Source organism: Bufo gargarizans, chromosome 3, assembly GCF_014858855.1.
Source record: "Bufo gargarizans isolate SCDJY-AF-19 chromosome 3, ASM1485885v1, whole genome shotgun sequence".
Lineage (NCBI taxonomy): Eukaryota > Metazoa > Chordata > Amphibia > Anura > Bufonidae > Bufo > Bufo gargarizans.
Genome location: NC_058082.1, coordinates 448955973 through 449100151, shown reverse-complemented (window position 1 = coordinate 449100151; position 144179 = coordinate 448955973). Strand labels below are relative to the sequence as shown.

At 42.6% G+C, this 144179-nt stretch overlaps 1 protein-coding gene across 1 annotated transcript; it reads left to right on the top strand.

The window, feature by feature from the left end:
* Nucleotides 1-70718: 70718 nt before the first annotated feature.
* Nucleotides 70719-143367, top strand: LOC122930286 (ras-related protein Rab-44-like). The gene is given in 17 exon segments (XM_044283543.1): nucleotides 70719-70846; nucleotides 90357-90579; nucleotides 95967-96078; nucleotides 102532-102598; nucleotides 102600-102704; nucleotides 104800-104946; nucleotides 107963-108053; nucleotides 110643-110738; nucleotides 111449-111630; nucleotides 115187-115232; nucleotides 121206-121279; nucleotides 129416-129966; nucleotides 133919-134000; nucleotides 135729-135843; nucleotides 136324-136425; nucleotides 142387-142463; nucleotides 143184-143367. Coding segments are annotated over 16 exon segments (2145 nt in total). The 5' UTR covers nucleotides 70719-70846; nucleotides 90357-90372; the 3' UTR covers nucleotides 143275-143367.
* The last annotated feature ends 812 nt before the right edge of the window (nucleotides 143368-144179 follow it).

Below are 144179 nucleotides of genomic sequence, written 5' to 3'. Positions count from 1 at the left end.
GTATTAACGATAAATAACAATACAGGACTCTAGATGCCCTGTTATTTGAATGATTAATAAAAAATTATAGGGAATGTCGCTGGGGTATTTTGGATTTGGAAACGTTAGCCAGGGGAGGCCCTGCTGCCGCTTTGTTGACTCTAGATAACTTCTGCCTGATCGCACGTCCCTGTGACGTCCACGATCCATTTGGATATCTTCTCTAAAACTTTTGATGTTCTTTTCTGAGCCTAGCATGTTGATCACGGTTATTGGCGAATCAGGGTTCCACGCCAGGGGGGGGGGGGCTTGAGAAAGGGAGACCTCATCCGAGAGAGGTCAATGGCTGCAATGGGATGAAGCGGAAATGTGGGACAAGTTATTAAAGCAAAAGGATCGAATGAAAGGGCCAATTAAAGACGAATTTTAGAAATTTAAGACCCTGTCACCTATGCAGACCAGGGGTTTTTCATCGCCAGAAATGGGTTAATGTCACCCACAAATGGAACAGATTATTTTAAAAAATTTCGGTCCCTGTGCAGAGCAGAGGTTTATTCACAGCAAAAATTGTAAAATGTCAACCCAAGAATGTAACAGAAAAATTAGTGAAATTTAATAACCTGTCTACTAGGTAGAGCAGGCATCTATCACAGCCAAAAATTGTTGTATGTCACCCTAAAATGTAACAGAAAAATTAGTGAAATTTATTAAGCTGTCAACTAGGTAGAGCAGGGGTATATCACAGCCAAAAATTGGTGAATTTCACCCGAAAATGTAACAGACAAATTAGTGTTTTTTTTTACCTGTCTACTAGGTATAGCAGTGGTATATCACACCCAAAAATTTGTGAATTTCACCCGAAAATGTAACAGACAAATTAGTGTTTTTTTTTTACCTGTGTACTAGGTATAGCAGTGGCATATCACACCCAAAAACTGGTGAATTTCACCCAAAAATGTAACTAACAAATTAGTGATTTTTTTTAACCTGTCTACTAGGTATAGCAGTGCCACCTATTAAATCATCCAAAGGATGAGATTATGTGTGCCAAAGAGTTATAACACAACCAATTGAAACAAAAGACACACATGTACAATTATAACACAAATATTTTATTAAATAATAAATATAACAACAGACCATAGACAATGATAAAATGAGTAGCAGCAGTTGAGACAAGTGCTGTGATAAGCAGCTCAGCCCGAAAATGTAACAGACAAATTAGTGAAATGACAAAAAAATAAAATAAAATACGTACAAAAAAACCCCCATGATTTATGAGTTGTAGGTCCATATGGAGTAGGCGTTTGAGGAGGTGGTGGACGTAGTGGTGTAGGTGGAAGCAGCGGTGGAGGAGGACGAGGTAGCCAACACTGGTTTTTGGTTTAATTATTATAATTTTTTTAATTAGGGTACACTTCAAAAGAGTGTGAAATATCCAAAATACAAGAATGAGCAATTGCGCTGTAGTCTAGCAATGGCTGGTTAAGGTTGGTATACATGTCTATTCTGCACAAGGTATGGACAAGTCCTGTGGAATCCATGCCTGGTTAATTTTAATGAACGTGAGCTTGTCCACATTGGCTGTGGACAGGCGGCTGCGCTTGTCTGTGATAACGCCCCTTGCCGTGCTAAACACACGTTCAGACAATACACTGGCTGCAGGGCAGGCCAGCACCTCCAAGTCGTAAAGGGCAAGCTCAGGCCATGTGCCCAATTTGGAGACCCAGTAGTTGAAGGGGGCAGACCCATTATTCAGTACATGTAGGCGTGTGCACACATACTGCTCCACCATGTTGCTGAAATGCTGCCTCCTGCTAAGATGTTCCATATCAGCTGGTGGTGCTGGTTGTTGTGGCGTGCTGACAAAGCTTTTCCACATTTCGGCCATGCTAACCCTGCCTTCTAAGGGTGCTGGTCTTGACCCATCTGCGTTGACGACCTCTTCCTCTGCCATGGCCTTGTGCTTCCACTGTGCCCCCGCTGTCAGGTGGGAATGCCACCAGCAGCGCGTCTACCAGCGTGAGCTTGTACTCGCGCATCTTACGATCACGTGGCCACCCAGTAATCAGCACAAATTAGAATGTGGGCAACTCAGCAGTCGTTGTGGAAAACACTGCAGCATGTTATCTCTCATGTGTTCTAGGCTGCCGAGAGGCAACGAAAAGCTGTCTCTGTGGGAGGTGTATCGTCTGTGTCCTCTGTATCCCCCAGCCACGCACCAGTGATGGTCATGAGCTGGACTGGGTGCCACCCTGCTGTGAACATGGTTCCTCCTCCTCCATCTTCTCCTCCTCAACCTCCACCTCGTCATCCTCCAGACCTGTGCCATGGACAATTGTGTAGCTCGCGTTTGTGGGTGCAGGAACCCACCCTCGGAGCCACTTGTGAATGACTGGCCGGAAACCCTATGAAATGATCCCTCTTCCTCCTCCGGTGCCACATCCTCTTCCATCATCGCCAGCAGCATTTTTTCAAGGAGGCATAGAAGAGGCAGGATAGTAACGCTGAGAATGGCGTTATCAGCACTGGGCATGTTTGTGGAGTACTTGAAACAGCGCAACAAGGAACACAGGTCTTCCATGGAGGCCCAGTCATTGGTGGTGAAGTGGTGCTGTTCCGCAGAGCGACTCACCCGTGTGTGCTGCAGCTGAAACTCCACTATCGCCTGCTGCTGCTCGCACAGTCTGGCCAGCATGTGCAAGGTGGAGTTCCACCTTGTGGACACGTGGCATATGAAGCGGTATGCGGGAGGGCCAAAGTTACGCTGCAGCGCTGACAGGCAAGCAGCAGGGTAAGAACGCCGAAAGTGCGCACAGACGACCCGCACTTTATGCAGCAGCTCTGACATATCGGGATAATTTATATGAAATCTCTGCACCACCAAATTCAGCACATGCGCCAGACAAGGGATGTGCGTCAAACCGGCTAGTCCCAGAGCTGCTACGAGATTTCGCCCATTATCACACACAACCAGGCCGGGCTTGAGGCTCACTGGCACCAACCACTCATTGGTCTGTTGTTCAAGGCTCGTCCACAGCTCCTGCACGCTGTGGAGTTTGTCCCTCAAACAGATACGTTTTAAAACTGCCTGCTGTCGTTTACCCCAGGCTGTGCTGAAGTTGGTGGTGAAGGTGTTACGCTGACTGGATGACGAGCCAGTAGAGGATGAGGAAGCGGAGTAGGAAGAGGAAGCAACAGGAGGCAAACTGAAGCGCCCTGCAATCCTCTGTGGTGGAAGGACATGCGCCAAACTGCTATCCGCCTCAGGCCCAGCCACCACTGCATTTACCCAGTGTGCTGTTATGGAGATATAACATCCCTGACCGTGCTCAATGGTCCATGTATCCGTAGTGAGGTGCACATTGCCACAGATGGCGTTGCGCAGTGCACACCTGATTTTGTCCCCCACTTGGTTGTGCAGGGAAGGGATGGCATGCCTGGAAAAGTAGTGGCAGCTGGGCACGAAGTACTGTGGGACAGCCACCTCCATAAGGCTTTTAAAACTCTCAGTCTCCACCAGACGTGGCATTCAGGGCCAGGGATCGCGGGTGGGTATGGGGGGTACTTCCTCTTCCGATCCAGTGTTTGGGAGATGGAGAGCTGAACGCTTTCGTGGGACATTGGGGAGATGCTTGGTGACCTAGATGGTGGTGTTGCTGGCAGATCCTCTGTTTGTGGGATGGCAGGTGGCACTATCACTCCAGAGGTGGATGAAGAGGCCAAGACTGCAGCAGAAGAGGAAGCAGGAGGAGCCAGAGACTTTTCCTGGTTCTACTCCACTGCAGCTCGTGCTTTGCACTTAGATGCCTGGTCATGCAGGTTGTGCTCAGGTTGAGAACGTTTATGCCTCGCTTCAGGCTCTGATTGCACAGTGTGCAAACCACCCGTGTATTGTCGTCCGCACATTGTCTGAAGAACTGCCACGCCAGGGAACTCCTTGGAGCTGGCTTTGGTGTGCTCGGTCTTGCTGCTCTGGGCAGTAGCAGGCGTACTGTCTAGGGGACGGCTGCTCCGCTTTTGCACCCTGCTCCCTCTTCTCCTGTGCTGGTGGCTCTGTGCGACCACCGCCTCTTCCTCCGAACTACACAGGTCACTCGCATGACCTTGATTCCATGTGGGGTCGAGGACCTCATCATCCTCCACATCATCTTCCACCCAGTCTTCACCCCTGACTTCCTTGTCGGTCTGCACACTTTCGAAAGCCCCAGCAGTTGGCACCTGTGTTTCGTCATCATCCGAGTCCTGCTGCGATGGTCCTCCCATGTAATTATCTTGAAACATAAGTGGTTGGGCATCGGTGCACTCAATCTCTTCCACTTCTGGGGCAGGGATAGGTGGATGGCCTCGGGAAACCCTGCTAACAGAGTCATCAAAAAGCAGAAGAGACTGCTGCATGACTTGGGGCTCAAACTGCTTTGCTGATTTGCAAGGGGCTGAGGTGAAAGACTGATGGACATCGGCTGCAGGTGCCAACTCTGATCTTTCAGCAGGAGACTGGGTGGGAGACAATGTGAAGGAACTGGAGGCACTGTCAGCAACCCAATCTACTATCGCCTGTACTTGTTCAGGCCTCACCATTCGTAGAGCCGCATTAGGCCCGACCAAAAACCGCTGCAGGTTCTGTCGCCTACTGGCACCTGAGGAAGGGGTTTTACTTGTGCGTGTAGCTGGCACAGATCGACCATGTCCTCTCCCTGCAACAGGAGCTCCACCAGCAGCACTACGACCGGGGCTACGTCCCTTATTTGACTCTCTACTAATATTTCTCAAATTTAGGATCTTGCCCAAAATGGGTGTTGTATTAATAGCAGAATAGAACCACAGTATGTAAAGGGTATATCTCACACGTACAGATGCAGACTAGGCCGCAATTAATTTTTTTTGCCCAAAATGGGTGTTTTTTAAAAAACAGAAAATTATAGCTGTATTTCTAGATTAAATTGCACACTGACTAATGCGGCAGAGGCCCAAGATTAAGGTTATTGCCATAAATGTGTGTTTTTTCAAAGCCAGAAAATTATTGAAGTATTTAAAACTTGTTTTTAACTATCACAGATGCAGCAAGGGCTGCAATATTAAGTATTTTGCCTAAAAAGGGTGTTTTTTTACTAACAGAATATGACAGCTGTATATAACGCTTGAATTTCACATGTTCAATTGCAGCAAGGGCTGTAAAATTGTGTATTTTGCCCAAAAAGGGTGTTTTTAAAAACCCAGAATATTATAGCTGTATTTATAGCTTAAATTGCACATTGACTAATGCTGCAAAGGCACCAGATGTAGGATATTGCCAAAAAGGGGTGTTTTTTTAAAACCAGATTATTATTGCAGTATTTGAAGCTTGGATTTGAATGTCACAAAAGCACATATGCAGTGTGCTTGCATAAAATTGCCGCCGCCGCCCACCTAACTAACGGACAGATAAAAGTTATTTTTCTCTGTCACTGGCAGGGTATAAAGATTGTGCACTGCACCCACACAACTAAAACTATGTACAGTAGATCGCTGAGTTCAATTGGCGTTCTGATTAAAGATTCTCTCCTATTCTCTCCCTCACACCAGCAGCATCCTCTCCCTACACTTGTAACAGCAGAGTGACATGCAGCGCTACGTGACTCCAGCTTATATAGAGCCTGGGTCACATGCTGCACTGGCCAATCACAACCATGCCATTAGTAGGCATGGCTGTGATGGCTTCTAAGGGCACACAGTTAAATGTTTGTTGATTGGCTGCTCTGCAGCCTTTCAAAAAGCACTAAGAAAACGCTGAACTCCGAACCCGAACTTTTACAGAAATGTTTGGGTCCGGGGTCCAAAAATCCTAAAGTTCGGTAAGAACCCGAACTTTAGAGTTCAGGTTCACTCAACCCTACTAGCAAATCAACTTCAAGAATTGACTGTTCACATTTTGACCACTGCCATAGTAACAAGATAATCAATGTTATTCTATTGGCCTAGAAGGGAATGAGCCACATTGGCCTCATTTGTGTTAAAACAAGTCTCCTCATTTCTTGCTTTCTGTCCATACTCTCAATGGATTTCTCACAGATTACACAAACATTGCGTTTATACAATAGCCAGTTACACACAAGAACATTATGCTCACATTTTCATAGTTGCATAGTCGCAGTCAGGCCAGGAAATCAATCATAATACAACTGCAAAAATGTGATCATAATACACTCCTGTAAAACTGGACAATCACAAAATCTTCTGAACTTGTGGAACTTCACTGTGAGTGACTGTTGAGGAATTGTATTAGTAACCCCTTCGCTGCCGTAGACCACCAGTGATGTTATGATTAACTTTTACATTTACCATTTCACTGCGCAAAGTCAGTGGCGGATTACAATAGGGACGTTCGGGTCGGCAGCCCCAGGCCCAGCACCGCTGGGGCCCAACGTTGACCCGTACAGCCCACATACTGCGGCGGGGCACGGGAGCGCATAGCTCCCTGTCCCGTCGATGATCACCGCCATAGGCTTCAGGCCTTATAGGCCTGAGGCCTATGCGGTAGTAAAATCCTGGCGCAGGCGTGCGTGATGACGTCATCGCGCGCCTGTGCCGGGATGCAGCACTGTGACGCGCCTGACTCATCCCGCCTTCCTCTGCGAGCAAGCGCCTGGCCCTGGACATAGGTGAGTATTTATCTTTTCATTTTTTGTTGATTTTTTATTTTTTTATTTCATGTGCCTACTTTGGGGGGGACATACAGGAGGACATATTAGGGAAGATAAATCAAGTACTGGGGGGGAATGTGGGGGCTGTATGGGGCCAAATTATTATGGGAAGGAATACTATGTGGGGGCAAATTACTAGATGGGGCAGCTATGTGGGGGCAGTGTGGGGGCAAATTACTATGTGGGGGCAGTGTGGGGGCAAATTGCTATGTGGGGGCAGTGTGGGGGGAAATTATTATGGGAGGGATTACTATGTGGGGACAAATTACTATGTGGGGGCAAATTATTATGAGAGGTACTACTATGTGGGGGCAAATTACTAGATGGGGCAGTGTGGGGGCACATTGCTATGTGGGGGCAAATTATTATGAAAGGGGGTACTATGTGGGGGCAAATTACTAGATGGTGCAGTGTGGGGGGAAATTGCTATGTGGGGGCAAATTGCTATGTGGGGGCAGTGTGGGGGCAAATTATTATTGGAGGGACTACTATGTGGGGGCAAATTTCTATATGGGGCAGTGAGGGAAACCTACTGTATGGGGGTAATTGCTATGTGGGGACAGTGTGGGGTAATTTCTATGTGGGGACAGTGTGGGGAAATTGCTATGTGGGGACAAATTACTATATGGGGCAGTGTGGGGCCAAATTATTATGGGATGGAATACTATGTGGGGACAAATTACTATGTGGGGGCAAATTATTATGAGAGGGACTACTATGTGGGGGCAAATTACTAGATGGGGGCAGTGTGGGGGAACCTATTGTGTGGGGGTAATTGCTATGTGGGGACAGTGTAGGGGCAAATTATTATGGGAGGGACTACTATGTGGGGGCAAATTTCTATATGGGGCAGTGTGGGGGAACCTATTGTGTGGGGGTAATTGCTATGTGGGGACAGTGTGGGGTAATTTCTATGTGGAGACAGTGTGGGGAAATTGCTATGTGGGGACAAATTACTATATGGCGCAGTGTGGGGGCACATTACTATGTGGGGGCAGTGTGGGGGAAACTATTGTGTGGGGGCAGTGTGGGGGAAATTGCCATGTGGGGACAGTGTGGGGTAATTTCTATGTGGGGACAGTGTAGGGTAATTTCTGTGTGGGGACAGTGTGGGGGTAATTTCTATGTGGGGACAGTGTGGGGTAATTTCTATGTGGGGACAGTGTGGGGTAATTTCTATGTGGGGACAGTGTGGGGTAATTTCTATGTGGGGACAGTGTGGGGTAATTTCTATGTGGGAAAATTGCTATGTTGGGAAATTGCTAAGTTGCAGAAAATTACTATATGAGGGCAAATTACTATGTGGGCGCAAATTACTATGTGGGGGCAGTGTGGGGAAAACTATTGTGTGGGGGCAGTGTGGGAAATTGCTATGTGGGAACAGTGTAGGGAAATTGCTATGTGGGGGAAAATTACTATGTGGGGGCAGTGTGGGGGCAAATTACTATGTGGGGCAGTGTGGGGGCAAATTACTATGTGGGGGCAGTGTGGTGGAAATTACTATGTGGGGGCAGTGTGGTGGAAATTACTTTGTGGGGGCAGTGTAGGGCAAATTACTGTGTGGGGGCAAATTACTATGGGGGATTAGTATGTGGGGGCAGTGTGGTGGAAATTACTATATGGGGGTGTTGCTATTGGGGAGGCACTGTAGGGGCAATTCTATTATTTCTGGGGACACTATACAGGGATTATTACCTGGAGCACAATATAGGGTGTTATTATTACTGGGGGCACTCTAGGGGACATTGTAGCTGCTGTGGACACTATAGGAACATTTGAGGTAATTTATCAAACTGCTGTAACGCAGAATTGGCTTAGTTGCCCATAGCAGCCAATCAGATTCCACCTTTCATATTTGACATCTCTTTTGGAAATCCAGTTCTACTTTACACCAGTTTGATAAATTACCCCAATTATGTCTATTAGGGTCACTATTTTTTCAGCAGTATAGTTCCTAGGGCATTGGGGAGCACAACGGGCACAGTATTGGGGGTGGCAGGATGACACTGTTGGGACACCAGGATGAGGAGGTTGATGGAAAAATTGAGAAATCTAACGTGTCTGTGTTACAAACTGTAAGGGACAAGATGCGGCTGAAAGAATTTGCCATGGTGGTCTGGGTCAAATGGAGGAGAAGAGGAAAGAGAAGGTCTACATGACAGGAGATGTCACTGGATGTAAGAGGTATGTGGTGCTGTATTCTCCTCCATGTCTTTTTTATTAAAATGATATGTATTTTAAATTTGGCGACCAAATTTTTCAGTTTAATTTGGGGTATTTTTTTTTTTTGTCTGAAGATGTCATATGGCCTAAGAAGAGACTGTGGCGCCCATGAAGCACCACAGCCTCTTCATACAAAAAAAAACTAAACTAAAATGGAGGGGGGGGGGGGGGGCAAGTTGGGTAGACAGCCCCAGGCCTATCATGCACTTAATCCGCCCCTGGGGCAAACCTACCAAGGATGTCATTAATTATTTCACTGCCTTAGGCCCCATGCACACGGCTGTGTTTCACGGCCGTGTGCGGGCCGTGGAACCGCGGCCTGGATCCCTCCTGAGAGCAGGAGCGCACGGCGTCACTGGTTGCTATGACGCCGTGCGCTCCCTGCTGCCGCCGCAATACAGTAATACACTGGTATGATCTATACCAGTGTATTACTGTATTGTGCCGGCAGCAGGGAGCGCACGGTGTCATAGCAACCAGTGACGCCGTGCGCTCCTGCTCTCAGGAGGGATCCAGGCCGCGGTTCCACGGCCCGCACACGGCCGTGTGCATGGGCCCTTAGACCACAAGGAATGTTGAGATTAACCTTGCTACTACCTTAGATCACTAGGTATGTTATCCAAATATTTTAATGAAAATATTTTTCCCACAATAATTATCTATTTAAATATGAGAAGACATAAGTTGCAGTTCTGCTGGAAGAATATACAAAGGCCCTGATTCCAACTGTTTCCACACCAGATATAGTTCTATTTTGGTCAGTGTTAACACCCATGCTTCCATGGGAACTGTGAGAGGTGCATACAAAATTTGTAGCAGTCTTCTCTGTGCACCACATATGGCTGTCCCTAATCCTGTGGTTGATCATCTTATTTAGATTATTTTCATACAAAAATGTCTAGTCTGGCCATTACTGAGTACACACTGTATATATTGTACGCATACAGAATGGAAAAAAAGTTAAATGTGTACTTACCAAGTGATAACAGGTAATGAGCGACTGACAGTACATATTATTTCTTGAGTCCTGGCACTCTATATGCTACAATGTAGTGCCTTTATATGGCATCATATTACAGAGTTATTCTATCGCTAAAAGCAATGCTTCTAGACGAAAATACCTCCATAATGTCACATGTAATGGAGCATTATATTTTTCCCTTAAGAAAACTTCTGTTTGCCTCTGTAAAAAATAGGAATGTGACTGTGTACATGTAGCCTAAAAGTGGTGCTAGCCCAACTTTAAAGGGTCACTGATCTTTCACAACATTTTTGATATGTTATAGCAACATATCAAAGGTTTTGATCGGTGAGAGTCTGAGTGCTGAGACCCCCACTTATAGCTAGAACAAGAAGAGAGAAGCACTCATATAGCATGCTCTTATTACTTGTTGCAGAAGGACTCAGTAGGTCTACGAGGTCATCTCAATTTCCAGCTCCGGCAATGAGGTGAGACAACCTTTCTCTCTCCTTCTCTCTCAGCCCTCAGGCCCCCACCAATCAAAACCTTTGATATGTCGCTATGTCATATCCAAATTTTTGTGAAAGCTTAGTAACATTAAAAAATTACCATCTCATGAGCTGCATACTCTGTAATGTAAAATAAAATAGCTGCATTTGGTGAATACCTATATCCAGTAGTATCTAATTATTCTGGTAGGACATGGCCAGAGGGTGTATCCTATGGTGTACATTGTCTACCATTATGAAAACAATGAAGAGAAGCGGTAAGTGCATTTATGCATATATGCATATGACAATGTTTTATTTAGTTGTTGTGGCTTGACTATTACTATCATGCTGTGGGCCTGCTGGTATTTTGAGTTCCAAGAATACATTGGACATATCTTTCACTTCAGCTTATGCTTGAGAGTTCCTGGGCTTAATTCTTTTCTAAAGTACTTAGAAGGTCATTTTTCTGTTAAGAACTTGGTTTGTCTTGCAATCAGGAGTCTATGATATGTCAATCCTTTTACCTCAATTTAGATTCCCGAGGAACTATTGTTTGGTGCTGGGACATCATGCCTCCATTCCCACCTTCAGATAACAAACATACCTCTGTCGAAGGAAGTTGGACAGACCACTGCCTCCCATAGGTTCGTCATTCTTATATCTACTACAGCACAAACATAAAACTATCATACAAGCCACTGGCTCTCATTGTAAAAAAAAATCCAATATGGTTAAAAAAAAGGTGTACCAATACATTAGGTGATTTTGCCTTGCATAAAGACCAAGCATGCACACCAGACATGGTTTGAACAGAGCCTAACAGTATGCAATAAACTCCTATGCTTTGCCTACTAGCAGCTTTAGGTAGCCCAAATTTTGTCATAGGAGAGCAGCTGCACCAAGCAACCAATCAGAAGATATTTATTTTCAATAGGACTTCTAAACAGTATTGGCTGGAATCTGATTGGTTGCCCTGGACAACTCCTCCATTTTACCTTAGGGCCCATTTTGGTAGATTCAAGGAATATGTAGCTTAGTATCAGAAATTTGAACTCCAACCTCTACATCTCCTCACCTTTATATCTAGATATGGCTACTATCTTTGAAAAAAGTGGAATACCTCTCTGAGGTTTGTGTGTGTGGTATTTGTGCTACAGTATATAGGGTACGAAACAGCAGAAAATTGACCATGTGTACAAATATTTACCCTGCTTTGCTGCTAAGCGTGGGTGATGTAAGTCCATTTGTTTGTCTGGTGTTGCGAGTCAGGTTATTAGTCAAGCGATCAATACAAAGTTTGGTATTTCCTAACACTACAGCGTTGGTGAGCACATGAAAATGCCTTAAGGGAGTATATTTGTTACTGGAGAATCTTCTGCAACAGTTCCGTGAGACTTGGCATGAGTTCCCCTCAAATGTGCAAACACATAACGTGCTAAATCATATATGAATGTATGTCACATGAATAACACAATGAAGGTCATATCATGTGACTTATCTTAATGTGGAGGTATTAGCCATAAAAGGAACATTATGTAGCTTGATCTAAGTTCAGGGCTCGGAGCCAGGCTGTGGCAGCTGTTCAATTAACCTGATAACTGCCTGAAACAGAGTTATGTCTGAGTATCTAATATTGTTAAATCTGGCAGTGATGTTATTTGCACTCAGTAATCGTAAGGTTATGGTGAGCTCTGGTGACCCACAATGTGTTTTTAATGTACATACAAACTGGACAGACACTCACACTTATTACTTAACTCTTCAATGTCCTCACTACACCAACAGATCTTCTGTACAAGTGCTGCAAGTCCTGGAGAAGCAGAGTATAGGAATAGTAGTGACTCTGGTTGCATAAATTATTCACAGTGGCAATCCCCACAGCGATGCTCCCTAGGGCAAGGGCAGTGATAGGAGGGTGTCCCCTTTTCTTCCTTTGGGGCACACCCTGATGTTGGGGCTCTTGCCTGATGGTAGTTGGATGCCCTTGGTCTTGTGGGATTGGTGTAGATGCAAGGCAGAAGATATAGGGTCCGGTGGCCAGCATATGATGCTGGAATCAATGACCAGGCCAGTTGTTGCAAATAAACCTTTCTGTTTAGTAAAATATAGAATAGGAGTAGTAGTACATCCAATGGTATCAAAACACAGTTCAAAACAATTCAAAATGCAAATCTTCCCATGTAGCAATGTATGGATTTGAGCAAGGATAGCGATTGTAGTACTCTTTTCCTCTGTCTATCCAAAGTCTCTCTGTGCAGAATCTATGGCTGGCAATATTACTCTTGCTGTTTAACATACAGACAAATGAAAGGTATCTTTTTAATCAGCATTATCAACCCTATCGGGCAGTATGGTTTATTGGGTTGATCATTATGGGTCTGTCTGTTACATTACTTAATTGTCTAAGGATATGGAGGTGTATGCCATCTGGACCTGGTGATTTTTCTATGTTAATTGATTTAAGATGGTATTGCATTACTCCCTGGGTCAGACAAGCCACATTTAATGGGCAGTTTCTATGATGTAAAATCAATTCCATTGACCTGAAAGGGGCTTGCAGAAATCCATGTGCTTCTCTCCAACAATCCTGTTAGTAAGATGAGTGGGACTTATTTTCAGTTGTAGACATTTCTGCAACAAAATCTGCAAAATGAAGGCACCATAAATGCATCCCAACCATGGGATGGTGTGAGAAAGAGAGATGTGTCTATAGGCCTAGCAAGGCCTAGCAAGTAGTACTCAGTTTATCAAGCCATTTTCATAAATTTGGCCTATTTTCCCCTACTTCTAAATCTCTCGATAGTTTTTCAGAAGATTTTTATCTGTATTGGCACTGCTTTAAAGGTATTCTCTTATAAAGACAACCCCTTTTAAAAAGCCTAAATTATGGTCAGCTACTCCCTAGTAGTCCAACTTCTCTAACCCTGGCAATGATAACTGTTATTAAGACACTTATGACTATACATTGCCCCTGCTGTGACTCACCCAGTGGTGTCTATGAGTTCATGCACACATCTGTATTTTTGTGGATCTGTGTTTGCATTCTGCAGTTATAGAACTTGCTTTTCTTGTTCATATTGCAGATGAGAATAGTCCTTGCTATTGATAAGAGTGAAAAAATCTGGAACGTTATCTGTATTTTGTGAATCTGTTGTTTGCAGACCAATATACAGACACGGTTGTGCGCATGAAATCTTACATGGTGGTCATTTAAATGCTCTGGCTCATAGAGTTTCTTGCAGGTGATCCCCCTCTATGACATCTATATGTCTTATAAGGGCTTATGGATAATGCTGTCTTCATAAGACAACCCTTTTAATGTTGCATGGTCCACCGGGGTTACACTCCAAAGCAGAAAGAACTAAATTCCCCCATTACATCCCATACCAAATCTATAGCAGAGCATGAATGCAGATAATAATTACTTAGACTACATCTGCATTTTATTTTAGGGAATGTATGTTTTGAATATCCAATACACATTTTACAATCAATATCTATTATCATTGATATTGGATTAAAAAAATGAATTTAATAAAGCACAAAAAGTGACGTTTTACGAGTCCAATTGTTTTCTGTAAATTTGCTAATATTCAATTGACTAACAGTTATTATTAATTTTTTAATGTAATTTTTCATGGGAGCACTTCTAGAGTCCTTGCCTGACACCACCTCTAGGTAAACATGTCTGGAAGAATGCAGATAGCATGATAACTATTTTGATGACAATGCAAGATAAGTTGAAACAAGTTAATTATTGTAAAGAATCCATGGCTAAAGAAACAAATGAATGAACTGCAGCAAGAAAAATGAAAATTCTTTTTATTAGGATGTTTCTATCAGTTTATACAATTTCTGTATACAAATAAAGATGTATCTGCTTTATTATTATAAAGATAGATTGATTAACAACAGCAGGGAGGTGGTATTTACTTGTTAATAATCATTTTTGCTATTGCTTTAATGTATCAAAATAGTCTCCCACTACCAGCACCTGTCTGGCCTGCCCTGCTCTCCTGGTCCCCTGCTTACTGGAGATGACATTCCCCTGACTGGCAGAGGAAGTGTCCGGCTGCAGCAGTGCTGTCCCTGAACCGACATCCCCCTCATCTGCCAACCGCGCAAACTTGTTGGGGTGTGACAGATCAGGGCTAGCCTCCCTTGCACTCTTCCCTCTACCCCACTTTCTAACTACCCAGCTAGCTACCTCACTTTCCTCAGCCTCCTCGCTTTCACTCTCCCCCTCAACTACCCCATAGAGTGCTTGCTCAGTGAGCAGAAAACTCTTGTTCAAATTGTTAACGCCTCTCAGTGTTGAAACTCTCCCATTTAGATACTCAATTTGTGATTCCAAACTGGTAATTTGCTCACATATTCTGTTCCAGAACTGCATACCTCAAGGAGAGCAGGGCAGGCCAGACAGGTGCTGGTAGTGGGAGACTCTATTATTAGGGGTGCAGAAAGGGCAATCTGTCACAAAGACTGTGATTGCCGAACAGTGTGTTGTCTTCCTGGTGCTAGAGTTCGGCACATTGTAGATCGGGTTGACAGATTACTGGGAGGGGCTGGAGAAGACCCAGCGGTCATGGGCCATATCGGAACCAATGACAAAGTTAGAGGAAGTTGGAGAGTCCTTAAAAATGATTTTAGGGATTTAGGTCAAAACCTTAGGGCAAGGACCTCCAAGGTAGTGTTTTCCGAAATACTGCCTGTACCATGAGCCACACAAGAAAGGCAGCGGGAGATTTGGGAGGTTACCAAGTTGCTGAAGAACTGGTGTAGGAAGGAGGGGTTTGGGTTCCTGGAGAACTGGGCTGACTTCTCTGCCAGCTGCAGGCTCTATCGTAGGGATGGGCTCCACCTCAATGGGGAAGAAGCAACTGTGTTGGGGGAGAAGATGGCTAGAAGGTTGGGGGAGTGTTTAAACTAGGGACTGGGGGGAGGGCAATTACATTATATGATGGGAAGATAGTGCAGATAGAGACCGGGGGCAAGGTAGTGGGGCTGGGGAAGGAATGGAAGGAGGGACTAGAACAGTTCAAAAGGAAAGGTGTAGGGTAAAAAATATACATAAACCTCTTAATTGTATGTATACTAATGCCAGAACTGGAATTAGTGATGTGTGAGGAGGACTATAACATAGTGGGAATAACTGAGATATGGCTGAATGATAGCTATGACTGGGCAGTTAATGTACACGGTTACAGTTTGTTTAGAAAGGATTGTCAAAACCGGAGAGGGGGAGGGGTCTGCCTTTATGTAAAGTCCTGTCTAAAGCCCACAGTCCGAGAAGATATAAGTGAGGGACATGAACATATAAACGAGATAGACGAGGCGGCAAATCATAATGAGGTGGTTATTATGGGGGACTTCAACTACCCAGATATAGACTGGGAAACTGAAAGCTGTACATCTCATAAAGGAAACAGGTTCTTGGCAATAACCAAAGACAATGACCTTTCCCAACTGGTTCAGGACCCGACTAGAGGGACGGCCTTAGTATTAACCAATATACCTGACAGAACAACAGATGTGCAGGTTGGGGGACACCTGGGAAATAGTGACCATAAATTAATAACCTTCCAATTATCCTTCAAACAAGCATTTCTACAGGGAGGAACAAAAATACCAAACTTTAAAAAAGCAAACTTTAGCCAAATAAGAGAGGCCATAGGCCTAACTAACTGGAACAAAGTCCTCAAAAACAAAAATACAGCCATAAAATGGAAATTTTTTAAAAGCATCCTAAAATCTAATTGTGAGAGGTACATACCTTATGGGAATAAAAGGTTAAGGAACAAGAAGAAACCAATGTGGGTAAATAGAACTGTAAATAAGGCAATAAATGACAAAAAGAAAGCAATTAAATCACTAAAACAGGAGGGTTGCGAGGAAGTACTGAAAAACTATAGAATATGTAAAAAACTAATAAATGTCGCCAAACTAGAGACCGAGAGATTAATTGCCAAAGAGAATATATATAAATCTGTAGGTGTCGGCCATCTACAGAGCAATGAAGGTGGAGTTGCATAGAGCGATGAGGAGAAAGCAAAGCTATTAAATATTTTTTTCTCCACTGTATTCACTGAGGAAAATAAACTGTCAGATGAAATGCAGAATGTAAAAGTAAATACCCCATTAAAAGTGCCCTGTCTGACCCAGGAAGAAGTACAACAGCGACCTAAAAAGATTAAAATAGACAAATCGCCAGGACCGGATGTTATACACCCCCATATCCTAAGAGAATTAAGTAATGTCATAGCCAGACCCTTATTTCTGATATTTGCAGACTCTATACTGACAGGATTGGTGCATAGCAAATGTGGTGCCAATATTCAAAAAAGGGTGCAAAAACAGACCCTGGAAACTATTGGCCGGTAAGTTTAACATCTGTTGGGGATAAGCTGTTTAAAGGTTTTCTAAGAGATGCTATCTAACCACTGAGGAAGGGACCATCTAATGTCCCGAAACGCGTTTGGTCTAGATCCTCCGTTTGAAAGTAAAGAAAATCGCAACTAATAAGAACTTTGCCTAAAGAAAACGTTAAAGTCTGTGGTGACTCGTGATCTGGAATTACTGACAGAAATATTGGCGCCAAGTTCTAAAACACCTGTACATGGCAGACGCCGGCAAAGACCATACGAACTAACGGAGAACCTTTGTTCGAGACATCCCATTACAAACCGACATTCTGTACAGATTCGTCTTCTACCTCTGATAAACTACATCGGTACTCACTTAAGTAAACAGGAGCGGAGGGCCTGGTGCAGTATAACACGCGGAACGCCGCAGAATTTTTCACTGAATCCTGCCGGGGAAGAGCCTGTTATGTGAGTATATCGTATAACCCAGAGGAATGTTTAAGTGATTTGTTGACTGTGATGCTCGATTTTTAACTATTTGGCACCAAATCGATAATTCTGTGGATATAAATCTTAGTTATCGAAACTTGGAATACTATGGACATTTTCCTGTTACAAGTATTGTGGAGACACATTGGAAAGACTGACTTATCATATGCGATTCATATCACGAGTTGCGATTTTAGCTTCTTTTGCAATTTTTGCATTGGCTGATGGATGAATTTTAAGAATTCTTTTTTAGAACAGTGTGATTCGTCACACGGCGGACTGGTTCGGATATACCAATTGACTGTGTGTGATAATTCTGTGCCCAGTCCTTTGGTGGATTGTTAGCCTTTTCATTTAGGGCTTTTATATGTAAATGCATGCATTTTAATAGTACAATTTTATCTGTTATTTTATGTCAACATTAAAGTACCATTTACTCCAGATAAGTGTGAGTGCCCAGGTCCCTTTTTGATAAGTTTAACATCTGTTGTGGGTAAACTGTTTGAAGGTTTTCTGAGAGATGCTATCTTGGAGGATCTCAATGAAAACAAGCAAATACCATCATATCAGCATGGCTTCATGAGGGATCAGTCATGTCAAACTAATTTAATCAGTTTCTATGAGGAGGTAAGTTCTAGACTTGACAGTGGGGAGTCAATGGATGTTGTTTATCTGGACTTTTCCAAAGTATTTGACACTGTACCACATAAAAGGTTAGTATATAAAATGAGAATGCTCGGACTGGGAGAAAACATCTGTATGTGGGTAAGTACAGATGGATCTGGATAGATTAGAGGCTTGGGTAGAGAAGTGGCAGATGAGGTTTAACACTGACAAATGTAAGGTTATGCACATGGGAAGGAATAATGTAAATCACCCATACATACTAAATGGTAAAACACTGGGTAACACTGACATGGAGAAGGACCTAGGAATTTTAATAAACAGCAAACTAAACAGTAAAATACAGTGTCAGGCAGCTGCTGCCAAGGCCAATAAGATAATGGGTTGCATCAAAAGGGGCATAGATGCCAGTGATAAAAACATAGTCCTACCACATTACAAATCACTAGTCAGACCACACATGCAGTACCGTGTACAGTTTTGGGCTCCTGTGAACAAGGCAGACATAGCAGAGCTGGAGAGGGTCCAGAGGAGGGCAACTAAAGTAATAACTGGAATGGGGCAGCTACAGTACCCTGAAAGATTATAAAAATTAGGGTTATTAACTTTAGAAAAAAGACGACTGAGGGGAGATCTAATTACTATGTATAAATATATCAGGGGGGAGTACAGAGATCTCTCCCATCATCTATTTATCCCCAGGACTGTGACGAGGGGACATCCTCAGCGTCTGGAGGAAAGAAGGTTTGTACACCAGTGGAAGGCTGAAAAGTCAGCCTGAATTTGTGGGAGGGGCATCTTACCTTCATAAGCTCCAGCCCCCAGCTCCTCAGGGCGCTTCTGTTCATACGCTGGATAAGGAGTCACTTGCTCTGGTACTGCATCCGTGCACGTCGTGAGTTGCTTCATCTGCTTCGTTTCGTTTTTTCATACACTGCCATTCACGTCTTCAGGAGAGGTTAATTCTGTGCAACAATGCTCCACAAGGGCTCCTCCAGCCGCGGTCACATACTTCCGGCTCCCTGAGTCGGCGTGCGTTCCAGCGTGGAACGTATGCCGATACACATTCCTGGTCCACGTTATTTTTATTTTTTATTTTTGTTGTCTCCTCTTTTTCCCTTCCCACCTCCCTCCCGAAGCGGCAGGGGGGGCAGGGTCCGGCCCACGGGTTCCCCCCTCCACAAAGCCTCCCCCTGTCCTGTCCTTACTTAGGGCACCGCTGCAGCCCGGCGTGCGTTCCAGCGTGGAGCGCACGGCGGAAATCCGCCACCAGGCATGGGCTCCGGGCCACGTGGTTGGCGTGCGTTCCAACTTGGAGCGCATGCCGGAATCCCTCCGCCAGGCCTGGGCCTGGTCACGTAATCGGCGTGCATTCCAGCTTGGAGCGCATGCCGGAGCCCCTCCGCCAGGCCTGGACCTGGTCACTCTGGAACGCACGCCGGAACTTTCATTCAGGCCTAGAGAATAAAAGGCCAATTCCTCACTGTTTTCACAAGAATGGGGAACTGGCAGAAAGCCTATGAAAGGTAAACATTTTTTTCACAAAAGCTAGCTGGCTGTTCATACAAAAATATAAATTTATTGTGGAAATCTTTAATGCAGGGCCTGTTAACAAGCTGTATAAAACAACTGAGACAGTGACTAGGCCCTCACTCACTGTCTATACTAAGCTTTCCATGAAAAAACTCTAAAAGATACCCATTGATACCTCCAATTCTCTTCCTATAGTGCTCCTATATTATCCCTAGTAACTAGCTTGTGCCTACAATTATTATTATTTTTTTTGGTAGACACAGCCGCAACACATCCCATCACAAAAAAAAAGAAAAAAAAAGAAAAACCCCTCAGTAGGCTTCCAACCACAAGCCACCTCATACGCACTCCCGCCGTGCCACGCAGCGCTAGGCGGGAGGAAGACAAAGTCATCCTCGCTCCCTCATTTAGGGGGAGGGCCCCTGGGTCCCTGCTAGGCTGGAAGGGCACTAGTTTCAGTACGGTGTTCAAAGAAACTGGGGGTCTCACTACGAGTAGGCTAGGTCATTATCACACGCCATACACGTTCAGCGGTCACTAAACGCTCCTGCAGTCATCTATTTTATGGTGGTGACAGTGCCATGTGTTATATGCATGTACTTTCACGTTATATGCTGTTGTCTCCTCTACTGGTTCGCCAGGCTTATACAGACGTGGACAAAATTGTTGGTACCCTTTGGTCAATGAAAGAAAAAGTCACAATGGTCACAGAAATAACTTTAATCTGACAAAAGTAATAATAAATTAAAATTCTATAAATGTTAACCAATGAAAGTCAGACATTGTTTTTCAACCATGCTTCAACAGAATTATGTAAAAAAATAAACTCATGAAACAGGCATGGACAAAAATGATGGTACCCCTAACTTAATATTTTGTTGCGCAACCTTTTGAGGCAATCACTGCAATCAAACGCTTCCTGTAACTGTCAATGAGACATCTGCACCTCTCAGCAGGTATTTTGGCCCACTCCTCATGAGCAAACTGCTCCAGTTGTGTCCGGTTTGAAGGGTGCCTTTTCCAGACTGCATGTTTCAGCTCCTTCCAAAGATGCTCAATAGGATTGAGGTCAGGGCTCATAGAAGGCCACTTTAGAATAGTCCAATTTTTTCCTCTTAGCCATTCTTGGGTGTTTTTAGCGGTGTGTTTTGGGTCATTGTCCTGTTGCAAGACCCATGACCTGCGACTGAGACCAAGCTTTCTGACACTGGCTAGTACATTTCTCTCTAGAATTCCTTGATAGTCTTGAGATTTCATTGTACCCTGCACAGATTCAAGACACCCTGTGCCAGACGCAGCAAAGCAGCCCCAGAACATAACAGAGCCTCCTCCATGTTTCACAGTAGGGACAGTGTTCTTTTCTTGATATGCTTCATTTTTTCGTCTGTGAACATACAGCTGATGTGCCTTGGCAAAAACTTCGATTTTTGTCTCATCTGTCCACAGGACATTCTCCCAGAAGCTTTGTGGCTTGTCAACATGTAGTTTGGCATATTCCAGTCTTGCTTTTTTATGATTCGTTTTCAACAATGGTGTCCTCCTTGGTCGTCTCCCATGTAGTCCACTTTGGCTCAAACAACGACGGATGGTGCGATCTGACACTGATGTTCCTTGAGCATGAAGTTCACCTTGAATCTCTTTAGAAGTCTTTCTAGGCTCTTTTGTTACCATTCGGATTATCCGTCTCTTAGATTTGTCATCAATTTTCCTCCTGCGGCCACGTCCAGGGAGGTTGGCTACAGTCCCATGGATCTTAAACTTATGAATAATATGTGCAACTGTACTCACAGGAACATCTAGTTGCTTGGAGATGGTCTTATAGCCTTTACCTTTAACATGCTTGTCTATAATTTTCTTTCTGATCTCTTGAGACAGCTCTTTCCTTTGCTTCCTCTGGTCCATGTCGAGTGTGGTACACACCATATCACCAAACAACACAGTGATTACCTGGAGCCATATATATAGGCCCAATGGCTGATTACAAGGTTGTAGACACCTGTGATGCTAATTAGTGGACACACCTTGAATTAACATGTCCCTTTGGTCACATTATGTTCTGTGTTTTCTAGGGGTACCATCATTTTTGTCCATGCCTGTTTCATGAGTTTATTTTTTTACATAATTCTGTTGAAGCATGGTTGAAAAACAATGTCTGACTTTCATTGGTTAACATTTATAGAATTTTAATTTATTATTACTTTTGTCAGATTAAAGTTATTTCTGTGACCATTGTGACTTTTTCTTTCATTGACCAAAGGGTACCAACAATTTTGTCCACGTCTGTACCTACCTCTGTCTCATGGTCCGCCCAGGCTCACACCTACTTCTGTCTCCTGGTTCGCCCAGGCTCATACCTACCTCTGCCTCCTGGATCGCCCAGGCACGCACCTACCTCTCTGTCCTGGTTCGCCCAGGCTCACACCTACCTCTGTCTCCTGGTTCACCCAGGCCTGTCACCCGCCTCAGTTATGTTCTCTTTTCCTTCCGAACCTCATGGATTTGTCCTCTCAGAAACGTGTCCTGACCGTCCACTTGTGCGTCATTTTGGACCAAGGTCAGGTGACCCAACACATCCGTACAGGTAGTAGCCTCTACGCCCAGGTACGTTACCCAGACCGACTCAAGCCTTCTTGTAGGCACCAGTCGTACTACGTTCCGATCACATATAGTTATTCGGGACCATTTCTTTCTTTACAGGTTAAGCATGTCACATGCTTCAGACGTGGAGGACACCATAGTCACTCCCTGGAACGTCCGTCTCAGGCCAGCCGGGCAACACGTCCCTGAGAAGCTGGACGGTTCCCAGGCTCATCGCTGAACTCAATAAGAGGGCCATCCCTCACCCAGCCTCTGCCTGCAAAGCAGAGTTTTACAAGTGGTTGATGACCACCCCGGGTCCGTCAGGCGTCCAGCCGGGCACCACGGACACCCAACAATCATTGAGTCATCTGCAAGCCACTATTGATTCCTTGGTCGGCATGGTGACTGATGCCCAGTCCAGGGTTTCGGTACTGGAGTCACAGGTCCCTGCCCGGTCCCTCAGGTCTCCAACTGGGCACCCCCGGAGTGGACAAACTGGGCAGGCCCATCGTGTACCTGGGCAAGAGCCAGGTCTGCAACAATTTTAACATGAACGGTTGCGTCTTCAATAGTTGCAGGGCCCTCCATATCTGCTCGTTGTGTTTCAGGGCTCATCCGCGTCCCACCTGTCCCAAGAGGTCTGCGAGGCAGCTATGACTATCCGACATTGACCTCGACCTCCTTGGAATCCTTCTGCAGGGCCACCCCGACCGGGGGTTTGTGCAATTCTTGCTGTCTGGCTTCGCAGAGGGCTTTCACACGGGCCTCATCGCCCTGCCGCAGACGTCTTAGGAAGGCGGCAACCTGAGTTCGGCTTCTGAGGACCCGGCAGCGGTTGAGGAGTTGCTCCAGGCAGAAGTCGACAAAGGTTTCCTAATAGGGCCGCTTGAGTCAATACCGTTTCCTTCCTGGCGCATCAACCCCATTGGCCTGGTGTCCAAGAAAAATTCAAATAAAAAGAGGTTGATCTATGACCTGTCAACGCCTCATGCCTCTGCTGTCCCTAGTCTCAACTCGCTCATTCCATCCGAGGAGTTCTCCATTAAATATTCCTCTATAGACGAGGCGATTAAAGACATAGTAAACTCCGGCAGGGGTTCCTGGTTGGCAAAGGCGGACATCTCGGACGCTTTCAAGCTCCTCCCCGTTAAACCGCACTTATGGGGTTACTACGGGCTTAGATGGGCCAATCGGTATTATTTCGCGAACAGGCTCATGTTTGGGTCAAAGAGTAGCCCATGGTTGTTCGACCAATTTGCCAAGGCCCTGCACTGGACCCTCGTCCACCATGGCGGATTACCCACGGTCATCCACTACCTCGATGACTTCCTGATCATCGAGGGTCCACAAGACGGGTCGGGCAACCTGGCTACTCTTCTCCAAATTTTTTCCAGCCTGCAGGTCCCGATAGCCCACGCAAAAACTGAGGGCTCCGCCCATAGGGTGACGTTCCTCGGCGTCACCCTGGATTCCATCCGGATGGAGGCCAGCCTCCCGGAGGAAAAACTGGCGAGTTGCCGTGCGGCAATTTCCCACGCTATGTCCGTGGGCTATCTGTCCAGGGTGGAGCTCCAATCCCTGCTGGGGAGTTTCAACTTCGCCTCCAGAATTATGCCCCAGGGCAGGGCTTTCACCTCCAGGTTGCTCCAGCTGTTGCCTTCGGCTCCTGACCAGAGCAGTATCGTCCACTTGGACAGCCATGCCAGGGCGGACTTGGCCATGTGGTCCCTGTTCCTATCCTCCTGGAACGGGATCTCTCTTTTCGTACCGTCATGGGCACCGTCATACCCCACCGTTTTCTCGGTGGTATGCCTCTATTTTTGGGTCCCATTGGATGGCTCTCAATCTCCTCATTCTCTTAATCCTCTTCTTCCCACCCATGCAGAACAGGTGGAATTAAACTTTCATGAGTACTACCCTCTGTAGCGGAGGCAACTGTCTCCTGCCACAGAGTCTGGCTATCACTCTGTGTAATGTCTTCCCCCATTTCCACCTCTTCCACATGCAAAGCGTCGTCCTTAATTGTGAGCAGTGAGCGTTTGAGTAGACACGGAAGTGGGATGGTTACGCTGATAATAGCATTATTTCCGCCTCAAAGTTTCTTGAAACCTCACAGAGGTCAGACCCATTCCTTGCTTGTGAATAGCAGAAGCTGACTGGAAAGGCGACGACCATGTTGCAGCTGGTATTCCACTACTGCTCTCTGCTGCTCACAAAGCCTGGCCAACATGTGGAACGTCGAGTTCCAGGGCATGCTCACGTCACACAACAGCCGGTGAGCTGGCAATTTCAAGCGCTGCTGCAGCGTTGACAAACTGTCTGAAGCTGACGATGACTTGCGGAAATGTGCACACATGCAGTGCACCTTCACCAGTAGCTCAGGCAAATTGGGGTAGGTTTTGATAAACCGCTGAACCACTAAGTTTAAGACGTGTGCTAGGCATGGGATGTGTGTGATCTTGCCGAGCTCCATAGCCGCTACCAAATTACAGCCATTATCAGAAACAACATGCCTGGTTCAAGGTTGAGTGTCGAGAGCCACAGCTCAGTCTGGTCTCTTATCCCCTGCCACAGCTCTGCGGTGGTGTGCTGTTTGTCCCCTAAGCATATCAGCTTAAGCACGGCCTGTGTCCACAAGCCTAAATGGCAACATTTCCAGGGCCAGTAATTTGGAAATCTGCGCATTTAGTGCTATTGCCTGTGGATGGGTGGCTGGGTATTTGCTCTTGAGTTCAAATGCCTGGGGTAAGGACATTTGTACGCTGCGCTGGGACACGGAAGTGGATGTGGTCGCTGATGGTGTATGCAAAGGTCCAAGTGCAGGGCGGGAGGCATCCGGGCCTGCGCCTTCGACAGGGGATTGGCCAGCACGTAACACAGGGGAAGAGGAGGCAGTGGTGTGACCCGCAGACACAGATTTTGGACCCAGGCTTTCGTCCCACTTATGACGATGCGGATCATGTGGCGGATCATGCTGGTGGTGGTGAGGTTGCTAGGGTTCACGCCCCTGGTTCACGCCCCTGGTCATTTACGTATGGCACAGGTTGCAAATTACAATTCTTTTGTCATCCACACTTTCCTCAAAAAAGCGCCAGACTGCGGAACACCTACCCCTTGGCAAGGGAGATTTCTGCAAGTGGGTGCTCCATGGAACAGTTGCGGGCCTGTTTGGTGTGGCCCACTTTCTCCCTTTTGCCACCCCACTGCCTCTTCCAGTCTGTTGCGGTGCTGCAGATCCCTTCCCCTGCTGTACTGCTGTTCTTGCTCGCCTTTCCACCTTCCCAGGTTGGGTCAGTGACCTCATCCTCTTCCACTTCCACTTCATCAATCTGCTCATCCTCCTGACTTGTTGACCTAACCACTACCTCAGTGATTGACAACTGTGTCTTATCCTCTTCCTCAACCTCTTGAGACAGTAATTGCCGTTGAGTTATTGCAACTGTGTCTCATCATCATCCACCTCATTAAACAGTAATTGACGTTCCCCACCATCATCTTCTTGTGATTGTTGATGCTCAAGAGTTTGGGAATCAGGGCACAAAATCTGTCCCTTTTCAATCGTGCTTGGCGAGAGGGACAAATCAAGGAATGGCGTTGAAAAGAGCTCCTCGGAATATCCGAGTGTGGGATCACTTGTTTGCCCAGACTCTCCATGGTGGGAGGAAGGAGGATCAGGGTGAGGATTGGGTTGAGCAGACCCTTGTCTACGGAGACTGGACTTGGCGGAAGACAGGGTGGTGCTTAACCGACTGGAAGCATTATCTGCTGCAATCCAACCGACCACCTGGTCGCACTGGTCTGACTTCAGGAGTGGTGTCCTGTGCCGCCCTGCAAACTGGGACATAAAGCTAGGTATCGATGATGATTGTTTTTCTTGTGCTCTGGTAGCAGGCACAGTTTCACAGCGCCAGGGCCCCGGCCCTTACTGCTCGCCTTCTTCATGTTAAATGTTTATATATATGATTGAAAGTCTGTCACACGTACAGTAGTGTAGGATTTGGAAGTGTATGTGCAAACAAATTAAAAAAGTTATTTGGGATGTGGAAACGTCACACAGGAGATATCCTGCAGATAATGTCAATGCTGTCACCAGCAGCTAATGAAAAATTACAGGGTCACAGGTATTTGGGATGAGGAAACGTTATACAGGAAAGGAACCACCGGTAATGTCACTGTCCACAGCGTCTACGCAAAAAAGAACATTGTATGTCACAGATACATTTTTGTAGCGCACACGTTACACTGCAGATGTGGCCCTGGTAATGTCACTGGCAGAAGCGGACACCGTCTATTAACAAAGTACACTATATGTCACAGCCAAAAAACGTGCGGGTGGAGACTCGAGCATTGCGCTTGAGCACATGCGGTATTCGTCCAAATACCGCCATGTGCCGAACATCGAGATGCTCGAGCTGAACAGCTGTTCGTTCGAGCATGCTCGATCATCACTAGTAATCAGGATGGTGTAGGCTAACAATGCTTCTTTTGGTTTCTTAGACAATATATGCAAATTATTATGTCTGATAGCTGGCATCAGAAAAAAATACTTTATTTTTGTCAGAAAATCTTATTTGCATAGCTTTGTGTTTTGGGGAAAATATTCAAATGAGCTTTTCTGACAAAAAGGACAAGAAAGGTAATTCTTTCTGATGCCAACTGATGTTGAGATTGAGGGGTGCTGCTGGTTGTATGATACATTTTGACAGTGGTCCACTGGCTTCATCAGATACAAAAATCGTAATCAAATAAATACATAGTAACATACTACATGAGGCCGCAAAAAGACATTTGTCCATCCAGTTCGGCCTGTCATCCTGCAAGTTGATCCAGAGGAAGGCAAAAAAAAAAAAAAACCTGTGAGGTAGAAGCCAATTTTCCCCACTTAGGGGAATAAAAAATTCCTTCCCGACTCCAATCAGGCAATCAGACTAACTCCCTGGATCAACGACCCCTCTCTAGTAGCTATAACCTGTAATATTATTACACTCCAGAAATACATCCAGGCCCCTCATGAATTCCTTTATTGTACTCACCATCACCATCTCCTCAGGCAGAGAGTTCCATAGTCTCACTGCTCTTACCGTAAAGAATCCTCTTCTATGTTTGTGTACAAACCTTCTTTCCTCCAGATGCAGAGGATGTCCCCTCGTCACAGTCACCGTCCTGGGGATAAATAGATGATGGGATAGATCTCTCTACTGACCCCTGATATATTTATACATAGTAATTAGATCTCCCCTCAGTCGTCTTTTTTCTAAAGTGAATAACCCTAATTTTGATAATCTTTCAGGGTACTGTAGTTGCCCCATTCCAGTTATTACTTTAGTTGCCCTCCTCTGGACCCTCTTTAGCTCTGCTATGTCTGCCTTGTTCACAGGAGCCCAAAACTGTACACGGGTTGCATCTATGCCTCTTTTGATGCAACCCATTATCTTATTGGTCTTGGCAGCAGCTGCCTGACAGTGGTTTTTGCAGCTTAGTTTGCTGTTTATTAAAATTCCTAGATCCTTCTCCATGTCAGTGTTACCGAGTGTTTTACCATTTAGTATGTACGGGTGACTTGCATTATTCCTTCCCATGTGCATAACTTTACATTTGTCAGTGTTAAACCTCATCTGCCACTTATCTTCCCAAGCCTCCAGTCTATTCAGATCGCTCTGTAGTAGTATACTGTCCTCTTCCATGTCAATTACTTTAGACAGTTTAGTGTCATCTGCAAAAATTGATATTTTACTATGCAAGCCTTCTACAAGATCATTAATATATATTTAAGAGAATAGGGCCCAATACTGACCCCTGAGGTACCCCACTAGTGACAGTGACCCAATCTGAGTGTATACCGTTAATAACCACCCTCTGTTGTCTATCATTGAGCCAGTTACTTACCCACATACAGACGTTTTCTCCCAGTCCGAGCATTCTCATTTTATATATTAACCTTTTATGTGGTATAGCGTCAAATTATTTGGAGAAGTCCAGATATACGACATCCATTGATTCGCCGCTGTCAAGTCGAAAACTTACCTCCTCATAGAAACTGATTAAATTTGTTTGGCATGGCCGATCCCTCATAAAGCCATGCTGATATGGAGTTATTTGTTTATTTCCGTTGAGATGCTCTAACATAGCATCTCTCAAAAAACCTTCAAACAGATTACCCACAACAGATGTTAAACTTACCAGCCTATAGTTTCTAGGCTCTATTTTTGGAAATTTTTTGAATATTGCCACCACATTTGCTATGCGCCAATCCTGTGGGACATTCCCTGTCAGTATAGAGTCTGCAAATATCAGAAATAAGGGTCTGTCTATGACATTACTTAATTCCCTTAGGATACGGGGGTGTATGCCATCCGTTCCTGGTGATTTGTCTATTTTAATCTTTTTAAGTATTAAGCAAATATATTGCTGCATTCGTGGGAGGGGAGGCTAATTACAAGGCTAATTATACGCACCTGTGGGCCCAGGCTGGCTGATTACTAGACTATTTATAGGCACCTGTGGGCCCAGGCTGACGCTGATTCAGCTGATTTCACTACCTCTGAGTCAGCTTTAGGATACAGCAGCATGGTGTGGAGGCTCCTTACAGCTGGGCGACGGCAGAATGTCTCAGGAGGGCACTGGTATTCATGGTAGGATCGGAGTTGTTTGCACGGTACCCACGCTCCGGTCCGCGACATGTAGTGCTCTGGGATGAGGCAGAGTTGGGGCACTAATGGTCGAACCATGGTTGTTTGTCCGGCTATTCAGAGGTCTGGTGGGGCCATTGCATACACTTATTTGGGTAGAATGTGCTTAGAGTGGGCATGGTTGTATGTTTTCTGATACCTGGTTTACATGCGGGGGGCGCGTGTCTGCAGTTGGCTCAAACAACGCATGCTGGGTTTAAGTGATGGTAGATATGGATATTGCACCTGGGCAATGGCAGAAGGATCGGACTTGGTTACGCGATCCGTGACTTAGCGCTCTGGGGTGAAGGGGGTTGGGCGTTAATGGTCAAATGATCGTGGTTAGGATTGTTACCTTAAAAGCCACGTCAGTGTGTCTGCATTTACATTTTGTCCTATACGCCATTCACTACTAGAGTTTCGTTCATGCGTCCGCTGTTGCATTACATTTATACTCTGCTCACTTTCAGATTGCATTCATACGGTTGCTTTATACCATGCTCCTCATACTCAGAGCTATGCCCATACCATGTTTTTAGGCACCACTCACATCCAGAGCTGCATTCACCCACTTGTTGTTACATCATGTGTTATACTCTGCTTCCACGTATAGCTGCATTTCTTTTCATTTCTACATAATGGTTACTCAGTATTCTTACTAGGGCTATTAGCACACCGCTCTGATACTGCTCTTCCGATAAACATAGCGGCTTTCTTTTTCAGGCTTACGTTTCTTTCCTTGGTGGTTGGTTACATTCCTTAGGCCTACCTTTTTCTGTTCACTTGGGGGGGGGGGGGGGGAGATGAGGAAAAATAAATAAATAAATAATAAATAAAAAAATTGTGGTGTTCTTTTGTCCTGGTTTGCATTCACTCAGACTGGTCTCCTTTACTTCTGGTTCGCATTCACTCAGATTGATCTCCCGCCCCAGTTAATCAAATAGCTCCCTAGCGGTCAGTGGGCCAATAGGAGTACGTTCCTACTATGTTTTCACAGTTGTTCATTCGTTGTCATGACAAGGGTCTTTTCTTAGCGAACTGCAATGCCTCTGGCTCTTGTTTTTCTCCCATCTGTTTCAATTTAACGGTTCACGGTTGGTTTAATGTTGCGTTTATGCATGTGGTTCGGATCACTAATGTCTATGCATTTTCCATTAGGTCTGGCTCACGTTTTAATTACTTATCGTCACTGTAAGGTCATCCAGGTCAGTCTCTTGGCTTCGGGGGGTCTCATGGCTTTGGGGGCCTGATGACCGTTCTTCATGTTGTTTGTTAGGGGTACAATATGGTTGTAGGCTGGTTAGCGTCCTAGGTTTATTGTTGGAGAGAGGTGCATAAGTGGTTTAAAAAAATAAAAAAATAAAAAAATAAATCCGCCATTAGAGTCTCTCTCGCATGGCTCCGCCATTAGTCTTTCTCGCATGGCTCCGCCATTAGAGTCTGTCTCGCATGGCTTCTCCGTTTAAATTTTACACACATAACTCCGCCATTAGAGTCTCTCTCGCATGGCTTCTCCGTTTAAATTTTACACACATAACTCCGCCATTCGAGGCCGGCTGCGTGGTCCCACAACAAGTAGGTTTCATGTATTTTTCTGCCTTCAGACACGCTCCTATGGCTCGGTCATCTGTGGCTCGCAATACAATTTTCTTGTGGTGGCTCGCACGCGTGGCTTGCGCCATTAGCGTCTCACTCACGTTATGGTTTTCCCTGACTTTTATTTTCTAGGTTGTTGGGTATTCATTGTTTTCTTTATAAGCAGTCATCCCAAGCCTGCCTATGCGTACATCATCTTCTCCCAGGCATGCTTACTTCATCTACAAACTTGGGCTGAGGGTGTTGGTGTCCGGCCTAAGTCCTGGGTATCGGTCCGTCTTCCAGTAGGAGGTACAGTAATAAGACGCAGTGTACGAAGTCTGTCATGTCTTCAGACACAAGTCCTATCATGACTAAAGCAGATGTCTAGCAACAATCAAAGAGAGTGAGGTAAAAATACACAAACATATATATATATATATATATATATATATAAAAAATATAAACGCAACACTTTTGGTTTTGCTGCCATTTTGCAAGATCTGAAACATTTTCTACACACACAAAAGACCCATTACTTTCAAATATTGTTCACAAATCTGTCTAAGGGCCCATTCACATGACCGTACTGCTTTGCGGATCTGCAAAAAAGTGGAACCGTTCTTCCACAAAAAAACGGAAGGTGTCTTTTAATATTTTATATAAAGATTTCTGTGGAGAATAAAAAAAAATATAAATAAAGGTGGCATGTATATAAAATAATCCTCTCAGATTGCATTGTTGCCATTTTGTCTGGCTTTGACTACAGAGAGAGCTTAGTGTGAAACTTGTGCTTGGTTGGCATCTGTTTCAGACTTTATTTCTTAGTGTATCATGGCTACTGAACGTAAGGTTCTTCTGTACTGGCTAGTTTCTCTGAAATTTGGATGGCAGCCAGCTATGCTGTCTGAAGAACCGAGAAGGAGGAGGTGGTGGATTCATCCCATTGTCTCCCAGCGCCTACAGTAGGGCCACTCTTATACCTTGTACTTTGATTTGCATCAGCACCTTGATACATTTCAGGGTTACTGCCGTATGTCAGTTGGTGCATTCGATATGTTGCTTGTGTCTCTCCGTTCTGGACTTACTTTCCAGGACACAAACATGAGGCGCAGCATTTCACCAGAAGAAAGACTTGTAGTCACGTTGAGGTACGTTTATTAGTCTATGCTTAATGTTAACTTAAGATGTTATTTTTTATCAGGAACTTAGAATTTTATTTTTTCTCTTCACAGTTTCCTTGCCACTGGGAACTCTTTTGCTTTCTTGCATTAGGCATATCTGCTGGGAATATCAACGATATCTGTCACACGTGAACTTATCTGGCAGCAACTCAGAGATGCGGTGATGCCCCAACCCAAGGCAGAAGATTGGCTTAGAATTGCTGATGGATTTTATTAATCTGCGCAGTTTCCTAACTGCATTGGGGCATTGAATGGCCGCCTTACTCAGGGTCCCAATATTTTAATTTAAAACTATTTTTTTCTATTGTGCTGTTGGCCTAGGTGACAGTAATTATAGATTTATTATTGTTAATAGTGAGGCCTATGAAAGCACAGCAGACGCCCGCATCTTCTGTTCTTCTAGAATGGGTGATTGGCTTTGTGCCAACCAACTTGCCTTGCTAGAGCCCAGACGACTACTTGGTTCTTCTGCTTCAGCCGCTCCACTTGTAATCGTGGCAGATGAAGGGTTTGCATTATCTCCACATGTAATGCAAGCTTTTACTAGATTCAATTATCGTCTGTCTCGTGAACGTCCATATGTCGAATGTGCTTTCGGAATACTGTCCAATAAATGGAGAGTGTTCATGTTATCCTTGCAAATGAGTCCACAAAATGCCACCCTGGTGATACAGACATGTGTGATTTTACACTTCACCAGGATTCATGATGCACCTTCCAAACCTGAAGTGGCCCCTTTTCCGACACCCACATCTGTTGGATTAGACCAGGCATCTCAAACGGCGGCCCTCCAGCTGTTGCAAAACTACAACTCCCACAATGCCCTGCTGTAGGCTGATACCTGTAGGCTGTCCGGGCATGCTGGGAGTTGTAGTTTTGCAACAGCTGGAGGGCCGCAGTTTGAGATCCCTGGATTAGACCATAATAAGTATGGAAGACCTGGATCTGCTGAACTAGCAATTCAAGAACTCTTTGCTGATTACTTCATTAGTACAGAGGGTGCATTATCATGGCAGCTGAACAGCATTCGTGGTACTCGTAGATAAATCTTGGTTATGGTTATGAATTAATTAACATTTATATATTTAGTTAGTTCCCATATTGTTAGATTAGATTAGGGACTCGCAAGAGAATGAGGACCCTTGACGTGGGCTGGTGAGCAAAGTTTTTTTTTTTTTAAACTGTCATTTTTATTTTAATGAATTTGAAAAAAACTAATACCTCACTGAAAAAAATACTACAGCTGTGATTACTGACCTCTGGCACTCCAGCTGTGGTAAAAATGAAACACTCAAAATGGAAACTTGTTTGCTGTTTACAGAACACCATATAAATGAATGGAGCATGCTGGGAGTCATAGTATCACCACAGATGGAGTGCCAGAGCTCGCATACCCCTGCACTAGCTATTGTAACACATGTTAATATCCTTTTTTTGAATAAAAAAACTTAACATAAGTTTACTTAACATAAAATAATAAAAAAATTCATTACTCATAAAGATCACATGAAAAGGAATATGCCTCTGTTGATGAGGTAGAGGCCTCAGGATAGACCCTTGTTGTCCTTTGAGCTTAAAACATTACTGGTTGAAACGGCTGCTGCTGCATCTGAGTTGCAGGTGGTATATGTAGTTGTTTCCTGGCGTCTTTAAGATAATTATATACATTCATCAGCATTTGAGGCTCAGCAAAAATCTGTAATATGGCAGTTATAGAAGCAACACACATATGTTGCCGGGCATTTCGGGACCCTCTGTAAAAAAGGCCTCATGCCCAACATTATAGAGTCCTCCTGACACTTAGGCTTGTTTCGGGATAAATACTGGAATACTGGAGAACATGGGAGTCTACCATGTCTCAAGTATTTCAGCCTGAAACAGGCTGAGGAGGAGTAGGACGTTTCCTTTTACTAGCACGTTTTTGACCACGCGGATTCTCCAGTGTTCTTGGCATCTCCGCCAGTGGTGTAATTGGCATAGGAGGTGTTGGTGCTGGTGAGGAGGGTTCCTGAGGGGACATTACCAAGAGACTTCCGCTGACTGACTTTCAGCTGCTTCTTCTTCAAGACTGTCAACTGTTCTTTATAAAGAATAAAAAAAGTAAAAAAAAAAATTATCTGATAAATAGAAAACTATTATTTAACAAACCATTTCAAAAAAATAAAAGCTTACTGTCTAAGTTCAAAAACAGGCTTCAGAAACTGTAGTTGTTGGGTATATAGATAAGTTTTTTTTTTCCCCACCACAGTCCCCACTACTCCCTTTCCGGACAGTTTCTTCTCGACTAAATTGATCACGGCAGGAATGCCATCTTCTCTTGAGAATTTTAATTGTGGAAAAAATAATAATACCTATTTATAAATTTTATTTATTTTTGTGTGAAAAAACTAAAATTAAATAAGGATTTATGTTTAATATAGTCTACATGCATGTAGTATATAGCATGTGTAGCATGCTCAGAGAAGTTTGCAAACTTCTCTGAGCATGCTGCACATGCTAGATACTACATGCATGTAGACTAGATAACAATGACATCATGCTCGTGCACAAAATAAGTGCAGGCTGCTCAGAGAAGTTTGCAAACTTCTCAGAGCATGCTGCATATGCTAGACAACCTAAACCCAATTTTATTTAAAATAAAAAAATAATCTAGAAATATTAAAATATAAGTTTACTTACTAATCCTTTTTTGGACTTTGGCATCAACCTTTGCCCACTCGTCCTGTATAAAGATTTCGGCAACTTCGCACCACGACCTCTCCTTGCGGACACGGTCATGGTACAATTCTGAATGACTGTCCCACAACTCTATTCTCTCCTGGATTAGAACTATCATCCTCTCGACAGAGAAAGCCATGTCAGGCAACTCACAAACTCACAGCCAACTCACAAAATGTTTTTTCTCTGTCTGAGTTTGTCCAGACAGACCTGTCTGATAATGTATCTGTAACGAAACCAACCTCGCCACTGGGTAGTGGAGAAGCCTGGCTACCAGCCTATTGCCTCAGGATTATGGCCCATACTAACTTTGAAGAAGAAAACAGCCAAATGTGAATTCGGGAACCCCTGCTTGGATCTGGGTGATTTTTGGATATGTTGTTCACCCAGATCAGAGCAGTCCATGGATGTATACATTATGGGGATATGTGGGGTTTTGAGGTGTTTTGGGAAAAATGTGTAGTTTCTGTTTGTGAGCGATTAAGTTAGCCCATTATGTAGGTAATTGTATTTTGTTCATTGCATCAAAGACAATGCCAGTGTGTATGTTAATTGCGTCACAGACAATGCCAGTGTGTTTGTTAATCGCGTCACAGACAATGCCATTGTGTTTGTTGAATAGGGTTAGTTTTGTGTTTAAACAGGATAGGCTGCTATGTCATGTCCTCAGTATGTCATGTGTATATAAGTCAATGCTGTGTGTTCAATAAAGAGTTCTTGTTGTACCCTTCCTCATGTTGAGGCTGGTGTTTGGGTAACTGATCGACATTGGGGATTGCTATACGCTGAAGATTTGCTATACTCCCCTGGCTATACTATTAGCTCTGGTAAGAGCTTGTTCCAGTTACTTGTTCCTGCATTGCTTTCTGGAGCCTGGAGCTTTGTCGTAGGTCCAGGGTGGGTAGGAGATGGCGAGACCTCAAGCAAGCTTCGGTGGTTCGTGGGGTCTGCAGGGCTTACAGTGTCAAATGGAGTGCTTGGAGTCCTCGGGAAGCGCTAGGAGCATCATTCGACGGACATACCCGGTCGAGGTGCCAGAAGATCCATTACAGTATCAATTTTTATTTGGGGCTGGGTCAATAAAATTGCGGCCATCGAGCCGCAAAAATGCTGATTACATACGGAAACATTTCCGTTGTAATCCTCATTTTTGCAGACCCATAGACTTGTATGGGTCCACGGAACGTTGTCTGCAGACAAGTATAGTTTATTTTTGCGGAGCCGCGGTACGGAATAATGAATGCGGACAGCACATGGTGTACTGTCCGCATCTTTTGAGGTACCATATAAATGAATGGATCTGCACAATTGCGGAACAGGTGGTGCGGATCCATACATACGGTCGTGTGAATAGGCCCTTAGTGAGCACTTCTCCTTTGCCGAGATAATCCATCCCACCTCACAGGTGTGGCATATCAAGGTGCTGATTAGACAGCATGAATATTGCCTTAGACTGCCCACAATAAAAGGACATTCTGAAATGGGCACAGTTTTGCCTTACTTGGGGGGGGGGGGGGGCAGAAAACCAGTCAGTATCAGTCATTTGCCTCACGCAGTGCAACACATCTCTGTCACATAGAGTTGATCAGGTTGCTGATTTTGGCCTGTGTAATGTTGGTCCACTGCTCTTCAATAGCTGTGTGAAGTTACAGAATATTGGCAGGAACTGAAATACGCTGTCCTATATGCCGATCCATAGCATCCTAAACATGCTCAATGGGTGATATGTCTGAGTATGCTGGCCATGCAATAACTGGGATGTTTTTAGCTTCCAGGAATTGTGTACAGATCCTTGCATATGGGGCCGTGCATTATCATGCTGCAACATGAGGTGATGGTCGTGGATGAATGGCACAACAATGGGCCTCAGGATCTCGTCACGGTATCTCTGTGCATTCAAAATGCCATCAATAAAATGCACCTGTGTTCGTTGTCCATAACATGCGCCTGCCCATACCATAACCCCACCGCCACCATGGGCCACTCGATCCACAACGTTGACGTCAGCAAACAGCTCACCCACATGACTCCACACACGCTGTCTGCCATCTGCCCTGAATAGTGAAAGCCGGGATTTATCTGTGAACAGAATGCCTCTCCAACGTGCCAGACGCCATCGAATGTGAGCATCTTTCCATTCAAGTCGGTTATGATGACGAACTGCAGTCAGGTTCAGATCCCGATGAGGACGATGAGCATGCAGATGAGCTTCCCTGAGACGGTTTCTTACAGTTTGTGCAGAAATTCTTTGTTTATGCAAACCGATTGTTGCTGCAGGTGTCCGGGTGGCTGGTCTCAGACGATCATGGAGGTGAACATGCTGGATGTGGAGGTCCTGGGCTGGTGTGGTTACACGTGGTCTGCGGTTGTGAGGCCGGTTGGATGTACTACCAAATTCTCTGAAAAGCCTTTGGAGACGGCTTATGGTAGAGAAATAAACATGCATTGCATGGGCAACAGCTCTGGTAGACATTCCTGCAGTCAGCATGCCAATTGCACGCTCCCTCACACATTGCGACATCTGTGGCATTGTGGTGTGTAATCAAACTGCACATTTCAGAATGGTCTTTAATTGTGGACAATCTAAGGCCTCTTTCACACGGGCGTCTTATTTTTGGCCCGGATAAGAGGCGGATGCGTTGCGGGAAAATGCGCGATTTTTCTGCGCGAGTGCAAAACATTGTAATGCGTTTTGCACTCGCGTGAGAAAGATCGCACATGTTTGGTACCCAAACCTGAACTTCTTCACAGAAGTTCGGGCTTGGGATTGATGTTCTGAAGATTGTATTATTTTCCCTTATAACATGGCTATAAGGGAAAATAATAGCATTCTGAATACAGAATGCATAGTATAATAGTGCTGGAGGGGTTAACAAAAAATAAAAAAAGTTAACTCACCTCATCGCGTAGTTCCCGGTCTCTTTACTTCTTGAATGATGAGCTGTGGGCTAAATGACCTGTGGTGATGTCAGATCACATGCTCCATCACCACGGTGATGGACCATGTGATTGGAGCATGTGATCTGACGTGACCACAGGTCATTTAGCCCACAGCTCATCATTCAAGAAGTAAAGAGACCGGGAACTACGCGATCAAAGGGAGAAGGTGAGTTAACTTTTTTTATTTTTTGTTAACCCCTCAAGCACTATTATACTATTCATTCTGTATTCAGAATGCTATTATTTTCCCTTATAACCATGTTATAAGGGAAAATAATACAGTGAATAGACTGTCACCTAGCAACCATGCGTGAAAATCGCACCGCATCCGCACTTGCTTGCGTATGCTGTGTGATTTTCACGCACCCCATTCACTTCTATGGGGCCTGCGTCATGTGAAAATCGCACAATATAGAGCATGCTGCGATTTTCACTCAACGCACAAGTGATGCGTTCACCTCACGCATTGCACCCGCACGGAAAACTCGCCCATGTGAAAGGGGCCTAAGGCACACCTGGTCTTTATTAAACATTTTCAATAGTTTTTGTTGTATAGGGTAAAGTTTCAGTCTATCTACAGAGTGTCGTGCTTTTAGTTTCACACTGAACAGTCAGGTTGCTGCTCTGGCAGCTGTATGTATAGCCATTATCTCTGAAGTTCTGACTGCTCATAAACACTGCTGGGGAATGGCTTAGGGTGTTTGATAAGTAGATAAGACTGAAGCTCAGCCTGTGTTTGTGGGAGGGGCGAAGGAGGCCTATTTAACACCGCCCCGCTCATTCTTGTGGACGCCGTACTCTCACATGACGTTCCATCACTTCCAGGTCAGGTGCGCACGCCGCCGCTCCAAACGCCGCTCCGAATTTCCAACCACTCCAAATCGGTGCTCTCACCTCCGGTAAGCTAGTGGCACCTTGAGCTGCTCCACGTCCTGGGAGCCTCGGCGCCTGTTCTTCTTGCGCCTCCAGCTTCACTCAGCTCGGCGCACGTCCTCCCGCGAGACTGGGCCCCGACCCTCCAGCACTGGTCTCCTGGGCAACGCCGGGCGCGTAGGTCATCGCTTATTGATGACTGGTGATCGGCATCTCGTTGGCTCCATCAGACTGCTCAATGGTTTCATACTGCTCTGCATGCAGGACGGTACACTGCACACTTGGCTGTCAGTTGAGATGCTCGCAATGACCTCAGCCCTTCAGTATATATATATATATATATATATATACTGTATATAGAGTGACAAGCCAGAGAGAAAGTTTCCCTTCTCTTATAATAACGTTCATATCCGCAGATCCAGTTCTAGTTTGTGTTATATTTCACTCTAAGTGAAGATCATGTCCCCCTGGATTATATAAATGATTTCACTAAATTTCTTAAAGGGTTTATCCCATGAGTAATGTAAAAAACGAAGATCAGATATATAGTACATGACGATCTCTTTCTAACAAACTTAGAACCAGCCATGCACCTTACATGGATCCAGAGATCTCCCCATTCATTGCTGCAATTACGTTCATGGATTAAAGGGGTTATCCAAATCCTATAATGCCCGGGCACCTCACACATGTTGTACTTACCTTTCTCCCGGGCACCCACGTCGCTTCTGATGCCCACACGGCCGCTGCTGCATCTCCTAGTCGCGCGGATCAAAACATGTGGCGATGGGGGGCAGCCAATAGCAGGCCGTGACGGGGACGAGCATCCCTAGCATCACTCGCAAACTGGTGCCAGTAGAAGGATGGAACTGAGCATGTACGTCAGTGTTAGTGAGCCGGACAGAAGTTAGAAAAAGGGCAGACAGCAGGTGGTACTATACAGATAGAGGTCGGTGAATAGCAGATATATTCACATGCAGGCGCTGGTTTAAAAATATAATATATTTAATTATGTAGAAGTCCACAAGCCACCGGGTCCGCACAATTTACACCCACTCGCTATCACCTCGCAGTTCAATTTATCCATACCTTACATCAAGAGCGCTGACTCAGCTTTTGCCATACGTATTACCTCTTTTCGAGTTTCCTGACATGCATCAGGTACATGTTTTGTTCGATTTCCTGACACGCCTCATAATCACATTACTTAAAAAAATATATATATAAATGTCGGTACATGTGCTTGTTCTGACACGCATTAGATTCAAGTGGTCATCTGACCAGGCACGCTTCAGGTACAAGTTGTTTCCTTTCCTGACATGCTTCGGGTCCATGTCTTTCTTTGCTTGACACGCATTAGGTCCATCCAGCCATTGGTCTGCCACACAGCAGATTCATGTCATTTCATTTTGCCTAAAACGCATCAGGTCCATCCGGTCATTTGTCTGCCACGCATGTTCATGTCATTAAATTTTTCCTGACATGCATCAGGTTAATTCGCCGCCCTCACACGTGTTTTTCTTGTCCTGCCTGACAGGTATCAGGTCATTCAATTTTCTGACTCCAGGTGAACGCTCACTTGCCTCACATTTATCAGGTACGGTTCGGTTCCTCGACATCCTCGGGCTTCCAGCTCCCTGATCCACGTTGGGTTCTACGTTGTCTTCAGCATCTCTGAAGCCTCACCCCATGTTTTCCAGGGTCATCCAAGAGGTCTGTCCAGTTCGGTTTCCGTTTAGGTGGTTTCCTTCAGGTATTAGTTTTAGGTCCCTGGCCATCCTGATCATTCCAGTTCCACAGTATCATACGCCAAGTCCAGGTAAGTTTTGGTGTTTTCACTACTTCGTCCTTTCAGGATCTTGCCGGAATCATGTATCTCGCCAGGTGGGTCAGCCCTCTTACCCCTCTTTCTTGGTGATGGCTTTCTCTGTCACGCTTCGGTGTTTTGTGTTCAGAGGGTTCCGCAGGTTCACTCGAGGGCGTCAGGTTGCTCTACCACCCTCCTCACTTCCTATTTTTCATTCTCACGTCATTTATTTTATAGCCACGATGTCCCACGCTTCCGATATCGCAGAGACTCGCTCCATTCCGTAATCCCCCGTTCGGCCCATGGAAGTAATCTTTCCTTCAGGCAGTGGACCATTCCAAAGCTAATGACTGAATTAAATAGGAGAGGCATTCGCTATCCTGCCTCTGCTTGCAAAGCAGATTTGTACAGGCTTCTAGCTGTTAAAGCCTATCTTAGCTGCGGAAGAACAAGTGTCCCTGTCCACACTCACGACTCCAATGAAAATAAGATTATCACATGTGGAGACGTGTCAGTGGTTCTCAAGTCCAAAGATGCCCGCTTGCACAAAAAACTCCATTCCAGAATTTGTGCTGGCTTTCAGCTTATTCCGGGATATTCTATGCTCTGCCCAACCACACCATAGGCAAGAGCTAGACACCTACCTGTACAGAGTAACTGATTTGGGCCACAAGTATGGAGGACATGCCTTTTATGACTATCACTGCTCGTTCTCTGCCGAAGCCACTGCTTCTCTGTCCCAATTTCAGCGTGTCACGGATTGGTCCACACTAGACATGGAGCCGTTCTGCAGGCATTTTGCGGGTCTTAAAGCGCCCACCTGTGCCACCTGCCAATCCATCTCGCATTCCTCCGACTGGTGTCCCAATTCAGGATCTCTGGTTCAAGGTAGGCCCCCTGCCATTCCTTCCGGGTCCTCAAGTTCAGGGCAGAATGTTGACAAGTGGGGCAGGCCCATAGTCTTTCTAGGCAGGAGTCAAGTCTGCAATAATTTAAATTGGTCAGACTGCTATTTTTCAAAATGCAAGGCCTTGCACGTTTGCTCCATTTGTTTCAGGGCCCATCCCCAGTCTTCTTGTCCGCAAAGATCAACCAAAAATTCATGACTAGCCGGGGTCAATACCGAGTTGCTAGCTGCCCTCCTCCAGCATCATCATGACACCAACTTTGTGCAGTTTTCGGTTTCTGGATTTTCACAGTGTTTCCACACAGGGCTGCTTTCCTCCCCGCTGGCCACATGGGAAGGCTCCAATCTCCGTTCCGCTTTGGCAGATCCGGATTCAGTTGACTTTCTCATCCAGTCCGAAATTAGCAAAGGTTTTCTCCTAGGCCCATTCACTGTTGTCCCCCCTTTTGACATCTGGAGGGTCAACCCCATTGGTTTGGTTACAAAAAAAAATTCCAATCAAAAAAGGCACATTTTTTTCCTCTCTGCTCCTCATGCTTCCAGCACACCCAGTTTAAATTCTTTAATTCCCTCTGAAGACTTTTCCATGCAGTACTTTTCCTTGGACGAAGCCATTCAAATTCTTCTTTCCAAGGCAGATATTGCCGATGCCTTTAAATTACTTCCAGTTTCACCAACTATGGAAGTTTTATGGCATCCAATGGAGGGACCTGTATTATTTTTCAGATAGATTGACATTTGGATCAAAAAGCAGCCCTTGGCTGTTTGATCAATTCGCCCAAGCTCTCCACTGGGTTTTGGTCAATCATGGCGAGTGGCTTCCTGCTGATCGAAGCCTTATATCAAGCACTGAATCAGCTCCAGGTACTCCTCGATTTATTTTCAAAATTGAACGTACCGGTTGCCCTGTCAAAAATTGAAGGACCATCTTTAATCATAACCTTTCTAGGCATCATCTTGGACACTGGTAAGATGGAAGCCAGACTGCCTGACGACAAGCTCAAAAAAATCCAAGATTCCATCAGGAAATCAGTCACGGCCAGGACCCTTGCCAAAGTCGAACTTCAGTCACTTCTGGGAATGTTAAACTTCGAACAATAATTATAAATGGTAGTCGCAAAATCAATAGTCACTGTCACTGAAAACAACTACCGAGGTAGTTGTTTTCAGTGACAATGTTAAACTTCACCTCAAAGATCATGCCTCAGGGCTGAGCTTTCATTTCCAGACTGCTGCAACTTTTACCTGCTGCCTCGGATCAGGATGCATTGATCCATCTCGACACCGCAGCGACCGGCGACTTACACATGTGGCACCATTTCCTTTCAAACTGGAATGGCATCTCCCTCTTCATCCCTACTTGGGACCGTAATTCACCCACAGTCTTTTCCGACGCAGCAGCTTCAAAAGGTTTTGCAGCCATTTTTAACAACCACTGGTTCGCAGGTCCTTGGCCGCTTCAGATTTCTTTAGTTCAGAGTTCCATCAAATCCTCTCCACTTCTAGAAATCTATCCTATTGTTGCAGCTGCACAGGTCTGGGGCGAGCTTTGGAGGAATAAGCCAGTCATCTTTGTCACAGATAATTAGGCAGTGGTAGAAATCCTCAACAAAGGCCGTTCCTCTTCTCCGCAAATTATGCCTTTTGTCCGCAGACTAGTGTGCCTTGCTTTACAGTTCAATTTTCATTTCTCGTGCAGATTCATACAGGGTTCAGCAAACACGGCTGCTGATGCCCTCTCTCATTTCAACTTCCCTGTTTTCTTTCCGGTAATGCCAGACGCAGATCCATCAGGGGTTCCTCCACCCACCCTCGAGACACTGATAATGGACTAAGCAAGCACGTCAGAACATCAAAGTCACTCATCCATAATTCCTTGTCCCTCAATACAGCCAGGAATTATAAAACAGGATTCAGGCAATTCTCTATCAGGCATCCACAAGAGGAATTGGATAGAACCACTTACATCATGGCATTCCTGGCTTTTTGTCACACAGACCTTCGGCTATCGTTTAACACCATCAAGTTGTACTTGGCAGGAGTGCAACATTTTTTCACATTAGATCATCCAGCCAGTCAGTCCATATTTTATTTTCAAGCCATAAAATCCACTCTGAGAGGAATTAAAAAGAACAGCAATTAGCCAGAGTCTAGCAGAAAGCCAGTCAATGGGCAATGTTCAGGGCCTTTTCCACCTCCCTAGACAATGATCCTTTCGGGCCATACAAAAGCATAGTGATGAAAGCAGCCATGTACCTCCGTTTTTATGGGTTTTTGAGGCCCGGGGAATTTACCAGCTCTCCTGGACGCGCAGGCCCCACCATAGATCAGTTAGCCTGGTATCAGACACATTGCACCCTACTACTTCACTCCACTAAAACCTCTCAGGTGTGACCGCCAGTAAAAATCCTCTATTTCCAGACCTTTAATGATTGGTGCCCAGTTGCTGTTCTCAAACAGTTTCTCAACGCTTTAAAAAACTCCATGCCAGGCAGCCCTCTTCTTCCTTTCAATTCCAAACATCTCACAGCATCACAGTTCGTTCACCACATCAGAATCTTGTCTTCCGGACTGGGTTTTAATTCTCAGGCCATTTCGGGACATTCGTTTTGCATAGGAGCAGCATCCGCAGTGTCAAGTCATGGGGTACCAGTGCATTTTATCCAAAAAATGGGCAGATGGCAATCTTCCTGTTTCACGCACTATGTTCCAAACCCGCAGATTGAAATTACCAAAGCCTTTACTAGTTTAGCCCTCTGAATCCAGCAATAAAGTTGTCTCCTACCCAATTGATTTTTGCCCCTCATTTAGCTCACACATGGCCATGGCTTCTGGCACACCTCAGCCATTGATAGTTGATAGTCTCAGTCACTTGTCCTAACCTGGTTTTATCCACTCTGTTTACAACCGTAGCCAGGACCACAAGTAGATAAGGCTGAAGCTCAGCCTGCGTTTGTGGGAGGGGCGAAGGAGGTCTATTTAACACCGCCCTGCTCATTCTCGTGGACGCCGCACTCTCACCCCTCCCGCCCTTTCCCTCTCTACTTCTCTCACCATTAGGGAATGCCCCTCATTTAGTTCGCACACGCCCATGGTTTCTGGCACACCTCAGCCATTGATAGTTGCTAGTCTCAGTCACTTGTCCTAACCCGGTTTTATCCCATCTGTTTACATCCGTAGCCAGGACCACAAGTATATACATACCTCTTTACCTACGCATAAATTGGCCATCCAGCAGCAGGGTCCAGTGTCGACCCTTATCACATACCATAAGTGCACTAATGTTTTGGCACGTGGTATGAACTTATTTTCTGATGTGAACCTGGTGCCGCTGTGAAGCACCTTATCTCTCCTGATGTTAGCACCCATTTATTTATTCTAATTACCCTTGGGTGTCGAGAGTATTACAATTTAAGCCTGTCAACTGTGTGCCACTCCTTTTAATCGAGAATATTAAAAAAGAATTATAGTTTTTTTAGCGTCTTATACAGGCAGTGAGCAGTTTAATTACTCATTAAGCCTGAATTCTTATCAAACTGATAGCAATACAGCTTAAATGAGGCCTTTATAGCAGATTCTGGCAAAAACAGCAGAGGGAAAAGTCCTACTTGCAGGACTTTTTTCTCAGTGAATAAAGAGGACAGCGTGTAAACTGAATGGACCCCATTATAGTCAATGGGATCTATTTGTCTGCTTGTTCAGCTATGTGTGGAATCTTCCAAGATTTTGCAACTAATGACCCCACCTTTGGACCCCCACCGACCAACTGCTTGCAGTCAGCTTTTCCTACGGCGAGTGATGACATGATAATTGATCACATGGCCTAGGTGTAGTTCAGCCCTCTAGAAGTGAATGAGGCCGAGCACGATACCAAGCACAGCCATTATACAATGTACAGCACTGTGCTTGGTAAGCTGCGAGAAGGCTCACAGGAGTGCCGTTGCCTTCTCAAACCGTTGATTGTCGGGGGTCCTGGGTGTAGGACCCCACCAATCAGATACTGATGACTTATCCTGTGAATAGGTGATCAGTTATAAAAACTGATGATAATGGTCCTATATACAGCCCATTTTTATGACCACTTCCTACTTTCAACGTCGGCAGAGTGTAGCTCATGAAGTAAATCATGGCTGGTATACATAGTGTGCAATAGGCTGTTTGCACACATATCGCTCGTTGATCTCATTGGTAAAAGGGATGAGTTATAAGAGTTGGTAAAAGGGATGATTGTTGGCTTTTGAGCAAAGGGTATTTCTGTAACTGCGCAGTTTGTAAATTGTTCTCATTCTCCTGTGGTGAAAGTGTATCATGAGTAAACAAAGGGCACCAATGCAAATAAGTGACGTGGAAACTGCAGTGCACCATATAGCACTGATGTGAGAGGTAAATGTCGGCTATGTAGGTGTGTGAGCATGGACCACCACACTACAGGGGATCAGCTCATCACTAAAGTGAACAGGGGGCTACTGAGTATGTGGCTCCAATGCTGACGGATGGTCATTGCATCTCTGCTAATGAAATTGTATTGCGATCAGATATTGATGACTAGAGATGAGTGAATTGAAGTTAATGAAGTGGAATTCGATCTGAATTTCAGGAAAAATTCGATTTGCTCTGAATTTCCTTACGCTTCATGGTAACGAATCATATTTTTTCCTAAAATAGCTGCTGCACATGTTAGGACATGGAGCAAGGAACTCTGGGAATGAGGGATCAACTACAATGCCATGCATGCAGCCAATCAGCAGCCAGCCAGCCCTATGATGTCACAGCCCTATAAATAACCTCAGCCATCTTGGATTCAGCCATTTTCCTGTGTACTTAGTGCAAGGAGAGACGTCAGCAGGCGCTAGGGAAAGTGCTAGGAAAGACTTGAACACTTTTATTTTGCTTAATAGAAGTTCAGGGAAAGAGCATTAGAAGTGTAGGGAAAGGATAGGGAGGAATTATTCCACAGTATAAAAGGAGAACAGGGTCCAATAAGGGAGTGTACAGCCTGGGTAATAGGAACAATCCTATTACACCTTGCGGCACTGACTGGGGATCCAAATTGCCATTATACTGCTGCTTTCAGGTTTGCAATAGATTATACCTCTGTAATTCCGGCAAACATTGCTTGTTATTGGGGTGCTGTGTGATACAGCCATTAACAGGGTGTATTACTAGGAAATATTTGTACGTCTTATTATCCATTGTGCGGTGCAGTTAAATGTTCTAAAGCATTTTTTTTATTTTCTACGGTGTTCACCTAAGGGGTTAAGTCATGTGATATTTTTATAGAGCTGGTTGTTACGGAAATGGCGATACCTAATATGTATACTTTTTTTTATTTTATTTCACTTTAGCATAATACAGGTCCTTCTCAAAAAATTAGCATATTGTGATAAAATTAATTATTTTCTGTAATGTACTGATAAACATTAGACTTTCATATATTTTAGATTCATTACACACCAACTGAAGTAGTTCAAGCCTTTTATTGTTTTAATATTGATGATTTTGGCATACAGCTCATGAAAACCCTAAATTCCTATCTCAAAAAATTAGCATATCACGAAAAGGTTCTCTAAACGAGCTATTAACCTAATCATTTGAATCAACTAATAAACTCTAAACACCTGCAAAATATTCCTGAGGCTTTTAAAAACTCCCAGCCTGGTTCATTACACAAAACCACAATCATGGGTAAGACTGCCGACCTGACTGCTGTCCAGAAGGCCATCATTGACACCCTCAAGCAAGAGGGTAAGACACAGAAAGAAATTTCTGAACGAATAGGCTGTTCCCAGAGTGCTGTATCAAGGCACCTCAGTGGGAAGTCTGTGGGAAGGAAAAAGTGTGGCAGAAAACGCTGCACAACGAGAAGAGGTGACCGGACCCTGAGGAAGATTGTGGAGAAGGACCGATTCCAGACCTTGGGGGACCTGCGGAAGCAGTGGACTGAGTCTGGAGTAGAAACATCCAGAGCCACCGTGTACAGGCGTGTGCAGGAAATGGGCTACAGGTGCCGCATTCCCCAGGTCAAGACACTTTTGAACCAGAAACAGCGGCAGAAGCGCCTGACCTGGGCTACAGAGAAGCAGCACTGGACTGTTGCATGTCATTCGGAAATCAAGGTGCCAGAGTCTGGAGGAAGACTGGGGAGAGGGAAATGCCAAAAGTCCAGTGTCAAGTACCCACAGTCAGTGATGGTCTGGGGTGCCATGTCAGCTGCTGGTGTTGGTCCACTGTGTTTTATCAAGGGCAGGGTCCATGCAGCTAGCTATCAGGAGATTTTGGAGCACTTCATGCTTCCATCTGCTGAAAAGCTTTATGGAGATGAAGATTTCATTTTTCAGCACGACCTGGCACCTGCTCACAGTGTCAAAACCACTGGTAAATGGTTTACTGACCATGGTATTACTGTGCTCAATTGGCCTGCCAACTCTCCTGACCTGAACCCCATAGAGAATCTGTGGGATATTGGGAAGAGAAAGTTGAGAGACGCAAGACCCAACACTCTGGATGAGCTTAAGGCCGCTATTGAAGCATCCTGGGCCTCCATAACACCTCAGCAGTGCCACAGGCTGATTGCCTCCATGCCACGCCGCATTGAAGCAGTCATTTCTGCAAAAGGATTCCCGACCAAGTATTGAGTGCATAACTGAACATAATTATTTGAAGGTTGACTTTTTTTGTATTAAAAACACTTTTATTTTATTGGTCAAATGAAATATGCTAATTTTTTGAGATAGGAAATTTGGGTTTTCATGAGCTGTATGCCAAAATCATCAATATTAAAACAATAAAAGGCTTGAACTACTTCAGTTGGTGTGTAATGAATCTAAAATATATGAAAGTCTAATGTTTATCAGTACATTACAGAAAATAATGAACTTTATCACAATATGCTAATTTTTTGAGAAGGACCTGTAATAGCAGTTTTGAAGCAAAAAATTATCATATTTTACTGTCTCCATTGTCTGAGACTTATGTTTTATTTTTTATTTTTTTCGACCGCTTCTCTTAGGTAGGGTCTCATTTTTTGGGGGATGAATTGACCGTTTGATTGGTACTATTTTGGGGGGCATACGCCTTTTTTATCACTTGCAGTTGCAATTTTTTGATGTAATGTGACAAAAATGGCTTTTTTTTCTTTTTTCTTTTTTTCTTTTACGGTGTTTACCTGAGGGCTTAGGTCATGTGATATTTTTATGGAGCTGGTTTTTCCGGATGTGGTGATACCTAATATAAATATTTTTTTTATGTATTTCACTTTAGCACAATAATAGCAGTTTTGAAACAAAAAAATGATGTTTTAGTGTCTCCATGTTCTGAGAGCTATAGTTTTTATTTATTTTTTAGGCGATTTTCTTAGGTAGGGGCTCATTTTTGCAGGATGAGGTGATGGTTTTACTGATACTATTTTGTGGGACATACACCTGATCGCTTGGTGTCGCACTTTTTGTGATGTAAGGTGACAAAAATGGCTTTTTTTACACCTTTTTTTAATGGTGTTCATCGGACAGGGTGGATCATGTGATATATTTAGAGAGCTGGTCATTACGGACGCAGCGATACCTAATATGTGTTTTTTTTATTTTTTATTATTAAATAAGGGGAAAGGGGCTTTTTTTCTTTTTTTACTTTATTAATTTTAGTAAAAAACACTTTTTTAAACTTTTTTTTTCTTTACTTTATTTCTGATGTTCACTTTTGGGGGTCCGATCCCCTCTGCAATGCATTAGAATGCATCTGTATTGTAATGCATTGCCTGTTTGTGTACTACATCGGCACCCATAGAAGGCAGGTCCCGATTCCGTGCAAGACATTGGGCAGCCTCTGCACGGCATCGGGCTGCCTTCTGACATATCGAGTCCCTGCCACACCCGACACAAACCCCTTCTATGTCGCGGTCAGCGCGGACAGCGGCATAGAAGGGGTTAATCCACGGCATTGCTGTAAACAGCGATGCCGGCGCATACAGCAGGGGTCCGGCTACCAGGGACTGCCAGACCCCTGCAGTGATCGCGCGGGCACCGCTCTGGTGCCCGCCCGATCACCATGACGTACTATTACGTCAAATTGCGGGAAAGCAGTGGTTTCCGTGATGTAGTAGTACGTCATGTGTCGGGAATGGGTTAAAATACTGTCCGGTATTTGACTTCACCAGGTTGTAAATCAGCCCAGCAGCACATGCTGGGAGGAAAATACTGTTTTCCCAGACCAAACCTCTCACTGTGTCACAGTGGGAAAAAAGGCCTATTAGCCGTTGTGTGGTGAAGTGAGAAAATGACTGCCCTTTTTGGTGTGTATTAGTGGCAAAAAATATATATTATTTGCCATTCAGCGGTGCAGTTATATATTCTAAAGCCTTTTTTGGCGTGTATTAGTGGCAAAAAAAGTATTATTTGCTGTTGTGTGGTGAAGTGACAAAATTACAGCCTTTCCTTTTTATTTACTTATTTGATCTAACAGTATGTCAGGCAGAGAAGTGACAGGTGGCAGCAGAATAAGGGGGCGTGGCAGCAGGGGTCACTTTGAGAGGCCTGAGCTCCCAGTGTCATCTAGCGGTCGTGTCTTGACCAGCAACCCAGCGGTTCTTGAATGGTTGACTCGGTCATTCACTTTGTCCCAAGTGACATCAGACACCCCGAGCCAAGAGTCGGTGGGTTCGTCAGACAAAACCCTTAGTTGGCATGGCCCGGGAGCAGGCCCTGTGCCCTCACCTATCCTCAACCTGCCTCTGTCCTTTTCTGTTCCCTCAGCCAGACAAGTATTATATAGCTCCACTATACAGAGAGGATGAGCTACAGAGTGTGGAGCGTTAGGGGTAAAATCACCTACTATGCAGTGTGGCACTTTTTTGTTAAGCCGCCGGAGGATGTGAACATGGCCATTTGCCTAATCTGTGGGCAGAAGGTGAAGCGTGGCCAGGGTGCCAATGTTGGTCCTGTGTCAACATATGCAGCGTCACCATAAAGTGGCCTGGGAGAACCGTGGCTCCAATCTAGTCGGGATTGGCAGATCCTTCAGAAAGGATTGCCAACAGTTAAGGAATTCTCTGTCCCCCCAATGATGGCATACAAACGGACCCGCAACTTACGCGATAGATTGGTCAAAGCGGACATAGGGGGTAAGGATATAGACAAACAGAAAAGATTAGCACCACTTAAGAGTGGTAATTTCCCTTGCCTCTCCTGCTGCAATTGCAGTTGCATCATGAGAGATGATGGTTTTACTCATCCTTATAGTGGTAAACGGTTTAAGATTAAGGGACACTACACATGTAAATCCACAGATGTGGTTTACATGATACAGTGTCCATGTAGCCTAATATATGTGGGTGAAACCACAATGGAACTGAGGGAAAGAATCAATAAGCATAAAAGCACTATAAGAACAGGAGCTATTGACAAACCGGTTGCAAAACACTTTATTGATTGTAAACATGCTATTAATCAATTAAGATTTCGAGCAATCGACAGCGTTGGGTATCTGAGAAGGGGTGGGGACAGGAAGGTTATACTTAGGAAAAAGGAACTTAAGTGGATCCACACCCTTAGATCCCTTCAACCTTACGGGTTGAATTTGGAGTTTAACGTCACATCCATCGATTGACATTGGTCGCTGGATGGTCCTCTTCAGGATAGGGACATCATAATAATTTGTTATATGTGATACACATCCCTAACATAGGGATTTTTAGATTTATATGATAAAATGCCTTTCATAGCATCCGATGGGTGATATTTTGGAGAATGTATTCTGTATATGACGATCTTGCATGATTGCTTGATGCTGCGCTGTACATTGTCTCCACCTCCATAGATATGTGCATGTACATACTTTGATTGTCTATTGATAGTGTGGCGATCACTATTGTGGTCTGTGATCCGATAATATCGATCTATCCATCCTTGTATATGGACCATGTATTGGTTATCCATTTTGTCATATGGATTATGCACATTTCTCTATGATAGGTTGCGCTGGTCACGGCGTCGCCGTTACCATGACTCCGGTGTTTGCACTGTGTTTCCATTGGTTGTGCTATCCATGTGACCCACGAGATTGACGCACGGCTGTGCGCACCGTACTGGATGTCACGTGAGAGTCGCGCAAGCGATGACGACAATGATTGCCTCTAGCAGCTCATTGGCTGAAGGCGTCAGTGCCGGCCGGAGTCATGGCGACGGATGACACTTCCGGTATGCAAAGCCGGCGAGCTGCGACTGCGCATTGGAGGTGACAGCACGCCGTGGCGCACATGACGGAGATGGTGGCCATGTCAGCTGCAGTAAGTAGCAACTTGCACAGTTTCTTTCCATTAGGTATTGATTGGCCATGTTGATGTAATGTGGGGTGTGTTTTTTAATGTGGGGGGGTATATATATGCCTACCAGCATTGATGTCATTAGGCTTGATAAAGACTGGTGAACAGTCGAAACGTTGCCATTTGTGTCTGGAGGTACGAATAAAGAAATTTTGATACTGCTACATGCTGCCGAAGCCATCTTCCTTTCTACATATGTATTCTAAGGCCTGATGGATCAAGGGCCTACGGCTAGGCTGCTGCATTGACCAACGCATTATCTTGAGACCATAAGGTGCTGCTTCTACACTCTCACGTTTATCTATCGAGAGGATAGGTCATCTAGAAAAAAAAAAACACTTGGAAAACTACTTTAAAAGGTGAAAACCAGAGTACTGCCAAGATAACTCTCTTGGGAGTAGCCCAAAGTCAAACTGTTGGCACAGTGGTTACACAGTCACTGCAGTAGCAATAACATTCGGTAGATCAGCTCTCTCATGCTTCTCTTTAGGTCATAAGGAGGATTGGATATTGCAAAACATTCTCTTCTCCTTTGTGTTCAGATCTGAACCTTCTTTTGATTTTAAAAGAAGCATAGAGGAGCGGATCTCCCAAACATGATGTGGATGGGACCTTACTTGTTGTTTTTTGTAGATCATAGTTATTCTAAAGGTGCGCATGCAGATGAGCAGTCAACCAAACCACTCAGATTTCAGCACACCAGCTGACTAGTTTATGTGTATAGATGTACAGTGCCTTGCAAAAGTATTCACCCCGTTGACTTTTTTCATATTTTGTTACATTACAGACTTAAGTTCAATGTTTTGTTAATCTGAATTTTATTTGATGGATCAGAACACAATAGTCTAAGTTGGTGAAGTGAAATAAGAAAATATATAAATAAAACTATTATTTAGAAATAGAAAACAGAAAATTGGCATGTGCGTATGTGTTCACCCCCTTTGTTAGGAAGCCCATAAAAAGCTCTGGTGCAACTAATTACCTTCAGAAGTCACATAATTAGTGAAATGATGTCCACCTGTGTGCAATCTAAGTGTCATGTGATCTGTCATTACATATACACACCTTTTTTTAAAGGCCCCAGAGGCTGCAACACCTAAGAAAGAGGCATCACTAACCAAGCACTGTCATGAAGACCAAAGAACTCTCCAAACAAGTAAGGGATAATGTTGTTGAAAAGTCAGGGTTAGGTTATAAAAAAATATCCAAATCTTAGATTTGATGGTGCTCCTGTGGATCTGTGGATCATCAATCATAACCAAATGGAAAGAGCATAGCACAACAGCAAATCTGCCAAGAGACAGCCGCCCACCAAAACTTACAGACCGGGCAAGGAGGGCATTAATCCGAGAGGCAGCAGAGAGACCTAAGGTAACCCTGGAGGAGCTGCAGAGTTCCACAGCAGAGACTGGAGTATCTGTATATAGGACGACAATAAGCCGTATGCTCCATAGAATTGGGCTTTTTTGGCAGAGTGGCCAGAAGAAAGCCATTACTTTCAGCTAAAAACAAAAAGGCACGTTGTGAGTTTACAAAAAGGCATGTGGGAGACTCCCAAAATGTATGGAGGAAGGTGCTCTGGTCTGATGAGACTAAAATTGAAATGCTATGTCTGGTGCAAACCCAACACATCACGTCACCCAAAGAACACCATCCCCACAGTGAAACATGGTGGTGGCAGCATCATGCTGTGGGGATGTTTTTCAGCAGCTGGGACTGGGAAACTGGTCATAGTTGAGGGAAAGATCGATGGTGCTAAATACAGGGATATTCTTGACCAAAACCTGTACCACTCTGTGCATGATTTGAGGCTAGCACGGAGGTTCACCTTCCAGCAGGACAATGACCCCAAACACACTGCTAAAGCAACACTTGAGTGGTTTAAGGGGAAACATGTAAATGTCTTGGAATGGCCTAGTCAAAGCCTAGCTCTCAATCCAATAGAAAATCTGTGGTCAAACTTAAAGATTGCTATTCACAAGTGCAAGGAGCAGTTTTGCAAGGAGGAATTGGCAAAAATCCCAGTGGTAATATGTGGCAAGCTCATAGAGACTTATCCAAAGTGACTTGGAGCTGTGATTGCCGCAAAGGGTGGCTCTACAAAGTATTGACTTTTTCTGTTATTTTGTCCTAGTTGTTGTTTGCTTCACAATAAAAAAAAAAAAGCCTACAAGTCGATACTGTGCCGCTGAGAAAGAACAAACCTAATTGGTAGCGTGCATAGCAGAGGCTACAAGTTGATTCTGTGACGCTGAGTCACCGGTGTAGGCCTACACAGAGACAAGTTGATCCTCTACCTTTAGTGTGCACGCTATTCACGACTCACCAGATCCGGATCTGCTATGACTCACTGTGCCAGCGGAACCCTTCCTTCCTGAAGTCATCACAGGGAAGATACTGCTACTGGTATCAGTTGCTGTACGAATCCAGACTCCTCAGTCTCTCTCAGACTCCTGCAGCACAGACAGAGTCTCTCACTTCCTGCAGCCTTTGAGCATAGTTCCAGCCAGCTCACAAGGGACACAGCACCGTCTGGTGGCTGGAGTTAGTACTACTGGCAATAACAGTCTATAAGTTCCTAACACTGAACTGATGCAGCCTGTGTGTTTCATAGGAGCACCCTGAAAATAATACCAGTTCACATGAAGGTCCACTTAAAGGTATATTCTCACCCTCTCACGTGGATGCCCCAATTACAGTGGAAATTGTGCAAAATACAAAGAAAGGTACCTCCTGTGGGAAATATTTTGTGGGAAAAAAATAAGCAAAAAAATATATATATATAAAAATAAGTAAAAAATTAAAATTAAAAAATAGGTCTTTTTATGATCTCTAGGGGGACATATGTGGCAGAAACACATAAAAAAAAAACTAAAGAATAAAAATATAATAAAATACAAATAAAATTAAAAAAAATGCCTCCACCAACCAAAACTGTCTCCATTATCACCTCATTGTCGTGAAACTATACATACTATATAAGAAAATAACTGACACAAAATAGGGAACTAATTTTAATAATTTATATTATACTAATATTTATTTATTTTCGTGTTAGTTTGAAAAAAAAATTGTTTTTAAAAATGCTTGTGCAGTTTTAAACATGTTAAAAGTTATATTAAAAATCCCTATATCGTAAAAATGATTTTGGTAGTCCAAGAAATAAAAAATTTGCAACTGTTTGAATCACCACGTGTGCCAAATCATGAAAAAGTTTCTGGTCTTTAAGGTTTTTTCAAGCCTGGTCATTAAAGGCTTAACAAATAAACGTTTTCCCCGCTAGTGAGGGAAAGTGCTTTCTGGTTATTGCAGGGCACCTGGTCGTAATGACCAGTGTGCAGCATCCTCTGCGGTGAAGAAAGACACTCATTTATGAATAGGAGGCATCAAGAAAATGTCGCCACCTAAAGGGGTTTTCCCGTAAAAATTATTTTAACAAGCTCCTGTAGCATGGTCCCTAAAACAGAAGATTCATACTTACTTGCTTCATGCTGCCACCGCTGTCTCCATGTTCCGGTCCCCACTCTGTTTACATCCGGCTGGCTATGGGCATGGTCACATACACCGCTCCAGCCAATGACTGGCTTCAGCGGTGAACTGGTGCTTGCGGCCACATCACCGCTGAAGTCAGCCATTGGCTGGAACAGTGAATGTAACTATGCAAACAGCCAGCCACATGTACACTGTGCTGAGACTGGAAGATGGAAACAGCAGGGTCAGGGAGTACATATGTATAAATTTACTGTTTCAGGGCTATGCTGTAGGCATTTGTTCAAAATTCTGGGAAATCCCTTTAAGCCCCTATTACACTGCACAATATTCGGCCAATTACTGGAAACAAGTGTTCAAAGGAACGCTTATTACTTATATCTGGCCTGTATAATCTGACCTTTATAATGATGTGCTGAGCAATCACTAATTTTTTCGGCTGATTTGCATATTTTATCAACATGAACGATGTACGATAATCGTCAGTACATCTCCTTGCGTAAACAGGAATGTGCTGCTGATAATCAATAGAACTGAATGAGGGACAATTGACTGTTAGGCCCCTTTCACAAGAGCGAGTTTTCCACGCGGGTGCAATGTGTGACGTGAACGCATAGCACCCACACTGAATCCTGACCCATTCATTTCAATGGGTCTGTGTACATGAGCGTTCTGCGTTGCGTGAAAATCGCAGCATGTTCTATATTCAGCGTTTTTCACGCAGCCCTGGCTCTATAGAAGTGAATGGGGCTGCGTGAAAAACGCATTACATCCGCAAGCAAGTGCGAGTGCGATGCGTTTTTCACTGATGGTTGCTAGGAGATGTGGTTTGTAAACCTTCAGTTTTTTATCACGCGCGTGAAAAACCCATCAAAACGCATTGCACCCGTGCAGAAAAAACTGAACAACTGAACGCAATCGCAGACAAAACTGACTGAACTTGCTTGCAAAATAGTGCGAGTTTCACTGAACGCATCCGGACCTAATCCGTCACGCTCATGTGAAAGAGGCCTTATAGTGATCATTCAACCCCATTCACTATGCATCAGTTAAGTCGAAGCAAATGAGCACCAAACAACATTTTTTTTGCAATCCCTTGAAATAGAGCAATGTGACAATGTGGCCCTCAGACCAAAAAAGAGCAGCAGTTCTCCACATTTCTGGAAAAGTTTGCAGTAATGAATCTATTTTTACTGAACTGACAGTTAAAAAACTATACTCACCTGATACATTCGCTCACAGAGAGGCTGTCGCAGCGATCTTGATTTCATTCAGGGTGACGTGTCACCGCGCTGGCCAGCGTTATGATGGGATGTCATTATGTCACTGCGTAAGATTTTGCGAGGTGTTTTCAATTAAGATGGCCACGATAGCCTCTTCATGAGTACATGAATAAGGTGAGTAGTTTTTTTTTTTTTAAACTGGATTAACCCCTGAAAGGCCTTAATTTTAATCTCAGATGCCGCAATTGCTGTTCCCTGTCATTGCACCCACTACATACAAAGGAATGCGCTTTGTGACAAAGTAATTAATCATAAATCAAATTTGTAAAATTCAGCGAAGCATAGAGATCACAAAATGTAACTTCACTCATCAATAGTTAAAGAGATATAGTGAATGGTGAGAGCCAGTGCAGAATGTGAGCATAATCTGGGAGCACCAGTTCAAATTGTGTGGTGGTGTATCATGAAGAGAGACTGTACTGGCCTATAAAGCATCTACAATTCTACGGCCATTTTCCTTGCTGCCAAGCTAGAAGAGATTTCATCCTAAGTAGCAACACTCTGCAAGATTGGGTGCAATGCACACAAGTAAAAGTAGACTGTTGCCTACTGTTTATTTATTTTATGCACTTACAGTTGTAAGAAATTATGTGAACCCTTTGGAATGATATGGATTTCTGCACAAATTGGTCATAAAATGTGATCTGATCTTCATCTAATTCACAACAATAGACAATCACAGTCTGCTTAAACTAATAACACACAAAGAATTTAATGTTACCATGTTTTTATTGAACATACCATGTAAACATTCGCAGTGCAGGTGGAAAAAGTATGTGAACCCTTAGATTTAACCGCTTGCCACACACCTAATGCCCAAAGGCGTCATTGCTGCGGCGCTCTCAGGCTACACTAACGCCGATTGGCGTAATCTCGCGTGAGCCGAGATTTCCTGTGAACGCGCAAACACAGAAGCGCGCGTTCACAGGATCGCGTAGTGCACAAGTTCATCTACAGCCTGCCGGCCGCTATCATTGGCTGGCAGGCTGTGGATTTTTTTAAACGACCAATGAAATGGTTATGTCAGACGCTATTTTAAAAATAGCGTCTGATATAACTGCTACCTGCTCCTCTGGTGGTCCCTTGGATCGACCACCAGAGGACACAGGCAGCTCTGTAAGTAGCACCAAATCACCACACTACACATTAGATATTACCCTGTCATTTATTAACACCTTATTTAGCACCTGATCACCCATATTAGACTCCCTGATCACCCCCTTATCCACCCCCCTGTCATTGATCACCCCCCCTGTAAGGGTCCCTCATCCCTGCCAGGTAGTTAGCTACTTGCCAGGAAGTTTAGCGCCCAGCCCACCGCACCGCAGTCACTGATTAGTCGCTGATTAGCGGCAACGCTGTCGCTAATCAGCACTAGTACTATATAGTATCTGTAAGTGATCAATACTGATCGCAATCAGATCTATATCAGTATATTAGGGTCACCTTAGGTTCTACAAAAAACGCAATGTTCGCCTGATCAGGCCTGATCTTGTGCGCACACTTGCGTTCAGTCCGCCCCACCGCAGTGACAGAATTATTTTTTCTGATCACTGCAAATACCCCCTAAATTTAAAAAAATAAATAAAAAATAAATAAATAAAAAATAAAATAAAACCCCCCCCTAAATTTAGATAACCCAAAATGTCAAACAAGGGGTATTCCGCTGAAGAGGCCTACAGGATTCTGGCCGTGATGGATGAAAGCGATGGGGACGCCTCATCCGCTGAATCCAGTGGTTCAGAATATGAACCTGTAGACAGCAGTGGCACTCTAACCGCTAGCGAAGATAAAGAGGTAGATGATCCCATGTCAGAGTTCTGCATACCCCGCATGATGATCCTCATTTGCAGCAGAGTGGTGCTAGCGCTGATCTTGTTTATGGTGCGGCATACACCAGCAGCACAGCACACCCTGGACCTTCTACCAGCACTGCCGTATTCCCTGGTGAAGTGGCGAGCACCAGAAGGGCAGTTCCAGCTGGTACGGTGGCACGTGCAATAACTCCCCTGTCGCAGCCACCGCGTTCACAGGCCCGTAGAACCCTTAGGGCTGTTTCACACGAGCGGATGCCGATGCAGACTGCAGAGGCACTGAGCATTACCATTACTAATAATGCTCCATGCCTCTCTGTGACGTCTTTACTACGAAATCACAGTGACAACTGTGATTTCATAGTAAAGAGATCACAGAGAGGCACGGAGCATTATCAATCATGTTAATGCTCCGTGCCTCTGCACTATTCCACTAACTTGTGACAAAAAATAAAAACTTCCATGAACTCACTATGCCCATCATGAAATACCAAGGGGTGTCTTCTTTCCAAAATGGGGTCACTTGTGGGGTAGTTATACTGCCCTGGCATTTTAGGGGCCCATATGCGTGAGAAGTAGTTTTCAATCAAAATGTGTAAAAAATGGCCTGTGAAATCCGAAAGGTGCTCTTTGGAATGTGGGCCCCTTTGCCCACCTAGGCTGCACAAAAGTGTCACACATGTGGTATCGCCGTACTCAGGAGAAGTTGGGGAATGTGTTTTGGGGTGTCATTTTACATATATCCATGCTGGGTGAGAGAAATATCTTGGCAACAGACACCTTTTTCCATTTTTTTATACAAAGTTGGCATTTGACCAAGATATTTATCTCACCCAGCATGGGTATATGTAAAAAGACACCCCAAAACACATTCCCCAACTTCTCCTGAGTACGGCGATACCACATGTGTGACACTTTTTTGCAGCCTAGGTGGGCAAAGGGGCCCACATTCCAAAGAGCACCTTTCAAATTTCACCGGCCATTTTTTACATGTTTTGATTGCAAACTACTTCACACGCATTTGGGCCCCTAAAATGCCAGGGCAGTATAACTACCCCACAAGTGACCCCATTTTGGAAATAAGACACCCCAAAGTATTCCGTGAGGGGCATGGCAAGTTCCAAGAATATTTTATTTTTTGTCACAAGTTAGCGGAAAATGAGACTTTGTAATAAAAAATTAAAAAATTAAAATTTTCTGCTAACTTGTGAAGAAAAAAGAAAAAATTCTAGGAACTCGCCATGCCCCTCACGGCATACCTTGGGGTGTCTTCTTTCCAAAATGGGGTCACTTGTGGGGTAGTTATACTGCCCTGGCATTTTAGGGGCCCAAATGCGTGTGAAGTAGTTTGCAATCAAAACATGTAAAAAATGGCCGGTGAAATTTGAAAGGTGCTCTTTGGAATGTGGGCCCCTTTGCCCACCTAGGCTGCAAAAAAGTGTCACACATGTGGTATCGCCGTACTCAGGAGAAGTTGGGGAATGTGTTTTGGGGTGTCATTTTACATATATCCATGCTGGGTGAGAGAAATATCTTGGCAACAGACACCTTTTTCCATTTTTTTATACAAAGTTGGCATTTGACCAAGATATTTATCTCACCCAGCATGGGTATATGTAAAAAGACACCCCAAAACACATTCCCCAACTTCTCCTGAGTACGGCGATACCACATGTGTGACACTTTTGTGCAGCCTAGGTGGGCAAAGGGGCCCACATTCCAAAGAGCACCTTTCGGATTTCACAGGCCATTTTTTACAGATTTTGATTTCAAACTACTTTGCACGCATTAGGGCCCCTAAAATGCCAGGGCAGTATAACTACCCCAAAAGTGACCCCATTTTGGAAAGAAGACACCCCAAGGTATTTCATGATGGGCATAGTGAGTTCATGGAAGTTTTTATTTTTTGTCACAAGTTAGTGGAATATGAGACTTTGTAAGGAAAAAAAAAAAATCATCATTTTCCGCTAACTTGTGACAAAAAATAAAAAGTTCTATGAACTCACTATGCCCACCAGCGAATACCTTAGGGTGTCTACTATCCGAAATGGGGTCATTTGTGGGGGTTTTCTACTGTCTGGGCATTGTAGAACCTCAGGACACATGACAGGTGCTCAGAAAGTCAGAGCTGCTTCAAAAAGCGGAAATTCACATTTTTGTACCATAGTTTGTAAACGCTATAACTTTTACCCAAACCATTTTTTCCCCCAAACATTTTTTTTTAATCAAAGACATGTAGAACAATAAATTTAGAAAAAAATTATATATAGATGTCGTTTTTTTTTAAAAAAAAATGTCATTTTTTTGCAACAATTTTGTTAAATTTCGATTAATAACAAAAAAAGTAAAAATGTCAGCAGCAATGAAATACTACCAAATGAAAGCTCTATTAGTGAAAAGAAAAGGAGGTAAAATTAATTTGGGTGGTAAGTTGCATGACCGAGCAATAAACCGCTAAAGTTGTAGAGTGCCGATTTGTAAAAAAGGGCCTGTTCACTAGGGGGGTATAAACCTGTGGTCCTTAAGTGGTTAATAACTGGTTGAACCTCCTGTGGCAGTTATAACTTCAACCAAACGTTTCCTGTAGTTGCAGATCAGACGTGCACAACGGTCAGGAGTAATTCTTGACCATTCCTCTTTACAGAACTGTTTCAGTTCAGCAATATTCTTGGGATGTCTGGTGTGAATTGCTTTCTTGAGGTCATGCCACAGCATCTCAATCGGGTTGAGGTCAGGACTCTGACTGGGCCACTCCAGAAGGCGTATTTTGTTCTGTTTAAGCCATTCTGTTGTTGATTTACTTCTATGCTTTGGGTTGTTGTCCTGTTGCAACACCCAGCTGTTGAGCTTCAGCTGGTGGACAGATGGCCTTAAGTTCTCCTGCAAAATGTCTTGATAAACTTGGGAATTCATTTTTCCTTCGATGATGGCAATCCGTCCAGGCCCTGACGCAGCAAAGCAGCCCAAAACCATGATGCCCCCACCACCATACTTCACAGTTGGGATGAGGTTTTGATGTTGGTGTGCTGTGCCTCTTTTTCTCCACACATAGTGTTGTGTGTTTCTTCCAAACAACTCAACTTTGGTTTCATCTGTCCACAGAATATTTTGCCAGTACTGCTGTGGAACATCCAGGTGCTCTTGTGCAACCTGTAAACGTCCAGCAATGTTTTTTTTGGACAGCAATGGCTTCCTATGTGGTATCCTCCCATGAAATCCATTCTTGTTTAGTGTTTTACGTATCGTAGATTCGCTAACAGGGATGTTAGCATATGCCAGATACTTTTGTAAGTCTTTAGCTGACACTCTAGGATTCTTCTTCACCTCATTGAGCAGTCTGCGCTGTGCTCTTGCAGTCATCTTTACAGGACGGCCACTCCTAGGGAGAGTAGCAGCAGTGCTGAACTTTCTCCATTTATAGACAATTTGTCTTACCGTGGACTGATGAACAGCAAGGCTTTTGGAGATACTTGTATAACCCTTTCCAGCTTTATGCAAGTCAACAATTCTTAATCGTAGGTCTTCTGAGAGCTCTTTTGTGCGAGGCATCATTCACATCAGGCAATGCTTCTTGTGAAAAGCAAACCCAGAACTGGTGTGTATTTTTTATAGGGCAGGGCAGCTGTAACCAACACCTCCAATCTCATCTAATTGATTGGACTCCAGTTGGCTGACACCTCACTCTAATTAGCTCTTGGAGATGTCATTGGTCTAGGGCAGGGGTAGGCAACCTCCGGCTCCCAGCTGTTGTGAAACTACAACTCCCAGTATGCATACTTTCTCTGCTCTTCTAAGAACTCTCATAGAAATGAATGGAGCATGCTGGGAATTGTAGTTTCACAACAGCTGGGAGCCGGAGGTTTCCTACCCCTGATCTAGGGGATCACATACTTTTCCCACCTGCACTGTGAATGTTTACATGGTGTGTTCAATAAAAACATGGTAACATTTAATTATTTGTGTGTTATTAGTTTAAGCAGACTGTGATTGTCTATTGTTGTGACTTAGATGAAGATCAGATCACATTTTATGACCAATTTGTGCAGAAATCCATATCATTCTAAAAGGTTCGCATACTTTTTCTTGCAACTGTATATAGCACTGCTATATTCCATAGTGCTTTACAGACATTAGCATCAAGCTGTCCCCAGTGGAGCTCACAAACTAAGTTCCCTCTCAGTATGTCTTTGGAGTGTGGGAGGAAACCAGAGTATCTGGAAGAGACCCGCACAAACACAGAGAGAACATACAAACTCCATGCAGATGTTGTCCTTGGTCGGATTCGAATCTAGGACCCCAGCACTGCAAAGTACCAGTGCTAACCACTGAGCCACCATGCTGCTTCTCTTAAAGAGCTAGTGTTTGCATTTAACTTGTTCCCTATGACAAAGACTGTGCCCTCATTGACTTTTGCAACCATCAATCTAGTGGTCCCTCATCAGACTGTAACTAGTAAGCCATTTGCCTCTTTTAAAGGCGCCAAGCTCGTTGCTTCAAGTGTGACCAGTAAAAGTATCTGCACCTGTTACATATGTGCCTACCTGTTTTTACCTCCAACTTTGAGTTGGGAGTCAAACATATCACTCATGGGCCAACAAAAATATGATTCCCTGTAGGTAAGGGGTACTTTAACAGAACATACTTTTCTCAAATTTAATTTATATGCCTCTGGAAGAAGGTGGCCCACCTCCATTATGTGTTGCATGATCATTTAATAAATCTTAACTTCATTTTAATTTGGTAGTTGCCCGTCATCCTGCTTTTCAAAATAAAACTTTGATGAGCACTGTTTAACCAGCACATGTACCTATTGACTTTTATGTGCTGTAAGGGGTTACACTCTCAGGCTGGGCGGCGATGACAGATTCTCTTGCAGACCACAGGGTTAAAGTCCAAATGCTGCTTTATTTATCACATTCCGGCAATACAGGCACCCAAGTTATAATTCACTGGGTAAGGTGAAGGACCAGCACCACAAAACAAACAACAAAAATCAAACTGAAATAAACACCTGCCCGTCTGGGCCCTGGCTAATACAGTGAAGATCCCAGCTCACCTATTGAACACAGGTCACACAGAGCACTCGGCTTCTCTAGCCAGCAGGGCAGCTAGCTTCCCAGGCTTTCTCCAGGCATTACTCTCCCAGACTGACAGCCTGGACTGTGCTTTATTTCCCCTTGATGATCCCAGCTGGCTTCAGCTGGGATCCCTCAGGCTAGGGGAAAACCTGTCCTGGATTTTATTTACCTCACCCAGTTGAGGAAGCTGGGTGGGATATACACCCCTTCCAGGACTTTACCATACACTTTTCTGTTCACCTTACCACAGTGCGTATTCACACATGAGTTGTTTTCCATGGAATATGGGTCCATGGTGACATCACGGAAGCAGGCGCTATTTTCGTCAGTAATAACATACATTATGGTCTGTTGGTCAGTGAAAACCACAGACAGAAGATGGATGCCATCTGTGTTTGGTCCATTTTTCTCACGGATCATTGCTAGGAGATACTCTGGAAATTAAGTTTCCGCATAGCAGTGTCTGTGGAATACGGATAACACACCAAGGGCAAAAAATCAACATATGAACCGATCATGGATTCTTCATTGGCATCTTCAAAGAGGAACCACTATCCATCTTGTCTGATTTCATCATGGACATGGATGTGGGAAAGAAGGCCTTAGTCATTTCTATGATAGCCCGTGGAAGGCACTGTTACTTTGATGTCAGAATTAAGAGAAGAATAACACAATGGTGAGATTAACATGGGCATTACCATTTAAGAAACTTTGCATGAATCAATAGTTGAAACAAGGATAAGAAACTTTATAATATACTATCTTATTGCAGAAATATGTCTCGACTTATTAGTCAGTTGTTCTTCTTTCCCTAAGCGTCTGCATTGATCTACTCTCAATCCACTGGCAAAATCTGTCTAGCAAGAAGCAGAGAAGGATTTTCAGCTTCTCTGAGGAATTAGGTTATAGCTGCTGCCCATAGAAGACTATCGAGAGGGGGGGAGTAGAAGAAGGAGGAAGACAGAGAGAGAGAGAGAGAGAGAGAGGGAGAGAGAGAGAAAACTGACATTTAGATATTGAATCTGCAAAGGGTAAAATGAGTGATAAATACAAGATACAAGTCATTGCATACAAGTCATGTACGGTAATGATCATTGCATTGGGGAATACAGGTATTTACTAAGGGAGTGGACAGGTACTATTTACATATATAGAGTATGATTCACATACCTACAAAAAATTACTGTAAATATAGTATACCAACACACCTTTTGTGTTTTGGTTTGTTTTGTGCTCTGCAATAGGAAGCTTGCTTTCTGGTGAATTACATCATTGTTCATTTGAATTTCACTTCTCCATTTTAAAACTTGTGATCCATGAACATGTTGTACTTAATAAAGATATTTCCTCTAATGATATATTATGTGATCTTTACAATACTTTTCTGTTCACATATCTTGAGGCAGAAATACTTGTGACCATAGCAGAGCTGAGGTTAATGCAGGGCTTCCAACTGTCCATAAATTTTGGATAGTCTATAAAAATAGGGTACTTTTTTTTAGTGTATCTAAAGAAAATTGGATATATCTGTGATCTTCTTGAAATTCATTTTGTGTCCGATTCTGCAATTTTTTTTTCAACAAAATTAGGTTCAGATCTGAATTGATTCTACACAAATTGTATATGCTCCAATTAACCTGAAAATTGGTATATGACACTTTTTTTATTAACAATTTGTGAATTTTTGCTTCTTCTCCTTCTCCACACGTTTTTAAGTGCTTGAATGCAATGACTGCGATAGCAAGTAGAGATGAGCGAATTTCATATTTTGAAATTCGTTCACTCTTCGTTTGGTGGTAAAAGCAGAATTGCGTTATAGATCTCGTTACCACGGACCATAACGCAATTCTATGATGGAATGCATAATGTAATGCCTTTAGAGGCATTTCGTTATTCATTCTGTAATAATAATAGTCTATGGTCTGCATAATGGATCCATCCCATTTCAGTTATGCAGGGCAGTCCTCATCTCTAATAGCAAGTAATGTCAGAGTGACACTGACATACATAGCTGTGGGTAAAAGCATGGTTGATGGTGCAAACACACTGCAACATCACATGTGCTATCCAGGTATGCTTTTTTATATCAGAAAGCTTCCCAAAATTTTCTCTTATTAGGGGAAGATGGTATTTAAACACACATGGTGTTATGCGAAAAAGTGGCTTGTTGGAGCCAAGTGTTCAAAATACATGCATGTTATTGTCATATGAAACAGTAGCTTGTTCTGCATAGGCATCCAAAAATTAGGTGTTAACGTGGGCAGAATGCCTGCCTGTATTCATACTTGCACAAGTGTTACTTGTCAGAAGAGAAAGTGGCTTGTACTGAATGAGCCTGGAAAAATTATCCCTTTTAATTGGGAGCAGCAACCATACAGTGTAGTTGTGGAAAGAGTAGTCCATGGGGTCATGGAACGTGGTATACACTAGACAAAGGCCAGAATCCAGGTAGCACTGGATACGTACATTAAAGTCCAGGTAGCACTGCGTACATTAAAGTCTTTTGGCTTCCCTTTCTGCAGCAGGAAAACATTTCATCTGGTGGCATTAGAGGCAGAGCTTGTTAAGAGCACATTTGTATCCCTTTCTTCCCAGAATTCCAGAGGAGCATGTATGGCCTATAAGTCTCCTCACGCCGATTAAGGTGCTCTCTCCCCAAGGAAAGATAGTACCCCCCAAATCCCGATTTAGGCCTCTCACCCAGTTAACAGTACTTTCACACTAGCGTTATTCTTTTCCGGCATTGAATTCCGTCCTAGGGCTCAATACCGGAAAATAACTGATCAGTTTTATCCTAATGCATTCAGAATGGAGAGTAATCCGTTCAGGATGCATCAGGATGTCTTCAGTTCAGTCTTTTTGCCATTTCAGGACGGAGAAAATACCACAGCATGCTGCAGTTTTCTCCCTGGCCAAAAAGACTGAACACTTGCCGGAATGCCGAATCCAGCATTCATTTACATTGAAGTGTATTAGTGCCGGATCCAGCATTAAATGTTCCAGAAAAAAAGCAGAGATTTTTTTATACCGGATCCTTTTTTACGGATGACACCGGAGAGACGGATCCGGCATTTCAATTTATTCGGATCCGTCTGACAAAGGCCATCAGTTTGCATACGTTTTGGCGGATCCGGCAGGCAGTTCCGGCGACGGAACTGCCTCCCGGAATCCTCTGCCACAAGTGTGAAAGTACCCTAATCCAGTACTCTCTGCTCTGCACTGATGAGGGGCAATCACCCTGAAACAGTTGTCTGCAGATTAGCTGCTGGCTTATTTAATATCTCCCAACAACTACAGGATGGCCAGCAAAATGCATAAGCTGTTCTTTTTCCAATGTCTTTTGCTGCGTAAGCGTCTGCTCTAAGATAAATATCAAGGGAATGACATCATCGATGCTGAAGTTGTCCGTACTAACAAATCTGGTGGCTTCTTCAAAGGGACTGAGTAAGCGACAGGCATCTATAATGAACTTCCACTGTCTGACCTCTAAACAACACACGCTCCTAATGCATGACAAAATGATTCATGGCTTTACTCTGCCCGTTGAGATGTTCTAGCATATTGAATGTGGAATTCCAGCAAGTTGGAACGTCATGGATCAAACAGTGCAATGGTAGACCATTCTGTCACTGAAAGTCCAGGGCAGCATTTCTTGCCACATAAGAATGGCTGAAATGCGAGGACGGTCTCCTGGACATAGCTAGTACTCTCTGCAAGTCATTGTACTTTTTTTAAAAAAGTTGCAAGACTAAATTGATCATGTGCATCATGCAGAGACCATATGTTACTTCCCCCTAATGCAGCGTGGCCACATCGTCCTGCTGAGAGGAGTGAGCCATCCAGTCCACAATCCCATCTCTCTATCTCTCCTTATAGCGTTCCTATAAAACTACATTAGTAGATTGTGTCTATAATTGTTTTTTTGTTGGACACTGCCAGACATGCTCTGAGCCAATCAGGGCAAGCCCCCCCCCCCCACTTCCTCCCAATGTCATGTGATCCTCCATCTTCATCTTTCCCTGTGGCTTTTTCTGCCAATATTAACAGATTCATCCGAAATTAATCGCAAAAGCTTTAGATTATTTTTTTGTGAAATTAATAATAAATCCGATTAGTTTAGAATCAATTTGCTCATCTCTAGTCTCTAGTGATTTTTGGGGATCTTGAGGAGTTTGTGCAGGTCGTTTTGATTAGAATTCTCATGATTTTACAGTTCACGGTAAATGCCACTGCATCACTTAAAATCTTTATCATTCATTATAGTTTTCTAATGTGCCCATACAAATGTCAGCTGTCCATCATTTTTGAATAAAAAAACTGTTTGGTAACTCTGGGTTAGAGTCCCTACAAAAACGTCTAATCCAAAGTTTGTATCACGCCAGTGGTCCGTGCCTGCCGTTGTCTTGCTGTCCCGAGCAGGTGGAGACATTGCTCTACTCTCCCTGTGTGAACTGGGACTAGTCCTCAGTGAACTGTCCATCAGCACTGTAAGGCCTCATGCACATGGCTGTTGATCGGCCGTACCGTGCATTGGGGACTGCAATTTGCAGTCCCCAATGCACGGGCAACATGGGGACCATGATCCGTCCACACTGCAAAAAAGTACAGTGTACAGTACCTTGCCTGTCTACAAATTCCTCTCCTTGTCGCCTACCTCGACCTTGGAACTGTGACCTGGAATGCGCACATACTCTGCGTGCCCCAACCTTGCTATTTGGAATACACAAGTACTCAGCCGGGCCTGACTTTGGACTGTGTCTTTGGTGCTTTGCACTGGTGTCTCTGACCCCCATGGGCCAGCCAACTAATCCAGGACTACCCCAGGAGGTAGCGGCCTGGCTGGTTCCCTTTGGCGAAGTCCAGATCCCTGTTTAAGGGCTAAAGGGTGAATACTAGGGAACCGCCGGGGCAAAGCCCTTAGGTTTAGCCCAAAGTCACACTGGTTAGTTGGCACAGTGGGTTTACACCCACTGCCGGTTACAGTTTGTGTAACTATGGACATCTGCCTACTTAATGAATCAGAAGGCTGGGTGGTTATAACTAATTTGATCTTTGCATATCAAATAGTTGCAAGGCTAGGATCACAACGCATATTTACCATATAGTTGAGCCTTATGTCTTTACAAAAGCTCTTGAATTCCATTGTAAAAAGCATAACACGTCTGTTTTTTTTTTAAACAGGGTTAACCATACATTAACCAGCCAATTCTCCCAAAGTATCTGGATGCTTATGGAAAAAGCTTATGGAAGAACAAAACAGCAGGCAAGCATACAAATCAGGTGACCTGCATCCTGAAAGGCCTCGTCCACATTTCCGTGTCAGTTTAACATCCTTGAAAAAAGTGTCCTTGTTTCATCCATGAAGATGTCCGTGAAGGATCTGTGTTTGGTGTGTGTGTCCATTTTTAGCCTCTGTGTGTCATCCGTAATTCACGGACGTTGCTCATATGCAAACTAATTTCTAGAGCATCTCCTATTAGTCTTCAGTGAAAAACAGACGAACCATGGATGCAATCCGTGTTTTGTCCATGATTTTCACTGCCCATAGACTTCAATGGGCGTGTTTGGTCCACATGATGGACCAAAGTAGCGTATGTGTCCGTGATTTTTTTTAACTGACCCATGGTCAGTAATGATGTGTGAACAGATACATTCAAATCAATGAGTACATGTGCTGTCCACAGAAAATGCAGACAGCACACGTCAGTGAAAAACAGAAATGTGGACAAGGCCTAAGGGCTGTTTCACACAAGCATGCTCCGTGTGTGAGAACATTTCTCTGTTCTGGATGACAAGTGACAGAACAGGAGCAGGAGGAGCTAGAGGGTGATGAGGAACACCAGGATGATGACCGTGACACACAGTGGCAGTATACAGTGGAGATGGAGGCAGGGAGTCCCTCCGAGTCACTTGCGCAAATGGCCTGATGCATGCTCAGTTGCTTGTGTAGTGACAGCTGAATTGTCACCATTCGGCAGAAGGATTACTACTGGCTCTCCACTATGTTAGACTAGGGGCCTACTTTGCTCAGGAGCCCACCCGGAATTCACCAGTACCCTGTGGGCCAGTCCGAGCCTGATGTTCTTCACCAATATACAGCCGGGAAATAGCTGATTTTTAACTTGATTCATCACAAATAAATTCAGATTGAATCGAATCTTTTTGGAAAATTCAGTGAACCGTCCAAATCGAATTTTTTTTAAAATTTGCTCCTCTCTAATCATGACCGTATGTGCTTCTACAAACCGGATTCCAAAAAAGTTGGGACACTATACAAATCGTGAATAAAAACTGAATGCAATGATGTGGAGATGGCAAATGTCAATATTTTATTTGTAATAGAACGTAGATGACAGATCAAACGTTTAATCCGAGTAAATGTATCATTTTAAAGGAAAGATACGTTGATTCAAAAAGTTGGGACAAGTAGCAATAAGAGGTTGGAAAAAGTAAATTTGAGCATAACGAAGAGCTGGAAGACCAATTAACACTAATTAGGTCAATTGGCAACATGATTGGGTATAAAAAGAGCTTCTCAGAGTGGCAGTGTCTCTCAGAAGCCAAGATGGGTAGAGGATCACCAATTCCCACAATGTTGCGCAGAAAGATAGTGGAGCAATATCAGAAAGGTGTTACCCAGCGAAAAATTGCAAAGACTTTGCATCTATCATCATCAACTGTGCATAACATCATCCGAAGATTCAGAGAATCTGGAAGCAATCTCTGTGCGTAAGGGTCAAGGCTGTAAAACCATACTGGATGCCCGTGATCTCCGGGCCCTTAAACGACACTGCACCACAAACAGGAATGCTACTGTAAAGGAAATCACAGAATGGGCTCAGGAATACTTCCAGAAACCATTGTCAGTGAACACAATCCACCGTGCCATCCGACTGTTGCCAACTGAAACTCTACAGTGCAAAGAAGAAGCCATTTCTAAGCAAGATCCACAAGCTCAGGCGTTTTCACTGGGCCAGGGATCATTTAAAATGGAGTGTGGCAAAATGGAAGACTGTTCTGTGGTCAGACGAGTCACGATTCAAAGTTCTTTTTGGAAATCTGGGACGCCATGTCATCCAGATCAAAGAGGACAAGGACAACCCAAGTTGTTATCAACGCTCAGTTCAGAAGCCTGCATCTCTGATGGTATGGGGTTGCATGAGTGCGTGTGGCATGGGCAGCTTGCATGTCTGGAAAGGCACCATCAATGCAGAAAACTATATTCAGGTTCTAGAACAACATCTGCTCCCATCCAGACGTCATCTCTTTCAGGGAAGACCCTACATTTTTCAACAAGATAATGCCAGACCACATTCTGCATCAATCACAACATCATGGCTGCAGTAGGAGAAGGAGCCGGGTACTGAAATGGCCAGTCTGCAGTCCAGATCTTTCACCTATAGAGAACATTTGGCGCATCATAAAGAGGAAGGTGCAACAAAGAAGGCCCAAGACGATTGAACAGTTAGAGGCCTGTATTAGACAAGAATGGGAGAGCATTCCTATTTCTAAACTTGAGAAACTGGTCTCCTCGGTCCCCAGACATCTGTTGAGTGTTGTAAGAAGAAGGGGAGATGCCACACAGTGGTGAAAATGGCCTTGTCCCAACTTTTTGGGGATTTGTTGACACCATGAAATTCTGATTCAACATATTTTTCCCTTAAAATGGTACATTTTCTCAGTTTAAACTTTTGTTCCGTGATTTATGTTCTATTCTGAATAAAATATTAGAAGTTGGCACCTCCACATCATTGCATTCAGTTTTTATTAATGATTTGTATAGTGTCCCAACTTTTTTGGAATCCGGTTTGTATTATATTTTCAATATCAGACAACAATGTGGTTTAAGATGTAGTTATATAAATACTACTCATTATTACTTTTATTTCATTGCAATAGCAATGCTAGTACTACACCGTCATCCATCCTTATTACTAATATTACTAGGTAAAATTTCTGTGTAAGTATGCTTTCTAGATTTCCATGTAGTATAGCATTAGACTTTTTCCAGTTTAGCTTTCACCTGCTGCTCACACTATAACCTACAGTACTACTTAGTTTACACTGTTTATCAGTTTTGACCAATTTCCTCTTACAAAGGAAGTGCTTAAAAAGTCAGAACAATGTTCCAAGTTGAGAGCGGAAAGAGTTGAGTAAGTAAATGACACAATACAATGTTACATGCGGAGCTAACAAGTAGAGAAACTGCTTGATAACTAAAAAGCTGCAGACTAAACCGCTCAAGTATCACACCCATCATCTGCTGCAAGGTATGTTACCCATAAAATGCATAATTTACTGTCCTTTGAATCTGTTTCAGTAGATACAGGAATGTTTTATAATACCATGTCACCTGCTGTTGAAGAAAATTAATTCATGTGACTTGTGAAGGAATAATAAAATCTATCTATCTATCTATTATTTATCAGCTATCTATCTATCTATCTATCTATCTATCTATCTATCTATCTATCTATCATCCATCTATCTAATCTTTTTATATACTGTATACAAGTGATTACAGAGAGTACTCATGATGTGCCCCTCTCCCTCAATTGTGATGTTATTCACTGTACAGAGGCAAACGTGTCTGGTATTGCAGCTCAGCTGCATTGTAGTGAATGGGACAAACAGTAAATATGGACAAATACGGCACAATTGTTCGGAAAAAAGTTGCCGTATTTTTCTAATCCTGTCAAACCCTTTTAACCCCGTAGTGACCACTAATACTCCTTTTTTGCGCTGGCTAAGGGGCCTTAGGCTGGCCCAGTCTAAGCACTGCACTTTCACATGACAGCCACGCTCCTGCAGGAGCACCGATCTGGGCTGTTTAACCCCTTAAATGCCGCAGGCAAAGGGGCCAGCCACATATAAGTGATTACAGAGGGAGCGGATTCCCTCTGTATGCAGTCGGCACCCCACAAATGAGATTGCAGCATGGCAATTCCAGTGAAGACAGGTCGTGGCATTTGTAGGCCTCAGTTCTACCTACAGCAGTTCCCAGCAGGCTGCGCCAGGTCTATTACATGGTTGTAATAAAAAAAAATATTAAATAAAAAAACTCTAATAAAAAATACGCTTAAAAAAATTGCAAAAATAAAATCTCTTCCACATGTTTGGCATTGCTGCGTCTGTAACGATCCACAAAATGCAATTATCACGCAAATTACCCCATTCAGCAAATGCGGTAAAAAAGAAAACAAAAAAAATGCCATAATTGATACTTTTTTCTTAGTTACCACCAAAAAACCTGAATGAAACGTGATCAAAAAGTGTTATGTACCTCAAAATGATAGCAAGTCGCCCCACAAAAATCAAGCCCGTCGAAAGAAAAAGTTCTGGGTTTTGGGATGCGGCGATGCAAAAACATTTTTATCTTTTTAAAAAAAGGGTTTTAATTGTGCAAAAGTAGTAACACATAAAATAAAACGATATGTATTTGGTATCGCAGTAATCAAACTGACCAAGAGAATAACGTTATTATGTTATTTATGCTGAAAAATGAACGCTGCAAAATTTCTAAAGTAAAAACTCTGTGGCAGTATTGCTGTTTTTTCTTATCCCTCTCCCAGAAAGAGTTATGTGTATTCAAAATGGCACCATTAAAATTTCAACTTGTTCTGCAAAAACAAGCCCCCACACAGCTACATAGACAGAAAAATAAAAAAGGTATAGCTCTTGGAAGTTAAGCACATACAATAGCTCTTGCCCCTGTTACAAAGAAAAGGTGTCCTTCAGGTTAATTTCACATGAGCAAGTTTTCCGTTTTTCACGCATCATATCTGTGTTCAGAAGAAATTGCAGCACGTTCTTGGTTATGCATTTTTCACACAGTCCTGGGCCCTTGGAAATTAATGGGGTTTATGTGAAAAACGAAAGGCATCTGGATGCAATGGGCCAGATTTATCATGACTCTGACAGGTCACTCCACTTTAACATATGGCTAAAGTCAGATTTATGACCGGCCCTTTAAGACTGTAATAAATGTGGTTTGACGGTAGCAGTTTATCCGTCAGTAAGCAGCTTTACAAAAGTCGCACATATTTATGAAAAAGTTGCACATTTTTATGAAAAAGTCGCATGTTCTATTAAAAAGTCTCATAAGATAAGCTTGGCCCTCACTGGAGTGAAATTGCGACTTTTTAAATAGTTCCAATAGTAAATCTGTCTAGAGATTAATTTACATAAGAAAACAAGCCCACTTTCAGAAAACTGGCGAGCATAGTGCAGAGCAGAATTTGTGCGCAGTTTTAGCGTTTGGGACTTTTTGGGGACTTTTTCACTCCATTATTCTGACCTGAGCTAATGATAAATCTGGCCCAATGTGTTTTTCACTGATGGTTTCTAGGAGACGTTCAGTGTTATTCTTTAGTTTTTCTTCACACAAGTGAAAAACGCATCAAAACTAATTGCATCCGTATAAAAATAAAAAAACTGATTTAACTTCTGTGCAATACTATCAATTTTTTCTCCTGAAAGCATCCTGACACAATGGGCCAGATTTATCATTAGCTCAGGTCAGAATAATGGAGTGAAAAAGTCCCCAAAAAGTCCCAAACACTAAAACTGCGCACAAATTTGCGACTTTTTTCTGCTCTGCACTATGCTCTCCAGTTTTCTGAAAGTGGGCGTGTTTTCTTATGTAAATGAATCTCTAGACAGATTTACTATTGGGACTATTTAAAAAGTCGCAAAAAAGTCGCAATTTCACTCCAGTGAGGACCATGCTTATCTTATGAGACTTTTTAATAGAACATGCGACTTTTTTCGTAAAGATGTGCGACTTTTGTAAAGCTGCTTACTGACAGATAAACTGCTACAGTCAAACCACATTTATTACAGTCTTAAAGGGGCGATCATAAATCTGACTTGGCTAAAACTGACTTTAGCCATATGTTAAAGTGGAGTGAGCTGTCAGAGTCATGATAAATCTGGCCCAATATGTATCGCTCGTGTGAAAGAGGCCTTATTACACTTAACCTCTTGCTATGGTTTACCATTTCACCCTGTTGCAGTGGCCATTCCACTTAAAGGTGTTCTCTGGGAATAAACAAAGTGAAAATACTAAAATATTTCTTTATTATAAATATATTCTCAAATACCATTTCTTAGTTATACTGCCTTGTTTTGTCTAGGGAGCAATCATCAGAGGAAATACAATGGCTGCTGTCCTATTAGTACACACAAACCTGTCCTAATCACACAGCAGGACAAGTTACTTTCCAACACTGAAGTAAAGAGCTGCCTCCTCCTCCTCTCTGCTCTGCGTGTCAGGGATTATTATCCTGAATACAGTTTAATATGATCTTTGGCTGAATCTCAGTAGCAATGGAGTTCATGAGGAGGCATAAAGTACAGAGATGATGGAAAGGACAGATTGTGGTAATGTGGGACTGTGGTAATAGAGACTGTATACAAGTGCTGCTGCTCATTACCCACATCCCCACCCTCCTTTCTGTACTTCATGTCTCCTCATGACCTCCATTCCTACAGAGATTCAGGGAGGATGAGGATGAGGCAGCTCTTTAGCTCAGTGTTGTTAAGTAACTTGTCCTGCTGTGTAATTAAGACAGGTTTTATGTGTACTAATGGCACAGCGGCCATTTTATTTCTCCTATTGATCGCTTCCTAAATAAAATGAGCCATTATAACTAATGAAAGGTATTTGGGAATATATTTTTATTCCCAGAGAAGCCCTTTAAATTGAACTTTTAATCTTTAGCTGTAAATCAGTGGGAGATGTCACAGGTAGTCGGTGACTCATATTGCCTTGGGCAGAATGTGATGGGCATTGCCTATTGTTGCATTGACATTCCATACCTGCTGCTGCCCCACCCCTCCTTGCAGCAGGCACAAGCACTGTGCTCAGTGATGTGCCTAGGGTGTTTGGCACCCGGGGCGGGTCCAGCCACTGGCTGTGCTACTGAACCAGCTGGCTCCCTCTGTCATAAATTCTTAAAATCATGACCCAGTCAGCCGGTGGTCCAGGTCCATTTGTCTTCCTCTCCCAGCAAGTGATAGTCCTGGCCACAAGTGCGTCTTGTGTATTCTGCAGGCCATGGCCTGCATTATCTGTGTAGGCCTCCTGGTCTGTCCAATAGGGCGCACATGCGCTCCTTCCTGTCCTCATAAAGTGCCAGCACATGCACATCCAAATCCCTCCCCAGCCTATTACTGGCACCCATGGGTATATAAGACACCTTCCCCAATGAAAGGGCCAGGCCTTTAGGTTCCTAGTCTCTGGTTAACCAGTGAAGGTGCATTATTTTGTCTGACTGCCCATGTACCGAACTTCTGCCTGACAACCGACTCTGATTCTCCGCTGCCTGTCTTGACCTTAGCCTTTTTCCCATATTGCTCTATTGCCACCTGCCCTGACCTCAGACTTGTTTCTCGGATATTTTTGAACTCTGCTTGTCCTGACCTAATGCCTGCCCCTGACTAAGAATATTGCCTGACCCCTCAGCACATCACCTGTAACTTCTGACCCCTGTGGGTCATCTGACAACTACACCTGGACTATCTCAAGAGGTAGCGGCCTGGTGTCTCCCCTGCAGCAAAGTCCAGATAAGGCCCTTAGAGTTAGCCCAAACCAAAATTGGTTAGTTGGTCCAGTGGGCCTACACCCACTGCCCATTACATCTTTTTAAACATCTTTTTAAACATCTTTTTATTGAAATTTTTAAAAGATGAACAATCAGAGACTTAAATTAAGCATGTCTGATCATAAAGAATACAATGACTAGGCAGCCATATGACTAGAGTTAAGGTAATAACTCCATATGATAAGACATAAATAACTATATCTACAAATCACTGCAAAACTTATAAAAAGGGACTAACTAAAAAGGGAGAAAGGTAATGCAAGGGAAATGAAGAACAGGAATGTAGTAATAAAACTGCAAAAGTAGTTAAGACCTTTTCCTATAATATGAAAATATGTAGATCACTAGGCCGGAAACCTCATCTACATCTCCAGGATGGTTATGGTGGCAGTTGTATGTCAGGTAAGCTCAACATTAGTACTTTGTATATATATGAAATACAAACTTTATCCCTACTGAAGGTTGCTAAACTGGAAACTTGATAACTGATACAGTTAGGGTCCATTCACATGTCCAAAGTGCATTGTGGATCCGCAAATTGCAGATCCACAATACACCCGGCCGGCACCCCCATAGAAATGCCTATTCTTGTCGGCAATTGCGGACAAGAATAGGACATGTTCTATTTTTTTTAAGAGCTGCGGCCCGGAAGATCGGAGCCGTGCTCTCCGCATTCATTCAATCCCTATAGAGAATGAATGGGTCTGTGGACAACACTGGAGGACGTGTGAATGGAGCCTTAAAATAATTCAAAACTGGTGTGATGAGATGGTACCTACACTGCATTATTCCGTATTGCCTATTGTAAAAATCTTCCTCATCCTTGCCAAGAGATACAGATAATGATAAAACAGAGATGTCAAATCTGCATCTTTTTGCTGGATCCGTCATGATAATGCAACCACCTGCATCTGTTATGAACGGATCCGGTTGTATTATCTCTAAAATGATCAAGACGGATCCATCTCTAAAACCATTGTAGGTCAATGGGGGACGGATTCTTTTTCTTTTGTGTCAGAGAAAACGGATCCGTCACCATTGACTTAGGTCTCATGCACACAAACGTTGTTCTGGTCCGCATCTGACCTGCAGTTTTCGCGGCTCGGGTGCGGACCCATTCACTTCAATGGGGCAGCAAAATATGCGGACAGCACTTTGTGTGCTGTCCGCATCCGTTTCTCCGTTCCGTGGCCCCGCAAAAAAAATATAACATGTCCTATTCTTGTCCGTTTTGCAGACAAGAATAGGCATTTCTACAATGGGCCGCCTGTTCAGTTCCGCAAAAAACGGACGTGTGCATAAGGCCTTACATTGTGAGTCATGGCGGATCCGTCTTGATCAGTTTCCCAGGACGCACTCAGAAACGCTGCTTGGGGACAAAACTGAAGTGTTTTCCCTCACTATTGAGATCCTATGACGGATCTCAATAGCGGAAACGAAAACGCTGATATGAAAGTAGCCTAAAGATGATGGGTTCAGTTAATAAAACAGGACTATATGTTTGCCATCTATTAAAACACAGTTTGCTATATATCATTTTCATTTCACTTTATCCCTCAGCCAAGAGACTTGTAAATGGTGCCATTGTCTCAATGTTATTTTATTACAGAACAACCAATTTTAATTACGACCTCGGGCAAGTCTTCTTATGTTTTATGGCAATGTTTTAATGTGTATTGTGAAACTCTGAGCCATAGATATTGGTTTCAGGAAAACTGTCATTAACCCCTTAAAGGGTTTCTGTCACCAGAAATACCTAAATTAAACTGGCTGACATTAGCGATGTGCTAATGTAAGCTGAACCTAACTAGCCTATTCCTAGTTTTATCCATGCCCCCGTTACTCCATAAATGTAACTTTTATAATATGCAAATTAGTCTCTAGGAGCTGGGGGGAAGCCTTGCTCCTAGAGGCTCCGTTCTCCCACCTCTGTTACCTTCCTCCAAGTCTTGATTGATTTCGCATCCTTCTGCCGGCCCTGAATGCATGGTAAATCTCACGCCTGTGCCGTGCCGTTCAGCATTCAGTGCAGGCGCAGTAAGGAAGTCAGCAGCCAGTGAGCATCCGTCCTTCACTATGCCTGCGCCAAATACTGAACGGCACGAGATTTAACATGCACTCAGGGCCGGCAGGAGGATGCGAACGCTGCCTGGCCCTGTCAATCAAGACTTGGAGGGAGCTGACAGAGGTGGGAGAACAGAGCCTCTAGGAGCAGGAACAATGCCCCCCCCCCCCTAGAGGCTAATTTGCATATTATAAAAGTTACATTTATGGAGTAATGGGGGCATAGATGTAACTAGGAATAGGCTAGTTAGGTTCAGCTGACATTAGCACATCGCTAATGTCAGCCAGTTTAATTTAGGTATTTCTGGTGACAGAAACCCTTTAAGGACCCGCGCTGAACATGTACGGCACTGGTGGACGTGACTTAAGAACCAGCGCTGTACATGTATGGCAGGCTGATCGGGCGGGTGCAGGAGCTGCGCCTGCCTGATTAGAGGCAGCAGTCCAGCAGTCACTGATAGCCGGTCCACTGCTGCATACGCTGGCATCGGTGAAAACACCAATGCCGGCGCATTAACCCTCGCACTGCTGCGGTCAGTGCTGACCACAACACGTGTGGGATCCTGACGGGTGCGGGGTGGCCATCGGGTCCCCGCACTGCTGTGACGGGGGACCCGGTGGCAGGGAAGGCAGCGATTTCACAGGCAGGAAGCTGTAAGTGTATTACAGACCCCCAAAAGTTGAAGTCTCAGAGTGGGACAAAAAATAAAGTGAAAAAATAAGTTTTACAAAAAAAAGCGTCCTTTTCCCAAAATAAAGTAAACTAAATTGTAAGAAATAGGTAAAAAAAGAAAAGTAGACATATTAGGTATCGCTGCATCCTTAATAACCTGCTCTATAAAGACCCCAAAATAGTGCCAATAAAACTGTCATCTTATCCTGCAAAAATGGTACCCCACCTAAGACAATCGCCCATAAAAAAAAAAAAAAAACTGGCTCTCACACTATGGAGACACTAAAACATGATTTTTTGGGGTTTCAAAAATGATATTATTATGTTAAACTTAAATAAATGAAAAAGTATACATATTAGGTATTTCCACAACCATAAGGAACTGCTCTATGAAAATATCACATGATCTATCCCCCTCAAGATAAAAACTGTGCAAAAAAGCTATTTTTTTGTCACCTTACATCACAAAAAGTGCAATACCAAGCGATCAAAAGTTATACGCACCACAAAATCATACAAATCAAACCGCCATCTCATCCCGCAAAAAATGAGACCCTACCTAGGACAATCACCCAAATAAATAAATAAATATGGCTCTCAGAATATGCAGACACTAAAACATGATTTTTTTTGTTTCAAAAATGCTGTTATTGTATAAAACTTGAAGAAATAAAAAAAGTATACATAGTAGGTATTGCCACGTCCGTAAGAACCTGCTGTATAAAAATATCACATGACCTAACCCCTCAGATGAACACCGTAAAAAAATAAAAAAAATAGAAAGTGTGTCAAAAAATCCATTTATATCACAAAAAGTGTAATACCAAGCGATCAAAAAGTCATATGCACCTTAAAATAGTACCAATCAAACCGTCTTCTCATACCAAAAAAATAATTTGCCCCTACATAAGACAGTCACCCAAAAAATAAAAAAAAATATGTTTTTCAGAATATGGAGACAATAAAATATAATTTTTTCAAAAATGCTTTATTATGTAAAACAAACAACAACAAAAAAGTTGTCATATTTGGTATTGTTGCGTCCGTAACAACCTGCTCTATAAAAATACCACATGACCTAACCTGTCAGATGAACATTGTAAATAACAAAAAATAAAAATGGTGCCAAAAGAGCTATTTTTTGTTACCTTGACTCACAAAAAGTGTAATATAGAGCAACCAAAAATCATATGTACCCTAAAAAAGTACAAACAAAACTGCCACCTTATCCTGTAGTTTCCAAAATGGGGTCTTTTTTTGGAGTTTCTACTCCAGGGTTGCATCAGGGGTTCTTCAAATGTGACATGGCAACTTAAAATTATCCCAGTGCCGTGTGCCCGTACAGCAGTTTATGACCACATATGGGTTGTTTCTGTAAACCACAGAATCAGGGCAATAAACATCAAGTTTTGTTTGGCTGTTAACCCTTGCTTTGTTACTGGAAAAATGGATTAAAATTGAAAATCTGCCAAAAAAGTGAAATTCTGAAATTTCATTTACATATTCCTTTAATTCTTGTTGAACACCTAAACGGTTAACAAAGTTTGTAAAATCAGTTTTGAATACTTTGAGGGGTGTCGTTTACAAAATGGGATAACTTTCTTGGAGTTTCTACTCTAGGGGTGCATCAAATGTCTTCAAATGTGACATGGCAACTTAAAATTATCCCAGTGAAATCTACCTTCCAAAAACCAAATGGCATTCCTTTCCTTCTGTGCCATGCCATTAGCAAAGTTTGTAAAATCAGTTTTAAATACCTTGCGGGTGTAGTTTCAAAAATGGGGTCACTTTTTGGAGTTTCTACTCTAGAGGGTATATTAGGGGGTCTTTAAATGTGACATGGCAACTCAAAATTATCCCAGTGAAATCTGCCTTCCAAAGACCATATGGCGTTCCTTTCCTTCTGCGCCCTGTCGTGTGCCCGTACAGCAGTTTACGACCACATTGTTGTTTCTATAAACCACAGAATCAGGGCAATAAATATTGAGTTTTGTTTGGCTGTTAACCCTTGGTTTGTTACTGGAAAAATGGATTAAAATGGAAAATATGCCAAAAAAGTGAAATTCTGAAATTTCATCTTCATTTTCCTTTAATTCTTGTGGAAGGGTTAAGAAAATTTATAAAATCAGTTTTGAATACCTTGAGAGGGGTGTAGTTTCTAAAATGGGGCCATTTATGGTGGTTTCTATTATGTAAGCTTCACAAAGTGACTTCAGACCTTAACTGGTCCTTTAAAAAGTGGGTTTTGGAAATTTTCCGAAAAATATCAAGATTTGCTTCTAAACTTCTGAGCCTTCTAACATCCCCAAAAAAAGAAAATGTAAATTACAAAATGATCCAAACATGAAGTAGACATATGGGAAATGTAAAGTACTATTTTAGGAGGTATTACTATCTGTTTTATAAGCAAAGAAATACAAATTTTGAAAATTGTGAATATTTCAAAATTTTTGGTAAATTTGGTATTTTCTTATAAATAAAAATGAAATATTTTTACCACTGTCATGAAGTACAATATGTTACGAGAACACAATCTCAGAATGGCTTGGATAAGTAAAAGCGTTTTAAAGTTATCACCACATAAATTGGCACGTCACATTTGCAAAAAATGGCCTGGTCCTTAAAGGGAACCTGTCATCAACTTTTTGCTGCTCATACTAAAGGCAGCATAAAGTAGAGACAGATGAGTTGATTTCAACGGGCTGTAGTTTTGAAATTTAAAAGTAAGTGGTTGCCGAGAACCAACATTACAATCATTGCAGACTGGGCCTGGAAAAGAGTCACGGCCATCTGAGAAGAGTCATGGTTATTCATAAATTCCTGCTCTCCCTGCCCACCTGCTGATGATTGACAGGAATCTACCTTGTTTTCTCCCTTTGTCTTAGGAAAGAACTGCCAATCATCAGCAGGTGTGTGAGAGTGCAGGAGATTATGAATAACTATGACTCTTCTCAAGTAGATTTGACTCTTTTCAAGGCTCGTGCTGTAATGATTATGATGCTGGTTCTCGGTAACTACTTACTATTAGCTCATGAGTGTCACACCGCTGAAATCAGCATTTCTGTCACTACTTTATGCTGACCTCACTGAGGATAGCATAAAGTTGATGACAGGTTCTCTTTAACCCCTTAAGGACACAGCCATATTTCACCTTAAGGACCAGGCCATTTTTCTTGCAAATCTGACCAGAGTCACTTTATGTGTGAATAACTTTGAAACGCTTTTATTTATCCAGGCCATTTTGAGATTATTTTTTCGTCACATATTGTACTTCATGACCCTGGAAAAATGGAGTAAAAAAAATTCATTTTTATTTAATTAAAAAATACAAAATTTACCCCAAATTTGGAAAAATTAGCAAATTAGAAAATTTCTATTTCTCGACTTCTATAATACAAAGTAATACCTGCAAAAATAGTTATTAATTTACATTCCCCATATGTCTACTTTATGTTTGGATCATTTTAGAAATGCCATTTTATTTTTTGGGGACGTTACAAGGCGTTACAAGTTTAGAAGCAAATCTTGAAATGATTCAGAAAATGTATAAAACCCGCTTTTTCAGGACCAGTTCAGGTCTGAAGTCACATTGTAAGGCTCACATAATAGAAACCACCAAAAATGACCCCATTTTACAAACTACATGTCACGGAAGGTGTACAGGAAACAAGACAATGCAAAATGAATATATGACTCACTGGATCCAAAACTAAGGAACAAAAGGGAGACCCCTGCATAAGACCTGGCACTCTCCCTGACTCTGCTCAGCTTATGAGAAGACACCAATGGTGTATGATTGCATATCCTCGTACCTCGACTATATAACACCTGAACACCCTACAATAGTGAGGGGACACGACCACTGGCTCCCTACACTAGACATGGAGGGAGTCAGGGTCACCTGGGATCCAGCAAACATAAAATCACAAATGAATGTACAACACTTATCTTGTAGAAGACTGGGAAATAGGATCAGCATGCACACACACTCCAGGAAGTTGTATAAACCGCACACTAATGCATTATGGGGAGGAATTTAAAGGGATGCAATCAGTCCAACTACAAGACAGCTGAGAGAGGCTAACGAGATGAGGAACTGAAAACCAAAACAAAGAAAGCTCAAGGAGGAGGTTCTGAAAGGCATCTGTCAGAGCTTCTCAGATGTCTGGTTGTGACAGTACCCCTCCCTCTACGAGTGGACTCCGGACACTCAGAGCCCTGATGAGACAAGTGGCCTTAATGTCCGTCACTGGGACCCACATCCTCTCCTCAGGACCATAACCCTCCCAATGAACGAGGTACTGGAGAGAACCGCGGACAACACGAGAATCCACAATCCTAGAGACCTGAAATTCAAGATTCCCATCAACCATAATCGGAGGTGGAGGCAAAGGCGAGGGTACAATGGGTTGGACATAAGGTTTTAATAAAGACTTATGAAAAACATTATGGATCTTCCAAGTCTGAGGAAGATCAAGACGGTAGGCAACAGGATTGATGGCAGACAGGATTTTGTAAGGCCCAATAAACTTAGGACCCAACTTCCAGGAGGGAACCTTCAATTTGATATTCTTGGTAGACAACCACACCAGATCACCAACATTCAGGTCCGGACCAGGCACACGTCTCTTATCTGCCACACGCTTATATCTCTCACTCATGCTCTTTAGATTATCCTCAATCTTTTGCCAAATCAATGACAAAGATGAGGAGAATCTGTCCTCATCAGGTAAACCAGAAGACCCCTCTCCCGAGAATGTCCCAAACTGCGGATGAAACCCATATGCACCAAAAAATGGTGACTTATCAGAGGACTCCTGACGACGGTTATTTAAAGCAAACTCGGCAAGGGACAAAAAAGAACACCAATCCTCCTGATTCTCAGCCACAAAACAACGCAGATATGTCTCCAGATTCTGATTGACGCATTACTGTCTGGCCATTCGACTGCGGGTGGAAAGCAGAAGAGAATGACAACCGAACCCCCAAGCGAGAACAGAAAGCCTTCCAGAATCTGGAAACAAACTGCGTGCCCCTATCAGAGACTATGTCTGAAGGAATACCATGCAATTTGACAATGTGATCAATAAATGCCTGCGCCAGCGTCTTAGCATTGGGCAAACCAGGAAAAGGGATGAAATGCACCATTTTGCTAAAACGGTCCACCACCACCAGAATCACAGTCTTCCCCGAGGAACGAGGCAGGTCCGTAATGAAGTCCATGGACAGATGTGTCCAAGGACGGGAAGGAATGGGTAAGGGAAGGAGAGGACCTGATGGCCGTGAATGAGGGACTTTGGCACGAGCGCAAGTCTCGCAGGCTGCCACAAAACCCTCAACCGACTTACGAAGCGCAGACCACCAAAATCTCAGAGCGATGAGATCCACTGTGGCTCTTGCCCCCGGGTGCCCAGCAAGGACTGTATCGTGGTGTTCCTTAAAAATCTTGTGTCTTAAAGCGAGAGGCACAAACAACCTCCCAGAAGGACAAAGATCAGGAGCCTCTGACTGGGCTGCCTGCACCTCTGCCTCCAATTCAGGAAAAAGAGCAGAGACTACCACACCTTCAGCCAAAATAGGACACGGGTCTTCAAAATTCCCACCTCCAGGAAAACAACGTGACAGGGCATCTGCCTTCACATTCTTAACCCCAGGGCGGAACGTAACAACAAAATTAAACCTTGAAAAGAACAAAGACCATCTGGCCTGTCTCGGGTTCAGACGCTTGGTTGACTCCAAGTAGGCCAGATTTTTATGGTCAGTAAACACAGTAATAGGGTGTCTGGCTCCCTCTAGCCAATGGTGCCATTCCTCAAAAGCCAACTTGATGGCCAACAATTCCCTATCTCCCACATTGTAATTTCTCTCTGCGGAGGAGAATTTCTTCGAGAAAAAGGCACACGGTCGCCATATGGCAGGAGAGGAACCCTGAGACAAGACCGCACCCACACCCACCTCAGAAGCATCAACCTCAACTATGAAGGGTAGAGAAATATCAGGTTGTACCAAAATGGGAGAGGAAGCAAAACTCTCCTTGATATTAGAAAAGGCCTTACGCGTCTCTACCGACCAGGAAGAAAAATCTACTCCCTTTCTGGTCATATCAGTGAGTGGTTTAACAATAGAGGAATAATTCAAAATAAACTTCCTGTAATAATTGTCAAAGCCCAAAAAACGCATCAGCGCCTTCTGATTCTCAGGAAGCTCCCACTCAAGCACAGCGCGGACCTTCTCGGGTTCCTTGCGAAAACCAGAAGCGGAGAGAAGAAACCCCAGAAATTGAATTTCTGGAACCGCAAACACACATTTTTCCAGTTTCGCGTATAATTTATTCTCCCGCAGGATGAGCAAGACCTGACGTAAGTTTTTCTTATGAGTTTTGAAATCAGGAGAAAAAATCTAAATGTCATCCAAATACACTAATACAAATTTTCCCATTAAATGATAAAAAATGCTGTTCACGAAATGCTGAAAAACAGCTGGGGCATTCATCAAACCAAAAGGCATAACCAAATTCTCAAAATGGCCCTCAGGGGTATTGAAGGCTGTCTTCCATTCGTCTCCTTCTCTGACCCTGACCAGGTTGTATGCCCCTCTTAGATCTAATTTGGAAAAGACTTTAGCCCCAACAATCTGGTTAAACAGGTCCGGGATCAGAGGAAGCGGATAAGGGTCACGAATAGTGATACTGTTCAGCTCCCTGAAATCCAGACAAGGTCTTAAAGAACCATCTTTTTTCTTAACAAAGAAAAAACCAGCGGCAACAGGTGACTTCGAGGGTCGTATGTGTCCTTTTCTCAGACTCTCAGAGATATAAGCACGCATAGCGATCCTTTCAGGTTGGGAAAGATTGTATAAACGAGATTTAGGCAGCTTGGTGCCTGGGATGAGATTAATAGGGCAATCGTACTCCCTGTGCGGGGGCAAATCCTGAACTCCACTCTCAGAGAAGACATCCGAAAATTCTGAGAGAAAAGGTGGTACAGTCTTAGTAGAAACCTCAGAAACAGATGTTGTGAGGCAATTCTCTCTGCAAAAGTCACTCCAACCATTTATTTGCCTCGCTTGCCAATCAATGGTGGGGTTATGTTTAGTGAGCCAAGGTAGCCCCAACACAAGAGGAGTAGGTAATCCGCTAAGGACAAAACATGACACATCCTCAACATGAGCATCACTCACAATTAAACGAATATTGTGAACTATGCCCTTTAATGATTTCTGAGAAAGTGGAGCGGAATCAATAGCAAAAACAGGAATATCCTTTCCCAAAGTGCATACCTGGAAACCATGAGTTATCGCAAAATGATTATCAATGAGATTGACAGCTGCTCCACTATCTACAAAATCTCACAAAAAAATGTTCTTGCTCTCTAGCGCCACCCTAGCAGGCAGGACAAAACGGGAACTACAAGCAAACGGAAAACCTTCAATTTCCGCCTCAACCCTGCCAATAGTAACAGATGGAACCTTTTTAAAAGATTTTTTCCTTTTTGTTTCTTTATTACTCCCAGAAAACTGCCTGAATCTCCTAGAGGGACAAACATTTGCCAAATGATTTATACCTCCACAACAAAAACAAACCTTCCCATGCGGGCTGAATCTTCTATTGTCAGAGGCAATCAACCCCAGCTGCATGGGCTCCTGCTCAGAAGGGGCTGACAGCGACTGAGACCCCTGCACACAGAATGAGACCGCTGCACTGTCCTGGGACTGAGTATGACAGGAAGGAGAGATCTCTCCTCTCTCTCTAAGACGCCTGTCAATACGAACGGCCTGAGACATAGCAGCGTCCAAGGAGATAGGCCTCTCATGAAAAGCAAATGCATCTTTCAATCCCTCTGAAAGACCATGGCAAAATTGACTTCGGAGTGCAGCATCATTCCAACCAGTATCTGCTGCCCATCTCCGAAATTCTGAGCAGTATATCTCTGCGGATTGTTTACCCTGGCATAACAGACGTAGTCTAGACTCAGCCAAAGCAACACGATCCGGATCATCATATATCTGACCCAGGGCTAAAAAGAATTCATCCACTGAACGGAGGGGCCGTGCCCCCACCGGCAGCTAAATGGCCCACGACTGAGCGTTACCCCTGAGCAGCGATATAATGATCCCCACCCTCCGTTCCTCATCACCAGAGGAATGGGGAAGAAGGCGAAAATGGAGTTTGCAAGCCTCTCTGAAACACACAAAATTCTCACTACCCCCGGAGAAAGTATCCGGGAGCAAGATCTTAGGCTCAGAGCAAACTCCATGAACGTAAGCTGAACCGGTCACTAGAAACTGAGAAAGAGTCTTACGGAGATCAGCTACCTCCAATGAAAGACCCTGGAAGCGTTCAGTCAAAAGTGAAACCGGATCCATGCTTGAGACGGTTTTGGCGGTTTATAATGTCACGGAAGATGTACAGGAAACAAGACAATGCAAAATTAATATATGACTCACTGGATCCAAAACTAAGGAACAAAAGGGAGACCCCTGCATAAGACCTGGCACTCTCCCTGACTCTGCTCAGCTTATGCGAACACCCCAATGGTGGATGATCGCATATCCTCGTACCTCGACTACATAACACCTGAACACCCTACAATAGTGAAGGGACACGACCACCGGCTTCCTACACTAGACACGGAGGGAGTCAGGGTCACCTGGGATCCAGCAAACATAAAATCACAAATGAATGTACAACACTTATCTTTTAGAAGACTGGGAAATAGGATCAGCATGCACACACACTCCAGGAAGTTGTATAAACCGCACACTAATGCATTATGGGGAGGAATTTAAAGGGATGCAATCAGTCCAACTACAAAACAGCTGAGAGAGGCTAACGAGTAGTGATGAGCGGCAGGGGCAATATTCGAATTCGCGATATTTCGCGAATACTTGGGCGAATATTCGCCATATATTCGCGAATTCGCGAATTCATGATCTCCAGGCATTATTTTCTTGATTGCGAAAATTCGCATAAAATCCGCATACAATTTTTCGCATAAAAATTCGCATGGACTGGTATTTTCACAAAAATCGAATATTCGCAATTACGAATATATTTTGCGAAATTCAAAATATTCGCGAATTCTCGAAGTGCCGATATTCGCGATTAAAATTCGCAATTCGAATATTCGTGATCAACACTACTAACGAGATGAGGAACTGAAAACCAAAACAAAGAAAGCTCAAGGAGGAGGTTCTGAAAGGCATCTGTCAGAGCTTCTCAGATGTCTGGTTGTGACACTACACCCCTCAAGGTATTCAAAACTGATTTTACAAACTTTGTTAACGCTTTAGGTATTTCACAAGAATTAATGGACAATAGAGATAACATTTCTAAATTTTCACTTTTTTGGCAGATTTTCCATTTGAATCCATTTTTTCCAGTTACAAAGCAAGGGTTAACAGCCAAACAAAATTCAATATTTATGGCCCCGATTCTGTAGTTTACAGAAACACCCCATATGTGGTCGTAAACTGCTGTACGGGCACATGGCAGGGCGCAGAAGGAAAGGAATCCCATACGGTTTTTGTAAGGGAGATTTTGCTGGACTGTTTTTTTGACACCATGTCCCATTTGAAGCCTTGATGCACACCTAGAGTAAAAACTCCAAAAAACTGACCCCATTTTGGAAACTATGGCAGTTTTGTTGGTACTATTTTAGGGTACATATGATTTTTGGTTGCTCTATATTACACTTTTTGTGAGGCAAGGTAACAAGAATAGCTGTTTTGGCACCGTTTTTATTTTTGGTTATTTACAAAATTCATCTGACAGGTTAGATATTATGTGGTATTTTTATAGAGCAGGTTGTTACGGATGCGGCAATACCTAATATGTAATTTCTGTAAGTTTTACACAATTATTTCATTTTTGAAACAAAAAAAATCATGTTTTAGTATCTCCATAGTCCGAGAGCCATAGTTTTTTCAGTTTTTGGGCGATTATCTTGGGTAGGGTATGATTTTTGCTGGATGTGATGACGGTTTGATTGGCACTATTTTGGGGTGCGTATGACTTTCTGATCGCTTGCTATTACACTTTTTGCGATGTAAGGTGACAAAAAATTGCTTTTTTTTTACGGTATTCACCTGAGGGGTTAGGTCATGTGATATTTTTATAGAGCAGGTTATTACAGACACGCCGATACCTAATATGTGTAGTGCATTTAATTTTTTAATTTTTAATCAGTGATAAATGTGTTTTTTTATTTTTAACATTTTTTTTAAAAAAAATTAATTTTTTTTTTGACCCAGACCCATTTGGTTCTTGAAGATCCAGTGGGTCTGATGTCTGTATAATACAGTACAGTACACTATGTAGTGTACTGTACTGTATTTTCACTTTACAAAGTCTGATCAGACTTCTGCCTTTAGCAGAAGTCTGATCAGCACCATGGACAGCTGGAAGCCTGTGAAGGTGTCTAGTTGCCATGGAAACCATCACCCACTGTCACAACAGAGTAGCGGGTGATGGGGAGGGAATCGGGGGCTGAAAAGGCACAGCAGCCCCCGATAGGAGATGGACCGCGGCATGGAAGGGGTTAAACGGCTGACATCACAGCACAGATGTCAGCAGTTTCAAGCAGAGTGTTAGCAATGTGCTGACACTCTGCTTGCTAACCGCTCGGCCATCCTGTAAATGAGAGGGGGCGTGCGGGATGATCGCTCGCCCGCACCGCTCGCAGCTGCAGGAGGGGGGGGGGGGGGTGAAAAATGAAAATGTATGTCATTTTGAAGTTTCTGATCCCTGCGGCCACAGACCGCAGGGATCAGAAACTTCCGACAGCACTGCAAACCGCAGGTCTGAATTGACCTGCGGTTTGCAGCGATCGCCGATACGGGGGGTCACAGAACCCCCCTTGGCATTGTCCCAGGGTGCCTGTTGATTGATTTCAGCAGGCACCCAGTTCTGATCACCGCCTGCCGCACGGCAGTGATCGGAAATACACATGACGTACCAGTACGTCATGTGTCCTTAAGTATCGGGACATCATGACGTACCGATACGTCATGTGTCCCCAAGAGGTTAAGGTGAAAAATGGCAGGGTCCTGAAGGGGTTAATCTGGGATTTTAAACAGAAAGGAACAAGTGCTAACTCGACAAAAAAATATAACATTATCAATTCCCAAAGAGCATTAATTATTCTCCCCAAATACAGAAAACCAGTATGTGATTTTTTACAATTGTTCACTCTTCTTAATCGGGCCATACATATTCCTCCAGACTCCTTCACAGACATGCACACTTGGCTTGCTGAGCATGACTGTGTCTTTGATGAGGAAAGGCAAATAAGCAAACAAATGACTGGGCATATTAAAATCCAACATGCCCCATCCTTATTCCTTCCAACATCTGTGGGTTCAGCTGACATTTATCTAATGTGTATGGCCATTTTTAAAAGTGCACGCTTTATAGATAACTATATTCTGAGTATTTCAATAACATTTAGGGGTTTATTTATCATCTGCTATGCCAGTTTAGTGGCGTAAAAAAGTTGCAAGTGATGTCCACGTCTGACCTTTGATGCATATTTTACGACATTTGGTCAAATTTTGGTGAAACTTGCCAGTTTTAAAACAGTAAAAAGTGGGTCAGGACTTCAGCCTAGAACATCTTTAAAGGGCTTCTGTCACCCCACTAAACATTTTTTTGTTTTGTTTACTTATAATCCCTATACTGCGATTTATGCTTACATAATCTAATTAATCATTTTGGTTCAGTAGATTGTGTTAAAAACATGCTTTTAAAATATGCAAATTACCTTGCTACCAGCAAGTAGGGCGGCTACTTGCTGGTAGCAGCCGCATCCTCCGATCCTAAAGACGCCCCCTCTGCATGTTGATTGACAGGGCCAGTGAATGGGATCGTCCTCTGCTGGCCCTGTCTGCTATCAAGATCTCGCTCCTGCAGCCGCTCGCTCCTCAATGCGCCTGCGCCGGGTGTAGTTGTGACGTCATCGGCGCAGGCGCATTGGGGATGGAGCGGCCGAGCGAGCAAAAAACTGTTTAGTGGGGTGACAGAAGCCCTTTAAAGAGGACCTTTCACCACTCCTAACATGCCTGTTTTAAAAGCTCCTTGGATTAACCATGTAATAACAATTCGGGATAGGGAATAGCCAACAGATCGGTAGGTCTTTGACCACTAGGACCCTTCTAATCCATAGAACAGGGGGCTCATTCCCCTGCCCTGATGGAATGGCAGGTCAGGCATTCATTTTCTATGGATCTGCCAGAGACAGCCAAGTACAGCAGTGCAGTCCCATAGAGAATAAATGGAGCTATAGGGCACATGCTCGACCGCCCCATCAGGATGAGGGAATGGGACTCACTTTCTTGGGATTGGTGGGGGTCCCAGATATTCATTGAACAGCTAATTATCTCCTATAAATATAATACTACAGCCCCTTTAATCACAGCTTCCCCACTTCCTTTTACCAACAGGTGACATCATCGAACCATGGAAAAAAGAAAACAAAAGGGAAGAAAGATGGGTTCATCAAGAAGGCTCATGGTGAAAACAGAGGATGAAGGTGAGGTGGAGGCTGAGGCCAGCCCAAAACGTGAAGAAGATTCTATTCTCAATGAAATGGCAGAGAAAATCCAACAACTTTTGTCAATTGATGGCACAAATACCAGTTTATTTATCACAAAAGAGGACCTGGAGGTAACTTAAACTATTTTTCCATTTTGTTTTTATGGGGTTCTCTGTATAGTATAAGTTAGAGTGCGGCAGTACAATTATGGAGATACAAATTTTACATCTTTTTGAACTTTTTTCTACTTTTCCACAATTAAAGCACTATGGCCCAACATTTACTAGTGTGGGTTGTTAGTGCACCTAGCCTTTGGTGTAAATTGTGCAAAAATAATGTGCAATTTTTGGCAATTTGATAATCTAGGTTTAGACAAATTACAGTAGCTGCACCTAGTCCAATAAGGAAGGGGGGCTTAACGTAAAAGTGATGTGTCTTCATGGGAAAGGGAGACTGCACCATGTTGTGCCACAATTCTGACATAAAATCTGTTTGAAACTAAGACAGTCAATACTGGGTATAAAAGGTACTTTTTATAATATTTTAAGGTCAGTTTCGCCTTCAGTCTGCATTTGAAAAGTTTCCTCCGAATTTATCAAACGGTGCACGTTTTTTGATAAATTGAATGCATCTTTAAACCTAATACTTTTGTGAACAAAATGCTGCTGCAATAGTGTTTCACCTCACCCTCTACTAATGAGTTTTCATTATCTAGTGACGTCAGCCTCTGATACGTTTCAATCTGTGACTTCATCATCCATTCAGGGGCCAAACAGGAGACATGTCAGTCAGACAATATCACACACATTGCCCATTATGATGTAATCACACATGTCAAGTAATCAACCCAATATTCCTCACATCACATGCAGTCATGCTCTTAAACGGGCTGATCTGTCCATATTTTTGTCAATTACCTCCATCCCTTTTAAGGGCGTCATCAGCAGTGACATCACTAAGGCAGTGACATTGGCTCCTATGACATCAGGCAAAAAAAAGCTTTAAAATAGATGCATTATATATCAGTCCATTGAAGGCTTGTGGACATGTTCTGCATGTTAATCAGGTCCAATTCCTGGTGTATATAGAAAAGGTTTACCACAAATATGTGTAAATATACTCTTATTCCCACCACTGTAGGATATTCTTATCTCCTTATAGAATCACATTTTCCAACCAAGCCTTCTCCCAATATTACCCCCATAGTTATCTAAGTACTGTTGGCAGCATATCCAACTGTTTTCTCTGTGATCCTCCACCCCCTCTGCATTGCTCATCTCCCGTTTCCCCAATAGCATCTCATTTAATTTGAGACGGACTGGCCATCCTTATCTAAGATCTGTACCACTCAGCCTGGTTATTGCAGTAAGAGTTAGCCTCTTGGGGACACAGGGCGTACAGGTATGCCCTAATGTCCCAGTACTTAAGGACACACAGGTACGCCCTGTGTACTTCCGATCACAGCCGCTCGGTGGGCAATGATCGGTACAGAGTGCCTGCTGAAATCATTCAGCAGGCACTTTGTGACAATGCCGAGGGGGGTCATGTGACCCCCATATCGGCAATCGCAGCAAACCGCAGGTCAATTCAGACCTGCGGTTTGCTGTGTTTCCGGGTTATTCGGGTCTCCGGTGACCCGATAACCCGGAATAAGATGGTGATCGGTGGTGTGATAATACACCACCAATCACCATCCTTAGTACCTGGGAGGTGGCGGTGACATCACCTCCCAGGATCGCTTCCTATTGGCTGCACGGGCGGAAGGGGGTTAACTTCCCCCAGCTCTGCTCTCCTCCTCCACACTGTGTCGTGGAGCCGTGGAGAGAGGAGCCTCGTGGATCTTTGAGCCCAGCAACCCTCATCTGTGCCCAGCACCCCTCATCTGTGCCCAGCACCCCCCATCTGAGCCACCACAGCTGTGTGACCCTAGACCACCGCTTGCCCCCCTGCCCCCCTGCCCCCTTACCCCCTACACACATTTTTTAGGGCGCAAGCATTTTTTTTTTTGTGCGTATGCTAACTGAAGCCGGCACTCTTAGCGTCCGGCCACTGTTAGCGCATCGCCAACCCCACCGCTGATCAGCTTCGGACCGCTGATCAGCAAGTTTGAATCTTTTTTTAAAAATTTTAAAAGTGCAGTGTGTCACAGGAGGGGGATACGGAAGGACACCACCACTCAGTGTGACACGTGCCCCGATCATCCGGGCCTCTACATTGACGGTTGCTTCAGGGAGTACCACACTTCCATGGAGTACTAAATTTGTAATCCCCTTCCCCAATTTTAGTTCTATTTAGCCACAGACAATCGTCCAGAAAAAAAAAATATATATATACAGTACAGACATCTCTGGGAACTCCTTCAAGACTGTTGGAATACCATTTCAGGTGACTACCTCTTGAAGCTCATCAAGAGAATGCCAAGAGTGTTCAAAGCAGTAATCAAAGCAAAAGGTGGCTACTTTGAAGAACCTAGAATATGACATATTTTCAGTTGTTTCATACTTTTTTGATAAGTATATAATTCCAAATGTGTTAATTCATAGTTTTGATGCCTTCAGTGTGAATCTACAATTTTCATAGTCATGAAAATAAAGAAAATTCTTTGCATGAGAAGGTGCGTCCAAACTTTTGGTCTGTACTGTATATATATATTATATATATATATATATATATATATATAGCTCTCTTGACTAAAACAAACATTTTTTTTTCAAAAATGATATTTTGTAAAACGGATTTTTTTTTTAAGTAGACATATTAGTTATCGCTGAGTCCATAAGAACCTGAACAATAAAAATACCCCATGATCTAAATCAAAAAATAAAATCAAAACGGTGTTAAAAAAGCCATTTTTTTGTCCTCACAAAAAGTGTAATAGCAAGCGATCAAAAAGTCATATGCACCCCAAAATAGTGCAATAAAACCGACCTCTCATCCCTCAAAAAATGAGCCCCTACCTAAGACAATCGGCCAAAAAATAAAAAATAGACAGACTATGGAGATACTAAAATGTTTTTTTTTGTTTAAAAAAAGGATACTATAGTGTAAAACCTAAATAAATTTAAAAAAGTAGACATATTAGGTATTTCCGTGTCTGTAAGAATCTGCTCTATAAAAATACCCCGTGACCTAAACCCTCAAATGAACACAGTCAAAAAAATTTAATAAAAACGGTGCCATAACAGCTATTTTTTTGCAAATTTTACATTTTAATCAAATTGGTTTATTTACACCATGTCCCATTTGAAGCCCCCCTGATGCACCCCTAGAGTAGAAACTCCATAAAAGTGACTCCATCTAAGAAACTACACCTCTCAAGGTATTCAAAACTGACTTTACAAACTTTGTTAACCCTTTAGGTGTTCTACAATAGTTATTGGCAAATGGAGATGAAATTTCAGAATTTCTATTTTTTGTAACCTTGCCTTACAAAAATGTAATATAGAGCAACCAAAAATCATATGTACCCTAAAAATCATCCCAAGAAAACTTCCACCTTATCCCGTAGTTTCCAAAATGGGGTCACTTTTATGGAGTTTCTACTCTAGGGGTGCATCAGGGGGGCTTCAAATGGGACATGGTGTAAATAAACCAGTCCAGCAAAATCTGCCTTCCAAAAACCAAATGGCGCACCTTTCACTCTACGCCCCGCTCTGTGGCCGTACAGTAGTTTAAGGCCACATATGGGGTGTTTCTGTAAACGGCAGAGTCAGGGCAATAAAGATACAGTCTTGTTTGGCTGTTAACCCTTGCTTTATTAGTGGAAAAAATTGGTTAAAAATGGAAAATTTGGCAAAAAAATGAAATTCTCAAATTTCATCCCCATTTGCCAATAACTCTTGTGCAACACCTAAAGCGTTAACGAAGTTTGTAAAATCAGCTTTGAATACCTTGAGGGGTGTAGTTTCTAGAATGGGGTCATTTTTGGGCGGTTTCTATTATGTAAGCCTCGCAACGTGACTTCAGACCTGTAGTGGTCCCTAGAAATTGGGTTTTTGCAAATTTCTGAAAAATTTCAAGATTTGCTTCTAAACTTCTAATCCTTGTAACATCCCCAAAAAATAAAATATCATTCCCAAAATAATTCAAACATGAAGTAGACATATGGGGAATGTAAAGTCATCACACCTTTTTTGGGGTATTACTATGTATTACAGAAGTAGAGAAACCGAAACTTTGAAATTTGCAATTTTTTCTAAATTTTTGGTAAAATTTTTTTTTTAACTTCATTTTACCAGTGTCATGAAGTACAATATGTGACGAAAAAACTATCTCAGAATGGCCTGGATAAGTCAAAGTTATCAGCACTTAAAGTGACACTGGTCAGATTTGCAAAAAATGGCCTGGTCCTTAAAGAGGACCTTTCACTAGTTTAAAAAGTAAAAACTAACTATATCTGTGGACAGAGCGGCACCCAGGGGTCCCCCTGCACTTACTAGTATGTCTGGGCGCCGCTAGCCAGGCTATGAGCTGTGCGCTGCGATTGGCAGGGGACAACCCTAATACAAAAACTCCGCCCCGTACAACAGAGGGAGCTGCAGACACCGGAGCCTATACCGGGCGAATGGAGCGGCGTCCAGACATACTAGTAAGTGCAGGGGGACCCCTGGGCGCCGCTCTGTCCACAGATATAGTTAGTTTTTACTTTTTAAACTAGTGTAAGGTCCTCTTTAAGGTGAAAATGAGCCTGGTCCATAAGGGGTTAAAGGGAATCTGTCATACGCAACCTCCCTATCCAACTATTTCACTCATAGCTTTGGTTCACCTTATAAAACACAGTTTCAGTTTATTTGTTTGTTTTATCTGAAGCTCTGTTCCAGACTTATGATACTTTTTCTTAATATGCAAATTAGGCTTTGGTGCAATGAAGGCACCATTTCTCTTGTTGCACCCAAGCTTTGCTGCTTTTTGTGGCCAGCCCCTCCCTGGAGGCTTTGATTGACAACATCTTCTATTTTTGTCTGTATTATGGACAAGGATAGGACGGTAGTAAAATGGGCCAGACATTCTGTTCTGCAAAATGCGGAACGCACATGGCCTGTTGTCCATGTTTTATGTGCATGAGCCCTAACATGAGCAATATAGCACAATTATATCATGCAGATTGGCAATATACATAGATATCCATAAATTATTACATAAAACGTATATACTGTAAGTAGAAGACACTGGCTGTCAGTTCCTGCTATGCAGCCTATTACAAAGTGTATCTTTTGGGGTATTACTTAATCCCTCCATTGGGTCTGAAGGCAGGAACTGCAAGAGCACCAATAATATTCTGGCCTTCGGCTTACCATGGCAGGAAGCAGTGGGATAGTGCTATCTAATTGCAGCTTAAAGGGGAGGGAACCAGAAAAGGAACTAGAAGGATGTTTCAGGATCATCCACAAATCACACAAGAAGATGGAGAGATGGAGATGTGCTGTTGTCATACAATACATGCATACACTGTGGTTATGCACAAGCCAGTTCTAGGGGATGTCTCCAGGGATATTTTTCATGAGTTTTTTCTTTTCAGAAAATCAGTGGCATCGTTTTCTGCACTGTTGAAGACCTAGAAGAGCTATTTGATGAACTAAATAAAGAAGGGAAAGGATATGTTACTTATGAAGAATTCACTTCAGGACTGAGTATGTATTAAATTTAGTAAACAAATGATAAAATTTGCTTAGAATCACCTAAATATAATGCTTGCTGTGCTGTATGTTGGGGACCATATGCCATATGCCTATGCAGGGCTGCCATCAGGGCACTTCTGGCGGTACAGCAGTCAGGACCCGGACCCACATAGTCAGTGTCACGGTCACGTTCACACACACACACACAGGGGGAAGGATAGTGACCACTGCGCTCCACCCTCCCCCCTTGCCCTGCCTACTTGCCACACAAGTCCTGATGACAGGGGACAACTGTATGGCAGTCCCTAGCTTAAAATGCGTGCTGGGAGGACAGACAAGACAAACAACGGATAGTGAACGGACAGAGTCAATACCGAAAGGGCGATGAAGTACAAATGGAGAAAGCAGCGAATAGTCATGGGAAGCCGAGGTCAAATACCAGGAGATTAAATCAGTACCAGAGGAATAAACACGAACAGGTCAGGTCACAAGCCGAAGGTCAAGCCAAGAGGTCACGTCTAGAACTAAGGAGCAAACAGTAGTGGGTCAAAAACGGACACGGGTCAAAATGCAAATAGCACTGGGAACAAAGTAACAACTAGCCTTGGACAATGAATCACAGGCAACCTGTGGCTAGCAGGTTGCCTGTTTAAATAGTGAAGAGCAGAGGTCATGTGACGTGGCCAGCATCACATGACCTCCCCCCTGTGTGTAGCAGAGCGCCGAGTGGCCAGCTCGGCGCTCAGCCCCTTTGAGTGTAGCTATGTGAACGGGGGACACCGGCCGCACAGAGAAGAAGCATGCGGCCGGGCGCGCTCCACCCCCGTTACCCCGTCAACCAGGACCCCGAGCGGCTCCACGCTATCCAGCGCAGGGCAAGGGAGAGCATCGGAGCATGAAATGCTCCAATGCTCTTGTCAGGGGGGCTGCCTGGGTGAAATTATGGGTATGTCCGGGTTCAGCTCTGAAACTGGACAACCCCTTTAAGGAAGTTACCTGGAGTGACGTAGGCCTCAAAACTAGTACTCCAAGAGGTAACTAAAAGAAAGGAGAATGAAGTACCGCTAGCCTTCATTTTCTTAAGGTATAACAGTAGAATTTTTGAAAGCATGTATGTATAAATATATAAGCAAATGGGTATAGAATACACAAAAATGATTATGAACATATGAAAAAACAATACGGGGGGGGGGGGGGGATTTGGAAAATAAAAGGGGTTCCTGAGGTATAAATATTAATATGGTCATTACCTGCCATGTAGAGAGTAGTTTGGTTAGAAGGTAAAGATTAAAGGACCAGACTATTAAGATGTGTTGTCTGGTGTAGACAGCAGGGAGAGCCTTTTCTCACCTCCTGTTAAAATAGAAACTACTTTTGGTGGAGCTATGCCTTAAAGGTGGTTTCCAGCTGGTACTTTTTTTTAGAACAACCAGAATGTCCATGCAGTACTTACCGTATGCTGCGAGTTCTTCGACCAGGTCCTGACCTGATATGACTGCTTCTCTTCCTGTTCGGTTGCACTGACTTCAATGCAGCTGAACAGGAAAAGAAGTGGCCACATCTGGTCTGGGCCCAGTCAGAAGAGCCCACAGCCTGTGCAAGTGCAGCAGAGACAGTGGTGTTGGGTAAAAGAGGGAGGGTAAGAGCCATTTGAAAAAGTTTCCCACCACAGTACCATGGGATATTTAGAGGAAATGATCAGTGAAGCTCCTTTAATTGTACTGTCATGCTGAAGCTTACACACCAGCAAAGTCTCTGAGTGGTTAATTGATGTTGTGATAGATGCATGGATGGATGGATAGATAGATAGTCTGGTGTCTATTGTCAGCTTAAGGGTCCATTCACACGTCCGTTTTTTCTTTCCTGATCTGTTCCGTTTTTTCAGGAACAGATCTGGACCAGATCTGGACCCATTCATTTTCAATGGGTCCTGAAAAAAATCTGACATTGTGCTGTCCGTTTTTTTTCAGGACCCATTGAAAATAAATGGGTCCAGATCTGGTCCAGATCTGTTCCTGAAAAAACGGAACAGATCAGGAAAGAAAAAACGGACGTGTGAATGGACCCTAAGACTATATTGACACGATAGTGAAGACAGTAAAGAAAAAAACGCCATTAACTGCCATTTTTCTAGCCCATTTAGCATCTGTGTTTCACAATTTTTTTTTACCTTTTTCCTGTCCGACTAAGCATTTTTAACTGTGAACCTGTTGAGATTTGGTTTGGTCCCTATTCACCGAATTTAAAAAAAAAATCTGTTCGGAACCAAATCAATTCAGGCCAAACCAAATTGGCTCCAATTGACGTGGAAATTGGTATATAACACCCTTTTTTTCTTCTCTCCCCTCCAACCTCCCTAAGCTCTTGAATGCAATGACAGGAATAGTAAATTACATATTTGATGGCGTTAATAAACAGCATCGTCACATGTGTTATGCTAGTTCATATTGAAAAGCTTCCAAAAATTGTTCCCTATCGGGGCAGATGGTGTTTAAGCACACATGGTGTTATGGGAAATAAGGGGATTGTTAGGGAACCAAGCGTCCACAAATTATGCCTTGACAGGATTAGAATGCCTGACCACATTACACGTACAAGTGTTAATTGTCAAAAGAAAAAGTGGCTCATTTTGAACAAGCTTAGAAAAATTCTCCCTTTTAATTGGGAGCAGCAGCAGTGCAGTGTGGATGTGAAAGTATTAGAGGCACATGGCCGCAATAGTAGTGGCAGCAGAAGAAGCATAGCATGGAAGATACAAGGCAGTAGATCGGCTATCTATTGGTGGTAGTAGTAGTAGTAGTAGTGGCAGATGCATATAGTGTTAATAGTTGTGGCAGTAGGTGATTAGCAACGAGGAGTATCAGCAGAGGCAGCAGCCATATGGTACATGTTGGCAGGCAGCAGCAGCCGTATGGAACATGAGGGTAGACAGGCAGCAGCAATTGCATGATGAAGGCAGCAGCAGCCTTTCGGAACATGATGGTAAGCAGGCAGCAGCAGTGCCATGATGGGGGCAGTGAAGAGGGTTGTGGAGTCCCCACACCTATAAAGTGGGTGCTCGTGGAGGACTTCAGTCGAGTAATAATTAGATAATCCACGGCACACCAATATCATTTTGCTTGCAAATTTATTTTGAACAAGGAAATTCAAATAGTGTCAATATATGACTTATCGCGCCATTGTCAAGACATATACATAGAGTAAATTAGGCCACAATGTGTCCCAACGTTCCGGTCCTATTAGACCTTTCTCAAGGGATCTGAGGCCATACTGCAAGAGACTCTGAATTTCCTTGTTCAAAATTAATTTGCAAGCAAAACGATATTGGTGTGCCGTGGATTATCTAATTATGATGGCATGAGTGAGGCAGCAGCAGCCTTACAGAACATGATGGTAGGCTGGGGGCACTGTCAGCAAGGCCAGATCTATTCATCAGCGTCAGCTGAAGGAGTGTGAAAATGCTCCCGAATTCAGGCTAAAATGGCGCTGCACCTCTGGATTCATTTAAAGTAAGAAAACCAACCAGAAGGAGTGGGTCAATAAAGTACAAAAACACGTATAATACTGAAGTAATCAAAAAATAGCATAATTTTATTAGAAAATCACAACAAGACATGATTGACACAAATCACAAGAGACATTTAACACAGGTCACAATACATAAAAGTATTACAAACCAAGAGGACCGATGGTGGACTGCTGGTATATATTTATAAAGTGCAAGTGCAGTAATCTTGATTGGTCATCAGTAGAAGGGTGTATTACACCAAACCACTACGGCTCCAAACTACATAATAAGACCCATATGCATATATTATACAACAGATACAAAAATTTGGGGGTTAAAATACACACCACAAAGGCTAGCTGAGGCAATAGGGCAACTAGAGATATAATAGGCACATAGAAAATACTGACCAACCAACTTAGTATACCACCAGTCCACTCCCCAACGCACAGTTCGCGTTTAGCTTTTTCAAGGGGTTCATTTAAAGTAAATGTGAACAGCTTCAGGTTCATCTGGCTGATGAAATGTTGGGAAGTTCGTGATGAACCCAGTTCATTACTAGCTGATTTACTTATCTCTGACTGTGAACATTTCTTGGCTAATTTCATTACAGGCTTGTCTAGAACTCTTAAAATCAGGCGTATTGACTTCCATAGGGTCTGTCAGGCTGACAAAACAGTCAAAAATATGACATGCCCAATTTTTTGATGGGCAGTATTCAATCATGGTCTTTTAAAACAACGGACATGTCAATACATTGATAGACTTTAATTGTTTTCAGAAAATGGCCGTCACTTGGCCATTTTTGAGTAGTATGTGATTATAACCTTAAGCAATGTACATACATTTTTGTAATAGAGGTCAGATTGGAATGAAGTGTTTATTTTTAGATGGACGCAAAAAGCACTTTCATCTCTGAGATTACAGGCTAATTGTCTATTTTGCCCTGTATCCATTTAGATGTTGAGTGATACATAATAATAAGGAAGTGGTCAAAGAGGTTCAAAAGAAATGTTATCATTGTCCGATTTGTTTAATGTTATTAGCAGCACACTGTATAAAGTCATCAGGATATCTGAGATTTACATTTTACATAAATTTTTCTGCCTCATCATTTTCATTTAATGAAATAACATGACCATCTAATTTTCCTGCATGTTTGCAGGTGGTAGTCCTACAATACTGAGCAAACGCATAAAGGAAGGTAGTAAATTGTGTAGAAATGACATGCAACTCAGTAAAGGTTTCCATCCCCATCCATTGTTCCTTCATTTGGTTCATACAGGACCTAGTAGACACTGTTTTGACCAAATTTTCACAGTGATTATCAAAAGAAATCGGAGCCCCAATATTATGCGTCATTTATAGTGCTGGTCTCTTCTTGGAACATATTGACCTTTTTAGCTCCTTTAGAACCAAGGACATGGAGGTAACTGCAACCTCTCCACCCCCTAGTTACATCGGTGTGGGTAATCAGTGTATTACTAGCCTGGTCTGTGTAGGTCAGTGTTCCTCAACTCCAGTCCTCTGGGCCCACCTACCAAATATGATTTAAGAATATCCCATAGAATGAATACCTGTGGTAAGTCCGGATGCACTGACGCTAATTATATCAACTGCTCAATACTAAGGAAATCCTGAAAACATGACTGGCAGGTGGGCGCTGAGGACCGGAGTTGAGGAACCCTGCTGTTGGTAACTGTGATACTATATCTTGCACAGTATTTTACCAAGTTCACATGTTGCAGTTGTATATGTTTATTTTAGCCCAAAACAGGACTGAATACTAGAGGAGGAGAACCATATATAATATGCTTTATATTAGACTTCTGTTTTGGATCTTTTCCCAGGTGGCTCAGGAAAGACTAATCGCGTGACTTATTTGCCATTGCTATAAAACATGTTTATGTAAATGAAAAAGACTTAAAGGTTATGGACACCTCTGAACACATTAGGACAGATTTATCATTAGCTGAAGTCAAAATAATGGAGTGAAAAAGGCGCAAATCTTTGCACAATCGCTAAAAATTAGCAAAAAGTTGCTAACTGTTATTGGCTCTGCGCTTTGCTCGCCAGTTTTATGAAAGTTGGCGTGTTTTCTTATGTAAATTAATCTCTAGACAGATTTACTATTGCAAGAATTTAAAAAAGTTGCTAAAAATTTAGCAAAAATTTTGCAATTTTACTCCAGTGAGGACCATGCTTATCTTATGTGACTTTTTAATAGAACATGCAAATTTTTCGTAAAGACGTGCGACTCTTGTAAAGCCGCTTACTGAAGGATAAACTGCTACTGTCAAACCCCATTTATCACAGTATTAAAGGACTATTAATAAATCTGACTTATCCAAAAGTGACTTTGGACATATGTAAAAGCGGAGTAAGATGTAAGTGTAATGATAATTCTGGCCCATTGTTTATTGCACTGCCTACACTTAAAATTAAATATATCATTTATAATTAGTTTTTGTTAAACTTTTTTCTATTGCTTTTCTTCTGCAGCATGCCTGTAATACAATATAGTGAAAGCTACTTAGTCTCATTCTGTGTTAAAAGCATTATCCAAACCTCTCAAATGCTCTCCCATGCCTGGCTCCTCACACACAATGTACCTCCCTGGCTCCCCCGCACCTGCGTCACTCCTTGTTCCCTGCATGGCTGCCGCTGCTTCTCCCAGTGTGCAGATGAAAACATCCGGTGTCGGGGGGGGGGGGCAGCCAATGTCAATCGGTGATGGGGACGAGCCTCCCTAGCATCGCGGCATCATACGCATGAGACTGTCTACCAAACCTGCCATTCTCACAGCGTTTGGTTTACAACATACTAATGTGTATGGGGGCCTTTCAAAGTTCTATCTGATGGAAGGAGGACAGAACGAGTCTTCAGCAGCCTTCATTTTATTGTATTACATACAAGCTGCACATGAATAATGAATTCAAGCTGTCTATGTATTTTAGAAAACCACATCAATTCAAGTGGCAGACAATGGAATCAAACACGGAAAAGAAAATCTACAAAAAGAATAATCAGAGTTTCCTCGTTCTCCGTCATTAGAAGAAGCAGACACAGAGGAAAGGAAACAATTTAAGTCTTTTATGGAACAGCTTGGAGCTCACAGTGTGTTTGAAGAGTGAGGATTTTGTCTTTTCATCTGTTACAAGACATCTCTAAGCTCAGATTTTTTGTTATGAAATAACTTATTTTGTCCAACAAACAGGTTGTACTACATAGTCTTAGAATAATACTAAAGTGCCTTCCAATAAATGCAATGAGAGTCCACTCTATACCTCTCCTGGTGCCAAAGCCTTGGAAGCCTTTTGGCACCAGCAGAGGTATAGAGTGGACTCTCATTGCATTCATTGGAAGCCATCTGGCACCAGGAGAGGTATAGAGTGGGCTCAGCATGCATGTTGGTACCTGCATTCCCTGGATTTAATAAAGGCCATTATGGCACCAAAAATGGTAAAAGGCAGAGTGGACCCAGCATGTATGTGGAACCTGTACTCCCTGAATTTTATGGTGGCCGTTATGGCACATAACAGGTAGTATTTAGTGTTAGGTTCCCGTCTTACACAGACCGCCTTGATGTTTGGCAGACAGGCCCAAATGGTTTTGTACATAATGTGTTTGCCAAGAATCTCATATTTACAAAATAAGCGTAGCATTAGCACCATAATATTTTCTATAATTACATTATTGTACTTTATTTGGTTTGCAGAGTGCTGCTGCATTGTGGTTTTTTTCTTTGTAAGGGTTCATTAGTACGTGGCCTAGGCGCAGCTCAGCCCATTAGAAGTGAATAGGGCTGAGCAAGATACCAAGCACAACAGCTATACAATGTACGGCGCTGTGCTTGGTGAGCAATGTATGCAGTTCTTGTACAGCCATTAGAGGGTACATATTGCAGTGCAAAATGTGAGCAAATTGCACTTTTGGAAGCCTGTATCGTGCATCTAATTGAGTAAATTGCAACACTGAGATACCTTTACAATATGGAAAGGAGCTCCAGCAAGTAGGGGACCAGGATTGCAGGGCAAGCCAGACAGGAAGATTCAATCATTAGCGGTACAGATAGGGCGATATGTCACAAAAACTGATTGTTGAACAGTGTGCTGTGCTCCTGGAGCTCAAGTTTGACATATTGCAGATCGGGTTGATAGATTACTAGGAAGGGTTGGTAGGACCCAGTGGTCATGGTGCACATTAGCACCAATGACAACGTTACAGGTAGGTGGAGTGGAGAGTCCTAAAAAAATGATTTCATGGACTTAGGTCACATGCTCAGGGCAAGGACCGCAAAAGCAGTATTTTCTGAAATACTACCTGTAGCATAAGCTACACAAAAAAAGCATCGGTAGATTAGGATGTTAAACAAGTAGCTCAATTAGTGGTGAAAGGAGGGATTTGGGTTTGTGGAGAACTAGGCTAACTTCTCTGCTGGATGCAAGTTCTATGGTAGGGATGTGCTGCACCTCAGTTGGGAATGTGCATCTTTTGTGGAATTTGGCAATGTCAAACAAAAGGTTTTTCTGACATTTTGAGATAACGTCCCCCAACATCTTGAAATTGTGAGAAAGCACTTTTTTGTTTTGAAGTTCTGAAAGTGGGTGAAAAAGTGGTCAATGTTAATTATATTAATCAGTTTCACTCCTGATTTCACTTTACTAAAATGTTGCCAAAAAGTCACAAACTCATTCCAATAGGGGGTGGCTTAAAAACACTGGCATAGCATTTCTAGAAAGTATTGTTAAAGATTCACTAAATGTAACAAACAACGCCACCTTTTATCAATGCACCTATTATTTATTTTGGTTTACTGCAAAATATGTTCCAAATTTCGACAAATTGCACAAAATTTGAAAAGTATATCCTTCCCCTTGTATCTGTATTACAGTTTTATCAAATACTACATTCTTCATACGATTTTGAAAGAACTATTATTAGAATTGACTCTATTGGTTAGCCCATGTATGTACTATATAAAATTTAAAACATTTCTTGCATATAACTGCAGGATCAGACTACTCACAGTGATTAATGTAGTCTGTTGCTATGGAGACATAGGAACTGTATACACAAAATGGTGAACATTTTTTAAACAGGACTATACTTGATTTTAGATGAATTTGCTCAATTTACAAATTGAATGTAAAAGTGTATATAGATTTAAATTGAGAGAAAAAAATAACTAAACATTTTATTAATTTATCGGAATTTCATTCAAGTGAAACTGAGATCTGGAAACTATGGACCAGGCTTGGTCAAGAGGAACCACATTTGTTGGAGAACCTTGAGGAATTTTTGGCAAGAGTCACAAATCAAATTAAAGAAGCCAAAAAAGAGAAGGAAGTATTGGAAATGATGTTAAAAAAGTAAGTACAATATAACAACAGTTTTAATTAAGTTTTCTTATGTATTTTCCTGAAGCATTGACCGCAATAATGGATTATACAATACATCTACTATGAGTTCTACACTGCTGCATTGTGCAGTGTTGTAATGGCAGAAAATTGTTACTGGAATTAGAGTAACATAATATTTGAGGGAGAGTGAGAAACTGTAACTTTTACCTAAAAAGAATGCCATTACACAAACAAAAAAATGCATACATAGAAATGAATACGTACATTGCTGACATTATTCTTTTCGTGCAATCCCTTGAAAACCCTTTGAATGTACAAGACATCAGGTATATATGGCTGGATTATGCAATGCATGCAAAGAGCATATGAAGTTCTTCAATTTCCCCACTGAGGGACAATAAAGGGATTTTCTTCTTCAAGTTCAACCCCACATATGCTTAGTGATCCCACAAATGCTTCAATATCATGTGCGCCAAGAGTGCCACTAGAATCTAGCGTGTCATGGCAAAACTTGCAACATTGCCTATATCAGGTAGTTGTCACGAGGGTGTCAAGAGCCACGTCTGACTCCGTTATACCCGGGGTCAGGAAGTCGCAGCGGGTGGCTGCGCGCTCTATGTCTAAAGATCACATTGTTTCTTAGTGATTGTTTTCTGTGTTTGCCTTGCAATCCTTTTTGTCTCACTCAGGGATCCGTAGCTTCTCCTCCTCAGCTGTTTCTTGTCTGCCACTCCCAACCTCCTTATATTCTCCTCTCACACTTCTCTAGTTGCCAGTTATAGAGCTTCCTGCCTGGACTTCTATACTGACCCACTGGAGCTGTGAATCCTGGTTGTTGTTCCAGAGTGCTACCCTCCGGATCCCTGTTGGGCTTTTTGTTGTCTCCTGTTGTCGCCCACCTGGGATTATATGTTTAGTCTGTATTGTCTGTCCTCCCCTTGGTGTTTTCCTCCTTTAGAGCTAGTGGTGCGGACTAGTGTTCCCACCGCCCTGTTCACTATCTAGGGCTCATCTTAGGGAAAGCCAGGGTTTTAAGCACGTGATCGGCGTACGGGTGAGGAACCCGTCTAGGGACGTCAGGGCAGCCAGGTGCCAGCCGCAAGGTGAGTCAGGGGTCACCACCTTCCCTCTCACTTGGGCAGGGCCTTCCTCTTTCCCTCCCTCTGTGTCACGTATGTGATAGTCACGCCGATCGTGATAGTAGTCAACTAATTAAACTATGAGAACATACTCGGAATGGGGATGAATGTTATATTCATAACAGTCAGTCCACAAAGTCTTTTTCAGGGGGTGCTAATAAGCCATTTCATAGCCAATTAAGCAATACTATCCATATTTTAATATACGGCTAGAGAAATGGCCCATATCTTTTCCCGGGTGAAGGAAGTGCTAGCAACTCTTCTGGGTTGGAACCAGATGCACAGTGAGAGTCATGTAGTTAGTCACAGGTAAAGTCGAGTAAACAGGTATGGAAAAGTCAAGATAGCCATAGGTCAAGAGTAGCACTTGGACTTTGGTAGTGGTAGTGACAGCAGACTTTCAGGACTCGACAGGAGGTGGATAACAGGATGCCATTATTGCATCTCTGCAGGCTAACCTGGGGTATGAAATCTAAAATAAATGTGGTATTCTGAATCACATATAATGGCATTTAAGGATTCTGATGCAGTGAATTCCCAATTGGTGAACCCCAAAATAGCCTCAACAGATAACCAAGAGCAGCAGTAATTCCTAAGTGTTAGACCCAACAAACATGGACACGGACAAGGAGAATTAAAATCAATAGTCAGAGACTCCAGAGGAAAAAAAAAAAATCTGCAGACTGGTTTGCAGCTGATTCAAAAGGCTGCTTTGTAAAAAAAAAAAAAAAAAAAAAATTGTATGTATACTAATGCCAGAAGCCTGACCAATAAAATTGGTTAACTGGAATTACTAATGTCTGAAGAGGACTATGACAATGGAAATAACTGAAACATGTCCGGATGATAGCTATGACTGGGCAGTTATTGTACAGAATTACAGTCTGTTTAGAAAAACTGTTTATAAAAACTGGAGAGGGGGAGGGGTTTCTCTTTACGTAAAGTCCTGTCTAAAGCCCACACTATGGGAATATATAAGTGAGGGACATGACCATGTGGAGTGGAAAAATCCTGAGTGGTGTGTTATAAGCCACCGCCAGATATAGGGGTTAATAAGACTGGCGTTTTAGGCACCAGGCTAAATAACTCCAATATCTATAAATGACCCCCAATATTCTTTCAAAACCGGTCCAGGATACAACTAAGGGGATAGCTATACTGGACGTAGTATTAACCAATAGACCTGACCAAACAACAGATGTATCATAAATAATAAACTTCCAGGTGTTACGGATTCCAGATAGTTTTGAGGGAAAAGTTTCAGCAGAAATTGTAATTTATACATTAAAGGGGTTGTGCAGGCAGTATATATTGATTACCTATCCTCGGTCATCCTATGTCATCAATATCTGATCGGCGGGGGTTGGACATTCGTTCACTCCAACAATCAGCTGTTTGAAGAGGAGGCGGCTTCCTGTTCATTACACTGCCCATAATCTCAGAATTGCTGTGTAATTGCACGTAGTTGCTCGCGCCTGCAGAGGCAGATGGCTGGGGAGAGCTGTGAGCTCATGAATATGGGGACTAATTTGTGTGCGCTGGAGCTGTTAGGATTTAAAAGTGAGGGTAGCAGAAAACTGTGACAGATTCCTTTTAATGTCTCAACTTTTTCTGACTTCAGTTGTACACGGGGTAGTCTTGCCAGTGATTGATAGTATTCTCTGTGTAAGTGTGTATACAGAGATAGCTGTCAGTCACTGACAACACCTCCTTTGTACAACTGAAGTCAGAAAAAGCAGAGATTTAAATGTATTACACATTTGATTAATCTTTTCCCAGAAACTACTCAATCTACTTATCTCCTCTGGCTCTACAACATGCTGCCTGCAGGTTACACTGTATTTGGTGCTGACAGGTTCTCTACAAAATGTGTATTTCTTGTACAGGAGGATTAGTGAACACAATGTAGAGGTGCAGCGTTTATATGAAGAAATGGAACAACAAATGCGTGAGGAAATGAAGAGATTTACCAATGAGGTAGGCGATGTTTTGCATTTTCATTAAAATTATTAATTTACTTTCATTCATTAAAAAAAAATTCAAACCTAGAATATAGAGATGAATGGAATTCCCAAAATTATTTTAGTGTCCAGTTCAGTCGAATCAGCCAGCAGGTTCATATAAATTTGATGTTGCACTTTTGGATAAAAAAAAAATTTTAAACAACAGTCCAAAAATAACCCTTTTAGTGATAGATGACTTCTTCTTTGTCTTCTGATCTTTAAAATGCTAGACACCATTTTGAGGGATTCGTGCGTCATGAATCATGAAAAATTCTGATCTGCCAAAACTAGATTTTTTGGGGTGAAAATCTGTAATAAATTTGCGATGATTATGATAACGATTATGATAACATTTGCAAGAGAACATTTAATAGAAAAAACGACATAATAGATAATTTGATTACAAAAAAACTTTATCAAGCTTATTGGTAGAATGGTTTTCTCTTGATTCCAAGAATATATCCAGGGGAGGAATGGCTGACATGTGCCTTTTAAAGTGCTAGGGATATTGCAAACAAGCCACTCTGCCAGGATATTCAGATAAAGGCTTAGAACATAAAAACTGCACCTATTACCCTGCCTGAACCCTGTTTTCTTATGAGGAGCCTGCATCTAATCAGAAAGTGGATGAATAAGTGCTTCAATAGGTGAATCTGTGCTGAATCGTGCAGGGCAACAGCTTTTTCAGTAGATCCGGACTCTGAATGGGAATGCTAGAGGCTTCCACCTGGCAGTGAACCCGGTGACGTCACCGTCAAACAGCCTAGGGCAGCGCTAAAGCCAGGGGCAGATTGGCCATAGACCTAACAGGGAAACTTCCCAGTGGGCCGATGCCCAGAGGGCCGCCTGGGCCCACCTCATAGCCAGCCAGTAGAAATTTTTGGGGATGTATTTTGTCCTGCTGGCAGTATTTTGTGATGGACTGTGGTATTTGGCACTGTTAGGGTGCTATAATGTGCCACAATATGGTATTGTTGGCCCTGCCTTCCATCAATTTGGAACCGACTGCAAAACTTTTAGTATTTTTTCCAGGGCCACTTTAAGTTCCCAGTCCACCCGGCAACACTGCTAGGCAGAAGCCTCTGCCCAGCAGTGTAAAAAATATAAACGAACAGCTCCAAAAATGCTCCAATGCTGATTTCGGAGAGTCTGCCTGGATGAAAACAGGGATATGTCCAGGTTCAGCTCTGAACCCAGACAACCCCTTTAAGACTGGTGTTTCATATAGAAGTCTTAAACAAAATCCAGTGGAATAGAATGTGGCAACTATATTATGAGGAACACACCTTTTAATAAAATTGATGCATCTTTAAGCAGTCCTAAGGGCATAAAATGAAATATATACCTGCTTATGCTGCTTTCTGTGCCATTTACTGTCTTTAAAATTGATAGATTTGTTGGAAAATCTCTGGATATGTCACTTCTTGTTTAACTCCGCTTTTTCTGCCCACTTTGAGAAAAGCTTCACCTACAAATAGTGGTCTCAATACCACAATATGGCATCATATATGCACACCAGTATCTTCCTCCTTGGGCCTCGGGTGTTACTGTGGTCTGTATCATTGTTTATTTTTGGACTTTGCATTATCTGCACTCTCTTGTATTCCCCTTTGGGCACTATTCATTGGTCATTTGTATATACTTTGTCCAGATTGATTGTGTACTGCATTGTACACCCCTGTTATATGAGGTTAGGGATTCATTTTCTGGTTTTATCATGGAGTATTTTTTTTATCAAATGTTGTTATAATAAAGATCATGTTGTTTGATTATCTTAACATATTGTGTGGTGTCGCTATTTTTGGAGCTACACTTTGAGAAAAAGTAGCACATTTAGGGCACAGATTGTGTGTGTTAAAATGTAGGACTAGTTTACTCTAGAAAACTGATACAAAGCCATTAATAAATTCCCCATTTTTGCTTCAGCAAATTTTGGGGTACTGCATATTTGCTCTAAAATGTGCAATTTTTCTTGCCCCTCATCACCTCTGAAAAGTAGTGCGAAAAATGATGTTGTCTTGAGGAGATAGAGATTTTCCGACAGGTTAATTTTTAGTAAAGGCAGAAAATGGAGCAAATTATTGTGCAAATCTAGATTTCATTTTCTATCTTTAGGGCAGTCCAAGATGCAACAAACTTATTAAGATGCACACTCGTCTGAATAAATTTGGCACATTTTACCCCAACGAAGTATGGTTTAAGACTGGAGGCAAAAGTCGTAATAAATCTCACCCAATATTACCGCTTAGCGTTGTTAGTCCATTGACCGGGGTGGTAAATAACCATCCTGGGTCAAGTCAGGGGATGCCCCCCTCTGTACACCACTGTAAGGGAAAACGTATATTAAAAGTCTTAATCTATATTGCTTCTTATTAGAAAAAGAATACCCTTGTGTTTGCTATAGGTGTAAATATTAACTAATTTATACTTAACAATGACAATAAAACACATAAAAAAGATTTGCAACAATCTCTTCCCCTAAACACCAAGCTCTGGGACTACAAGTATGTGCATTATGTAAGTTCAAAAGAAGAATCCCTTATTCATGAATTCTATTTTCTAGAGTAATGCTCGTACCAGTTTCCACAATAAGGAAATGAAGAATGCCATAGAGGTGAAAAATAAAGAGGTGCAACAGATGATTTCTGTTCAAAATGAGGTGAGACATGTAAATAGAAATATAATATACATTTCAAATGTAAGATTCATATGTCATACTAGCACTAATGCACAAAAGGAGAAAAAAGGACACAAAGCATACAGTGTAATATTAACAGTTCATTGGTTAAGACTATTCTGATTTATTTTTTATTAATATTTATGTATTATCTATTTATTTTTTACAATATACAGTATGCTAATAACAAAGTTACAAAGAATAGGATTTTTCATTGCGGTCTCACAGGTTCCAAGTCATGAGCACAACTGTTTTGTATTAGAGCCTTTTCTGATCATGTTCTGGTGCATTTCCAAACATACTTATTGTTCTATAAGGCTGGGGATACATGGCAACTTTCGCCACAACAGGTGTCGTACAACCGAACATTGCAGTATATAGTGCTTCAGCCCTGCAACTAGTAAAAGTGAACAGGTTTGTGTTGCAACCCACAAATTGCTAAACGGTTGAAGAAAATCAATACTTGCTCAATTTTTTGAAACTGTCAAGGTCCCGGTCACAGCAACTTGCATGTTGCCATGTGAACCCATTCACTTTCGCTAATAGTGATGCTACTGCACTACACGGCAGTCTTTGGTCATGAGATGTGTGTCATAGTCAGTCATGGTGTGGTCCTAGCCTAAAAGTGCAGACAACATTACAGTCTAGGTGTTTTAAATCATATTATGATGACTGCTTGCTGGCTCTTACAGTTAGAAAAAGAGCTCTACAACCTACGAAGTATGGAACGGGCTACCAAATCAGAGAATGAAAAATTGAAAAGAACCAACCAAGATTTAGAACTTGATTTGGACAAAATTCGTGATCAGTTGTCCGAAGCCCAAGGTTGCCTGGGTGAGATGACACAGAAAATGGTTCAACATGAGGTTGAAAAGTAAGTGAAAAACAGTCTACAGGCTCAAGAACATGGCCATTTCTTCTTTGTTTTGTATTGAGCCATAATAGGGCTTCCGTAGAGGTGCATGAGCTCTGTACTGTGCATCTACATGGCTACACGTTGAATACTGAATCTTTTTTCTGTTCGATTCTTAATGAAATTGAGTGACAAAAAGTTGTAGTGTGTTTCATCAGGCTCAATATTACAAAGATGTGGAGATTCTTTTAGGGGAGAATATCTGACTGAGCTTTTTACAGAGGTACGCAGTGTACCTAACTTGTCAGTGTGCATGAACCCTTTATTTCTGCATTCTACATTGTATTATAAATGTTACAAAATGTTATATTTTATTGGCACCACTGGGTAAGGGTGCATTCCCCTTGTGTTTTATGCTTATATTATGCATCATCATGTAGATACTCTTTTAAAACTATAGAAGCATGCACCTCTATTGGCACATTAGTGTATAGTAATATAGTAACATAGTTTGTAAGGCTGAAAAAGGACATCTGTCCATCCAGTTCAGCCTGTTATCCTGCAAGTCGATCCAAATGAAGGCAAAAAATTCCATGAGGTAGAAGCCAAATTTCCTTATTTTAAGTAAAAAAATCCTCCAATCAGGCAATTAAAATAACTCCCTGGATCAACGACCCCTCTCTAGTAGCTATAGCCTGTAATATTATTACGCTCCAGAAATACATCCAGGCCCCTCTTGAATTCCTTTATTGTACTCACCATCACCACCTCCTCAGGCAGAGAGTTCCATAGTCTCACTGCTCTTACCGTAAAGAATCCTCTTCTACGGATGGAGTAGAATTAACACTGTTTTCTGAAATTTCTGAGTTGTGTTATCTAATCTAAGCAAACACCTTCAATTGCTTTTCAATGGCTTTTGTCTCAAGATAACGCGATGAGTTATGAAATTTGAGTTAAGAGCTGGAGTGCTAACCCTGCTACATCTGTATGTTTGTGTACAGTATTGTCCGAAAAATTGATATTTTACTATGCAAGCCTTCTAAAAGATCATTAATAAATATATTGAAGAGAATAGGGCCCAATACTGACCCCTGACAGTCACAATCTGAGTGTGTACGGTTAATAACCACCCTCTGTTTTCTATCATTGAGCCAGTTACTTACCCACATACAGACATTTTCTCCCAGTCCATCTATTCTCTTTTTATATACTAACCTTTTATGTGGCACAGTGTCAAATGCTTTGGAGAAATCAAGATATACGACATCCACTGACTCAAGTCTAGAACTTAGCTCCTCATAGAAACTGATTATATTAGTTTGACATGACTGATCCCTCATGAAGCCCTGCTGATATGGCCCTATTCGTTTATTTTCATTCAGATACTCCAAGATAGCATCTCTTAGAAAACCTTCAAACAGTTCCGGGTACAGGGCCAAGGGCTATCTATAGTATTCAGTATATTGGGCAGACTAGATGGGCCAAATGGTTCTTATCTGCCAAAACATTCTATGTTTCTATATGTTTCTATGTAAGGAAATTTGGTAAAAACTAAGGGGGAGGATTTGGTCCAAAAAATGGCTCGGGAAAAGAGTTTCATATCGGGCATTACAAAATTAAAAAACAACGTTTGAAGTGTTTCCTCCAATGGGAGAACACTTGAAGGAGTGAACAAATTTCAAATCCACACCCTTTAGTGGTTTTTAGGGTACTTTCACACTTGCGTTGTTTGATTCCGGCAGGCAGTTCCGTTGCCTGAACTGACTGCCTGATTAGGCAAACTGTATGCAAACGGATGTCATTTTTTCTGACTGATCAGGCATTTTTCTGACTGATCAGTCAGAAAAATGCATTGCAATACCGGATCCGTTTTTCCGGTGTCATCAGGCAAAACGGATCCTTTTCTTGTTTTTTTCTCATTTTTAAAGGTCTGCGCATGCGCAGAGGACGGATCCAGCATTCCGGTATTTTGAATGCACTAATACATTCCTATGGAAAAAAAGCATGCTACGGTTTTCTCTTTGCCTGATCAGTCAAAATGACTGAACTGAAGACATCCTAAAGCAACCTGAACGGATTAGGCCTAGTTCACACGGGGGTTTTTGCGAGGGTACGGGCCGTTTTTTTGTGTTCCATATACGGTCCGTATATTGAACACTTCATTTCAATGGTTCCGCAAAAAAACGGAATGTACTCCGTATGCATTCCGTTTCCGTATTTCCGTTTTTCCGTTCCTTTGAAAGATAGAACATTTCCAATATTTGGCCGCAAATCACGTTCCGTGGCTCCATTCAAGTCAATGGGTCCGCCCAAAAAACGGAACACATACGGAAATGCATCCGTATGTCTTCCGTATCCGTTCCGTTTTTTCTGAACCATCTATTGAAAATGTTATGCCCAGCCCAATTTTTTCTATGTAATTACTGTATACTGTACATGGCATACGGAAAAACGGAATGAATAAAACGGAAAGGAAACGGAAACACAACAGAACTCAAAAACGGAACAACGGATCAGTGAAAAACGGACCGCAAAAAACTATAAAAGCCATACGGTCGTGTGAACTAGGCCTTACTCTCCATTCAGAATGCATGGGGATAAAACTGATCAGTTCTTTTCCGGTATAGAGCCCCTGTGACGGAACTCAGTGCCGGAAAAGAAAAACGCTAATGTGAAAGTAGCCTTACTCGTATTTCCAGCTGAAGTAATTAACATGACTAGAGAGATGAGCAAATCTTCCAAGTTATATTCATTCCAAACCAAAGTTGCTCCAATTGCACTGGAAATTGGTATATAATCCCCTCTAGTTCTCTAAAACACAGATTATTTATGAAAAGTTTTGTTAATAAAATAAATAAAAATTCATTTTCCGTCCCCCGTCCCCTTGGTCTGATACAGCGTCAGGTGTAACTGTATCTACTTTTATCGTTGCCGTCTGTGCTTTAAACGATACATGTTTACACTTGTAGAATTTTTAGCCAATAGTCAGAGCTACCATCAGGCAGTATGGCTGGTACTGCTATTGGGGGCTTGGTCACACTGTTGTGGAGGGGGTTCAGCTCGCAGCTCCTGCCATCCTCCATCTGCAGGCATAATGGAATGAGCCCATGTCATTTTACATTTGTGACATGGCAGAGACCCCGTCTTCTCTCCGCGGCATGACATGCCTTCTGTATGTGAGGAGGAGATGGAGACACCTGCCAAGTGAGAAAAGGCAGAAGATCTAAAGCTGTCAGAGCCCCTATCCATTTACCTTCTCTCTCCAGCCCTTTCACATAATCCTACTTGCCTTTGCTTCTTTCTCTCCATGTTCCTTACTGCATTTTCCTGCTACCTACTTGCAGACCATACAAATATATTTCAGTGCATGGAGCTGAGGGTCTCTTCTGGTGATGTGCCATCTGGCATAGCCCTAATTCTTATTTTAGTGCTCGTTATGGGCCAAGAACCTAAAATTAACCAATTTTTGTACTTACACCTAGAGGTTTCTGCTGAACCTACTGTATAAAATAATTGCTATGACCTGCATTCATACTTGCATGATATTTAAAAATAATGAAACAATTATTTCATTTAGGGAGCTAAAGGATAATGAAGAATCGATAAATATTTCTAGTGCACAGGTACGGACCCTTCATCTAATCGACTGACTCTATAATAAAGTTTATAATATAACATAGATTGCTCAACTGTAACAATAATTGCATCAACTGATTCAAACATGTATTTGTATATTGCATAACTAAAAGCCTAATGAAAAACTACCTGCAAAAAACAAGCAAATATATCACAGAACTGTTGGCACAAAGATAGGGCTCATGCACACGACCGTATGTATTTTGCTGTCCGCAAAAAACACTGATAACATTTGCATGCATTGCATATTTTACGTAATGGAACAGCTGGCCCCTACTAGAACAGTCCTATCCTTGTCCGTAATGGACAATATTAGGACATGTACTATTTTTTTTGTGGAACGAACATATGGACATACGGAAATGGAATGCACACGGAGTAACTTCAGTTTTTTTTGTGGACCCATTGAAATTTATGGTTCCATATACGGTCTGCAAAAAAAATGGGACGGACAAGGAAAGAAAAAATGTTCGTGTGCATGAGCCCTTCGGAGGGGTTTTATCAAGTTCTGCACTCCAGAATTTTGTCCTCATAGAGGTGGGACTACAGATGAGCGAATAAAATTCCTAAAATTAATGTCCGATTAATCTGAATTGGCCAAGAAATTCGATTCGTGTACAAATCTGTTCTCAACTGCTTTAAATGCCTGAGAAATCTCTCTTTCTCTGGCCGCTTTCAGACGGGTGTATTGAAATCCGTTCATATTCTGGCTCAGGACCTTGATGATATACCATCAGCATTGTCATCAGGATTGCTTCAGGATTTCATCAGGATTTACAGTCATGTGAAAAAATTAGGACACCCTTTGAAAGCATGTGGTTTTTTGTAACATTTTTAATAAAAGGTTATTTCATCTCCGTTTCAACAATACAGAGAGATTAAAGTAATCCGACTAAACAAAGAAAACTGAAGAAAAGTCTTTTCAAGATCTTCTGTAAATGTCATTCTACAAAAATGCCTATTCTAACTGAGGAAAAAGATAGGACACCCTTGCCCCTAATAGCGAGTGTTACCTCCTTCGGCTGAAATAACTGCAGTGAGACGGTTCTTGTAGCCATCTACCAGTCTTCGACATCGGTCTGAGGAAATTTTACCCCACTCCTCAATGCAGAACTTTTTCAGCTGTGAGATGTTTGAGGGGTTTCTTGCACGTACAGCCCTTTTCAAGTCACCCCACAGCATCTCAATGGGATTCAAATCTGGACTTTGACTTGGCCATTCCAGGACTCTCCATTTCTTCTTTTTCAGCCAATCTTTGGTTGATTTACTAGTATGTTTTGGGTCATTGTCATGTTGCATGGTCCAGTTCCGCTTCAGCTTTAATTTTCTAACTGATGGTCTCACATGTTCTTCAAGCACCTTCTGATACACAGTAGAATTCATCGTGGATTCTATGATGGTGAGCTGACCAGGTCCTGCTGCAGCAAAGCAGCCCCAAACCATGACACTTCCACCTCCATGCTTCACAGTTGGTATGAGGTTCTTTTCTTGGAATGCTGTGTTTGGTTTACGCCAAACATGTCCTCTGCTGTTGTGTCCAAATAATTCAATTTTGGACTCATCTGTCCAAAGAACATTATTCCAGAAGTCCTGGTCTTTGTCAACTTTATCTCTGGCAAATGTCAGTCTGGCCTCGATGTTTCTCTTGGAAAGCAAAGGTTTCCTCCTTGCACACCTCCCATGCAAGTTAAACTTGTACAGTCTCTTTCTGATTGTAGAGGCATGTACTTCTACATCAACAGTAGCCAGAGCCTGCTGTAGTTCTCGAGATGACACTTTAGGGTTTTTGGAGACCTCTTTTAGCATCTTGCGGTCTGCTCTTGGGGTGAACTTGCTGGGGCGACCAGTCCTGGGCATGTTGGCAGTTGTTTTGAAAGCCCTCCACTTGTAGACTATCTTCCGGACAGTGGAATGGCTGATTTCAAAATCTTTTGAGATCTTTTTAAATCCCTTCCCAGACTCATAGGCTGCTACAATCTTTTTTCTGAAGTCCTCTGACAGCTCTTTTGCTCTCACCATGGTGCTCACTCTCACTTCAACAGTCAGGAGCACACCAAACTAAATGTCTGAGGTTTAAATAGGGCAAGCCTCATTCAACATGCAGAGTAACGATCTACTAATTATGTGCACCTGGTGTGATATACCTGTGTGAGATCTGAGCCAATTTAAGAGGGAATACATGTGAGGGTGTCCTATCTTTTTCCTCAGTTAGAATAGGCATTTTTGTAGAATGACATTTACAGAAGATCTTGAAAAGACTTTTCTTCAGTTTTCTTTGTTTAGTTGGATTACTTTAATCTCTCTGTATTGTTGAAACGGAGATGAAATAACCTTTTATTAAAAATGTTACAAAAAACCACATGCTTTCAAAGGGTGTCCTAATTTTTTCACATGACTGTACATGCGTATCACTTCCTTCCTTCATTATTTGTGTACCAAACAGACTGTAATGTGCGTATTTGGAAAGAAATCCGCATAAAACTTGGAAATGCTGCGGATTTCAAACACTGACAGAAATTAATCGCCCATGTGAATAGCTCCATTCATTAACATTAGCAGCGGATTCTGTTACATTAAATCCGGACTATATACGCATTACAAATACGCTCGTCTGAAAGCGGCCTCTCTCTCTCACTGGAAACATTTTCCTGAATTTAATTTCAAGAAATTCTGATTCTAAAGCCTCATGCACACGTCCGTGAAACACGGACCGTGTGATACCGGCCTGGATGTCAATGACGCCGTGCGCTCCTGCACTCAGAAGAAATCCAGGCCGCTATCACACGGTCCGTGTTTCACGGACGTGTGCATTAAGGCTTAATGCATCAGAATGTTTTGAAAATTGTAGGTTGAATTTTGTTTCAATAGAACCGTTTTTCTCATCTCTAGTATGGATGTTTTTTTCAACAATTTGCATTTTTACATCACTGATTCCAGTTTTGAAAACCAGCTGCAAAAGTTGGTGTGGTTAGCCTGTCGCTGATTTAACATAATCTCACGATAGGCAGGGACCTGACACTTACTGATCAGCTGTTTGAAGAAGCCGCTATGCTTGTGCGAGCGCCCTCTGCAATGTCTACCTGCATGTCGTCTTGATCGTAGTGACAGTGCAGTGTAATTTATGCTTTCTCATCCATTCAAGTGAAAAGAACAAACATCTGCAATTACGTACAATGTAGATGGCGTGCAGATAAACACTGAAGAGGACACAGTGCTTGCACAAGCGCCGTAGCCTGTTCAAATAGCTGAACGTGGGGTGCTCGGAGCTGGACCCTCGCAGATCCGATATTAATGACGTATCCAAATGGTATGTCATTGAAGAGGTTTTCCGAGATATTTTTATTGATGACTTATATCCTCAGGATAGGTCATAAATATCAGATTGGCGGGGGTCAGACACCTGGTCGTGCTAGCGCAGCCTTCCCTTTACTATTTACCTGTTCGCCGTCGACATTGCAGCGCTGAGCAGGTGTAATTACAGGAAGCCATCCCATTCACTTCAATGGGATGGCCCGTTCCTATAGACTTAAATAGGAAGGTGAAGATCTCATAGAAGTGCATGGGACGGCTTCTTGTAATTACACCAGCTCTGCGATGTCGATGGCGAACAGGTAAACAATAAAGGCAAAGCAGTGCTCGTTTAAGAGCGGCCTCCTTTACAAACTGCTGATTGGCGGGGGTTCCGGGTGTCGGATCCCTGCTGATCTGATATTGATGACCTAGTCATGCTGGGAGTGGTAGTTTTGCAACAGCTGGTGGGGCGCAGATTGGGCATCCCTGCATTAGAATGTATGATGTACCATTGAAATGTAAAGGAATTGTTCACTTTGGACAATCCCTTTAGGTTTAAAGGGTCGCCCATTACAAGCTGATCACTGGATGACTTCTGCTGGAACTACCAGTGGTATCCCTACTCTATGGGCGAAGCTAGCAGCAAGTGCTATATATCCCTGCAGTGCTACAACAGGGAAAATTAGCCATTATATACTGAAATCAATGGGCTGTGTTTGTAATTAAAGTACCCAAATATTACTTTATTATAAAAACATTCAGTTTTTGACGTTCGGGTATATGCTGAATTCCGTTATGGGTTCCGTTAACATGGACCATGACGCAATTCCATGACGACCGGATGCCTTTAGAGGCATTTCAATATGCATTCCGTCATAATAGAAGTCTGTGGCCAGCATAACGGATCCGTCCGGTTTCCGCTATGCAGGAGAGGACAATTCAGCATAAACCCGAACGTCAATAACAAATCATCTACAAAGCAGCGGTGCGGCAGGCTAATTACAGATTCATCCCATTCAAGTGAAGGAAGGCTGCAGTCCCTTTGAACAGCTGGTTGGCAATGATAGACCATCAATTTAACTCTTTAGCTGCCCAAAAAGAGATTTCAAGTCTTGTAACAGAAAAAGAAAGCTCTGTTCCCTATAAAGATATATTAAGAAATGAATCAGCACAGAATTTTGAACCACATGGGATGGAAAATTTGCAGCAGATATGCCAGAATTCTGCAGCAGGAGAAATGGCGCATATTTGTGTTGTAGAATTCATAGTTGCAGGAAATATGCAGCATAAATTGCCATGTAAGTGATTTATAATCCAGCAGGCTAAATTTTATGTTAATTTTTTTCCTTTAGGTTGTGGATGAGATTTTCTAAAATCTCATCTGCTTTGCTCATACTGTAATATGCCATGGATTTTCTGCATGCAGATCTATCACATGTGAACATGCCTTTAGACTGTTCCAGCCATGACTTTTTTTTTTCTATCAATACTCTGTCCATGTCACAGATTAGACAAATTTGTCAACCATCTAGATCACAATTAGGGCTCATTCACACGAACATGTGCTGCCCGCTGCCGTATTGTGGACCGCATTTGTGGATCCGCAATACACGGGCACCATTCCGTGTGCATTCCGCATCACGGGTGCGGACCCATTCACTTAAATGGGTCCGGAGATGCGGAACGGAAGCACGGAATAGAACACTATGAAAGCACTACGGAGTGCTTCCTGGAGTTCCGTTATGTGCCTCCGCACCGCAAAAAAAAAGAACATGCTCTATCTTTTTGTAGAACAGACGGATCGCGGACCCATTTATGGGAATGGGTCCGCGATCCCCATGCGGCTGGGCCACACTCGGTGCCCGTGCATTGCAGACCGCAATTTGCGGCCCACAACACAGGCTTCACGTGGTCGTGTGAACAAGCCCTTACACTAATAATTTTTTTAGCAACACAAGCTTGATTGGCTGCTGTTTCCACCCGTCCTTAGGCCTCCTGCACATGAACGTGTGCGCCCCGTAGCCGTGCTGCGGGCCGCAATGCACGAACACCGACCGCAGGGCAGCCGCAGCGGATCGCGGACTGATTCACTTTAATGGGTTCGCGATCTGCTCGTTCCGCAAAAAGATAGAACATGTCCTATCTTTTTGCGGAAAGGAAGTACGGGACGAAACCCCACGGAGGCTTCCGTAGGGTTCCGTTCTGTGCTTCCGTTCCGCATCTCCAGATTTGCGGACCCATTGAAGTGAATGTGTCCGCATCCGTGATGCGGAATGCCCACGAAACAGCGCCCGTGTATTGCGGATCTGCAAATGCGGTCCGCAATACGGCAACGGGCAGCACATGTTCGTGTGCAGGAGGCCTTATATTGGAAAATCATACATACTAACTACAAATTTGACTACACTTTCACTAGAGTTGTACCACCTACCTTTGCACTTTGTTATGCTCCATTCCTGTATAGACTACACTACTATAGTGTATGCCATGTATTTTTAACTCTTTTACAGATATTGGTAGTGGTTTAAGGTCTTTAATGTTTAGTCAATAGGGTTAGGATAAAAAATTCTTAAACAATATCAAAGTATACGTGTTTTCATATGCATATGTTAAGAAATTCCAAAAATATAGCAAAATACATTACACAGTTTTATCAGATTTTCTTCCAGGATTCGACCCAGAAAGACAAGTATAATGAGCAGGAGCTTGAACAAAGTGACCCGCGAAGTGAGCCTACAGATATGTAAGTATCTCTAGCTTATATACCAAACTGCAACTCTCACGTCATAAACATAAAAAAAAGTCTCATCAAAGAAGCTCCATCTCAGATTGTTTTCTCCGTGCCCGGCCTTTGATTTTTTCATAGAAATATTTACAGGAAACAAGACAGTCAAGTTCATAAGGTTCAGGCTTCAATTCCTTTTCTGTTGAATGAAATCTTCAAATAATAATAGGTTCCGGCTTTAGTAGAGAAACCTGTTTTACAAGAATATGGCAAAAGTCATAATAAATAGCCATACGTCACACCTTTCGGTGGTTTTAACATTGTCTATGAAGATATGAGCAATGTACTGTAAAAACAAGGTGACAATGAAAAGCAGGCCAATATGCAGTAAGTGGGAACAATATGAGAGAATAAAGACAGGGCGATTCAAAAAGAATGGTGCAAAATGGTCGGTATTCATAACTGAAAGATTTATGTTCTAATTTATTAACTTGGATAAATAGATTTTTCAAGTTTTTATTTCTACATTACAAATGCTTGATGTGAGTTCCATGGGTGATAGGGCAGGTGTCTAGGCGGTAGTGCACTTCTGTCCAGACGTGTGCCAGCAAATGCTTGGATATGGTCACTACTTTATTAGTTCCAAGTTTCACTTGTTCCTGTGTTGTTGCTGGTTGTGACCACGTCTCAGGTGTAGCTTAAGTGGTCATTCCCACTTCTCTATTTAGTCTGATCTCACCCATCATGCTATGCGATTGATAGCTCCTTCTGGTTGTGGAAGTGCTGGTGTTCCTGCCTAGTGAATGCAGCCTATCAGAGGAACGGGGAAGCTAGATGCCTCTCCCTCCCCTGCCCCGCTGCAGAACTTCCATCTATATAGCTGTCCTGAGGACGGTGATACAGATGACTATGGAGATGAGCGCTTCCACAATGGAAGCGCTCATCTCCCTGTGCCTTGCTGCCGCCCCCCATGTCACCAGTGCCTTGGGCCCCCCACAGTCAGCAGCTGCCTTGGGCCCCCCAGGAGCAACTGGGCCTGGGGAAGCTGCCCCTTTTGCCCCGCGTTAAAGACGACCCTGCATATGATGTAGTAGGAAGCTGGAAAAAAAAACGACATCATTTTAAGACTTTTCATTATCCGGGTCAGTACCATTACAGTGATACCACATGTATATAGTTTTTCTTGTGTTTTAATATAAAAAAAATATATATATTAAACTTTCAATTTTTTTTATATTACTTAGTAGCAGCATATTCTGACCTTCATAACTTTTTTTTTTTATATTTATGTCTATGAAGATGTGTGAGGGCTCATTTTCTGCAAGGTAATCTGTAGTTTTTAGTGATGCTATATCAGAGTGGGTATGCCTTTTTTTTATCACTTTTTAAAATTTTTGGGGGGGAGTAAAGTGGCAAAAAACGGTGTATTGGCCATTTACTACGTCCACCATATAGGATAAATACCTTTATATTTTAATAGTTCGGGCATTTAAGTTTATTTTTATAATGGAAAAAGGTGATTTGAATTTTTATTTATTTTTTATATAAAAAAGGATTTATTTTTTATTTAATTTTTAAATGTTGCTGTACTCACACCAGATATCGTTATTGCAAATTCTATTCCATACAAAAAGCTTTTTCTTAGTGCAGTGTCGCCACCTTAAACCTGCCCTTAACCCTGGTTTCACACCTAAGCGTTTCGCAAACGCACGTTTTTATGCGCGATTTTGTCACACGTTTTTATGCGCGTTTTTTGTAATAGTAAACGTGCGTTTGGGTGATTGACAGCAGTGTTGTCCAAAGAGTCTATGGCCCAAACGCGCGTCAAACGCGCCAAAAAAAGCTCCTGTACTTGTTTGAGCGTCGGGCGTTTTACAGCGCGTTCAAACGTGCTGTAAAACGCAAAAATGTGAACCAGCCCCATAGGGAAGCATTGGTTTTCATGTGTTGCGCGTAGGAACGCGCTGTAAAACGCGCAAGTGTGAACTTAGGGTTAGTGTATAGGTGTAAACTAACCTAAAAGGGTCAGATTTTGGAAAACTGTCTAAGGCCTCTTGCACACGAGTGTTATGTTTTTGGCCTGGATAAGAGGCGGGTGCGTTGCGGGAAAATGCGCTATTTTTCCATGCGAGTGCAAAACATTGTAATGCGTTTTGCACGCACGTGAGAAAAATCAGCATGTTTGGTACCCAAACCCGAAACCAGACTTCTTCACAGAAGTTCGGGTTTGGGTTAGGTGTTGTGCAGATTTTATTATTTTCCCTTATAACATGGTTATAAGGGAAAATAATAGCATTCTTAATACAGAATACTTAGTACAATAGGGCTAGAGGGGTTAAAAAAATAAAAATAAATTTTAACTCACCTTAATCCACTTGCTCGCGCAGCCCGGCTTCTCTTCTGTCTTCTTCTTTGAGAAATAGGCCCTTTGATGGCGTCACTGCGCTCATCACATAGTCCATCACCATGGCGATGGATCATGTGACGGACCATGTGATGAGCGTAGTGACGTCACCACAGGTCCTTTTCCTGTGCACATTAAAGATGAAGACAGAAGAGAAGCCGGGCTGCTTGAGCAAGTGGATTAAGGTGAGTTAAATTATTTCAATTTTTTTTTAACCCCTCCAGCCTTATTGTACTATGCATCCTGTAGTAAGAATGCTATTATTTTCCCTTATAACCATGTTATAAGGAAAAATAATACAATCTACAGAACACGTAACCCAGCAACTGAGCGTGAAAATCGCACCGCATCCGCACTTGCTTGCAGATGCTTGCGATTTTCACGCAGCCCCTTTGACTTCTATGGGGCCTGCGTTGCGTGGAAAACGCACAAAGAGGAGCATGCTGTGATTTTCACGCAACGCACAAGTAATGTGTGCACAGCCCCATAGAAATGAATGGGTCCGGATTCAGTGCGGGTGCAATGCGTTCACCTCACGCATCGCACCCGCGCGGAAATCTCGCCCGTGTGAAAGGGGCCTAAAAGAAAACTTTGTTGCTCATAGCAACCAATCACAGCACAGCTTTCATTTTTCAAGAGCTGAATTTCTTTACTTTAACTACATGCCTTTATTGTGGAGAAAAATTCCTTAGCAATCCCAGACAGTCCAAACAGTTTTTTCGTCATTAATTTATTTGGAGAAGCATTCAGCTAATACAAATGATAGCATGAACTCCTGGTAGACACTGTCCATGGCCAAGAGCTGTATTTGATACTGTATCTCCTGATCAGTCAAGTAATTTGGGCTGAACTGGATACAGCCTTTGAACAGACATAGCAGACTGCTTCTGGAAAAAAAAAAAAGAACATACCGTAGTTTTCCTAAGGCCTCATGCACATGGCCGTTGGGCGGCCGTTTTGCGTCCCGCAAACGGCGGGTCGGCAATCCACGGCTGCCGGCCGTGTGCACCCTGCATCACGGATGAGGACCCATTCACTTTCGGTGATGCGGAGCGGAATCACGGAACGGAACACCAGAAGCACTACGGAGTGCTTCTGTGGTGTTTCATTCTGTGGTTCCGCACCGCAAAAAAAATGACATACCATTCAAGTTGAATGGGTCCGGCCCGCTGCACAGATGTTGCAATTGCGGTCCCCAATGCACGGAACGGCCACACAACAGCTGTGTGCATGAGGCCTAATCCCGGAAATCCCTTTAAATCTAATCAGCAGCATGGTTTCTCAGTGATCCACATTGTTGCCCCGCGATGCTGAGGACCAGCTAAACATCTACAGTACATGGAGTTTTGTATGTTCTCCCCATGTTGGTGTGGGTTTCCTCTGAATACTCTCGTTACCTTCCACACTCCGAGAAGATACTGATAGGTTAATTGACTTCCTATGGATTTAGCCCTAGTGTGAAACTGGAAATTTATGAAGGAAATGATGAGAATCTCTGTACAGCACTGAGGAAAATGTTGGTGCTATTCAACCAATATGAAACATAATGGTATAAGCAAGGTTCAATGATCCTATGGCAATGTCCCGTGGTCCCAGGATGGCTGAAGCAGGGCCGGGGGGAGGTATTTTTAGAGCCCTAGGCGGAGCAGGCAAATTGCGCAGATTTAACTACCAACGAGTTAACTACAGGGGAGGGAGGGGGGGGAACCCACTGGCCACCAATGGGTTAAAAACAGGGGAGGGGGGGTCTGCCCCCTGCTGCCTGGCAGCAGGGGGCAGTCATGTACACAGTTTTTTTTGTATATTCTAACCTGAAGCGTCCCCATCACCATGGGAATGCCTCTGTGTTAGAATATACTGTCGGATCTGAGTTTCACGATGTAGCTCATATCCGACAGTATATTCTAACATAGAGGTGTTTCCATGGTGATGGGGACGCTTCAAGTTAAAATATACCATCGGATTGGAGAAAACTCCAATCTGATGGTATAAAAGAACTCCAGACTTTACATTGAAAGTCAATGGGGACAGATCCGTTTGAAATGGCACCATATTGTGTCAACGTCAAACGGATCCGTCCCCATTGACTTGCATTGTAATTCAGGACGGATCCGTTAGGCTCCGCACGGCCAGGCGGACACCAAAACGTCCGTGGATCCTCCAAAAATCAAGGAAGACCCACAGACGAAGAAACAGTCACGGATCACGGACCTACGGACCCCGTTTTTGCGGACCGTGAAAAAATACTGTCGTGTGCATGAGGCCTAAGGCATATGCTTATATCGTGGGAAAACTCCCACTCTCTATACATAACCTCTCTTATTCACGTGGCAGAAGTCAATATTGAAGGCATTATTAAATCAAGTAATCCAAAATAGCTGAGTAAGCAATTTTTTCTCCAGGAGCATCATATGTTTTAAAGATTGCTTTCCTTTGATGGTTTCACAATTGTGTGAAAAAAAAATAACATATCCAAGAAACCAACCATTATATTGTACATGCCCCACCCTCTTGGACTGCAGCCGCATCAAGGCAGAGACTACTTTAAAGCAATTGTAATTAATTGTAGTCTTTGAAGAAGACTTTGAAAGGGTGCGGCGGCACAGACATAATTGGCAGGGATTGTTTTACTTCACTAGACAATAGATGTGTATTTATTATCTCCCAAAGAAAAGCAACGTAAGTTACCGGCTCAGGCTCCAAAGAAAATACTGGATTAATGTATAGATCTGACAAAATGGAAGGACAATTTTGCTTGCCGAAATAAAATTCACTGTACGTTCTATTTGGAAAGGGGGTATTTCATGAGAGTTTTTATTTTTCTTAAAGGGATTCTGTAGGACTTAAAGTGTAACTAACTTTTTGAACATAGTTATTACAAACAATTCTAAAAGCACTAAAATTTAAATTAATAATCTTTTTTTCTTTTTTTCATTTTACTGACAAGTTCAGGGTGTCTATAACGCTTTGGAATTCATATACTCGTACACTGATGACATGTCAGTGGTGCGCAGATTCCACTGTACTGCAGGCATAGGGGCCGCAGTGAGCGATGTACTGGCAGGAGCACATATCATGTCTGTGCCCGATCCCCTCAGTTGACACCAAGCATAGCACATGGGTGCAGGGTTTCCTGCAGGCTTCACCTGAGCAGAACAGGCACAGGTAGGAGCTCCGCATAGCACATACAAATTCACTCTGAGGGCTCTTTCACATGAGCGGATGCCGTGTGGTAATCCGCTGCGTGAAAGAATGCCAAGTCCCGTAGCGGACAGCAGATACACATTGCATCAACATGATTGATAATGCTCTGTGCCTCTCTGTGACCTTTTTACTCCAAAATCACGGTGACAACTTTATCTCACTTTGATTTTGTAGTAAAAAGGTCACAGAGAGGCACGGAGCATTATCAATCATGTTAATGCAATGTGTCTCTGATATCCGGTGCGGGGCTCGGCATTCTTTCGCGCAGCGGATTACCCGCACGGCATCTGCTCGTGTGAAAGAGCCCTAAGGCAGACACTGGTAGGTTATATGAAGGATGCACTTATAAAGTGGAGAACATCATGAACACAAGTGTATTGAAGCCATAGTTCGATATTAATAAATATTTATCTTGCCCTATTGTGCCTGAATGACTTTGATTGTATATGGAGAAATGTAGATAGTTTTTAAGTTTGATTCCATATGAATCAGGCAGAAAGTAGGGTCTGCAATAATTTCCCTCTATAATATGATGCCTTACAATTGCCACAATACAGCCAATACATAGAGTTACTACAGCTTCATAGCACCTGTGCCTCCATACAGGCTGTGTCATGTACAGTCGTGGCCAAAAGTTTTGAGAATTACATAAATATTGGAAATTGGAAAAGTTTCTGCTTAAGTTTTTATAATAGCAATTTGCATATACTCCAGAATGTTATTAAGAGTGATCAGATGAATTGCATAGTCCTTCTTTGCCATGAAAATTAACTTAATCCCCAAAAAACCTTTCCACTGCATTTCATTGCTGTCATTAAAGGACCTGCTGAGATCATTTCAGTAATCGTCTTGTTAACTCAGGTGAGAATGTTGACGAGCACAAGGCTGGAGATCATTATGTCAGGCTGATTGGGTTAGACCTGACCTGTTAAAAGGAGGGTGATGCTTGAAATCATTGTTCTTCCATTGTTAACCATGGTGACCTGCAAAGAAACGCGTGCAGCCATCATTACGTTGCATAAAAATGGCTTCACAGGCAAGGATATTGTGGCTACTAAGATTGCACCTCAATCAACAATTTATAGGATCATCAAGAACTTCAAGGAAAGAGGTTCAATTCTTGTTAAGAAGGCTTCAGGGCGTCCAAGAAAGTCCAGCAAGCGCCAGGATTGTCTCCTAAAGAGGATTCAGCTGCGGGATCGGAGTGCCACTAGTGCAGAGCTTGCTCAGGAATGGCAGCAGGCAGGTGTGAGCGCATGTGCACGCACAGTGAGGCGAAGACTTTTGGAAGATGGCCTGGTGTCAAGAAGGGCAGCAAAGAAGCCACTTCTCTCCAAAAAAAACACATTAGGGACAGATTGATCTTCTGCTGAAAATATCGTGAATAGACTGCTGAGGACTGGGGCAAAGTCATATTCTCCGATGAAGCCTCTTTCCGATTGTTTGGGGCATCAGAAAAAAGGCTTGTCCGGAGAAGAAAAGGGGAGCACTACCATCAGTCCTGTGTTATGCCAACAGTAAAGCATCCTGAGACTATTCATGTGTGGGGTTGCTTCACATCCAAGGGAGTGGGCTCACTCACAATTTTGCCCAAAAACACAGCCATGAATAAAGAATGGTACCAAAACACCCTCCAACAGCAACTTCTTCCAACAATCCAAAAACAGTTTGGTGAAGAACAATGCATTTTCCAGCATGATGGAGCACCGTGCCATAAGGCAAATTGATAACTAAGTGGCTCTGCGACCAAAACGTTGATATTTTGGGTCCATGGCCTGGAAACTCCCCAGATCTTAATCCCATTGAGAACTTGTGGTCAATCCTCAAGAGGCGGGTGGACAAAACCCACTAATTCTGACAAACTCCAAGAAGTGATTATGAAAGAATGGGTTGCTATCAGTCAGGAATTGGCCCAGAAGTTGATTGAGAGCATGCCCAGTCGAATTGCAGAGGTCCTGAAAAAGAAGGGCCAACGATGCAAATACTGCAATCTTTGCATAAATGTCATGTAATTGTCGATAAAAACCTTTGAAACGTATGAAGTGCGTGTAATTATATTTCACTACATCACAGAAACAACTGAAACAAAGATCTAAAAGCAGTTTAGCAGCAAACTTTGTGAAAACTAATATTTGTGTCATTGTCAAAACTTTTGGCCACGACTATACAAAAGGCCTCCCTGTAATGGTCAGTTTAAGATTCCAGAAGATCCTGTTAATGTACATGGCTCCGAACAGTAGTAAAGGAAACATTACAAGCATGGATTCAAGTTCACATATTTTTTAATATTTTTTTTTTTAAAGAGGTAAACTCATTTGGACTGAAATGTTGAATTTCAATTTGCAATTCAGTTTTTGTGTACAGACAACATTTAGCCTGGCACATTGTTAGAAACACAACAGTCATCAGAAGTTCTATAATTCAATTCATTGTTTGGTAAATATTACTAACATTTATATACAATAAATTATATAAATAAAACATATTTAATATTTTTTTCATTACTGTTGTGACCTAACAATATTTTATAAACGACTACATTTTAGGGAGCAACAGAATACAGTCAAGAATGCTACAGACTTTAAAAGTTCAAGATCAAGAGTAATTTCCATAGAAGAAGACCCAATACAAGAGTGCTTACTTAAACACTCCAAAATACTTCAAGAAGGTATTATAGAGGAAATACCAACCAAAGACGTAGGAGACTCTGTTCGTTTTGACCAGTCAGGACTATATTCACCTCCTTTTGATGGTTACACCAAAAATGAATCTAGTAGTATTTCATTCCAAATAAGACAAGCAAACTATACAGATGTCAAAAAGTTAGCAATAGCTTCAGAGACAAAAAGGATTCAAAAAGACTTTGATTTTGAAAGTAAAAACAATGACCATTCTGATCTTCATGAGAAGGTAGAACAAAAGTCCAAAAAAGCAGAAGAAGGTAGAACAAAAGTCCAAAAGCACCATGAAGAACTTCATGCAGATCCAGACCATGTATATAAAATAATGTTTGTTGGAAACTCGCATGTTGGAAAAACATCTTTTTTATGTCAAGTACATGAAGGTTCCTATAAGAAAGATACATCTGCTACAATAGGTAAGGAGGAATGGTATCTTCCCTGATTTTGCTATCTAACTGTATGCTATAGATTACGTAAAGTACAATATGTCAGGATGCAAACAAGGAAATGTAAGTGGAAGGACCCATCAAGTTTGTGTGCTAGGACTTTACGCTGACCATGATATGATCATGCTGTCTGCCATTTAGGTGAACAACTTTGAAAAGGATGCACACTATGCTATATTATGAGTGTCTTTCTTTGGGGAGAGTTATCAAAAACTGGTGTAAATGAAAACTGGCTTAGTTGTCCATAGCAACCAATCAGATTCCACCTTTCATTTTCAAAGGAGATCTGAAAAGGGAAAGGTGGAAACTGATTGGTTCAACCCAGCATAACCATTCTGAATAATTTCTTAGTATTGCACCTTCAGAAGATTTTCTTAGCGGATGTACTGTCTTTATGCATGTATTTTATAGCTTAATGGGGTTGTGTCACTTAAGGAAATTACATTTATCATGTAGAGAAAGTTAATACATGGTACTTACTAATGTATTGTGATTTTATCCATATTGTCTCCTTTGCTGGCTTGACTTAATTTTCCATTACACTATACATGGCTTGTCTCCAGGGGTTACGGCCACTCTGCAGTCCAGCAGCGATGAATTCGCTTGCACGCTATAGGAAAAGGCTTTGTCCCTCCGGTGGCTGTGACTGTGTTTTTCCTATAGTGTGCAAGCTTTAAAGGGACCTACAGTAGGTAACTATTGGTTATATCTCCAAAATTAAAGGGGTTGTCTACTACAGTTTACTACAAATTTGCCCCATGCCACAAAACGTTAAGGGCACAACCAATTGTCATTTTCACCTTTTCTTGTTTTACCTCCCACCCTCCAAGAGCCATCACTTTTTAAATTTCCAGTTCTCATAGCCATATAGGGGCTTATTTTTGTAACAAACATATTGTAATTTTTAATGGCTCCATTTAATTCACCATAGCTTGCATTAGAAAATGGGAGAACAATTCTTTGTGTAGTGAAATAAAAGACTCAATTCCTACAAAGTTTTTGGAGGTTTTGTTTTGATAGTGTTCAATATGCGCTAAATATGACCTGACAACCCTGTTCCTCAGATCAGAATGATTACAGCCATATCAAATTGATGTCGTTTATATTAGGTTTTAAGTTCTTAGGCACCAATATCCCTTATTACTTGGTTGGAAACTGAACTACGACAATATGAAGAACCTGGAAAAGGGACATTTAAAGGCTCTTGTCATTGTCAACTATCCATAGGGAAGTAAATATTTTATGAGGAATTCTCCATTGAAATATCTCACTAACAGGAATAAGTGTTCTAATATTAGATCCCACAGTCACACACCCACAGCAGATGTCAATCACCACATCTGGCTCCAGAGAAGGTCCAAGGACAGTTTAGAGAACACCATGTACTGTATGAGAAGGAAACCCCAGCTTCCTCATTTATCAAAAAGGAAATGACAAGATTGATGTTTTTGAGGGATTTTCCTATATGGAGGGAAACAGTGATGCAGGTGTGAGGTTATGCAAGCACAAGTGAAATTCATGCTATGATTTATAAAGCAGATTTTTAGATCCAATTTACACCATATAAACGAATGATGACTATCACTACTTCATATATATGTGTATGAATGAAGAGCGGAGTGGCCGGGCCTGCTTGGATGACAACACTATACACATAGTAATAATATAATAATCATTTTTATTTATATAGCGACAACATATTCCGCAGCACGTTACATATTCCGCAGCGCGTTACATATTCCGCAGCACTTTACATATTCCGCAGCACTTTACAGTCAGGGGTTTCATGTACAAACAGAGTCATAAATAACAGCAACAAAGAAGTCCTCAATTAAAACAATGAGGAATGAGGGCTCTTCTCACAAGAGCTTACAATCTATGAGGAGATAAGAGTAACACAGAAGGTAACAAGTGCTTGTTTTGCACAACGGTCCAGCCATTCTTAAAGGAAATGTGTCAACAATATGTTTTTCTGCCAGTTAGAATCAGATAATAGCATATATCCTTCTTTTCGAAACATTTTTATTTTTTATTTATTTTTTTATTAACATGATTATGGGGGACATCTTGCCTGAGCTGCTCTTAACTGCATTTAGAAAACATTAAGAAAATTGCTCTACGGCAGGGCCGTAGACACAATGATCTAAAGGGGTCCTCATTGACTTCTGCGGGATAGTTTTCTAGGCGTGCTCTGTGACCCCTGCAGAGGTCATTTTACAAGGAAAGAATAGATAAGCTTTGACAATCACTTATTGGGATCCTGTCTTATCTTCATTCTAATCCTGCTTGTAACCTGTAATGATATCACCTTTGTGTACAGATAAGCAGATAACTGCAGTAAAGTGATCTGTACAGACCAAGAAGCAGCACGTATTATTAGGCTTAGTAGCCAGTGCTATATCTTATGGTTTTGTTTAAATACAGAAATTGACATGGTTTTAAGTCTTATGGGTCTGAGGACTTGCATATAGAGAGATATATAGGGACAAAGACCCGGTACCTTATCTCTTAACTACTGTCCTTGCTACTCCCTCCTTCCCACTCGCATTTAGTCATTCCACTGTTTCTCCACCATACAGTTCTGGATGACTAGGCGTAACTTTATATATGTGTTGTTTGTACATTGCACATTCAAACTATTTTTGGGTTCATATTTTTTATCACGTATATTTATTAAATGTTACATTTTAATATCGGTTTACTACCTCATGTGATATCAATTTGTCTAATTTTGGCTACCGATACAGTCACCAAGCTTTGACTATAGCAATTTAGTCGTGTGATATTAGTACATTTTCTGAAGGCACATTCCCTTTAACACAATAAGGGAGTATATATAAGTCTGCATGAGCCAGTCACCAGCTATCTGTGGTGCTCCTGAGTGCGCTATAGATATTTGACGATGGATCTGGTTCAGAAGAATGATGCTAAAGGGAGTTACAGTACATTAGGGGATGTGATAGGCCAACCTAAAGAGTTTTTAGGGAGCGCCTAAAGCTGTGTATATTGTGAATGAACCTAATTGCTTGGGGTAGGGCATTCCAGAGAACTGGTGCAGCGTGAGAGAAGTCGTTGAGACCGGAGTGAGAGGTTCGGATGATGGTGGATATTAGACAAAAATGAGGTAGGAGCACTGTGGAGAGCTTTGTGGGTGAAAACGAGCAGTTTAAATTGGGTTCTATACTATATGAGCCATAAATGCAAACGGGGCGGAGGCATCGGCATCTACAGAGAGGTGAATGTCTATTGAGGGGGAGACCAATTAGTATGAGTTACCGTAATCGAGACATAGCATAGCAAATGTTAGTTCACACAGTATTTTTACATGACCATTGTATAAGGCCCCCTGCAAAATGCAGGCCGCAATGCACGAACACAGTCCATGGGGAAGCCGCAGCGGATCGCGGACCCATTCACTTTAATGGGTCCTTGATCCGGCCATTCCGCAAAAAGATAGGACATGTTCTATCTTTTTGCAGAACGGAAGTATGGGACGAAACCCCACGGAGGCACTCCGTAGACCCATTCAATTGAATGGGTCCGCATCCGTGATGAGGTAAGCCCACAGAACGGCACCCGTGTATTGTGGATCCGCAAATGTGGTCCGCAATACGGCAACAGGAAGCACACGTTCGTGTGCAGGGGGTCTAAACCAGATTCTACTTAGTCAGACCCACACCAGTCAGACCCAAAGCCAAGAAGTTCTGGCCTCACGGTATCCAGTATGAAAAAGACAAACCTTGGTATATATTGTGATGGCGTATATTCACGCGTTAAAGATTTGTTCTAGAAATTTCTATGGCTGTTCTGTACATCCAAATGGTGTTTGATGAAATATATGTACATGCTTTGAAAACAACACCAAAAAGATATATTGACCTTCTCTGAAGGGTTTAATACTTATTATGCTCTTATACTTTAGGAATAGATTATCGCATTAAAAGGGTCATGTTGGACAACAAACAGTACGCCTTACAGCTGTGGGACACTGCAGGACAGGAGAGGTAAGGAAAACATTCTCAGAGAATTACTACACAAGAATTTTTAAAAATCATTCTTGATTGGAAGTGAATATAAAATGTTACAGTGTGCTGACTGAGAAAAAACGAACAGAAAAACTGTCCTTATTGCCCCAACCAACCAGAGCTCGGCTTTCATTTTTTCCAGACCAAATGAGCAATAAAAACTGAGCTCTGGTTGGTTGCGCTAAGCAACAAGGTTATTTTTGATAACTGAGGCACATTTAGCGGGAGATTTATCAAAACTGGTGCAAAGAAAATCAACTAATCAGATTCCACCTTTCATTTTTCAGAGCTCCTTTGGAAAATGAAAGGTAAAATCTAAATGGTTGCTATGGAGAACTAAACTAGTTTTCCTTTACACAAGCTTTAATAAATCCACCCATTGTCTCATTTTTATATATTTTGGGTTATGTTAGCATTGTACCGCCTAGTCATATCTGCAGTGATTTTTATTGTATGTATTTATCTTATTATTTTATATACTTTTATTTCACTTTATTTATAGCTTTTTTCCAATTTCTATGTAACATTTGCAACTGTTTTGTTTCATCGTTAGTGTTGATGTGGTTCATAATATACAGTGTATACATTTCATTTTGTAGCTACTGTACCTCATCCAGGTATTGTTCTGAAAAGCCTACTTCTCTCATTTATTGCTAACCTGTGCCCTCTAGTGTTGAAATATTAACATTGCGGCTCTTTAAATACCATGAGCAAACTTTTTGTCTGTAGCATTGCAGCTAGAGATGAAACATTAGCTCATCCCTAATTGCAGCTTTAGAGTAAAAAAAAAAAAAAAAACATGGCGAACCCTCAGATAGTGGTTATTTTTCGGGGGGGTTTAAAATGCTAAAACCCCTCTCACTATAATAGCACATTTGGTAAAAGCTCAGCTTGTGAATGTACGGTACCTTTGTAGCTTGAGAGGCTGCCACCATTATGATTTTTCTATGTCATCTATAGTTTTAAACATCCTGAAATCTTGCAGTCTTCACACTGACCACTGTGACTTAGGCCTCATGCACACGACCGTATGAGTTTGCAGGCCCCAAATTGCGGAACCATAAAAAAAGGATGACATTCCGTATGGCATCAGTTTTTTTTACGGATCCTTTATTTTTGCGGATCCATTGTAATAATCCCTATCATTGTCCGCAAACTAGAAAGACATAGGACATGCACAATTTTTTTTTGCGGGGCTACGGAACGGACATACTGATGCGGACAGCACATGGTGTGCTGTCCGCATTTTTTGCGGACCTATTGAAATGAATGGGTCCGCATCCTGTCTGCAAAAAAAAAAAGGAACGGACACGGAAACAAACAACGTTCGTGTGCATGAGGCCTTAAAGGGGTTCTCCAAAAATGATCTAAAATGGCAACAAGAAGCATGTCCTACAATGTGATTGCTTCCATTTGCAGAGATGCCTTGGGGGTTAGGTGGGGCCTCACTCCACAATTAATACTTGATGTCTTATACATTTTTGCATTGCATGAACTGGTTGTATACAATATTTTCCTTCTTTAAAATTACTCTAGTAATAAAAGTTGTCCACTCATGCTGTGTTGGTAGCCTGATTGAATTGATGCTACATTGAGAGGACTCTTGTTGTAGTTCACAACTGGATATATCTTATGCATACGCTGGTAAGTCACTACATGCAATTATTAAAGTTGCAATTATTTAGCAATTATTTATCTTTCTGACAGGTTTTATAGCATCACGGAGCAGTTTTTCAGAAAGGCAGATGGTATGGTGATCATGTATGATGTAACCTCTAGGGAAACCTTTACTGCGGTGCGGCGCTGGCTCTACTGCATTCAGGTAAGGATATGACGCACTACAAATTTCTGTAATATGTTCATTTAGAATAATCCTGTATTGAAGAAGAATCAGAACAGTATAAGAAGGAGGTTACAAAATGGCACAAGAAATATGGAGTCTATCCCTTTAAAGTATTGGATCACTAAAGCTCTCAAGAACCTATTACCTGTACTCATATTTTAGAACCCTCTTCAAAACTAAAGCTGGCCATACAAATGAGATGATAGCCAAGGGAACTCACTGATTTTGGCAGGATATAATCTTCCTCTTCGCCATAGAAAGCATGCACGCTTGGCTGATCCAAGTGTGCATTCATCTGAGAGCTATCCCAAGTTCATGGCCAGCTGAACAGTTACGTTGGAACCTTGATAGCCTAAGAGGTGCTCATGCAGCACGATGCAGTAGTACCATGTGGTCATAGATGTTCTGTCAGTGAAGCCATTATGGTTGGTGACAGTGTCTGACGATCTTCACTCATAGGAAAAGGTGATGGATGATATCATAATTCTTCTTCTCGGCAATAAAATAGACTGCGAAGCGGAAAGACAGGTGACGTTTGACGATGGACAGAAGCTAGCTAAGGTATGGCTAGATTTTATGACTTCTGTAAAGAATTTTGTCATAACTAGAGATGAGCGAATTTCATGTTATGAAATTTGTTCACGCTTCATTTGGTGGTAAAAGCAGAATTGCGTTATGGATTCAGTTACCACGGATCATAACGCAATTCTATGATGGAATGCATAATGGAATGCCAATTCTGCTTTTACCACCAAACGAAGCGTGAACGAGTTTCATAACCTGAGTAGAAATATATTCATCAAAAATTAAAGATGTTTTTAATGTATAAAAAGTTATATTAAGTTTTACAGGTAAATTATTTTACAAATAAAAATTGTACCAATTTAGTTGATAATGATTGCCTCTATCCCTTCTTTTAGATGACATTTTCTTATTGTCATATATACTGTATATACTGTATATATCTCTTGTATCAGCCAAACATGATATCAGGTTTGCAACACTTTACAAATATTGACCCAAATATGTGCTCAGAATGGCTCCAAATCTTGTAATTTGTTTTTTATTAACCTTTATTTGGACTTGGACCTTGATCTTGGACCTTGATGAGCCTTAGGCCTCTTGCACACGACCGTATGTATTTTGCGGTGCGCAAAAAAAGGATGCGAAAAAAATACGGATGACGTCCATGTGCATTCCGCATTTTGAGGAACGGAACAGCTGGCCCCTAATAGAACAGTCCTATCCTTGTCCGTGATGTGAACAAAAATAGGACATGTTCAATTTTTTTGTGGAACGGAAAAACAGACATACGGAAACGAAATGCGCACAGAGTAACTAACTTATGCTTTGGAATGGACACAGAAAGAAAATACGTTTGTGTGCATGAGGCCTTAATGTTAGCGGTACATGAAGGCCATCCAGGTCTAAAGTCTATATAACACCAGGCGATTGTCGGCCAATCATCACTAACAATGAACGCTTGTTAGTGATTATCCCGATTGCCCGATGAATTGGGATCTTTCAGCATGTTTATAAATCTTTGTTTGTTGGTAGCAGATCCTGGTGTCTAATCACGTTTTGCTGAAATCTGCATGGGGATGAGCTATGGCATTTAGATTGCTCCTCCCCATTCTGTAGAGGAGGTCGCTGCATGTAATAGCAGCAGTCTCCTCCGCTAGCTAGCACGCTTCCCTCCCGACATTTACCTGCAGAATCGGGCTGTGTAATATATAACATAAAAAATCACACATCCACAGGCTGTTATCCACGCCCCATTAGGTACTGTACAAAGTATATATGGATACATTTTCCATTTGTAGCAATGCTTCAATATTCTCATATATACGGTATCTGATGAGGCATCCTACTATTACTTTTTTCTGCTGCATTCTTTATGTCACTGTATGACATCAGTGGTATGTAGAGGCCCCATATACCTGTATAGAAGGCCTTTTATGGCTCTAGAAAACAGAGGTAAAATAAAGCAGCAACACAAGTATAATCCCTTTTCCACAGGATATTCCATAAATCCCTGATAATTGTCTCACCTTTGGGAACCTCACCTATTGGGAGAATGGGGGTCCACTGACCACTGTTTGTCATATCTTGGCCACCACAATCTCTATACAATTCTGTGAAGAGGTATATGTTACAGAGATGTCCTGCTGCCACCGCTGCTTTGCTCAACTTCCCCATTCTCTGACCCTGGGTTCAGACCTGAGCGTTCTGAAACGAGTGCTCTGTATGCGCGATTGTATGGGCGTTTACAATCGCGCATACAGAGACAGGCGTGCACACATTGTCACGCGTTCCCGAATATCTATGTGCGGGAACGCGCGACAAACGCCCCAAAAAAAGCTCAAGAATTTGTTTGAGCGTCGGGCGTTTTACAGCGCGATCGTACGCGCTGTAAAACGCCCAGGTGAGAACCATTCCCATAGGGAAGCATTGGTTTCTCCTTGTTGAGCGTTTTACAGCGCGTAGGAATCCGCTGTAAAACGCTCAGGTGTGAACTTAGGGTGAGTCCCGCCTCCCACTCTCCCTTTCTTCCTGATAGGTCCGGCCGCCGGGTTTGCACTGTCTCTCTATGCAGGTTGTGGTTTGCTTTCTAACAAAAGGCCACACTCTAATTCACTCCAGCCTACTTTAGTCACCTTCACCTTATGTGAGGGTGCCTGAGCAACAGGTTCTGGTTCTTTAGTGTACTGCTAAGGTGTGCTGTTTTAGCTTTGTCTGCCCATGTACAAAATTCTGCCTGATTTAACCATTCGCTGCTTGACCTATCGTCAGCTCGATCTCTGTACTGACTCTGAGCTTCCCACCCTGACCTCAGACTATTTATTGGATTCCACATAATCTGCCTCCTCTGACATCAGCCTATCCCTGACTACAGTTTTGCCTGACCCCTCAGTGTTCCGCACCAGTGTCTCTTACCCCTGTGGGTCAGCTGTCAACAGGACAGAGACTATTCAAGTGCAACACGCCAGACCTGCAGGGTATGACGAAGTGAGGTCACGGTTATGGGCAATCGAGGGTACTCACTATATTTGAAGAACCCTGGGAAGGCGCGTGGCAGTGAAGGAGAGGTAGACACGGTTCATCTGGGGCACGCTCTGTGGATAGGGACCAGGCCTGATGGTGGATGAGGTGCCCTGGATGTTACAGGTATTTTATGTGCCTGGGGCAAGGTCCCTGTTGTATTCGTGACGCCAGTGCCTTTGGACGGTGGCACGCCGGTTGGTGGTTGGAATGATGGAGGTACACAAGTATACAGTGAACCAAACGTAACTTTACTAAACAATCCAACTCTGTACAGCAGGTAGGAGTACAGTCTTTCAAACACAGTTCCACAAAGGGGCTTATTCCCAAAATGGCAGGCAATATTCATGCAAGATACGCAGAGGGTAACTTCACAAGCACTCAGCAGCAGGTTGTACCTTTCCTCAGAATCAATGTACACTGTCCTTTCTAGAACTCCTGCTCTGGCTTTATCTCCCAAGGCCCGGATGCCTAAAAGGGTGGCTTAAATCCTTGGTTACTTTCTTCCTCAGGTATTATATTCTTGCTGCACTTTCTAGTGTAATCTGCCCATCAGGGTCACTTTGCTTACCCTGGATCGCCCTCTCTTGTAAAGTGGATGACTGTGGGTTTCTCCCAGGAGGTTGGGTCCTGCAACTGGGGTGTCTTCAGAGCTAACTAAGGCTCTCTTGTTCTCAGGCAGGCTGGAGCTTCTCACTAGCCTCCTGGACATCACTAGCAGCCAGGGCTATCCAGCTGCATGTCAGGAGCAGGCTTTTTAACCTCTGTCTTCTCAGACTCCTGACTCTGCACTAACTCTCCCTGTCTGGGCCTGGACATTTATACTAGGGGCTCCCTATCTCCCTCTAGTGTCTGGAATGTCTAACTACACCCAACTAGGCCTGCTGTTACATCATACAGGGGTACATTGCATGTAAAAACACATTAGAACATACATTAAATGCAGAATTAAATATGACATTTCTGTTCCTGGTGAGTAGGAGTAATGCGCACACCAATTGACCCTTGTGTAGTGCCCACCCCTACCTAGTGGGACACTACACAAGGAGATAGCAGCCTAGTGTTTTCCCTGCTATGAAGTCTAGATTCATGTACAGGAGTTAAAGGGTGAAAACCAGGGGACTGCCAGGATAACGCCCTTAGGTGTAGCCCTAAGTCAAATCTGTTGGGTTGACAGTGGTTTGACAAACACTGTCTAACAGTAACTGTGCTTGTATGCCATTGAACTCTTTCTCTCCCCCCATTGAACCCTACAGTAGTTATGCACCCAGAGAGCAGTGCACAGTGATTTATATATTTTTTTAAATCCTAAAATATTTATTTCTCTTTTTTGCAAGACCAGATTTATTTGTCCAAATTGGAGTGGATATATTTTAATTTTGCATATCATAAAGAGATTTTCACCATTTAATCTTAGAGCATGTACAGGTATGGAATGCTTTCAGTTCCCTGTCCTCAGAATGGCATCACTGGAACACTGGAACTGGGTAGAAGGATTGTAGAAGACATCACAAACTAAATAAGGCATTGCAATTTGTATGACTGTCACTTCAGAATTTCCCTCTTTCAACCCCTTAGGGGTTGTCTGAGATTTTGATAGCCTATTCTAAGGATAGGTCATCAATATCAGATAGGCGGGGATCAGACACCGGACGTCCCCACCAATCAGATGTTTAAAGAGGCCCACGTGCTCCAGTGAATGCTGTGGCCTGTTTCTAGGCTAGTGACATCATGTTCATCAGTCACTTGGCCTAGTTGCAGCTCAGTCCTATTCAAGTGAATCGGACTGAGCTGCAATACCAAGCACAACCACCATCCAATAGATAGCGCTGTGCTTGGTCACCTGATTGGCGGGAGTGTCGGGTGTCGAACCACCACATATCTGATATTGATGACCTTTCCTGAGGATACTGTAGATCATCAATATTAAACACCTGGAAAACACCTTTAAGAACATGGACTACTTGAGGGCATAAATAATCTCAACTTTAATTCAGAGGCCATTTCGATTGAGGTGATGTTAAATTTGTGTAGTTTTATATCTACTCCTTACCAGTTTTACAGTATAAAGTTTTATTGCTACAATCAGAGATCCCTCGACACTTTAAAAAAAAATAATCTGCAGACAAATCTGTATCTTTACATGGAACCATTTTCAGGTACTAGTTGTTGATTAACCTTTTCTGGCCCGCCAATCTGTAGATACAGTCTATTGGTATACAGTATGTATATTCCTACATTTTGTGGTAGATTGCATAGACTGTATAGGGCTCTGCTATTAAAGAGATTAGGTAGACCCTTTCCCAGCCCTATCCACCTGGAGTGACAAGGAGCTGAAATAATTAGCTCCATATTAGCAAAAAGTTCTATTAAGGTGACTTGATTGTGAGCCAAACACTGATGTGAGAATAAGGGTCCATTCACACGTCCGCAATTATGTTCCACATTTTGCAGAATGGAATTGCGGACCCGCACTTCAGGGTCCGCATTTCCGTTTCCGCAAAAAATAGAACATGCCCTATTCTTGTCCGCAATTGCAGACAAGAATAGGCATATTCTATTAGTGCCGGCGATCTGCGTTCTGCAAAATGCGTGAATGGACCCAAGACTTAATGCTCCTACGAGTTTTCCATCCGGGTGAGAAGCGTGTAGTGAAAGTATAGCATCCAGACTGAATCCTGACCCATTCAGTTCACTCGGTCTGTGTACATTAGCTTTGTTTTACATCACGCATCAGTCCTGGCTCCATAAAGTGAATGGGGCTTGCATGAAAACAGGTAGTCATCCAGATGCAATGCGTTTTTTACTGATGGTTGCTAGGAGATTGTTATTCTTCAGGTCTTTTTCCATGCCCCATATAAACCGTATACAATCCGGATGGAAAAAAATCACACACTGAACGCAATTGCAGATAAAACTTTTTTGAATGTGCAGGCAAAACTATGAGTTTTTTCCTGAATAGATCCTGACACAATCCGTATCGCTTGTTACTGATACCAAAATGCAGAAAGCGTTGGGACGTCGCAATGTAAACCTATGCTGATCTTAACTCCAGCTATTATATGGGGAGAGGAAGATGCTGGGAGGAGATGATCTGTGTCCTTCTAGCGTTCCTCAAGTCAAGTGTACATATCCCTCCCGTGTGTTCTGTATTATATGTGATCTGCATACAGTAGAATGCTGGAAGGATGAATATATTTTTTTAAACTCAATGTGAACACAGGGGATGCAGCTTTTTTGCTTCTGTCTTAGTCCACTGAGGTTTTTCTGGTGCCAGGTGGCAGCTGTCATACCCCAACCAATCCGATATTGATGACCTATGCTGATGATGGGTCATCAAAATCTAGAAACCCCCCCCACAAAAATAAATAAATAATTGAAATAGACCTGAGAGGTGCTGATAATGTGTCAACTCAACTGTATCCCAACATAAAAAGTATATTAGCATATTATAATATTTGTATATTGCTTTTCTTCTAGGAGTACAAACTACTGTTCGCAGAATGCAGTGCGGCATCAGGAATAAATATCATGGAATCACTGATACCGATAGTCAGGTAATAATGCTCATATGCAGCATAGGGCATGTCTAGATACATTGTCTAGACTTGATGCAGTTGCAGCAAACCCTCAACTGTCAGAAGTATTAGGCATTTGGTATGGGTGTTTCAGCTTACGGCCACACAAACATGGCATAACCGCATGTACAGAGCCTGTATGGGGGCACGCAGGGTCTCTGTGGCTGCCTACTATGCCATAAGCAATCTATGTTCGTCTGGTAATTCCGTATTTCCGTACCGTGAAAAGATAGAACATGTCCTATTCTTGTCCGAAAATCACGGTGCTTGGCTCCATTCAAGTCAATGGGTCAGCAAAAAAAAAAAAAAACGAACACATACGGAAATGCATCCGTATGTCTTCCATATCCGTTCCATTTTTGCTGAACCATTTATTGAAAATGTTATGCCCAGACCAATTTGTTCTATGTAATTACTGTATACTGTATATGCCATACGGAAAAATGGAAAGGAAACGGAAACAAAAAACGGAACAACGGATCCGTAAAAAACTGTACCGCAAAACACTGAAAAAGCCATACGGTCGTGTGCATGAGCCCGTAGTGTGGAGATCTCTACTGAAAAAATTTAAATGAGAAGGTAAAAAATTCAATATGCATTTTTTGCGGGTCAGATGCAGACCCATGCACCTCAATGGGGCTGCAAAAGATGTGGAGGGCATGTTTTTTATTTTAACTTTTAATGTGCTTCCTTCACCAGGTCTTTAAAGGATCACGAAGACAAAATGAAAAATAATGTAGTAACATTAAAAAGATCTGCAGATGTGAAGAAAACAAGTTGTTGCACTTAAAGCTGCATGCTGCCTGTAATAAAGAGTGCACTGATTTCTTTGAGAAATAAATGCTCTGTTTTTCATGAAAAGGAAGATAAAACGTTAACACTGCACGAGCGATCTCTTTTTTTATGATAATCATGCCTTATATTATATGTCTGTTAGCAGATACATGGGATGATAATCAGGAATGAGCAGCAATGATGTGTGGGGATGAATGACCGCTACTTCAATTGTTTGTCCCCATATAGTTCCATTGCTTTACAGCAGCACATCCTTGTTTGTGCAGGATGATCTTCTGCCCAGAAATGATCTTATGTGATGGGTAAACGATCGTATCACCCGACAAGCAAGTGTCCGCTCCTCTGTTGGGTGAACAGCAGCAAATTTACCCAGGGCTCTTGTCGGAAATCAGTATTCCACGCTTTTTGCTATGTAGTTATCAGGTCCCTCTCCTAAGGCTAAGTTCACACTTCAGTTATTTGGTCAGTTATTGTGAGTCAAAATTACAGAACAGGAGGAACTCTTTCCATTATGCCTGTTCTCTGAGCAGGCTTCACTGCTGTTTATGGCTCACAATAACTGATAGAAATAACTGACCGAATAACGAAGTGTGAATTTGGCCTTAGTCATCCCCTGGGGATTGGTAATGAAGCTTACTGAGCTTGACACTGAAAAGCTATTGTAGCTGTGTATGCAGAATCAGCATTTTGAGGCCTAAGGGCTGTTTCACACGAGCAGGTGCCGTGCGTGACATCCGCTGCGTGAATGACAGCCAAGACCCGCTGCGGACAGAAGAAGCACGGAGCAGTAACATGATTGATAATGCTCCGTGCCTCTCTGTGACCTCTTTACTACGAAATCCCAGTGAGATAAAGTTGTCACTGTGATTTTGTAGTAAAGAGATCATAGAGAGGCACGGA